At 46.7% G+C, this 125,669-nt stretch overlaps 1 protein-coding gene across 2 annotated transcripts; it reads right to left on the bottom strand.

Annotated features, from left to right (window-relative positions):
• Nucleotides 1–7,914: 7,914 nt before the first annotated feature.
• Nucleotides 7,915–124,251, bottom strand: FGD5 (FYVE, RhoGEF and PH domain containing 5). 2 transcript variants are annotated; one of them, XM_079794674.1, is made up of 21 exons: nt 123,760–124,251; nt 112,907–115,586; nt 76,918–77,050; nt 60,928–60,986; nt 60,786–60,816; nt 42,381–42,541; nt 41,961–42,117; nt 41,264–41,351; nt 39,535–39,585; nt 38,995–39,053; nt 32,603–32,674; nt 31,153–31,221; nt 26,769–26,852; nt 23,859–23,938; nt 21,389–21,488; nt 20,948–21,085; nt 20,367–20,496; nt 19,455–19,585; nt 16,648–16,776; nt 11,211–11,365; nt 7,915–10,554 (listed from the first exon to the last, which is right to left on the bottom strand). In XM_079794674.1, the coding sequence occupies exons 1-21, from the start codon at nt 123,770–123,772 to the stop codon at nt 10,518–10,520; spliced, it is 4,557 nt and encodes a 1,518-aa protein (XP_079650800.1). In that variant the 5' UTR covers nt 123,773–124,251; the 3' UTR covers nt 7,915–10,517. The 2 variants fall into 2 exon arrangements, with proteins under 2 accessions (XP_079650800.1, XP_079650801.1); XM_079794675.1 differs by having other exon boundaries at nt 7,916–10,554; nt 41,264–41,348.
• Between the last annotated feature and the right edge of the window lie 1,418 nt (nt 124,252–125,669).

Below are 125,669 nucleotides of genomic sequence, written 5' to 3'. Positions count from 1 at the left end.
TCTTTCCCTCGCGTTTTGGAACTTGTCAACAGTGTGGTACCGAAGTATATGCAGCCCTGGCCGTGTGTGTGGTTCATTGGTTAGAGCGTCCTCCCAGGCACCTGAAAGGTCGGGGCGCGTGCAGGGGGCAACCAATGGATGTTTCTTTCTCCTTCTCCCTAAAATAAGTAAATAGATAAAATCAATAAACATCTTCTGGTGAGGATTAAGAAAAAAAAGTGTATATAAAGCAACTCTTTGCAAAATAGGTTAGATAGATAAAGGAAGTTGCTTCTCTTGACCCAATGAATCCCTTAAATATTTCTCTTCATTTAAGGCTTAAATATTTCTCTTAATTTTGACTTGCTTTGGAGGGTGCAGACCACTGAAGTGTTTAGGCTGGACTCTCCTCGATCATCATTCTTTGTAGGCCAGTGATCCTCTGCTGATTGATTTATTTTTTTTTCTTGCACTTTTCTATTATGAATGAATACTGTCTCCAAGATGGATAGGTTAATTTTTTAAACAGCCATTTGGGCTTTTATCAGGTTGACCCCAACTTTGAGTATTTTGTCCTTAATCTTATATTTCTATTTGATAGGAAATGCTTTAAACACATCGATTTTCCCTTCTTCCTTCTTGTCACCATGCAAGAAAGTAAGTGGGAAAACAGTTAAATTTTGTAATTTAATGGTAATATATTCCTGAAGCTGGAAGGGGCTTCAAGAGATGATATGGTCAAATTCTCTTGTGGCAGGAAGATTTTACAGGAGAGATGGGTAACAACCAGAAAGTCAAGTGATAGGCCTAAGGTAACAGTATTGTAATGGGCCATTCTTGTAACCACAAACTGCTTTGCAATTTTGTGTTCTTTTTCAAAAATTAAGTTTTTAATATTAAATATTGCTTCTAGATATAGTGTAAAAATTCACCCATTGGTGAATTTGGGGTTTTTATTGCAAACACATTAAAATTGTACTAGATTTTGAAATGAATACTAAACAATAATTAATGTTTATAGGATGGTTTATATTTCCAATGCCCAGATGCTACCAGTGTAGTAAGTGAAGCCAGGACTCTGATCTGGTTTGACATTAAGGCTTATGCTGTAAACTATGCTGCATCAGTGGCCCTGTTTATAATAGTACTCAGTAAGTTCTCAGTTAAAGGTTAGTTGTTTAATATTAATAATCTTGGCCCACTTGAGCGGCTTTTCTTTTCTTGAAAACAGATGCAGATGTAAATACAGATTGTAAATAATACCAGCAGGTAACAAGCCTCTGCAGCTGAGGTTGGCACTGCCATAGTGCCATATTTCGCTCCATTGTGTTTTTGCTAGAAATCTTTTTAATAAGAACTCTTTAAATAAGAACTCTTTGTAACACTTGATGGATTTTAAATCACAAAAATTATTCAAGTTGTATTATACTATATATACATTTTTGTTGTTGTTAACCCTCACTCAAGGGTATTTTTCCCCTCAATTTTTAGCGAGCATGGAAGGGAGGGACAGAGAGTGAGAAACATCAGTGTGAGAGAGACACATCAATTGGTTGTCTCCCAAATGTGTCCCAGTTGGGTGGGGATCAAATCTCAATCCAGGTCCTTGCCCTTGACTGGGATTCAAACCCTCAACCCTTCAGTGGGAGGACCAACGCTTGTCACTGAGCACATTGGCCAGAGTAGTCAAGATCCCTTTATTTTAAAGGTTGAGAAAGCACTGTTGAAACAAATGTGGATATTTCCTAATAATTGACAGTGAGAGAAAGTATAGCTAACCCTGGCCAATGTGCTCAGTGGTTAGAGTACCGGCCTGTACACCAAGGGCACAAACCTGGATTACAGATTCCACCCGACGGGGTCCTGGAGGCAGCCAATCTCGTTCTTCTCTTCCTCCCTCACTCACTTTCTCCCTTCCTCTCTCTCTAAAAATCAATGGAAAAAATATCCTCTGGTGAGGATTAACAAAAAATACATACATACATACATACACACACACACACATACATACATAAATAGTTCTTGACTGGAGAATTGCCAGGCTCCAGTGGTTCTGAAACAGTAAGCTTTGGGTAACAGTATTGGGGGCCTGGCACCAGCATTTCTGCTGAGCCTGAATCACTGATCTAATTTCAAAAACATTAATTGGCTATAAAACAAAAAAACAATAACAAAACTTTCTGTTTCACCTTTTGAAATGCAGGTTAGGATAAGTTTTCTTTTTAACTACTTGACCATGCCGGAAGGTTATTCATTCACAGGGACAGGGGACTCCACGGGAGTGATAACATATCTGCCCTTATGTGGCACCTACCCGGACTATGAGCTCTGTATCAAGATGTGCCTTGTCCTTCTCTATCTCGGCCCTTAACATGGTACCTAGTACAAAGTGATATGAAGTGGACATTATTGAAAGAATGCTTTTCCCAGCAACAGTGTATAGCAGTATTCATATTGTCCCATCTTTTTGGTTTTGTGTTTTGTTTTTACAGATGAAAACAAGTTTTGGAGGCTTCTGGCTCCTTGTACAGTGGTCTGTGGATGAGACCCACGTGTTCCCTCTGTGGTCATCTGGGAAGGTCTTTTTTTTCCCCCTCCCACACACTTAACTAGGCTGTTCTGCAGTCAATCATTAATTGACTTGCCTTTGAACTTTTAGAGGGCAGGAACTACTATATCGTGAAGTTTCATTTTGTACCTAGCACAGAGTAAATAAACATGTTTTGCCATCCAAGGGTATTTTAAATTTGTATTTAAAAGATAAATGTTGAGCTCTAGCAGGTGTTGTTAAGTGGTTAGAGCATCGGCCTGTGGACTGAAGGGTCACGGGTTCGATTCCAGTCAAGGGCATGTACCTTGGTTGCAGGCTAGATCCCTGGCTCCGGGTCAGGGTACATGCAGGAGGCAACTTATCAATGTGTCTCTCTTAACATCGATATTTCTCTGTGTCTCCCCCTCCCTTCCACTCTCTAAAAATCAATGGAAAAAATATTCTCGTGAGGATTAACAAAAAAAATGTTGAATCGATGAAAATCAAGTTTTGATTAAATGATAGTTATAGATGCACTAAGTTATTATCAAGGAGAGATATATTTTACTGGTAAGGGTATTGCTTTTGTGATAGCATTAATAATAGTTTTCCTTTTTATTTTCATAAAGGCTTAATAACTTCATAAATACTTATGTACATCTTTGTATCAATTTTTCTGTAATAGCTTATGCTTTATTGCTATATGTAATATTTTGTGAAACTTCTGTTTATATCATATAATTATGACATGTTTATAAAATAAACTTTTAAACCTCCTATAATTGTTGTTAGCCTTACTTGTTAAGAATGTGGAATGTGAACTGATGTAATTGCAGAATACCAGATTGCATGTTCCTTACACTTACATATTATCATGTTTAATTTTCAAAGTAATTATATTACCTTGCTTTTAGAGCTTAAGAAGCTGAGATCTTAAACAGAGGCAGAGGCCCTAGCTGGTTTGGTTCAGTGGGTAGAACATCGGACCATGGACTAAAGGGTCCCAGGTTTGATTCCGGTCAAGGGCACATACCTCGGTTGCAGGCTCGATCACTGGCCCTAGTGGAGGTGCATGCTGGAGGCAATCAATGTCTCTCTCTCACATTGATGTTTCTCTCTGTCTCTTCTTCTCCCTTGCACCCTCTCTAAAATAAATAAATAAATAAATAAATAAATAAAAATATCCTCTGGTGAGAATTAACAACAACAAATTAAATAGAGGCAGAATGACTTCTAAGTCACATGGCTAGCAAGTGGTGGAACATTTATTAATAGTTATTTCTGCTTATTTCCTCTCTTCTGTACTTGAGAACTTTGAGAGGAAGAAAACTCTTTTCTACCCACTTCCACGATTCAGTTAAAAGTCAGGCTCTTTCACAGTAGAAGGCTACTTAGATCTTAATTTCTATAAAACTGGCCCTTCATTTTCCCAGGAAGAGAAAAGGGAAAGACTGACCCTGCGGTGAACTGGTCCTGGGGGCGGTGGGACACAGGAACACCAAAAGAGTACCAGAGCCTTACCCAGCATGACTTTTACTGAAAGTCATGTCCCTTTAGCTTCTGACCTGGGGGTTTCCTGGGCCTTGAAAAGGTATTCTTTCCAAGTTGTAACTTGGTTCAAATATCTTGAAGCATGATGTAAAATTAAATTCTCAAAATATGCACCTGTCCTCGATCCCCTGGTTTATGATATGGATTGCTCAGAAGGAGGTTCTATCTATATGTCTATTTTTAATCCTCACCCGAGGATATTTTTCCATTGATTTTTAGAGGGAAAGACAGAAATATTGATGTGTGAGAAACACATCGATTGGTTGCCTTCAGGGCCCAGGCTGGGGAGAAGCCTGCAACCAAGGTACGTGCCCTTGACCAGAATTGAACCCAGGACCCTTCAGTCCACAGGGGACACTCTATCCACTAAGCCAAACCAGCTAGGGCTATTTATTATTTTTGTAAAGAGTCACTTCTTTATTTGACATAAAATGAAATTGAGTAACTTGAATTCTTGCTGTATAGGCCAAACCTTTTCATATTTCAAAATACCCACTTGAAACATGCTGCCAATTAAATGAGGATCTACAGATGGCATTACCCTTTTGCTTCATAACAAAAAAGGATCTAAATTTTTATGGAAGATTATGTGATGGTCAAAGGGAACGGTTCCTCTGATGGGCGGATTTTTTTGGTTTATTTTTCAAGTTACAGAAGTACCTTTATTTTTACATTTTGTTTACAAAGGAACAGTATAATAAGGAACAAAGGAAATAAAATGATAGGCATACATATTTACATAGCAAGTACAGGCAAAACTTTCAATACTAGCATTTATCAAATTAGTCTTAAGAATAATCATCACCTTCAGAAAGAATTTTAGGAGGTTCAACCTATATAATTCAAGCTATGACTATCTTAATGAAAAAATTATATCCTTTGAAAATCTCCAAGGTCCTGGATGCCAAGTAAACCAGATCACTACCAATTTTTTAAAAATTTAAAGGCTCTTAGGATATCATAACTGTTTTAAGAAATTGTTTTTGAAAAACTCAAACATACTATCATTTGCTGAGTAGTACAATATATACTTAGCTCACATTAATTTCTTAATTCATTAAAATGTCTTCTAAGATACTACTGTTCTCTAATGAGAAACATTAAGTCATTTACTATTTATCTCTTAGGAAAATCATTCAAAGTGGGTAGTCAGCCTTTAATAACAACATACATTAAAAAATCACTCTACCTAACTATCATCAGTAACCAATTAACTGCTGGATCTTCCAATACCAGAGACACGTATTCTTAAGAGTTAAGACTTCTCAGACCTCTGCATTAATATATCCTGGTGTAGACTTAATGTTTTTTAAAGGCCTTTCACTCACAAAGTCTACAAGTGGCATTCCTTGAGTTTTTTAATGAGATTATTTCAACCTCACCGCCTATTCACTACAGGTCAGGACATGTACCTTGAAGCTAAAGGTTCCTTGGAAAAGCCTTTTCTGCGCCTTGCTTTGGATTCTGTCCTTCACCTTGGGTGGGGAGAGATGGGATGGTACCCTGTGGCTTTTGACCTTCAGGGTGCTCTGGGCACACTGTCAGAACTGAGTGTCTAACACCAAAACCTCTAGGTCAGTGATGGCGAACCTATGACACGCGTGTCAGCACTGACACGCGTAGCCATTTCTGATGACACGCGGCCGCATGCCGAGGAGGAAGCATTTGCTGCTCCTGAGGATGAAACATTTGCGACTAGAGTCTTGGAGTTAGTTTTTTCCTCAAAGTGACACACTACCCGAGTTATGCTCAGTTTTTTGGCGAAGTTTGACACACCAAGCTCAAAAGGTTGCCCATCACTGCTCTAGGTTCTCTGCTCACATCTGGCCCCTCCCCCACTGTTCCTTAGTTTAGGTTTCATCTGTCCCACTGCAATGGTTTCCTAACCAGTCAGAGGTGGACCAGCTGCCTCCACACCGCTTCCTTCTTCCCTTCCTCTGCCCTGCCCCTCTCTCTTCCTTCCTTCTGCTTGAGTATTCTGAAAAAGAGCCATTCCGAACCCCCTTCAATTTTACAGTTCTTTGAAGGTTCTGCATTGCTTAGGGCTGAAATGAAAACTCAGATCCCTAAGGTGAGGACAGTGTGGGAGCGGGGGTCTGGCAGGTCATCTAAAGGACATAAATTTTTATCTGTCATGGAGAGGGAATTTGACAGGCCGGAAACAGGAGCCCATGTCTAAAAGCTGAATCCAGATTGTGTGTGTGTGTTGGGGTGGGGGCCTGTTCCTCTTCTAGTTCTTGTTTTTTCCAGAGAAAAACTTCCTGACTCCTGCCAGGGTAGGAGAAGGGCAGTCACTTGTTTGTATAGGGTGGAATTAGATAGTGACTCTCTCAGGAGAGGGCCGGGCTGGCTTAAGTGTGGTCCTGAGGCAGCTTATAGGGCCTAAGAAAAAGCTAGCTCCAGGGATCTAAGCTCTCCCTCTATGGTGGCTGTGAAAAGACAAGCCTGTAGCCCCAACCATCAGTAGCAGTCACCAGTCAGCCTCTTGAGAACCAGCCCAGGAATCAAGCTGACAATGGGAAGGTCAGAGAAACCCAAAGAGCTTGATTCTTGGGGATACTCTCTAACCCTGAACCTGCCCTGCTTTGGTACCTCCTCTTACTGAGCTAGTTTTGTAATTGTTTAAATTAGCATGAGGTTGGTTTCCTTTTACTTGCTCTTGAAAACAGACAACTGACCATTAATGCAAGGAAGCACAGAAGCTTACCTGATCACAAGCTGCAAATCACAGGCCAAATCAACTCACAGAATCTTCCAGCATGTTGTTACTTTGCCCTGTAGCAGAAAAAAAACTTTGGCTCCAGCCTTGGGCTCCAGCCTGGTCCTACCACTCCTAGCCCAGTTCACCTCAGGCTCCATTTAGGGCTTCAGTGTTCAGCGGTGACATTTACATTGTCAATCAAATGAAAGACTGAAGTAGATGCAGAAAAGACTTTAACCATATTATCCTTCAGTGGCCTTAGCAGAGCTCTCAGGTCCTCCACACTGGCTTGCATGGTGCATGCCCAAAGGTCAACATGAGCATCAGCCCCTCACTCCACACTTGCACACAGGACTAGGCTGCATCCAAGGGAGAATGAGTAGTCAGGCTGTCTGCCAGCCTGGCCAGAACAATTCAGAACGTATTTTTGATATGTAAAAGAAATATTATTAGGACCCAGGAATTCAGAATCCTTGGACACTACTGTGTTTCTTGGGTGTTCTGTATTAGTAATGAACAGAATTCTTCCTACTTACTAATTCAGGCTGGAAAGACACATTCAGTCTGCAGGGAAGGTGGTAAGCCACTATAATGTTAGTGCTGCCAGCTTTCAGTAAAACCTTGAGTTTTATAAAACTTTACTGATTCTGAGAAGCAGACAGAGGCCAACCCTGCAGGGGTCTGTGTTTTCCTGATCCTCATGTGAAGAGCTCAAGGAGAGGTCACTAAAAGCAAAACGGGGAAGAAAAGACCCGATGAAGAAAGGAGTTCATGCTACCCACACCAGGCCTTCTCCAGGCCAGGTTTCTCTTTCTTACCATTTTCTTCTTTTTTAATCCTCACCCACGGATTTGTTCTTACTGATTTTTTGAGAGGAAGGGGGGAAGGGGAGAAATCAACACATTAATGTGAGAGAGAAACATCAATTGGTTGCCTGGCATATGTGCCCCAGGATTGTACCTGACTGCATAGGTATGTGCCCTGACTGGAATCAAACCTGCAACCTTTTAGTGTACAGGATGATGCTCTAACCAACTGAGCCACCCAGCCAGGGCTCTTTCTTGCCGTTTTCATGGATAAGAAGGAGGGTCTTTTTTGCATATTGTCTTCATTTTTTAAAATATATTTTTATTGATTTCAGAGAGGAAGGAAGAGGGAGAGATAGAAACATCCATGATGAGAGAGAATCATTGATTGGCTGCCTCCTGCAAGCCCCCCCACTGGGGATTGAGCCCACAACCTGGGCATGTGCCCTTGACCGGAATCGAACCTGGGACCTTTCAGTTCGCAGGCTGACGCTCTATCCACTGAGCAAACAGGCTAGGGCTGTCTTCATTTTGTATTGTATTGTCACAGAGGAGGTCCCACCACTACATTTTCACTTTGTATAACAATGCCATGCCACAGGCTTATGGTCTTCAGTCCACTTTCACAAACATTCAGTTTACACTTGATCCCCTGAACACTCTGGGAAGCTGGAATGGTCTTCTATGTGACCAATGAAAACACCAAACCGGAGAGCTTCTGTAGTGAGTCACTTGTTCAGGGCCGAGTTCCCATTTCTGAGCCACAGCTTGGCAGAATACTGTGCTTCCTCTCAAGTAACAGCCTTTGCTGGATGTACCCAGTGAAGGGGCTGTTTTGTGCCCAGAAAGCAGGGAGCAAAGCAGATACCGTGGGGGGTCTCAGGCAACATTACTTCCCGTGGTGGTAAAGCTGTCCATTTCTCCAGCCTCCCAGACCCAGTGGGAAGGAGTACCCTCAGGCCACCTGTGCAGCTTCATTTGGGCAGGTCCCAAGGGAAGCCAAGTGACACAGACATGTAAAATGAACTAAAGGAAGAGAAGGTCAGGGAAGGGACAAGCAGTAAAGTTGACTAGGAGAAACTGGCTTAAATGAGTATACAAAGAACCATGGGAAGGACAGGTAAAAACAGGCGTGTCCTTGTCCAATCACACATGAGCTAGGGAGGAGCTGGGTGGCCCCTGCCACTTCCTTCTACAAAACCCACTGAGTGTATTTGATCTATTGCCCCGGTGTTTTTTTTTATTAAGGCAACTATTCAATGAGAAATAAAAGCCCTATTACCTCTGCTTTACAGAGTTATCAGAAATAGGATATTATATGGTTAAAAAAAAATAAAAAGCCTTCAAATGACTTCCAGACACAATTCTACCAGAAGCTGACAGTGGGTGGTGGGACACGCAGGTTGGTGAAACGTCCACTGCCTGGTGCTGAAGTCCTGCTATGTTTTTTTTTTAAAAAACTCAGAGGGTCTAAAAGGCCCATTCAAGTGTCTGAAGATGAAAATGATTGCACTGGAATTAGGCTCTGAAAATTTAATAAAAAGACCTGTCTAATCACTTAGTTACAATCTTTAAATATTTAATGCAAACATTTTTAAAAGAATTGTCAACTAGAAAAAAAAAATTCCCCTGAAAATATTTACTGTTAATAATTCCTTGTGATGGTGCTTTTTACAAAAGGTTTGTCAGCAAATGCCTTTTTTTGGGGGGGGACGGGCAGCAGGAGGATGGGGATAGGACATCAGAAAGTGATATGCGCTTTTTATTTTGATGAGAACAACAAGAAATCCCACCCATTTCCCCACCCCCCAATTTGCTTTATGTAAAAATGCTTCCCGCATAATGAGCAGCAGTCGTCAGTGGGAGGTGACTGAGCCCCAGGCACCTAGAGAATATCTTCAAGCCACTACTTCTGTGCTCCCTCACTGTGTCCAGAGCCATTGGCCAAGACCACGCATTCATCTGCTGCTCATATCTTATTTTCTCTTTTTCTCTCTCTCAAGGTTTCAGTAATACAGAAAGGATTACCGTGTCGAAATAAGAACAGGTTTTCATAAACATAACACTGTCAGCTCGTGTGGGGTAAAATTCAGGAAGGCACACAATAAATTAAAGCAGACCCTGTCTCTTTGGAGGGTTTGCAGTGACCTCCGGGGCAAGGGCCGAATCTGCCAGCAGCTGAGCTTCCAGCACTGGTGCAGTGATGAGGATGCTGTGGGAAGTAGGGAGTCCATCCTTTACTAAGTCATTGTGTCAGTATACAGGTCACAGGATCAAATGGAGGAGGAAATCTTCGCCTTCCTATCCAGTGACATGCACCGTCCGCGGTAAGGAGGACCCTTCCCTCCGAGTGTCGCCACAGCCAGGTTTGCACAAGTCAATTTTCCGTACACCCTTGTTGCGTACTGGTGGCGAATTAGTCCACAGAACTCCATCTGCTATTTACTTAAGTAAATCACTTGGAAACATAAAACTGGAGGTTGTAGCTCAGTAAAATAATAAAGTGCTTTTGATGAGAGTAGTTGTTATTTACTGGTTGTTTCTTGTTTCACCTGAGGCTCCGAAATCAACAATATGAATGGTGACAATGTTTACTAGGAATAAAAATTGAAAAAGCTTGTTTCTAAAAAGCCTGCATTTCTAAAATGTACTTTTCTATGGGTTTCCATGTCTTCAAGTTACTGAATTTTTATACTCACTACTGGGTAAGGAAATAGTCTATGCTGGGGTGGAACAGGGTGGCAAATGGGAAGACAGAAAAGGAACTGTCCATAAATATCCCTTAAGGGCTCCACTTGTGAAGGTGTGCGCGAGGGGGTTTCAGCAGAAAAGGTTAGGCCCCCATGCTGAATCCAATGTGTGTGCAGATGAGCAGCGACACGGATTGGCTTCTGGATGGGTCCACATATCAACCTAAGAGTTTATTCCGAGTCCACATGCTTGGTAACTGCTATAACACACTTGCATCTTCCATGGCCTCGATCCACCTGTAAAACAAAAGAGGAGACACTTGGTGTCGTGACTGTGCCTGTGACTCTAAGTGACTAGACTCTATTAGTATTAGCCTAAGGTTAGGGACCATGTCATATTCATATTTATTTGTTTTCCCAGCATTTAGCAAAAGGCCTGGAACACAGTACAAAGGTTTGCTGAATCAATGCATGCCTGTACGAATAAATCATAATAATCTTTAAAAATCGCACAACTGCCCTGGCCGTTGTTACTCAGTGGTTAGTGTCGGCTTGTGGCCCGAAGGGTTTGATTCCCTGGCCCCACTCCGATTGGACATGTGTGGGAGGCAACCAATCTATGTGTCCCTCTCACATTGATGCTTCTCTCTTTCTCTTTCTCACACTTAGTCCCTCCCTCCCTCCCTCCCTCCCTTCCACTCTCTGAAAATCAATGGAATATTTTTTCCACTCTCTGAAAATCAACGGGAAAAATATCCTCGGTGAGGATTATAAAAAAATAAAATAAAATAAAATCGCACAACTAAGAATAGTCAGTTCCGATGCTCTGCTGTGGCCCAAAGGGACTTGATGGGATAGGACGGCTGGAGGAGAACAGAAACCAAAATCCTAGGTAATAACTTGTTTTCTTCTGAATGAGAGGCAAGGAAACACATGACTAGTTATTTTGGTACCTCTGAGCTGAATTGGTATCCTCTGCTTTGAAGCTATAAAATAAGGTTTTCTTGTGGTAAAGGTGAAAAACAGGTCCTACTTCGCTGCTGCCCTCCTCCTTTTCTGGGGCAATGGTGAACCCTAGCAGGGGCATACTCTCCATGGCCACTGTGTCCTGCAGAGGACAGAAGGAAAAACTGGTATTAAATATGGCACCATACACAGTTAACAGCTTAGCGTTCACTGATACCTCCAATCTGAGGTGCATGATGAGCCTCTCTGTTGGGACATGCCTTGGACACAGGGAAATAACTGCACACATACTTTTCACTCCCACTTCTTGCCAAGATCAGACATAAGGAGGAAAAGAAACATTTTGTGACAGCCTATTAGGACCCAGGCATTTTCACCTTCACATTATCTTGTTTAATCTTTGCAGCAATCATAGAAAATGTCACCTCCATTCTAAGAAGAAACTGAGTCTCAGAGATGGTAAATAACTTCCAAAGGTCACACAGCATGTAAAGGGCAGAGCCAGAATCTGGACTCATGATCACCTTCTAACCCCCTTTCTGCTGATTCAATTAGTGATTCAATTAGTGATTCAATTTTCTCGAGTTACTTCTGATAACATTCTGTACTCATTGCCCCATGCCCTCATTCACAGGGCTTCAGGATGGAGCACCCAGGGCATCTATGCTATAAAGGTGCTAACCATGCAATGAGATGTACCCAGGGAACTTAGATGGACCTTAAAATCATAGTGCTTGGTGGAAAAAGAAAGAGCTTTAATATATATATTTTTATATACACACATTTATGTAAAAATACATGTTCATAATACAATTTTATTAAACCACATATAAATGAGATATAATTAAGCACATTAGAATGGTTGTGGGAGGAGAAGGGAGGGGAGGAGATTTTGTGTGCAAAGGGCAATCAATTTTCAAAGATTGCTAGATCAGAAAACTCATTTGACAAAATTCAACATCCATTCATGATAAAAAAAAAAACAACAACAAAAAAACACAAACACCTCAGCAAAAGCTAGCAGTAGAAGGGAACTTCCTTAATCTGACAAAGTGAACCTATAAAATACCTATAGCTAACATCATATTTAATAGTGACATATGTAGCATGTTTTTCCCCTAAGACTGGGAACAAGGCAAGAGGGCGTTCACTCTTATCATGAAAGTCAACACTGTTGTGTAGGTCCTAGCCATTGTATTAAGGCAGGAAAAAAAACTAAAAGATCAGAAAGGAAGAAGTAAAACTATCTGCACTTACAAAGACACGAATGATTACAAAACAACTATAACTAATAATGAATTTAGTAAGGATAGTCATTAAAAAACTTATTTACAACTAGAAAATAAACTATTCAAAATTGCATCCAAAAAAATAAAATACTTAGGTTATAAAGTTAACAGAAATGTAAGAACACAACTCTAAGTCCTCTATACTAAAAACAAAACATTAAAAGAGAAGTTAAAGAACTAAATAAGAATTAATACCATGTTCATGAGTTATAAGATGCCAATATTGTTAAGATGCCAGTTCTCCACAAATTAATCTATAGACTCAATCTCTCTCATAATCTCAGCGTGCTTTTTAAAATAGAAATTGAAAAGTTTATATGGAACACAAAATACCTAGATACCCAAAACATTCTTTAAAAAGAACAAAGTTGGAAGACTGACACAACCTGACTTCAAGGCTTACTCTAAAGTTATAGTAATTAAGACAGCATGGTATTGGCATAAGGATTGGTAAATATATCTGTGAAACAGAATAGAGAACTCAGAAGTAGACCCACACTTATTCTGTTATTTGATATGTGACAAAGACATCCAAATAATCCAAAAGGGAAAGGAAAATCTTCAACAAATGGTGCTGGAACAACTGAATATCTATATGGGAAAAAATGAACATCACACCATACACAAAAATTAATTTGAAATAGACCTAAATGTAAAAGCTAAAACAGTAATGTTTTCAGAAGAAAATACAGGGGAATAACTGTTACTTTCAATAGACAAAAGTTTCTTAGGACAGAAAGCAATAGCCATAAAGGAAAATATAGATAGATTTTACTGAAGATAGAAACTTCTGTTCACCAAAAGATTCATTCATTCATTCGTTCAGAAAATGAACAGGCAAGCCACAGACAGGATATTCATAAACATTTCTCTGACAAAAGACTGGTATCCAAGATATATTAAGAACTGTAACTCAAGAACAAGAAGACAACCTACTTTAGAAAATAGGCAAGAGATCTAAACAGGCACTTCTCAAAGTGAAATATGCAAGTGGCCAATAAGCACATAAAAAATATCAGTCGTTAGGAGAATATAAATTAAAACCACAGTGAGATATTATACCTTCACCAGAATGGCCAAAGTTAGAAACCGACAATACCAACATGTGGAGCAACCTGAACTCCCATATTTGCATACATTGTTGAGGGGAGTGTAAACTGGTACAGCATTTTGGAGAAGGTCTGGTTGTTTCTTACAAACCACAAACACCTAAGTTTCTATGATCCAAGAATTCCAAGCCCAGGTATTTATCCAAGGTGAAATAAAAACCTATTTTCCACACAAAATCCTGTATGTAAAAGTTTAAAGTGGCTTTACTGATAATTTTCCAAAACTGGAAACAACCTAAATGCCCTTCAACTGGTGAATGGATAAACAAACTGGTATATTCACAAAATGGAAGACTACTTTGACCATAAAAAGGAATGACCACCGAAACCAGTTTGGCTCAGTGGATAGAGCGTCTGCCTGCGGACTGAAAGGTCCCAGGTTCGATTCCGGTCAAGGGCACATCCCCAGTAGGGATTGTGCAGGAGGCAGCTGACTGATGTTTATCATTGATGTTTCTAACTCTCTATCCCTCTCTCTTCCTCTCTGTAAAAAATCAATAAAATATATTTTATAAAAAAAAGAAAAAGGAATGACCTATTGCTATATGTGACATGACTGAATCTCAAAAACGTCAGGCTGAGTGGAAGAAGTCACATGTGATTCCATTTATATGAAGAGCTAAAGGAGGCAAAACAAATCTATGGTGGAAAAAAGTCAGACAGTGTGTTGCCTCTGGGACAGGGATGAGGTGGGGATTTATAGGTGGATGCATGATCAAAACCTATAAAACAGTATCCTATTGTGTACTTCATCATATGTAAATTGTACCTCAAAAGAAAAAAACAAATAGGGGGAAGTACATTTTGAAAAGCATCAAAAAATAAAAAGGAAGAGGGATGAATGAATAAACATACTTGATCAAAGAAGTACAGTAAAATGTTAATTGTATAATCTAGTACATGGATATATGACAGTTCACTGAAAAGTCTTTCACTATTTCTTTATGTTTGAATTTTTTTATGTTCTTTTTTTTCCCATTTTTTTCTTTATGTTTGAATTTTTAAAAAATATATATTTTATTGATTTTTTTACAGAGAGGAAGGGAGAGGGATAGAGAATTACAAACATCAATGAGAGAGAAACATCGATTCAGCTGCCTCCTGCACACTCCCTACTGGGGATGTGCCCGCAACCAAGGTCCATGCCCTTGACCAGAATCGAACCTGGGACCCTTCAGTCTGCAGGCCGACGCTCTATCCATTGAGCCAAACCAGTCAGGGCTGAAATTTTTTATATTGATAAATAATAAATATAATAACTAAATAATAAAATGTTAGAAATAAGAAAAAAGATGCCTTTATATTAATGAAGTCACTTTCTCCCAGGACTATCACTGAATAGCAAGTTTCATTAACTTTGGTCAGTTCAGGGTATATGATGTGTTCACAGTAGTATAGTCAGTGATCCACATTATAAAACCTTTTTTTTTTTTGATGGATTAAAGCTGGTCCTATCACTAGAATATGCTCCTTGAGAAATTATACAAGTTCCTCTCTGGAAGAATCTATATTGGAAGCATATTTAAATTAAATTCATCTTTTAAAGCCAACTTATGCTGTTACTTCCATGACAACTGTTGCTCAGAACCTAAAGACTTTGGGTTTTCCATTTTCAGATAGAACTCACCTTGTCTTTGGTGGTTAATTATCACTAGCCTTTGTTCATCTAAGCCAGCATTTCTTCCCAACATGTGTGCTATGCAACAACACTTCTATGTGATGCTCTATGAGGAATGGCCTATGGTCCGCCCAGCTTGGGAAATCTCCACGTCTTAAGAGACCCATGACATGGCCTCATATATGAGCGATTCTCAGAAGTATGACTGTGAGGAAGTCCCACTCACTGCCTACCCAGGGTTCCCTCGAACCCTGTTTCCAGAGAACCCCTGTGGTGTCCTGTGGAATGCCTGCTCAGGTAGATGCTGCCCTGGGCTGCAGAGGATAGTACATCACATTTGAGTTTGTCCTGGAAAGATCAAAATTCTCCCCAGCATAGAAAGCCGCATCTGTGGACATGCGAGTGAAAGACCCCCTCGAGGAGTGCACAATTCACATAGCACCCAAGTCACTCAGGCCCAGTGAGTCCCCTCTGTATGTCTGTGTCCCTGCTTGCCTCTGGAACACTGGAGGACAGTGTCGACAGCAGCCATCAAGGCCGAGGGTCCTTTGTGAGGGAAGCTTTAGGTCCTGAAGAAGGAAGTTGCTTTTGCTCACTCACCGGCATCTGCATCTGTGGTCAGGGGAAGGGGCCAGCCCTGTGCTCTGTGCACATCCTCATGGGGTGAGACACCCACCCTCTGCAGCTGGGCAGAATGCATTTAAGTCCCATTTTCAAAGCGGATTTATTTAGCCTGTGGAAGCCACCAGATGGTGGGGCCTGGACATGGAAATCTTTCCCGTTATCCTACAGTTCAGCATGGGTCAGGACCAGACAGCCTCCTGCTGCAGAAACACAGCCCGTACCTATCCACTCCGGAAGGAGGCTTGGTTTCCAAGGCCCTCTCTCCTTTATTTTAGAAGATGTAAATGTAAGATGTTCTATAAAAATATAAACAAGTTTTACTTAATAGAAGAGTTACTATGAGGCAGTGCAGTTCCCTGTTAAAAAGAAATGCACAGAGTGTGGTAGTTTCCTTCAACCTGTTGAATTTGGTCCTAAACCAAGTGGAGAGCAGAAAGCCGCTTTCTCTTACAGAGTGCTGGGCTCGTACAGGATGCCGGGCCTGTGACATTCAAATACTTTGGTGCACAGGTCTGCATGCTGTACTGCCTTATCTCCCTCCACACAGAGATGGCAAATTCCTTAGATCTGCGATGGACACGCAGTTGTGTGTCCACAGCAATGCTCAGCACATGGCATTGCTCAGCAAAGACTTGTCTGACATTGGAATCGGGACCAGCATTCAGGCCTCACACTGCCCTGAGGTGACAGGGTGTGGTGCACACCCCACATGGACATTCTCAGGCTTGAGCTTAACCTTCGAGCCTTCACAGGAGGGAGAAGAGGAAGCACGAACCACCACTACCTCACTGGCCATGTAGGTGTAGAGCACTTTGCCTTTGATGACAAACCAGAGCTTCTTCCAGTGCCTCTTGCCTTTCTTGCACCGGCTGAGATAGCCACTGATGGCGGAGCCCGCTCCGGAGGCAGCCACCTGGTGGGAGGGAAGCACAGTGGTCGGCACCAGGTGGTGGTGGGCACCGTTCAGACAGAGCCAAATGACATGCAAAACAGTGAGCACATGGTTTATTCTGCTTTGGAGTCTGAGACATGGATGAGGTCTCAGGATCCATCCAGCACCTCAAAGGCAGCAAACTAGTACCTTGGTTTGAAACACAGGCTTTATACTGAGAAGACCCAAGAATCAAAAACTGCCTTCAGGAGTGCTGCCCTCTAGTGGTGTTTCAGATTCCTGGTCCTTTTCCCCAAGCCCCAAACCCCCACATTACAAAACTGATAGCTAGAGGAAAGGTTTTCTTCCTTCTAAAACTGATTCTTACAGTTTTCAGCTTATTGATTTCTTGTATTTAAGGAGGGATCCTCTTTGTATTGTTTACCTAAAGGTTTTATCATCTCTTGCCTAATGGGATGTGTTAGCTCATCCCGTTCTTATTAGTCGTCTGTCGGGCAGGCTTTATGAGGGGTTAAGAACACAGGCTTTTTTTTAAAAAAAAGAACACAGGCTTAGAGTAATACCAATCTAGGGTTCCAGTTCAGGTGCTTGATGCTGTGCAATTCACTTACTTCCTCTAAGTCTCAGTTTCCTTACTAGTTAAATTGAAATTAAATGACATAAAACAGATGACCTACAGTGTCTGACCCATAGTAACTGCTCCATAAATAGTAATCTTACTATTAGAGCAATGTGGCCAGGTTAAGAAATAATTTCATTTGACTTTCTCATTTTACAGATGGGGAAACTGAGGCTCAGAGGAATGGAGAGGTCCACCAAAAGTCAAATCCCTATTTAGTTGAAGAGAGTAAGAACTTGAATCTCTCGGCAAATACTCCAGAGGTCAACAAACTTCAGTGTAGGGCAGCAGTCGCCAACCTTTTGGACCTCACGGACCGCCAGTGGTCCGCAGACCACTGGTTGGCGACCGCTGGTGTAGGGCATGGAAGCCACAACCAGTTCTGGCTGTTTGGAGAAGCACAGGAAAGAAACCTGCCCACCACAGTCCAGGACTTCTATACCAGATATGGGCTCCCCACCCCCTCCCGTCACCCCCACCCCTAACACACACACTCTCTGAAACATCTCACAGAGAGAAAGGCAGTGTGGACAGAATATGACAGGGGAAACCAATTCTGCAACCTCCCCTTCTGACGGATGCTTGGGAGGCAGCTTTCTGTAGACTTTCTCATGGGGAACAGGTCTTGCCGGTGAGATGGGGGGAGGGGAGAGCACAGCAGGAGACAGGGGCACATTTCTCCTGGGGCTACTGCTGATCCCACTGAGTGCAGGCTTTGCTGGATAATAAAAAGGTTGTCACTTTGGGCGAAAATTAGCAAGGGGCTGGCTAGGTCAGAACCATGTGGCAACAGGATCAGAGCAGCCTGATACTAGAAGGGTAAGAGCATTGGTTCTCAAACTCTGCCCCCATGGAACACTCGGGTTCTATGAGCTTGACTCATGCAGACCACCAGCACAGTGGGAGAAGTAACAGGGTGAACTTTCCTGGTTTTATGGAAAGGGACTAGTTAAATAAGTGATGGGATAACCATACGATGTAAAACGTGCGATTTATATGGCTGAGCAAATGGGAAATAATATCTAAGAGAAATTAAATGAAGATTCAGTATAATATGTTATCCTTTGGGTAAAAAAGAGGATCTCTAATTGTACATATTCGAGAAGCGGGGGGTGGGGGGGAGAACAGAGGGAAGCTCATGCTCACTGGCCTCTCTGTAACAAAGACATATGTAGATGCATTAAAATTTCTGGAAGGATCCATGAGAGATTTGATGGTGGTTACCCCTGGGATGGGTAGGACTGAAGGAGTTCGGAGAGGGAGAGAGACTTACTTTCATCATATATTCTTTCATGCTTTTTTGAAAAAAATTTTTTTTACCATGAATGTGTTAATCCCAAGATTTTTAATATGCAAAAGGAATGAAGTTAATGGATAGAACTGCACCTATTTAAACTTTTCATCCCCTAACCCTTTTAAATCCTTGCCACCTGCTACTTGCTAATGAACATTAATGAAAAAAATTGGAAACAGCTAATCACACTTCTTCCAACAGCTTGTATATTCATGGGCATACATTTGTTTGTGATTGTGATTAGAATTTAGACGTATAAAGTCTAGTCCTATTTGCAGGATGGAATTGAGTTTAGCCAATTCTGAGGTTTCCCACAAAGAGCTGCAGCTTCCAGGGGAACCTGAGCCTGTGTGGGACCCCCAGGGTGAAAGGATGGCACAGCCTGCTTTGGGAGACCTAAGCTAGCGCTGTAGCTGCTTTAGCTGGAAAAGCCCCAGTGGTCTGTGCAGTACTCTTGGACTAGGTCTCGGTATGGGGCAGGAGAGAGAAAAAGGAAAAGAGAGAAAGAGTTGGACAAGAAAGTCAGAGAGAAGGATGTGAAAGATGTCTCCTAACACTGTCTACAACCACTTTAAGTCCTGCCCTCTGCCACCAAGCAGGCATCTTCTCAATCCTGCCCAGGAGACAGGCCCTTCCCTTGTTAGGTGAGTCTGTCCTTGTAAACAGAATGTCTCCCACTAGGGAGCCCAGTCAGGGAGGGGAAAGGGGTCTGACACTGTTCACAGAGGAGGACCATGAACCGTCCAAATCCCAAGATGTCCATGTAGGTAGCCCCTCCTGCCTTACCTCGGTCAGGGCCGAAGGGACTTTCTTCTGCTTCTTGAAGGTCGAGGGGTTGATGCTATGGAAGACGGACGAGAAGGAACTGCTCGAGAAGCGGGGGGAGGACAGAGGGAAGCTCATGCTCACTGGCCTCTCTGTAACGAAGACAAGTTACGGGGGAAGGGAGGTAAGCGTCCACGTGGACAGGCACGCCAATTCCTGTAAATCAGAGCTCCCGGTCCTTCCCATGGTGGGAACCAGCCTTACCGTGGGGTCTAAGTGTGACCATAAAAATGGGCAACTAACTCCCTTCTGCTGACATGAAGGCCCTGGGGGCAGGGAGGGAAGGCTTCTCCAGGTCTCCAGGGGGCAGGGGCTGGGCTGTATTCGGTGCCCTAGAGAACTCTTTGGGTTTAGGCCCAGGCCACACTTGCTCTCCCTCCAGCCCAACCCTGCTTGGGCAAAGCCTGTCCCCTGAGCACAGTCTCTCAAGAGCCAGCTCAGCTTCCGCAGGCACCTTTATCAGCGAGCCCTCAGCCCTTCCCTGACCCTCAATTCTGTTACCCGTCTCACAATCCTTATCCCCAAAGGGGCCCACAGAAAACAGGCCTACAAAACACTCTGGAGAAGAAAAGAGGCTGCCGTGGCAAAGTACGTGTGACCTCTCCGCTTACCATCCCCATCACTGAGGGGCACTGACCCAGTGCTTCCCAAACTTAGCTGCCCACAGAACTCTTCTTCTGGGAGCACCTATCAATTTTTTGTGGACCAGCATTTGGGGAAATGGTGCCCCAGGTGTGAGTTTAAACCCCTAGTTCCTCCTTGAGGGCTGCTTTTGTCTGCGCCTCCCGGGAAAGGGGTTTCGGGCACCAACCACAGGCCAGGGAGAAGCCACATGGGCCACCTGGAAGACAGGTGAGGGTGGTCCCAGGTTACCTCTCATCAGGCCTGGGACATCGCCGCCCCTCTTCTTTAGCTCCCCGTAGCAGCCGTCGCAGACCTTGGCCATCCGGTCCTTGAGGTACTTCAGAGGGTACTTGTTTCTCGAACAGTTCCGGCACACGATCTGCAGGCCCAGTTGGGGATGCATGTCGGAGCGGTTCTCATCATTTCAGCACGCACTTAGGGCCAGCATCCTCACCCCTCTGCCTACAGCCCCACCTCCTTCAGGGACTGTGCCAGGTCGCCCTGCCTTTCCAGTGCAGCTGCATAGAGTTCTGTGCAGCTGCTTATCTCTTTTTCTGATGAGCCCTTAACCACAACAGATACTTTTTTTATGAGGACAACAACCACATATGCTATGATTTTCTTTAGGGAGCATGGTGGTGCTATGGAAGGGGCCTGGGCTTGGGCACCATGGTTTGAGGATACCAGTAAAACGGGCATTAACTACCTCACAGGCTTGGTGTGAACACTCCCCGCTCTGGGCTGGCACGCAGCAGCTGCTGGATGCCCCTGAATCCCCACCCCATGCCACCCCCATGCACACACACCGCCCCCCCAACGTAATTACTCACCTTGCCACAGGCGTGGCAGTGATGACGCCTCAGGGTGAGGGAGAAGTCGCAGCCGCAGTTCATGCACATCATAACATGTGTGACAGGCACCAGAGTGGGGGGCCTCTCCCCCAGGCTGACCCCCAACCTCTCTCGTATCTAGAGCAACAGAATGGGGCCAAGCAGTGTGGTCAGGAGACCAGCTGGATGGGTGTGGTGGACAGGGTGCATTCTAATTCTATAGCCTCCCCCTCCCCATCCCGTATCCTCCAGGAAGCTGATCTTGGGTTAGAAACAGCCAACGGGAGGTGCTGTGCTCCAGGATGGGGTTGCACAGTGACTGCCCTGAGCCGGTGGGAATATGGTAGGAGAGGTGGGAGGAGGAGGAGGAGCCAGTGCCATGATGCAAAGAGCTGCAAGTCTTCCTAGGCATGTGGCTGGTGTCCCAGGGCCTCCACTCACCTCCACGCTGTGGTGGAAGGCAGCCAGAGCCTGGGCCTTATAGTCCTCAGGGAGGGCTCTGCTCAGACAGCCATGCCACTCATCCCGCTCTGCACAGGAGCTGTGGACACAAACCGGAGTTAGCGATTGCACGAGGGAACCAAGTCCAGGGCAGCCCACTGCCCATCCCACATGCCTGAACCTCTTGGCATCTGAAATCCCACCAGCAAGTACGGGCCACCTGTCAGACGGGCCTAGGCTTGGACCTCAGCACCTCCACCTGCTAGCAGGGTGGCAGGGCACGCTGCGGTCCCCCAGGCCCCTTCTTCACTTGCAACATAGGAGTGCCAATCCTCTTCCTCTAACTCCCAAGGCTTTTGTGGGGATGAAATGACATGTGGGATGTAGATGGACTTTGTCAACAGCAAAGCAAGGGGTGTTAGAGAGGGAAGCTCTGAGGGGCCCACACTTTAGGAGGTATGGTCAGGCAGGGGGCAGGGGAGAAGGTAGATAGAAGCTGGAAAAGGCCAAGGTCCCAGTCTCTCCAACTGCCCCCAGTTTCTCACATCACTTCCTAGATACTCATCCAACAAGCTGACCTCCCACATTCCGGCTCTGTGCCTGGAAGGTGGTGACAGCCACACTGGGCTGTGAGCTGCCTAGTTCTTGCAGGGCCCGCTAGGTGTCGCTCCCATCCTACACTAAAGTATGCAGGCTCAGCCGGAGAAGGGACCAGTTTGGCCTGGGAGGGAGGAAGGGTGGCGGCCAGCCAGATGCCATGTCCCTAAAAGGAGATGTATGGTCCACTGTCCCTGGAAGCTTCGGTGTGAAGTGTCTGGGTTAGCAGGAAGGTGACCGGCCTGTCAGTGACAGGGGCTTCTTGAGTCCACTGGCCAAAGGGCAGTGTCCCTGCCTAAGAGAGATGGGCAGCCCCATCTGAAGGGCTGAGCCTGGCCTGCCACCACCCTCACCTGATGGTTGGACAAACAGAACCATAACCTGGGTCTCCCCAGGTCTCTGGTTTTACCTGGAGGTGAGGGGAGAAGAGGCCATGGAACCCCACCCAGGCATCACCTCTTTGAGGAAGCCTCCCCTCTCTCCAACCGATGGGGTCACTCCTTGGAATTTCTAACGCGTTTTTTTTTTTTTTTTTTTACCCCTCAGGCAGTAGGCGGTAGTGGAAAAGCACTCTGGATCACGCAGTCCTGCATTTGAACCCGTTTTGCCTCACGTGGGCTGTGTGACCGTCTCTAGGCCTCAACTCCCCAAGCATGGGAGGAGCTGCAAGGCCCACCTCCAAGGGTGGTGATGAGGGTCAGAGGAGGGGCCTGAGACCCAGCAGGTGCCCAATGCAGGTTCCTCTTGCCATCACCACTATTAATTCTTCCAGCAGTTATGTGCTGTATTGTAACCAGTTCATAACTCCAACTCAGAGTGTGGGCTCCCCCTATCCCGAGCAAATCGAGGCGTAAATCATTTGTGTCCTCAGCACAGAACCTGGCCGTGAGGAGTGGCTCATAAAGGCTTAACGACCAAACACACCTATGAGACAGCGTGCGGGTCAGTGTGTGCACTTCCCATGCCACACAGAACCTCCACCCCACACTGGGCATGGCTGCCAACCCGGGGTCACGCACACCTGAGAGGGAAGACTCCCAAGCCTTGGGAACCTGTCCACCCACCATGCCCAGTGAGGTCCTGGCAGGAGCCACACCTGCCTGGTTTCTGAGCTTGAGCTGGCCTTGCCCGGAAAGCAGGGGTGGGGGAGAGGGGCATGTGGAGGGTGAGGGAGGTGAAACTCTTTCACTGCCTAAAGCCAGCAAGGAAGGACCCCTCGGCATCCTGAGGGTCTGGAGAAAAAAACAGAGGGTTCTGAGAGAAAGGCTGAACCCCAAACCAGGGAAAGCTCACTCATTGTTTTTTTCTCTCCAGACACGAAAGCCTGAAAGTAATGGTAATTTATTAAATAAGGCACACAATGCATTCTTTACTCACCATAACTTTTCGTGCTGCTATAAAGACCAAATAATCTGTGTAGGGTTTTACAACCATGAGGTATTGTTATTGTTATATTTTAAGAAAAAGGGCTCTAGAACCCCCAAAATTCTATGTAAAATTTTATGTACATGCACATTTATTTGGGGGAAGAGAAGCCAGTTTTTATCAGATTCTCAAAGTGGCCTGTGATTCAAAAACGGTTAAGAAACACTGAAAAGAAGTTCTTTGATGCAAAGGATCTATAATAATAAAAGCATAATATGCTAATTAGACCGGACGTCCTTCTGACATCCTTCCAGACGACCTTCCTGATGAAGCCATGGTGGTGGGGGCCAAGCCCCTTGCACAAATTTCGTGCATCGGGCCTCTAGTACCAAAATAAAACCAAAGACACATCCAACATTTGTTATTCCAAACTTTCCCACCGGTAAAACTCTGTTCCTTCCCTCCCCGCACCCATCCCCAGGCCTTCCCTCCTTCCTCCTCCCCATACCTTGCAGACAGAGTTAGGCAGGACTCAGAAGTCTCAATCTTTAGGGCGTAGGGCACTTTCTCCATCACAGGGCGGCTGACCTGGAAACCAACAGAGGCACCCTCAGTGGGGGTGTGGGGGGCAACCACAGACTAGATTTTTCCTCTGGTCCTGCCTCTGTCCCCCTCTGAGCCTGAGTTTCCTCAGATGCTGAGACATGGCAGATGGTGTGTGTGTGTGTGTGGTGGGGGTGGGCTGGCTACCAACTCTGACTCTGATTCTATGGTCCTTGGCCACTGCCCACCCCCAGGAATGCTGTGGAGCTTCCCTCTCAGGGCCCAGACATCCTGCTGTACAAGGACCTGCTCAGTGACCGTCTCTCCCACTCCCTTGTCCAACAGGCTCCTCAGTGGATCCTTTGGTTCAAAAGAGAACAAACCTCCCTGCTGAGAAGGTGCTTTCTGCTTCCCCTTCCTCATGAAAAGAGCTTCCAGGAAGGAGAGGGGCCCCCACAAAGCCTCCAATGCTTCCCCTCCCGTCTGCACCTCCCGCTGCATTCCCCCACCTCCGTGTTCCCCTGTCTGACCCCACCGCCAGAACTAACTTCCTAAAACCTCCTGCCCATTAAGCCCTCAAGCATCTCCATCAGCTCCCAGCCATCCTTGTATGTGGGATGGAGTTACACTGTGTCAGGCCACACATGACGAGGCCCCCTTCCGTCCTGTCTCTCTGTCTTTACCCACGAGACTATCCAGCTAGGCTGGCATCTTCCTTACATTTGTTTAAAAAATATCTGCCTCTTGAACAGATATTTAGCATATAGCAGCATTATTTACCAGAGTCGAAAGGTGGAAGCAACCCAGTGTCCATTCGTGGGTGAAGGGACAAACAAAAGGTGGTGTTCATGTACAATGGAATATTATTCAAACAAAAAGTAAGGGAATTCCAATACATGTTACAACATGGATGAACCTTGAGTACATAATGCTAAGTGAAGTAAGCCACTCACAAAAGACAAATACTGTGTGATCCCACTTCTATGAGCTGCCAAAGAAGGAACCCATGTACTAGTACACTGTTAGTGGGATTATCAATTGGTGCAGCCACTATGGAAAACAGTATGGAGATGCCTCAAAAAATTAAGAGTAGAACTACCATATAATCCAGCTATTCTACTTCATTCCCTTCATCCGAAGAAAATAAAAACACTAATTCAAAAAATATATATGCACTTCTATGTTCACCGCAGCATTACTTACAATAGCCAAGGTATGGGAACAACCTAAGTGCCCATTGATAGGTGAATGAATAAAGAAGATGTGGTTCATTTATGTAATGGAATATTACTCAGCCATAAAAAGAATGAAACCTTGCCATCTATACTAATAAAAGGGTAATATGCTAATTAGACCAGGCGTCTTTCGGATGTCCTTTCTGACAAAGCCGGGCCGGGCCGGGAGAAGCCGCCCGCCCCGCGATGCTGGGCGCCAGTGGCTGTGGCTGCGACCTGGGAGAAGGACAAGCTGCCCGCCTACGGTCACCTGCGGCTGCGGCCAGCCAGAGGGAGGGAAGCCCGGGTCCCGGGTGCCTGTGGCCGGCTGGAGGAGGGAATCCTGGGTCCCAGCTGTGGGGCCAAGGCAGAGGTGGTTAGGGGCAATTAGGCTAGCAGGGGAGCAGTTAGGGGTGATCAGGCAGGCAGAGGAGTTAGGAGCCAGTGGTCCCAGATTACGAGAGGCATGTCTGACTGCCAGTGTAGGCCCGATCAGGGACATCCCCCAAGGGGTCCCGGATTGGAGAGGGTGCAGGCCAGGCTGAAGGACCCCAAACCCTATGCATAAATTTCGTGCACTGGGCCTCTAGTTTGTAATCACATGAATGTATACTGTGAATAAATTAGGAGAAGAAAGACAATGTATGATTTCACTCCATGTGGAATCAAAAGACAAACAAAAATAATAATAAACTCAGATACAGAGGAAAGATTAGCAATTACCAGAGGATAAGGGGACTTGGGGAGGGGGGGAGAACAAAGGGGTCAACTGTGGTGATGGATTGTAACTAGACTCTTGAGGATGATCACTTTTTAGTGTATAAGTTATAACGTTGTAAACCTGAAACTTATATAATAAAAAATTTAATATAGCACTAGCCGGTGTAATCAGTGAATAGAGTGTTGGCCTGTGGACCAAAGGGTCCTGGGTTCGATTCCGCTTAAGGGCACGTACCTTGGTTGCAGGCTCCTCCTCAGCCGGGCCCTGGTCAGGGCTCGTGCAGGAGGCAACCAATTGATGTGTTTCTCTCACATCAATGTTTCTCTCTGTCTTTCCCTCTCTCCTCCACTCTCCCTAAAAACCCCCGGGCGAGGATTAACAACAACAAAATTTAACATATTAAAAAATCATAAAGAGAGAAAAGGGCGTGGGAATGGGGAGTTAGTGCTTGATGGGTACGAAGTTTCAGTTTGGGAAGATGAATGGTGGCAATGGTTACAAAACAATGTGAATGCACTTAATGCCACTGAATTGTATACTTAAAAATGGTTAAAATGGTAATTTTTATGTATATTTTACCACGATTAAAAAAATTCACCAAACACATGCTTGTTTCCTCCTTCCAAGCCTTTGCTTCACATGTCTTTCCTCCTAAAGCACCCTTCCCCATCTGTCCACATACCGTGCTCTCTAAGGGCCTCAGTTCCCCTCCTCCAGGAAGCCCTCCTCACCATTCCTCCCTTCCCCTCGCCGCCCCCCCCCCCCCCGCCCTGGCCCCCGCCTATCTATAGTACAATCCGGCTGTTACCCACACATAGCGCTGTTCCTCAGGACCCCCTCTTCCCAGATGGCCTGTGAGCTCTTAGAAGCAGGGATATTGTCCTCTGCTCACCTGGGGTCTCCCCTGACTACCCCAGGGTGCCTAGCATTAGGCACTTACCTTCATGCCGGCCACTGCCAGCGTGTTCTTCAGCCGGTACTTCCCATCCTTCTGGGGATACGTGTACAGGAGCATGTCGCTCATCTGGGGAGAAGGAAACCTCATCACACAAGTCTTGGTCCCAGAAGGCTGTGCTGGGCTTCTGTCCTGAGGATCACTGAGCACTGGGCGCATAGGCATCCTGCATTCCCCACTGGCCCCCACGAGAGAGCCGAACAACCGTAGGCTAAAACGGAAGCACCTTCCCCACAGTTCCACTCCTAGGTAAACACTCAAGGGGAATACATGCAGTGCCCACAAAACGTCAAGTACAGGGACGTGCATACAGGCATTATTCGCAATAGCCAAATAGCGGAAACAACCCAGCTATCGACAGGTGGATGGATTAGCAAACTGGGGTGCATCTACACTATGGAATACCACACAGCAATCGAAAGGAACAAACGGACGATACACACAATGACATGGATGAAGCCCAAAACATGCTGATTGAAAGAAGCCAGATACAGAGAACACACTGCTTGGTAACATTCACATGAAGCTCCAGAACAGGCAAAACGAATCTGTGACAGAAATCAGGCCCGTGGTCGCCTGGGGCAGGGGTGGGGGAAGTGACTGCTAAGGAGCACAGGGGAACTTTCTGGAGGGCTGGAATGTTCTGTATCTTGACGCAAGTGGCAGTACATGATGATACAGATTTGTCAATATACTTTGGCATCTACACTTAAGATGGACGCCTCTTACTCTGTATAAATCAAACCTCTGTGAAGCATAGTTAAGGAAAGAGGGGAGGGAGGGAGGGAGATCCTTGAGGATAGGGAGCTCCAGTGACATAGTAGGTGCTCATTTAGTATCTGTTGAATGAACAACTAAAGCTCCCCATCCCCATGCAAGGCAGACAGGAAGAAACATAATGAAAGTCACCTCACCTCCTTAGAGGAGAATGTTTGTTTGGCTAAAAGGTTTAGTTTGAAAAAACAACCTCACACTCCGGGTGGCCTGTGGGCTGTCAATCCTGACCCTCCAGGCTCTGTAGCTGCTGTGTGACGATGGACAAGCTGTTTCCCTCTTTGAGCCTCAGCTTCCGCCCCTGGGAAGTCGGGACCACCTCTGCCCCTACCTCATTATGGATGCCGAGAGCGAATGGCCCCCAGTGAGCCCTCTGTGCACGGGAGCCAAGTAAACTAGGCACTGAACAGAACATGGCATCTAAGGTCTGAAACAGGGCGAGAACTCAGGGTTAACACTTCCTTTTCTTGCAGACAGAGTCCGCTGAGGGGACAGAGGAATGAGTTTTCCTGTCACCAGTTCTTCATGGGACCCCGACGTCCCAGGCAGAGCTGTGCGAGAGGCTTGGCCGAGACACTGAGCTGCTGTGTGACCTCAGGCAAACCCTTCCTGTCTCTGGGCCTCACTGTCTCTAACTGGAGCTGGAGAACAAGGCCAGCAAACATTTTCTTAACAGGCAAGATAGTAAATATTTAAGTCTCTATGGGCCATACAGTCTCTATTACAACTATTCCACTTAGCCATTGTAGCTCCAAAGCAGCCACAGACAGGAGAAACTGAGTCACAGATTGGCTAGATAACGTGCCTAAGGGGGCAGAGCTGGGGTGGTAAATAAATAAGTGTGCCTCTAGTGCATTCAGGTGTGGTGTGGTGTGTTGGGGGTGGCCACACAGTGAGTCCTGGCCCCACCTGGGGACAGTGACCAAACCCCATACAGAGCCTCACTCATTAGCCTACTTGGAGGAACCCGCCTGTGTCACTCACCAGAGTAGTCCCAGCCTTTTCTGACTGCCCCTTAAGCACCTGCTGCCATGGCAACTGCCATTAGCACCCTGAGGTTTTACTGACGGGTTCAGGACCAGGCTGCCTCCTAATTGCCCATGGTTCTCCTTTCTTCTTCAAAGCATGTGTTTTACAGCCCCAATTTGGAGGAAGGAAGAGAAATTCTTCATGGAGGAGAAAGGGCGGATTTCTCATAATAAGGAGCCTCCAGTACCACCCATCTCTTGGGGCTGGTTGAGAACCGCTAGCAGGGTCGCCTAAGACCATCGGGAAACACAGATATTTACAATACGATTCATTAACAGTAGCAAAATTACAGTTATGAAGTAGCAACGAAAATAATTTTATGGTTGGGGGACACCACAACATGAGGAACTGTATTAAAGGGTCGCGGCACTAGAAAGGTTGAGAACCACTGCTAAGAGGATGTTACTAACACCTACTTAGTAGAAGGTCCTGTGCTGAGAGAGAGAAGGGGACCTGGGTTCAGGCTGTGGGGCGGGTTGGGGGCTGGGGGTAGGGAGACTAACAATGACAGGGAACCAGAGAGACCCAGGCCAGTCATCATGACTGAGAGAGAGAGAGGCTATGAAGAAGAGTCAACTAGATGCTGGAGGGAGCATGGGAAAGGGAAAGAGAAGTGGGAGGAGGGGAAGGGTGAAAAGTGGGGGAAGGGAAGGAGCGAGGAAGGACACTGTGTCTGAGCTGGCATTCGAAGTCCCTGTGAAAGGGACATAGCCAGAGGAGCTGGCCAGGTGGGAATCAAGATGGAGGAGCTCCCTCCACTCTAGCTTCATGCACTTCCTTCATTTTCAGGAGGGACTATTTCCCTCCTTGTCGAGAGAAGGATACTGAAGCTCAGAGAAGTAACAGGACCTGCCATGGGTTGCACAGCCAGTAAGTCAGAGCTGGCATGAGAATCCAGTCTGTCTGACTCCAAAGCCAGTGCTCCTCATCACCATCCTGGATGTCTCCCTTTTTCATCCTGGAGAAGCAAGGCCTTGGGACCCAGCTGTGAGCTGTGCTGGGGCAGAGGGAGCTGATGACTCTATAGCTCTGGGCAGAGGGAGGGCCTGTGTCCCATGGGATAACTGTCAGAGGGAAGGGTGGAAATTATTATCAAACAAGCTGCTTCTATGGCCTCATTTAATTCCCAAAACTGCCCGGTATTTCCACTTTCCCTGTGGGAAATCGAGGCTCAGACATGTCTGTTATCTGTCTTAAGGCAGTGATGGGCAACCTTTTGAGCTTGGTGTTTCAAACTTCGCCAAAAAACTGAGCATAACTCGGGTAGTGTGTCCCTTTGAGGAAAAAACATTATTTTGCGATATTTATAGTTTAAATAACATAAATGTTTCATCCTCAGCATGTGGCCACCTCAGCGGCCGCGTGTCATCAGAAATGGCACTGATACGCGTGTCAGAGGTTCGCCATCACTGGTCTAAGGGTTACCGAGGGGCTAAGTGTCAGGTCAGTATCTAACCAGCTCATTGCCACACAGATCTCCAAAATTCAAGGGTATGAACTTCTACTCAATAGAAGGAGTTTTCAAATATTTAGACTCTCATATGGAACAAGGGATGACTTTCCTCACTGGACTCCAAGATCCACAACAGGGTAGGGGCCATGTCTATATATTCTCACAGATCTTGGCTCACAGAAGGAGATGGATAAGGAGTTGCAGAATTAATGAATGTCATAATAAGCAGTGAGCTCCCTGTCACCAGAGGTATATGCAGAGTTCAAAAAACTACCTGGAGAAAGGAACTCAAGCATCTGCGGAGACTTGGCAATCCTTTTGAGAACTCAAACTATCCAATGAATTATCCACTCTGAACTATCCACTTTCAAAGATACCTTTCAAAGTTCCTGCTGGGGTTCTAATCTCTTGCCTGTGGCCAAATTTCTCCCTTGCACCACAGCACAAACCAGCCAGAGTGAGGGGTTCTCATGGGGAGCGGGTAAGAGACAGCTGGTAGGAGGGACAAAGAGCTGCTTGTAGCTTAGCAGCCACTGAGATTGATGTTACTACATCATAGGCCTGGACATTCCCTGGTATTCCAGACTGTAGCTATAAATCACCAAAAATGCTACATTATATTCTGTCTTGTGCACAGTGGAGAAAGTGTTGGACTCGGGGTGCAGCCCTGGTTCCCCCGGGGCTCTGTCACCAACTTGCTGAGAGATCTGGCCAAGTCAACTCTCTTTTCTGGATCTGTTTTCTCATGCATTAGATAAAGCAGTTGGACATTTATTCCTGGTTTTAGAATGTTTAAATTTTGGTACCATTCCATCAAAATTGCTGAAATAATAAATGAGGGATGGGGGGGGGGGAATTTACATACATACACATAAATAAATAAATAAATAAATAAATAAATAAATAAATAAATAAATAAGGGATGGGTGGTGGTTTCCAAGGGTTAAACTCTCAAGCTTTCTGAAAAGCTCAGCACACAGAATGATCCTCATCCTACAGATTCCGCTCTGTTCTAGTCCTCTCCCCTGACTTCCAGTCGTCCTTGAATACTGGTCCTAGAAATTCCACAGAACCTGACAGTCCCAGGGCTTGGTTGGGGGGCCAGGTACTTACCAGGAACAGGTGCCGGGGGCGTCTGTTTTTCCCTGTTACTTTCATCAGTGTCCCTTCCTTCAGAAACTCCTGTGGGGAGAGAAGCAGACATCGGTGGTCAGGCTGATGCCCTCGAGAAGGGTGGGAGGCCCTTGAGTGGGAAACTGAAGTTATGATGCTTCCTGGAAGACCATAGAGCAGCTCCTGGGGGGGATTCCCAGCCTAAGAGAGATGCTCTGGGCCCTGGCCAAGTAGCTGAGCTGGTTAGAGCGTCGACCTGATACACCAAGGTTGTGGGTTCGATCCCTGGTCAGGGCACATACAAGAATCAACTAATGAATGCATAAATAAGTGGAACAACAAATCAATGTTTCTCTCTCTCTCTCTAAAATCAATAAAATTAAAAAATTTTTTTTAGAAGAGCGAGATGCTCTGTGTATGCTCTAGCAGCTCTGGAGACAGACCTCTTGGCCTTTCAGGAGCATTCCACCTTGAATTACACCAAGCCCCAGAGTGGTCCATTCAATGACTCTCACCCTGGTTTGCTGCCACAAGTCCATCCAGAACAAAGCCTTGGAAGGTTTGCTAAAACAGCTGCATGAAGAGTTGGTGTACCCCCCTTGAAATTCTGGAGCATACAAATAGATGCTTAGTAAATACTTACTGATGACCCAGGCCAAAATGTTAAGTGTGATTTTAAAGAATTTCATACTAGTGAGAGCCCTGCTAATTTTGGGTAAAATCTGAGCACAATATCTCATTTCTTTGTCTCTTGTCTTTCATCAACTGTAATAGGTAACGAACACATTTTTTTACTATTTTTGAGCTGAGTTTTATGTTTTCTATTGGAAGCTTAAAAGTGGATAAATTGTTCAGCTGGCATGGCTCAGCGGTTGAGCGTAGACATATGAACCAGGAGGTCATGGTTCAATTCTCTGTCAGGGTACGTGCCCGGGTTGCGGACTCGATCCCCAGCAAGGGGTATGTAGCAGGCAGGCAATCAATGATTTTCTCTCATCATTGATGTTTCTACTTCTCTCTCCCTCTCCCTTCCTCTCTGAAATTAATAAAAATAAAAATTTTTAAATAGTGGATAAATTTGTCTCCTGAAAAATGTTTTTTTAAAATGCTGTGTTGGGGCTCTTGAGAATTGGCTTTCCTGATTTCTCAGCAATGCTGGACTAAACTAAAAATACTTGGTGTCGCTTCTTCTTGGAGGTGAAGAGAACCACAGGGAACACTGAACCCAAATGGCACTGTTTCTTTAAAGGCCGTGAGAGTGGAAAACCCCAGGGGAGGCAGTCCATGGGCCCTGTGAGCCCAGCCCTGCCCTCCCTCCTCCTCGGGTAAACAGCACCTGCAGCCAGGCCTGTCTGGGGCCAGCCCAGCTGAACAATGGGGCTTATCAGAGCCTTGCCTGCCTGCTGCCAGTACGCCCTCTGCCCCTGCCCATGGTGGCGGTGGCACTCACCCTTCCTGGCTGGAGGAGATCCCCTTGGCCACGAACGCTGTGCTCAATGTGGACAAGCTTCTGCAGGTTTTCCTGTGGGTGGGACGGGGTGAGGGAGAGATGGTCAGGACCCCTTCAAGGAGTCTTATCGCCTCTGTAAGGGGTGGTATTGCTTCTGCTTCAGAGGAGGAAAATGGAGCCCAGAAGGACCTTGCCCCAAATCTGACCTCCCGTCAGGGTCAGGACTGCGGCCTGAGCCTGGATCTGCAGGATGCTGCGTGTGGACCGCCCATAATCAGGCTAGTCCTTCTGGGCCTGGGGTCTGCACTGCCACCTTTCTGCACACCATGGCGATGGCCTCTTGGCCTTGCTTTGCCATCCGACACGCTGTTTGTCTTTGGGTCACTGCGCCTACTGTAAGCCTGTGTCTCCCGTAAGGCCTGGAGCATCCAGACTTCAGTAACCCAGAGATGACAGATACCCAAGGCCAGTCTGTCTCTCTGGGATTACAGACCAGGGTGTGGCCTCAGAGGGACAGTAACCAAGAAAATTCACCACTTGGGGAGAAAATGGGTCTGAGCTCCTTGAAGAAAGGTAAGTGTGCCTGCCTGAGAACTCCTATCAGTCCCCCACTGGGTCATCCACAATCTATAAAGGGACACACCTTGTCCCCTCTGCACAGCACCCCATAATACTAGAAATAACAAGCAGGTGCCCCTTGAACCTCACACAGGGTCAGGTTCTAAAGTCAACTAATGAGGTAAAAGTTGTGTGCAGAGAAATTGCCCTGAAAAGGCCTTGACACTGTTCATAGTTTTGGGCATAAAATTCTACACATTAGAAATGTTTGATAGTTGTTCCATTTCCACTGATGATGTAGAAGGCTGCAAGAAAACAATGCCCCACCATAACAGTGAGAAAAAAACAAACAAACAGGCAATCTACAAAATCGTAACTCTTCTTAGGCTTCTTGGAGAGCTGAGGTCACAAGGCAACCAAATGAATGAAATTCCAAAGACTGACAAGCCCCTCCACAGAGATACGAACCAGTCATGCCTTTGGCGACACGCAGGAGGGAAGAGGTGGTTGGCACACAATAGAAAGCAGCTGAAATGTTAATGGTTTCTTAAAGGTCAAGTGTGGGCTGGTGGGGCAGTTCAGAATAACACGGAGGCCCAGACATGAGAAACATCTACAAGCTCTTTTCCAGAAGTTTCCACCAAGTGCTCACAGGAAGACTGGGGGAGGGCAGGGGGCCAGGAAGAACAGGCTCCCTGCCTTTGGTGGTAAAACAAATGCTGTCTGTCCCAAGAAGAGGGGGGCATAACTCCTTGGGTCCAGGATGGTACAATAATACAAGGCAGAAACCTCCAAGACCTGCCACAGTACATGGCTGCCATGCAGGGGAGGGGCAGGGTGCTGAGAGCCCGGCCCCCAGGCCCTGCTTCAGACTGAAGCTTGTCCTGAAGAGCCACGGTTTATGAGCCTAGCACTGAGTAACAGGAAACAGTAGTCTACCTCAAGAAGGGGCAAGAACATGGGGAGAGGTCTCTTCTGTGCCACAGGAGCGGCTAAAAGCTGACAAGGCAGCAGGAATATAAGAAAAACTCTGGCACTTCAGGCCCCACAAACAGTACCAGGTAACAACAGTCCCCTTCTAGAGGAGCATGAAATCTGTGGGGTGCTGAAGGTGACAATGGTGACAAAAAACCCAAACCCAATTCATTTATTGGATTGACCCAACTCCTACGGCCCCTGTAACAGTATGACAAAGTAATAATAATAATAATAATAATAATAATAATAATAATAATAGGCACATCCACTTCTGGGGATAGATATTTCCCTAGTCTCTAAGGTTCTTCTACACATAATGTTTGGCATTCAACCAAACACTACAAGAAACACAAAAAAGCCAGAAAGAACCTCAACTAATATTCAAGAGGTAAAGCATTCAATAAAACCATAATGAGAGGTGACATAGATGTTGGAATCATCAGACAGGAACTTCAGAGTAAGTATGATTAATATGTTCAAGGAGCTAGTGGAAAAGAACAGCATGCATGAACAGATGGAGAATTTCAACAGAAATGGAAACTATACAATAGTCAAATGGAAATATTAAAAATGAAAAATATGGCGTCACATATGGAGAATTCCTTTGATGGATTTAGTAACAAACTGTACACATGAGGAAAAGTACACAATGAACTTGGAGTTAGGTAACCAGAGATTAACCAAACTGAAACACAAAGAGAAAAAAAAAGTGTGTGGGGAAATAAAATAAAAGAGCAACCAACAGAAATTTCCAAAAGTAACGAATGACTACCTGAAACATAATATTGTATGTCAACTGTAAGTGAAAGATAAATTAATTTAAAAAAATGGAATTAGTGAATTATAACAAATCACTGATCTAGGAAGCACCATAGCTCCTAAAATCACACAAACTTAGATATCATAGTCAAACTTCTAAAAGTCAAATTTAAAGAGAAGATCTTAAAGGCAGCTAGAATAAAGAAACACATTACATAAGAAAGAGAAATACCAACATTACAGCAGATTTCAAATCAGAAATTATGCAGGCCATAGGACAGTGGAGTGGCATTTTAAAAGTATTGAAAGAAAAAGTGGTCAATTCAGATTTCTATATTCAGGAAAAATATCTTTCAAGAATTGGTAAACCTTCCAATTAAGTAAATGGATGATGAATGATGGGAACTAGGTTTTTCACTTTTGTGTGGAAATTTACAGATAAGCAAGGGAATGATCCACCAATGCAGTAAAGATTAGAATTGCAGACATCAGTAAGAACTTATGTTTAGCTTAATGTAGATGGTTATATGCAATTCTTCCCATTGAACCATGCAGTTCAAATCCATGTTGTTCAAGAGTCAATGTGCAGTTGGGAATCTGTGTATGCAGAAAGCCGATTGTAATTATACTCAGAACTTTAACTGCATGAAAGGTTGGTGCCCTTAGCCCCCATGTTGTTCAAGGGTCAACTGTATATACCAGTGGTCGGCAAACGGCAGCTCGCGAGCCACATGTGGCTCTTTGGCCCTTGAGTGTTCTAATGCCACTTCTTCAAAATAGACTTGCCCAGGCCGAAAACAGACTTCTGCGCATGGGCCACGAAGTTTCAATCGCACTGTACGTGCATGTCCGCACGTGGTATTTTGTGGAAGAGCCACACTCAAGGGGCCAAAGAGCTGCATGTGGCTCGTGAGCTGCGGTTTGCCGACCACTGGTATATACACATATACAGACAGTCCTTGGGTTACGTCGGACTTGATGTACGTCATTTTGTGGTTACATTGCCACCTCCCATTTATTTATATATAAAAAAAAAAGTTCCGTCATTTCGACGTATGTACATATGTGCTTTATGGGTTTTTTTTTTATTTATTTACCACAAGTAAAGGTCAGGAATTGTTATCTTTCTTTTAAATTTTTTTTTTTACTGTTTCACTTCATTACTGCTGTGTACGTGCTCCATGTGGGTGACGTAAGTGCATATATAGGTGGGTGCCAACTTACAGCGAAAATCGCGTTACAGCACGCTGTAGGAACGGATCTCCAACGTAACCCAAGGACCTACTGTATTTCTTTGCTCTGTCAGCTAAGATGACCTAAATGAAATAATATTCCAGTAGCAATGAGCATACCTAGTACCCAGATCTTGATTTCTAATACCATTAAAGAAACCAGGGTGCCTTGGAGAAATGGATGATTCTAAGACTAGGGCAGAAAATATAATAGATGATCCTGGAGTACCTTGTAGTGCCAGAAAGTAAGAAAGTGCTAAAAAAAAAAAGTACTCAAACACATATGCATGGGGGTACGTGAAAGGGGTACAGGAACCAACTGAAAGGGCTCCAAATAGCCAACACTGGAACAATTTGAGAAGTAAAATAAATAAAGCAGTATGGAATTATAACCCAAAATATAAAGCAAATACCCATGAGTCCTAACTGACATAAATTATTTATTTGTTTATAATGAATACATTAACAAATGAGGGAGAGGAGACAACTCTCTCATGCAGAAGAATTCCTAATAATTTAGGTAGATACTCTACTCTGCCCTTAAGGAGAGGGAGCAAAACTCCCTACTTCTTAAATGTGGGCTGTTCATTGTGACTTTCTTCCAAAGAGTATGGACAAGGTAGTGAGTATGTGTGTATCGCTTTACTGTGGAGAAACCTGACAAACACTACCTCAGCCAGGCGATCAATGTCAACATCAAGTCATAAATCATGTTGCTAGCATGTACCCTTCATAGGATTTGATGAAAGTGGTACTTTATTTCCATGTTTTATTCCCCCCAACCCCCCACCAAATCACAAACCCAGTCTAATCATGAGAAAAGTATCAGACAAATTCCAAAAGAGGGACATCCTAGAATATATATGACTAGTATTTCCCAAATTTGTCAAGGTCATCAAAAGTAAGGAAAGTCAGCCCTAGCCAGTTTGCTCAGTGGATAGAGCATTGGCCTTCGGACTGAAGTGTCCCGGGTTTGATTCCGGTCAAGAAAATATGCCCGGGTTGTGGGCTCAATCCCCAGTCGGGGGTGTGCAGGAGGCAGCCAATCAATGATTGTCTTGCATAATTTTTGTTTCTATCTCTCTCTCCCTCTCCTTTCCTCTCTGAAATCAATAAAAATTCATTTAAAAAAAAAGTAAGGGAAGTCAGTGAAACTGTCAAGAGAAGTCTAACGAGACAAGATGACTAAATGAAATATGATAACCTGGATGGGAACCTAGAACAAGACATTAGGCAAAAACTAAGGAAATCTGAATGAACCATGGTCCTTAGTTAATAATATGTTATCAATATTGGTTATTTAATGTAACAAATGTACCATATTAATATATTAATAATAGAGAAACTGTGTGTGGAATACATGGGAACTCTTTTGTACTATCTTCTCAAAATTTCTGGTAAATTTAAATTTTTTATAAAGAATAAAAATACTATTTTATAAAAAATGTAAATTTTTTATAAAAAATAAAAATACTACTATTCAGAAAGTAGAATGGTGTTTTCAGGCACTGCGGGGAGGGGAAATGGGGTGTTAGTGCTTAATATGTACAAAGTTTTAGTTGGAGATGGTGAAAAACATTCTGGAGATGGATGGTGATGATGGTTGCACAAAAATGTGAATGTACTTAATGCCACTGAACTATGTGGTTAAAAATTGTTAGGATAGCAAATTTTTTGTTATGTATACAGGGTGTCCCAAAAAATGTATACACACTTTAACAGCTGATAGCTCAATTTTGAAAGTGAAATGTATTTTAATAAACACTGCCTTTATAATTATTCAAAGTGTGTGTATACATTTTTTTGGAACACCCTATATTTTACCTCAATAAAAGATTTGTAAAAATTAAAGTCTATTAAAAAAATGAAGGTGAGCTCTGGCTGGCATGGCATGGTGGTTAGAGCATCAGCCTGCACATCAAAAAGCCTAAGCAACCATATGACCAGTAGCTATGACATGCACTGACCACCAGGGGGCAGACGCTCAATGCACAGGCATGGAAACATGGAACAGACTGATGAATCTCAGAGGGAAGCAGGGAGGGGAAAGGGCAGGAAGAGATTAACCAAAGATCTTATATGCATACTAGAGGCCCGGTGCATGGATTTGTGCACTGGTGGGGTCCCTTGCCCTGGCCTGTGCCCTCTCCCAATCCAGGACCCCTTAGGGGATGTCGGAGAGCTGGTTTCAGCCCTATCCCTGCAGGCCAGGCCGAGGGACCCCTCTAGTACATAAATATAAACTCAAAATGGATTAAGAGACCTAAATGTAAAATTTTAAACTAGAAAACTTCTAAAATATAAAGACCAGAATAGAAAAACTTTGTAAACTTGAGTGAGGCAAAGATTTCTTAGATATAACATTAAAATCATGATCCATAAAAGAAATTAAAATAATAAAGTGGGCTTTTTTATTACAATTAAGGACTTCTGGTCTTCCAGAGACTCTACTAAGAGCATGAAAAGACATGCCACAGGTTGGGAGCAAATATCTGTACATCACATATCCAATAAAGGCGTGAAAGAGGCAGACAAAAAAGAGTACATGTTGAATAATTCTATCTTATAAAATCCTAGAAAATGAAAACTAATCTATAGTGACAGAGAGCAAACCAGTGGTTGCCTGGGAGTTGGGGATAAGGGATGATATAGGGGTACAAGGAAACTTTTTGGGGCCATGGATATGTTCAGCATTGTAATTATGGAGATGGTTTCACAGGTACACAAACATCAAGTCTTATTTAATTGTACACTTTAAACATATGCTATGTATAGTACATAAGTTGTACTCCAAGGTAGACCTGGGCATGGAGGAGGGAGTCCTGGACCTGTACCCCACAGAAGGAGCCTGGAGGCTGGACTTACCCCTTGCTCCATGCTATCGTTGGCGTGGTCTGTGACTTTGGAGATGAGGCTCAGCGCGCCTGAGGAGGGAAGCAGAGCAGACAGCTGGGCCTTGTGGGGAGGGCCAGTCTAGTTGCCACCATCCTCACCTCTTGTCTGTCTTCTCCCCTCCCCACTCCACCTCCTGAGATCACTGCATTTTTCAGGGCCTTGTAAATGGGTGGCACCAATTTTTCCCATGGCTGGGTCAGGTCACAGGCCCAACCCTAGCTTTGCCACATAACAGTCATTTGACCACTTGACAGGTCATGTTGACAGCCACATAGGATTGGGAGGAAACAGGGGCACGGGTGAGTGTTTTAGATGTGGCACTGCCCCTTCTCCTCCTGACTGGACCAGAGCCCATCCTGGGAGTCCCGTCAGAAGCCCTAGAAGCTTCATGTCACTGCACCCCCAGCTGGTGGGGAGCGGACTATGTCCCGGGCATAGAACTGATGTAGTGTCTAGAGTTGGGGCAAAACAGGACTGTGTCCCCCCTGTCTGGGTTCATGCTGGACTTACCCTGTGTGTTATCATACTCAGCTGAATCCGGGGAAAGGTTATTTAAATAGTCTGCAGGCAGAACAAGAGCCAGGAGTCAGTTTGCCCTGGTGAGGCAGCCCCTCCTGTCCACAGCAGGAGCCCCTCTCTCTCCAGAGGTGGAAGAAAAGTTTCCAAAGAATGGGGTGTCCATCCTGTCACCCCTCTTAGACCCATCACACCCCAATACCACCACAAAACCAGGCCTCCAGGACTGCCACCAGCACCACTGCCACCACGACTAGTCATTCTCTCATGAGCGACTGCTGTGTGCCTGACTTTGTGCGGGGCCTTCAGGGTAGAGAGACACAAACAAGGTGAGAGCCTGCCTCTGAGAAGCACATGTCAGGGGGAGACAGCCGTGACTGTCAACACAGTAGAGTGAGATGTTTTAACACATTCTTATTCACAAAGCTCAACACAGGCTGGCCTCGCTCCAGCTGCCTCTCCATGTCACTCACTCATTCTGGCAGTGCTGGCTTTCTGCTATTTCTTGAACATGCCACGCTTCTTCTTACCCAGGGCCTTTGTACTCAGTATTCCCTCTACCTCGTACTTTCTTCTTCCAGATCTTCATAGGGCTCATGTCCTCACTTTGCTGAGATCTCTGAAATGCTACCTCCTCAGAGTGGTCTTTCCTGAGAGCTGTGTCTAATCAGAGCGCGGTTCACCTGCTTTATCTTTCTTCAGCACTCTTATCACCAACATATAGTATTTTTATTTCCTTATTTGTTTGTTAGAGGATAAGCTCCACAGTGTTATAAAGTTTGGCTGTTTAATTCACTGCGATATCTCTAGCATTTAGCACAGGGCCTGGGACACAGTGGATGCCCAATAAATATTTGCTGAATTAGATGAATGAATTCTGTCTCCTGGCTCTAATGTAGTTTTCTTACAGCCTTGGTCACTACGTGGATGCACATGCATATCGCTAGGTGTGTGTCTATCTCCCCCACTGGAATGTCGGTTCCCCAGGCTAGGGGTCTTTGTCCACTTAAGAGGCAATTGAGTAAATGGGTCTGGAGCTCTGGACAGAGGTGTGTGTGTTTCTGGCAGGTGGAGGAAGGAAAGGGGATGACATTTCCTGGGAAGAATTTGTAGAGAGGGAAAGAAAGAGGACCTAGGACTGACTTCCAAGAGACACAAACGTTTATGGGACAGTGGAGGAAGAAAGGCTGTTATCAGAGATGAGGGAGCAGTCAGAGAGAGGCCGGGGAGAGAGTAAGTCACAGAGGTCCCAGGATGGATGGGCTGGAGAAGCAGGAGGTGGTCAGTGACAAAGCCACAGAGAGGTCCAGAAGGTCCCGGGTGGGAAATGCCCCTGATTCAGCCACAAGGAGGACTTTGCTGATAAGAACCGCTCTAGGGAACCAGCCACCCACTAAGACAGGGAGGAAATGAAGCATGCGGGGAAGTGTGAGTTTGAGTTTAGGATGGGAGAGGTTGGAGGAAGACACAGGAGGTGGCCCCTGAAGTGCGGCTCCCAACGTGGCAGCAGAGGGTCCGAAGCTCAGCTGGAGAGAGGTGGTGGCAGGGTCTGGTCCCTCTGGAGAGGCAGGAGGCAGGAACTGAGAGCAGTCCTCCCCCACCCCTTCCTGCCAGGGTGGGAGGAGAGGTTACCATCACACATCTTGCCATCATCACCCCACCCCTCCTCAGGGGCCTTCCCTCCCCACAGTCTCAGTGCACCTTGACCTCCCATGGGGCCCACCTGTGAGGAGCACTTGGTACTGGAAGAGGCGCTGAACCACCCGCAGCAGCCTGTGTTTCACGTTCTGGCCGCCTCCTTGCTGACTCTGCTGTTCCCAAGAGACGGGGAGGACAAAATTCCATCAGGGACCCCGGCCTTCAGGAACTGGGCTCCAGAATCCCACCTGCACTGTCCTAGCCACACCTCTTCCTGGCCAAACTGAGCTTCCACCATCTCTAATCCAGTTCCCCCTCCTCCAGGAAGCCCTCCCAGATGAGCACCACCCCGCTGTGACAGTTCATTCCTTAGGCTCGCAGTCTGTGCTACACTCAGTCATATGTCTCTCGCAGTCCCAGCTGTGCATCTAGTGTTAGTAATAGCAGAAAGCACTGCATTTTTCTGCTCAATAACTGGATCCCCAGTTGGTGGCCATTTGTTGGTCACTCAAATGGCTGGGGCTCCACCTTACTTTGTGCTTTTCTGCTGGGACCGAAGAAGGGCCACTGAAACCCTCGCTGTGGCTGGGGCTCACTGAGTTGTCATTGATTGTCCAACAGGGGATCTTCTGGGTTCTTCCTCTTGCTGGGTCACCCTCTCCACCCCCCTGTCCCCCAGCTGCAGACTGACCTAGAGGCCCCACTGATTTGCTTTTAGCCATACCCACCCAGCTCCACCCCTGTATCCTTACAGCAGGTTCTCAGAGGACCAAGGGACCCACCTCAAATTCACGGACAGCAGCTGCCAGCCGGGGAGAATGGAGGCAGTTCTCAGCGAGCAGACTTAGATACCTGTCAAACTGCAGGATGTGAGCGGCGTGGTGGTCAAACTCCTGTTCCCGAGCCAGGAAGACATCGGCCACCTTCTGTTGGCCCTCCCTGCAGGCAGGAGGGGGACAGGACAGCGAGAACTCAGCCTTGTGACCAGCACAGTGCTGGACGTGAGAGCTGGAGTCACATCCCTGGCGAGGACCCCAGCTTCACCCTCCCACACTTGTTTTACTTTGGGCAAATGACCACACACCTTTGTGTCTCGACTTCCACATCTGTCAAACGGAGACACCATTTCACGTGGTGGGGTTCTTAATCCCCCAACCCCCTAGAGCAACAGAAGTTGGGGCGGGGGTCCGGGGACTGCTCACCAGTGCAGCAGCCTCTCTCCCAGCTCCTCCAGGATCCCCTGATGAAGGTTGAGGATGGCTGGGAGTTCGCTCAGGCCACGCCTCAGCTCCTCCCTGGCCAATGTGTCCTTGCCCTCTTGGTCCATTTCATCCAAGGCCCTCACAACAGCTCCATGGAAATCCTGAAACCCCAAAGGCCTGTTACCCACGGGTTGACAGGACTGAGCCCGTCCTCCCTGGCAGTTCCCCTGTGGCTTTGGAGCCCTGGCCTACAGACAGACAGCTGGGACCTTACTAGTAAACCAGTGTCTCAGACCCCAGCATCCTCACCTGTAAAACAGGGCTGACAACACATCTGTGACCACAGGTAACTGATGCCTAACGAGCACCCAATGCAACTCACAGCACAGAGTCAGGCTTAAAGCAGGTTCATTCCACCCCCTCCCTTGTGGGAACTTGGGTGCATGCTCTTCTTTTACAAGGTGCGTGAGAAGCTGGGTAATTCCTTCTCTGAGGAAATATAAAGCTTTTCTTAACAATGAGCCATCTTTGAAGAGATTCATGCACTGTGTCATTTCAAAACAAAGTCTTAAGAAGTCATAGGCATCCACTCCATGGCATATCAAGCAGTCACTAAAAATGATGCAGATGGTGACTATGTGATATATTCATGTCTTGGCGCCAAGAAATCAAGAAGAGACACAAAGTTGTCTTCTCACCCGAACATGGTTGTGTAAAAAATGAACAAAGGAAAAAGCTAAAAGGAAATGGAGTGAAATGAAAACAGTGGCTGTTGTCAGAAGTATGGAATTAGGAATAATTTTTTTTTCTTCTTGTGTCTGTTTTCTAAAATTTCTGTATCACAATTAATTACTTTAAATATCAAACTGAATTTAATAAACATTCAAATGATAAAGAATGTAAAACTTTCTCACAACAAAAATACTTTATCTTTAAATACAACTGCTTTTGCGTGAGGCTCAGGTCTGTAGTTTTAAATACATGAGCTATCCTGAAATGAACTTGAATTATGGAGCAATGCATATTGGGAAAATCTCAGTATTAGGGTCATGTGGTCCAGCCTAAATCAGGAAGGTCAAATCTCTTTTACAACATTCAGGTCACTCTGCCTTTTTTGACTGCCTCCCTGACAAGGGAACTCATTACCGAGCAAGACAGTAAACTCCATTGCTAAACAGTCTTTATTGCTAGGAAGGTCTCTGTGTAGAGATCTAAAAGGGGAAAGTCCCCGAGAGGATGGGCAGCCGTTCCTCCAAGAAGCCTTTCTAGTCTTCTCCCACACAGAAGAGGAGTGCAGGAGAGGGGGAGATCTAGTGGTGACAGGAGAAGGCTAGGAAAAAGGGCAGAAGGTGGGGTTGGAGCAGAGAGAGGGAAAGGTGGAACGAGATAAAGAAAAAATGAGAAGAGAGTGAGAGCAGGAGACTGAGGGAGAGAGAGGGAGGGTGGAAGGGAGGGACTGACAGGGAATGAGCCAGGGAACATGAAAGGCAGGAGATCCATGCCCCTCCATTGTCTATAAAGAGGCTGCCTGTGCTGTCGTACAGGATAGCAGATGTGGAGGTTACAAAGGTCTCACTTCCTGAACACCTCATCCTGTCCTGCGCTGACCTCCTGCTGCGGCAACCTGCTCTGCCAGGAATCGAGGGAGGACAAGGGGAGGGCGGCCTACCCTAGCTCGTAGTCCCAAGGAGGGAGGATGAGCTGGTTCCTGCTGAGGCGGGCCCTCACCAGCCCCAGACTGGTAAAACTCGAAGGTCTTGGGAAACCTCTAGCCCATCACTAAGGTCAGAAACTCTTGGGGCTGAGTCTGTAATTAATGGATAGATTCTCTGGGCTGAAGGCATGTGTGTCCTTAAGTGGAAACCACATGCTTGAACTATAATTAGAAATAAATCTCATTGTATCTGAGCAACCATAGCCCTTCCCGAAAGCACGTTTCAGAAGGCAGAGAAAGTGTGAATTACAAGAGGGCAGCTACGTAGGGAGGGCGGTTAGAGTGAGGTGGTATTTAGTTCTTATTTCTGCCCACAGATGGCTCTAGGACACGGGATCATTCTGAATCTGCAGGGGAGGTTTCTCTGTTGACCTGGGAGCAAGAGGACCCTCCCATTCTTTCCTTGTGAGTCTCCATGTTTAGGACCCAGCCTCCAGCCCAGCAGAGTCTTCTCAGCCCTGGCATCCCCGAGAAAGAAAGAAAACATCCTGATGAAGACAATAACCCCTCTTGCTTGGGCAGCTGATGGACAGAGGACTTTCGACATATTCTCTCATTGGCTGGGTTCAAGCCTAACTATAGCACAAGAGTAGTTGAATGACTGTGGGCAAACGGTAACCTATCTGAGCCTCAGTTTCCTCACCTGTAAAATGGGGATAACCGTATAGCGTGAGGCTGCTGGGAGTTCATCCTGATGTTTGAAACTGTAAAGTGCTGTCCTTTAAGGCAGTTAGGATTATATTTTAGAGATGACATTTTCAGAGCAGGACCCTATCTGTTTTGTTTCCTGCTATGTTTCTCAGGTCCGGCCGAGTATGTGTCAGAGAAGGAGTGATTTAATGCTTGCTAATTGATGGACTGCCGGACCCTTATTTAACAGAAAAGGAGAGTGAGTCATGGGGAAGCCAAGACCGGAATCCAATCATCCTGATGCCCAGGCCCTGCGCACCACAGAAAGGGGGTGGGCAGGGAGCGGGCGAGAAGGACAAGCAAAGACAGGACTGACGGCTGCATTTGCATCATACTCCAGGGAGTTTCAATATTAACTGCTCTGCAAGCTGGTTTCTTGTCTGTAATTAATTCTCACTAAATTGACTCAGTCCCAATGGGCAGGATGGCCATCATCAACGTGACTCATTTAAAAAACTGGAGCGTAATCAGAATCGCCACGTACATCCGTTCTTAAAACTCATGCATCAGCTGGAAGCGGTGAGTGCCAGCCACACCATCCATCACTCCCTGAAAAGTTTCTGCTCCCTCAGTAGTTCTGACCCACCATCGCACCTGGGGGTCCTGGCATCCATCTCACAGGCTGGAAGGCGGTAGAAGATATCCGGCCCTCATCCCCTTACTCATTCAACAAATATACTGAATGCCTGCTCTGCATCGAGCCTTGGGAGAGAGTTTCTGCTCCCTCAGAGTTCTGCCCTCAAAGAGTTTGTAATCTGGGGGAAAAGAAATGAGTAAAGAGATCATTTCAACACAGGGGTATAGGCGCTGTGGTGGGGAAAAGCAAGGGGCCACGGCAGTCCATACGCGGCAGACCTGGCTTACTCGTAGCTCTGGGAAGGCTTGCCAGGGAGGGAACACCTACACTGGGACAAGAGGGGGCGTGTTCCAGGTAGAGGGGGCAGCAATGCGCAAAGGCCCTGAAGTAGAGGAGGAACTGAGGAGCAGAGTGCAGTTTGGGTGCAGTGTCGGGGGGGTATGTGCACCCTTGAAAGAAGTGCACGGGACTGGAACATGCTGTTGCTGGAGGGTCAGGCAGGGGGTCCCATCCTACATGGCCCTGAAAACTTTTCAAGTAACTTGCTTTTCATCCGAGGGTGATGGGAAACTACTGAATAAAGCTGAGCAGGGGAGCAATGTGATCGATCAGACGTTTAGAGAGAAACTGGGGGTGGCCAGAATGTGAGGCGGCCATTCTAGGAGAGCAGGAGAGAGTTCAAGACTTGAAACTGGACCAGAGTCTGGCTAAGGGGACAGAGAGAGTGGATGGACTAGAGACAATAAGGAGGAAGAACTGACTGGCCCTAATGCCTGCAGGGTCCAATCCAAACCCCTCCGGAACCCGAGGCCTTCCTGAACCAGTCCCCCCTCTCACCATACTTGCTTCCCCAGTTCTTTGTGGAGTCCCTGTTGCAACCTTATAGGGCTTTAGAAAACATAAACGAATCCTTGTCTACCTAGACCAGTGATGGCGAACCTATGACACGTGTGTCAGCACTGACACGCGTAGCCATTTCTGATGACACGTGGCCACATGCCGAGGATGAAACATTTGCTGCTCCTGAGGATGAAACACTTGTGACTAGAGTCTTGGAGTTAGTTTTTTCCTCAAAGTGACACACTACCCGAGTTATGCTCAGTTTTTTGGCGAAGTTTGACACACCAAGCTCAAAAGGTTGCCCATCACTGACCTAGATAGTTGCCTATGTATGACCCTGGGCAAGTCCCTTCATCTCCATGAACCTTAATTTCCCCCTTTATGAAATGGGAGTACAAATACCTTCTTCACAGGGTTTGTGCAGACTGCCTTCTGTCGTGTTTTAGGAATACTTCCTCCTGTGCCCTCCTTCTCCTTAGACTGGCTATTACTTATCTCTGTATCCCTAGAACCCAGCCCAAGGAAGGTGCTCAACAAATAACAACAGCTGACATTTACTGAGGACACATGCCATGTGAGCCGCTGCATGCTCAACACTGTACATTCATTTTCTCATTTCATCCTCACAAGAAGCCTATCACTTTGGCATTATTATTATTTCCATTTTACCAATAAGGGAATTATGTTCAGAGAAATTAAGTAACTTACCCAATGCCACCAAGATGGCAAGATTGAGCCCAAATCAGCCTGACTCCAAACCCTAGCTCTTCCCATTGCCCCACGCCAATTCTTCCTTCTATTGGTGGCCCAGACAGGGCTCTCAGGAACAATGGGCTTGCTTGCAGTAGAAGAGGGGAACTCACATTCAGGGGCCTTGTCCCCTGAATACTTTCCCCCTCTCCAAACCCACTATTGAGTTTTCTGGGTGACACAGCATCCGTGTTCTCTGGGCTGAACAGTTAGTGGGTAGACACAATGTCCTTGGAAGTGGTTAAACTACTGATGTCACTGCCAAAAGTCAAGTGGATTCACTGGGATCCCATTTGGCCAAACACACACCAACCTCAACCATGACCCCCTATGTCACAAACGCCTTGGCAAGCCATGAGCTGCACAGGGGACACAACTTCACTTGGCCTGGTCAATCACTGAAGGGTACTTTGAAACCCTGAAAATAATTCTCTGTGGGCATGCATAGACTTCTTAAAATGTAAAAGGTGTTGCTCAGTGGTTAGAGCATCAGCCCACACACTGAGGGGTTGCGGGTTCGATTCCCAGTGGGGGGCATGTGCCTGGATTGCAGGTTTGATCCCTGGCCTGGGTCAGTGAGCATGTAGGTGGCTGGTCAATGGGTCTCTTTCACATTGATGCTTCTCTCTCTCTCTCTCTCTCTCTCTCTCTCTCTCTCCCCCCCCCCCCCCGTCTCTTTCTCTCTTTCCCCTCTCTCCCTCTAGTCCTCTCTCCCTTCCTCCCTTCTACTCTCTCTAGAAAGCACTGGACAAAGTATTGACCTAAAAAATGTCTACAAATAGTACTAACTATACAAAAATATATATAATTAGGACTTCATGTTAAAAGATGAATATGGAAAAGGGGAATTTGATTGTTCAATGTACTACTCCTACTCTTGTTACTTTTCTATAAGACGAAAAAAATAAAATGCTTAGGAATAAATTTAACAAAGAAGCATAAAACCTGTATTCTGAAAACAACAAAACACTGTTGAAAGAAATTAAAGACCTAAGTAAATAGAAAGATGCCCCATGTTCACAACTTAATATTGTTCAGTCAACACTCTCCAGCTTGATATACAGACTCGTCTCAACCTCTATCAAAATCCTGAATGCCTTTTTAACAGAAATTGACAAGTTGATCCTAAAATTCATATGGGTGTGCAAGAGACCCAGAAGAGCCAAAACAAGTTTGACAAAGAACAAAGTTGGATTGCTCGCACTTTCTAATTTCAAAGCTTGCTATAAGGCTACAGGAATTTAGACTGTGTGGTCTTGGCATGAGGACAGACATATAGATCAATGGAATAGAATTGAGAATCCAGAAATAAACCTTCACATTATGACCAAGTGATTATCAACAAGGATGCCAAAAAGCATGCAATGGGAAAAAAATCGTCTTTTTAGCAAATGGTGCTGAGCTATTTGGATATTCACATGCAAAACAATCAATTGGACTCCTTCTTATACAAAAAAACAACAACAAACACTCAAAATCAAAGACTTAAATGGAAGAGCTAAAACTCCCTCTCCCAGGGGTAATGGGTGCTTGGTCCTCTTAGAAGAAAATATGTTGGTGATTTGGGGCTAAGCGAAGCTTTCTTAGATATGACAATAAAGCACAAGCAACAAAAGAAAAATAGAGAAATTAGGCTTCGGAGAAATTAGAAATTAAAAACTTTTGTGCTTCAAAAGACACCATCAAGAGAGTGAAAAGACAGCCTACAGAATGGGAGGAAATATTTGCAAATCATATATCTGACAAGTGACTTCTATACAGAATCATAATAAAAAGACAACCCATTAAACATCGGCAAAGGATTTGAAGGGACATTTCTCCAAAGAAAGTATACAAATGACCAAGAAGCACATGAAAAGATGCCCAACATCATTAGTCATTAGGAAAATTTAAAATCAAAACCACATTGAGATACCACTTCACACCCACAAGAATGGCTATAACAAAAAAAGACATACATATAAAAACAAGCACCGAAAGGAAGTGGAGAAATTGGAACCCTCACATTACGATGGTGGGAATGTAAAATGGTGCAGCCACTTGGAAAACAGTCTGGCAGTTCCTCAAAAGGTTAAAAAGTTACCATGTGATCCAGCAATTGCACTCTGAGGTATATACCCAAGGGAATGATAAGCATATATTCATACAAGAATTTGTACATAAGTGTTCATAGCAGCATTCTCATAACAATAAAAAAGTGGAAAGAACCCAAATGTCTATCCAGTGAAGAACAGATAAACAAAATGTGGTCTAGCCACACAATGGAATATTACTTAGCCATGAAAAGGAATGAAGTACTGATATATGCTACATATGACATAGATGAACCTTAAAAACATTATGCTAGGTAAAAGAAGCCAAAGACAAAAGACCACAAATTATATAATTCCCTTTATATGAAACTAGAAGCCCGTTGCACGAAGTTTCGTGCAATAGACTTTTCCTTCACCTGGCTGCCGGCACCAGTTTTCCGCCAGCAGCAGTTTTCCTCTGGCCACCTGCCGATCAGAGCGCCTCCAGCCAGCACGATTGGCCACCCCGAGAGGAACTCCAGGAGGCGCTCCCATCGGCGGGTGGCCACGCAATCGGCCACCCCGAGTTCCGCCACCAGAGTCTTCCACCGGCCCCATGGGTCCTTCCGCAGTGCCGGCCGTTTAGGCCAGCGGAAGGAGCGGGGGGCGGGGACTCATGAGTCCCCGCCCCCCGCTCCTATTGCCAGCCAATCGGCCACCCTGAGTCCCGCCCCCTGCGCCTCCAGCTGGCCCAATCGTGGGCGTAGCGGAGTGATGCAATTTGCATATTACCTTTTTATTATGTAGGATATCCAGAACAGGCCAATCTAATAGAGAGAGAACAAGACTGGTAGATGCACAGGGCTTGGGGTGGGGGGTGATGGAGAGTGTACAGGGATTCTTTTGGGGGTGATGAGAATGATTGTGGTGATAATTGCACAACTCTGAATATACTAAAAACCATTGCATTTTATACTTTAAATGGCTGAATTGGATGGTATGAAGTTTATATCTCAATTAAGCTGTTAAAAAATTGAGTAGGGAAGGCACAGACTGGGAGAATGTTCACAATACACATGTCTGAAAATGAGCTTGTGTCCAGGATATGTAAAGAACTCCTACAAATCAATAAGAAAAAGACAGACAACCCAATTTAAAAAGAAGTAAAAGACACTTTTCAGATAAGGATTTCCAAAAGGCTAATAAACAGAAGGAAAAATATTCAATTTCATTAATCTTCAGGGAAATGACAGTTTAAACTAAAGTGAGAAACCATTTCACAATCACCAGAATGGCCGTGAGTAAAAAGACTGACAATACCAGTAGGCTAATATTCCATTGTGTGGTCTGGCCATGAAAACTGGTAAGCCTGAGGAATAAGTTGTATTCCCACACATCAGGGTGGGAGTATATATTTCTTCAACCTCTTTGTAAACTTACTTGGCAGTTTATAATAAAGCCAAATCTATGGCCTATCAATTCCACTCCAAGGTAAAATACTGAGAAGAAATGAGTGCATATGTTCCTTAAAAGATATGACAGCTTTATACAGGCATACTTGTGCTTCGCTTTAATACACTTTTACAGATGTAGTTTTTTTGTGTGTTTTTTTGGCAAATGGAAGGCAAAACCCTCGACCAGCAAAGATTATGACTCACTTTTACTGCAATAGTAAGGAACTGAACCTGCAATAGCTCTGAGATCTGCCTGTAATAGCCCAGACTAGAAACAACCCAAATAAATAATCATTAACAGGAGGACAGATATACCAACTACAGTATATCCATATAAAAGAATATTGATATATACTAGTATATATATATTAATATATATACATATATGTGTGTGTATATATATATATATATATATATATATATATGAAAACGTGGATGAATCTCGCACATTAAGTTAAGCTAAAGACACCAGACACAAAAGAATACATAATTCATGATTCCATTCATATGAGTTTCAAGAACAGGCTATCCCAATGGAATGTGATGGAAGGCAAAATAGTGGTAACCTCTGGGGAGTGACTGACAGAGGAGGGGCATGAGAGGCATCTTCTGGATGATGGATATGTTCTATCAGGATGGTGGTTACAAATGCACACATATGCACACAGTTATTAAAAATGGGAGCCCTCTCTTTAAGATTTGTTCATTCAACTGTATGTAAAACTTTTTTAAACCACCAGTTCTCTGAGGCCCCTGGGGGAGAGAGAACAAGCACCTCTTTTCCCCACTGCTTTCATGTCTCCTCTAAGACCTTCATTTGTGCCTAGACCTCAGGGCCAAGTGAAAATCCCGGGCCTGGAGTTCATGGTCCTTCAAAAGCTGGTCCAGCCTACCTCTGCAGCTGACTGCTCATTTCTGTATACCAGTGGTTCTCCAAGTTAAGTGCGCCTCACAATCACTTGACGAACTTGTTCAAATTGCAGGGATTGCTCACCTGACCCAGAGTTTCCATTCTGTAGGTCAAGGTGGGACTGGATAATTTTACTATCTCCCCAGTTCCCAGGTGCTGCTCCTGTTGCTGGTCCCAGAACCACACTTTGAGCACTGCTGCTTTCACGAATCCTCTTTTCCAGCCTCTGTCTTTGTTCTTTGCCTTTGGCATCTGATTCATATCTTGCTTATCTTTCAAAGCTGCTTCAAATGCCACCTCCACCATGAGGTCATCTCCTAGGTTACTTCAGCAGTCAGTTTAAGGTCCTCTCATGTGTCCTATAGCCTCCGGAAATGTTGGGTCACAGCCTGAAGGGAGCCACCTTGGTCTCAGAATGTCTCTGAAGTCTCATATTTTAGCTTAAAAGTTAATGCATATTTTACATTATTCTCCAAAATATATCCATGTCCGATTTAATTTATTTAAAATTATGTATCTAGAGCAAAGCAGAAGTGCTTAGAAAATGTGCTCTGTTTATCTTGTGGCCTTGAGTATTCCTGGGCACCTACTGCACACCGTTGGTAGGGTTATAAATATCGCAGCCTGAAAAGCAATGGCTTGGCAAAATTTTGCATTGTCAGGCTGTTTACTTACTCTGAAAATTTCTGTTATTATCCCTCCAACTAAGCAGAGCAGAATGTGTCTCATTCCCTTTGGTTTTACCCTCACATTGACCTGGCTTTGTTTATAACTGTGCTGAATGAATGTTTGCTACTTTTCACTAGGTTCTCAGTTTTAGGTGCAAATTGGAATTATCTGGGGAGCTTTTCAACTCTGGACGACCAGGCAGCACCCTGGACGACCAGGCAGCACCCTGGACCAATTAAATACAAATCTCTGAGGGTGGGATGAGCATCTGTAGTTTTTAACACTCCCAGGTACGCGTGCACTGCCAGGGTTGGGAATCAGTGTCCTAGTGGATGCTGGCTTCTAGGGGGCAGAAAATCACAGAGAGTCCATGCTGAAGGGGCCCTACAGGATCATCTGTCTGTGAGTCTCAAAGTTACTGTCCATCTGTATCTCCTGGGGGGTAGGGGGTGTCATTAATACACAGGGCTGAACCTCACCCCCAGAGTTTCTTATTTAGCAGTTGCGAGGGAGCTCAAGAATATGCATTTCTCACCAGCTCCCAGGTAATGCTGACACTGCTGGTTTGGGGACCCACTTTGAGAACCACTGATTTAGATGAATATTTTTCACACTGTGCTCCATGGAGACCCAGGGTTAAGGGAGCCCAAACCTTGGCCTCCACATGCCTTTGAACCAAAGCACCTCCACTTTCATCTACTCTTCCTAGGTTCTGAGTAAAACTTTATTTGAAGACAAGCGTCTGTGGCTAAAATGTCTGAGTCCCACCAGCTACTGCAAGGTGAGGGAGGAAGGAACAAGGGACTTTGCAGGGTCACACAGCAATTTTTTTTTTCCTGGACTGAATGAAAATACAAGCATTTTGGGGCTTAAACTTTGTCCCCAGTATCACTCCCTCCCACTCAACCTACTAGACCAACCTTCCCTGCTCAAGTCCTCAGGGCTCCCAAATTCCTACGCTTCTCTTTGAAACACCTGGGGACGTGGCATTCAGGTTCGCTCTAAACACAGCTCTCTGGCCACTTCCTGTACACCCCATACTCCACCCCACACTCCCAAGCCGCCCTTCTGTGCACGTATTCCTGTTGCTCCTACCCTCTGGAAGGTCTGTTCCTAATTTCTGTCCATCGATGTCCATTTCAAAACTCGCTCTCCCAAGAAGCCTTCCTTGACTGCATTCCTTGCACTCACACTGGCTTCCTCCCTCACTGGGCTCCTTACCACCTAACCGGACTGTTCCTCATCTATTTGTCTCCTCCCCTTCTCGGTTCTGGAGTCACACAGCCCTGGCCCCCCTTCTCACTGGCTGTGTGAGTTTGGGTAAGTGATCTTCTCTGAGGTTCAGTTTGGGGTCCATCTGGTCATCTGAGAAAATATTTATTGAGCATAAATTATGTTCAATTAAATGAGATAATATATATATATATAAACTGCTAAGCACACCTAAGAGGTCAACACATGCTCACTGCCCCCCACTCCTCTACAGCATCTGAGACACTGGACACTGACCATAATGAGGAGCAAGAGCCGCTGGGCGAGGAAAGAGGGGACTGTGGTGGGGGGCACACTGATGGCACACCAACTGAGGTAGGTAAACGCATAAATTACAACAGGGTCCTGCCAGATCATGCACTGGCCTGTCATGTTGGCACTGAGGCGACAGCCTAATGAAACTCCCGCAGAGTGATGAGGGAGGGCTTCTGAATGAATCTCCTTTTCCTCCGAGCAGTCTGAGAAGTCTGGCTCTGTCCTGGGCTCTCCTGACAGCCTTTCAAGTGGTTACTACCACTGAGGAAAGCAGGGGTGCATGAGTGGGATGCGCACAGATTGGACCCAGAAGCCTCCCATTGCCTTTCTGCGCTGTGTCCTCCCCATACCTCTCCCGGAGTCCCTTTGGCCGGCCCCGTTATGAAAACCTGCCAGACCCTAGGCTCACACCCTCCAGGGCACCACCTCCTTCCTCCTCAGGGTACCTGAGAGCCCTCGCCTGATTGCACACACTCCCTTGGGGAAATCTGGGCCTCTCCAGGAGCTTCAGTTAACATCTCTACATTTGATCACTTCCAGTGCACATCCCATGTCCAGCTGACCACGAGGATAGTCTTCCCTGAGCCTCTCACACTTACCAAGACCCACACTGAACTCATCATCTTTCCCCAAGCCTAACCTGAGCCCCTCCAGCACTTGCCTTCTTAGTCAGTCAGCAAGCCAGAAATCCAGGGTCAGCTTGGACCCCTCCCTTCCTCTAATGCACCCCACAGTCCATCAATCACCAAGCACATAGTCCTGAAAACTGCCTGCAACACTCCAGTCCATTATCACCTCTGCTGCAATCACCCCGCAGCCTCCCCAAGGACCTTCAGGGGATAAAACCCAAACCCCAAACATGCCTCAGGGGGCTCTCCATGTCCGCCCCATACCTTGCTGGCCTCAGTTCTCACGTTCTCTCGCTCACTCACAACATTCCAGACAGGCTGAATTTCTTTCAGTTCCCAAGCACACCCTTCTCTAACTGGCCTCCAGGCCTTCGTACATCCTGATTCCTTTGCCAGATGCAAGCCTTCCTCACTGCTCCTTCACCTGGCTATCTCCTCCCGGCCTTCAAATCTCAACTTAGTCATGTTTCCTCCGGGAATCCTCTTCAGACCCCAGAAGCTTAGGGCAGGTGTTTCCCTTGCACACCCCAGCTTCTGTATGCCCTCACCACCGTATTAATATTGTTTTTTTCCATGCCCATCTCTCTCATAGACCATGTGGTGGGCAGGGACCTCTCCTTGTCATTCCTCCGTAAGTATCCTGTAGCCACACAGGAAGTGCTCAGAAAATATTTTTGATTGAAGAAATGATAAGACTGCTAGAAGGGCTGACCCTACCATCACTCACTCATCAGGTATTTACTGAGTACCATTGGTGTACTGAGCATCACAATCCACTGGGAATGTCAAGCTCTGCCCTCAAGAAGCTCCAAGCTCAGTGAGGGAGCCAGACCATAGACAAGCACCTGAAAACAGCCCCCATAACCATGAAGCAAAGCAGACAAAATTGAAGGGAGCAATGGATAATTCAAAAATCACAGCGGAAGACTTCAATATCCCACTTTCAGTAATGAATGGACAATAAGACAAAATATCGGCAAGGGTGCGAAAGAATCAAACAGCGCTGTCAGTTAACCTGACCTAAGTGACATTTACAGAACAGCCACCCAACTGGAGCAGAAAAGACATTCTTTTTCAAGTACACATGGAACATTCTCCAGGACGTGCCAGGTCATAAACCATTTTCAAATTTCAAAAAATTTTAAAAGGCTGAAACCACACAAAATACATTCTCCAACCACAATAGAATTAGAAATCAGCAGAAGGAAATTTGAAAAAATTCAGATATTTGGAAATTAAACAGCATAATTTTAAATAATCCACGAGTCAAAGAAGAAATCACAAGAGAAATGAGAAAGTATTTGGAACTGAATGAAAATGAAAACACAACATAACAAGTAAACAAATGCATACATTAGATAATCTTAGGTAGTTAAAGAGGCAATGAAGAAGATAAAATGAAGCATGAGAGAGTGTAGAAGAGGCGGTATAGTTGCGGATCTTCACCCTCCCTGCATCCACACTTGCCATAGACTCATTGTGGGAGAGAGCATATCCCTCCCTGTCCCTTGCCTTTGGGCTGGCCATGGCACTTGCTCTGGCCAATGGGATGTGGACAGAGCAAGTTTTGAGCTGGAATCTTAGAAGCCTTCTGGTGTTTCTACTAGCTCTCCTGCCATCACCGTGGAAGAGCCTCCCCAGGGTACCTGCTCCCCCTTCAGCCTGGGCCCCAGAATGAACACACAAGAAGTATAGCCACTGAGCTGAACCCAGCTTTGACAAATTGACTTCCAGTTGACCTGGCTTCCTTTGCAATTAGGAGTGTGCAATGAAATGGAAGTAGAAGTCACTGAGAGAAATTTTCGGGAATTCTTTTTCAAGTGAACTAACTCATAAAGTAGCAAAGCTTTTACTACCACCACAACCACCACCACCACCACCACCCCCGCCCACCACTACCTCCTTCTTCCTGCCTGGGACATGAATGTGATGGCTGGAGCTACAGCAGCCTTCTGTGTTCATGAGGACCCATGGAAAGGATGCAGCAAATAGATGGAACCTTAGTCCCTGAGCCTTTGTGGAGCTTCTAAACTTGACCTGGACCTCCTACTTCTGGACTTATTTTACATGGGAGAATAGTCTCTAAATTATTTAAGCCATCATGATTGGGTTTTTATTACTAGCATTCAAATACAAATTTTTTTGTTAATCCTCGCCTGAGGATATTTTTTCCGTTAATTTTTAGAGAGAGTGGAAAGAAGGGAGGGAGGGGAAGAGAGAGGGGAAGAGACAGAGAGAGAGAGAAAGAAACATTGATGTGAGAGGGACACATTGATAGGCTGCCTCCTGCACATACCCTGACTAGGGCTGGGGATCAAATCTGCAACCCAGGTACCTGCCCTTGACCAGGAATTGAAACCCCTGACCCTTAGGTCCGTAGGCCGACACTCTAACCATCAGCCACACACGCCAGGGCTCAAATACAATTTTTAACTGACACAGAATTATTAGGGGAGACTTCTGTAGTATATTTTCAACAGTAGTCATAGAAATATCTCCTATCTCACATGGTCTTTATGCAATGTGAGCTTGATACTCCTCCTGCTGAGTGATAGAGACTACATTCATTCCCTCCTCTTGAACTTGGGTGGACCTTTGTGACTATCTCAACTAATAAGAGTATGATGGAAGTGGTGTTACATAACTTCCAAGGCTAGGTCATAAAAATGCCACGCACTTCCTCCTGGCTCGCTCTTGGGACACTCACTCTTGGAACCCAGCCACCATGCTGTGAGGAAGCCCAAACTTGCCCATGCAGAGACCACATGGAGAGGTCACAAGTAAGTGGTCTGGCCAACAGCCCCGTTGAGGTCCAAGACAATAGCCAGCACCAACCAGCAGCCATGTGAGTGAAGGCACCTCTGGGTGATTCCAGGCCCTGGCCATCAAGTCACCCCTAGTCTTTGTTTTTAAATTAAAATTTAATTAATTTGTTTTAAAATTTATTTTTCAGTTACAGTTGTCATAAAATATTATATTGGTTTCAGGTGAGTCAGCCCCAGTCTTTAAGTCTTCTCCAGACATCTTGGAGCAGAGACATGCTCCCCCCACCCTGCCCTGTCCAAAGTCCAGAAAACCTATGAGTATAATAAAATGGTTGTTTTATGCCATTAAGTTTTGGGGCACCTCCTCTTCTTTGAGGAGGTGATACTTAAACTGAGACCAGAGTGAGAAGGAGGAACTGGCTATGAGAAGATCACGGGTAGGACATTCCAGTGGAGGGAAAAGCAAGTGGAAAAGCCAGGAGACGTGACTTCATTCGCTCTGTGGCTAGAGACAGTACAGGAGAGGCAGACAAGGACCCGATCACGTAGGGCCCTCTGAGGTATAAAAACTTCTCCTGGGGCGCCAGACGGTGATAACTGCCAGAGTCACCTCTCCTAGTCGGCAGACTGGCTTCTGAACAGGCCTTCAATGCCTTGGCCCAAATAAAGGACCCAGGATAGGAATTTTTAGCTGCTGTTAGGAGAGGGATATATATATATATATTTTAGATAAGAAAACAGAGGATTAAATGCATCCAGGAACCGTATCTGTTCAAAATCTCCAACGACTCACTATACACAAGGGAAAGTAGAGGCCTTTCAGCCTGACATTTTAAGCACTTCTCAATCTGGTCCAAATATTGTTTTTGGACCCATCACCTGACCCCCGTTTCCACCTCCAACCTGCCTTTCCAAACGTATCCATGTTCTAACCATATGTGATGATGCACCATTCTCCAGACATATCATGTACATTCAGGCCAGTGGGCGTTTCCACGCTGACCACCTGCCTTACGTGCCCTCCTCCATTAGAACCTGGCCTTGTGCGCTGATTCAAAGTCCACCCCAGTGTCAATTCTTCTGCCAACCTTCCTGGATAGGCCAAAGGAGAGTAAGTTTCTCCCCCCCGCCTTACGCTCCTGCAGACTTATGTCATTCTCCCCACATTCACCCCACAATAAAAGAAAGACTACTCAAGAGCAGGTTCTGGACCTTTTTCATCTTTGGGGCTCCAAAGCCTATCTCACTACCTATGGTACATCCTGTGTTGTTCCATTCAAAAGGAATAAGTTGGATGGATGGAGAGTTGAATGACTGGATGAATAGAAGGGTGGATGGTTAAATGGATGGGTGGACATATGAGTAGTGGATGAACTGAGGACGGTAAATGGCTGCATAGACGTGTCATTAGATGCATGGCTAGATGAAAGGACAGATGAGTGGGTGAAAGGCTGGCTGGATGAATGGAGGCAGATGGACAGGTGGATGAATGTGTTTTTGACTAGGTTCTTGGAAGGATGGAGTGAGTTTTTAAACCAGAAGTCAGCAAACTTTTCTGTAAATGGTCAGATAAATATTTTAGGCTTTGTGTTTCACAGATGGTTCAGTTATACATTCCTTCTTCTTTACCTTTTCCTCCCACAAACGTTTAAAACATGTAAAACCCATTCTTAATTAATGGGCTCTACAAAACAGGATCTTGACCATTATAATTCAATTTTGGATGACCAGAATTTTTAGTAATCTCTGAGTTAGCTTTATCTACTAGTACTATTTGATAAGCACAGAGTTGAATCCCAAACTCAGAAGACCAGAGGTCACCCTCAACCCCCTCTCAACAACAGCATATGGAGTCAAGGACTTTTCTAGCTGGGGCGGTTTAGAAGGTACGGTTGCCCCTCCTCATCACTGGGCATCCTTGGGATTTCAACAGTGTCACATCTCTAAGGAGAAGCTCTGAAAGAGAACCTACCAACTTAGCAATCGGCAATAGATCCAGGTTGGGGAGTGGTGTGAAACGCCCCAAAGTCTATGAGTCTCCTTCTGACTAGGGTCCCAGACTAGGACTTGGAGTCACGTTGTGGCATTTCTGCCATTTCTATCCCCATAAGCACTGACATCATACATGTAGCTCCAGACCACAATTTCCCGCAACTAGCTTATGAGTTGCGATTTTTATGGGCTTTTTTCCTCCTCAGGTTATTATGAATTACCAGCAGCTTCAGCAGCTTTCCAACTGGCAGGAAGCAGTGCAAACACAGATGGAAGTTTCCCAGTTAAAACTCTCTTAACAAAGTCATAAAACAAAAAAGCCCAGCCCCTCTCTGACATGCTGCCAGCTCAGAAGCAAGTGAGAGAGAAGAAAAAAAACGTAAGAATGATTGTTGCTGCCCTTGCTAAATAGATCTTTTAGATGTAAAGGTGGGAGGAGGGTACTGTTACATGGGGTTGAATAATGCACACAAAGCTCTCTTCCTGAGGGCAAAAATGAGGGGCTGAAATGGCAGACCCGAGCAGTGCTCTGTCTCCCCCTGGGGACCTGGGGGGCCCTGCTCACACAGCAATGCGACACCAGGGTAGTATCACTGACAGGGACCTCAGCTGCATTCGGCAAGAGACTTGGCTTGGTGCTTTGCTTCTTCCAGAGAGGTCCCTACCCAGAGGAAATCCAAAGGCAGTTGGGAATTCAGGATTAACACGGGACGACAGTGTACTGAGAGTCAGGAGAATGACTGGCTCAGTCACTGTGCGACCCTGGCAAGTCACTCCCTCTAAACCTCCATATCAACACCGACAAAATGTTCAGGGTGGACATCCCCAGTTCTGACATTCTTGGAAAGACATGGCAAACAATACCAAGCAGTGCAGAATCAGATGCTAAACTATAAGGAGACTGCAAAGGGCTTAAAAGCCCAGAGTAGTAAGGAGCTGTCACAAGGGCCTGGGGTAGCTGAGCCCAGCACATCCTTTCAATTCCCATATTTTTGCTGTACCCTATTCCCTTTCCTCTAGTATCACCTCCTGAGGGAAGCCTGCCTAGATTTCCCCAGGTTGTCAGTCACTCCCCTTGTGCTCTGAATAATATTGATTCACTAATCTGATTCCTTCACTGGCCAGATTGCTCCTGGGTAAGGGCCCTGTCTGTTCTGTCTTTCCATTTCCCAGCTCTTGTCACCAGCAAGCGTTCAAAAATATCTGTTGAACTGAAGCAGACTGCAGAGGGAAACCTTCCAGGCAATATTGCGGGTTGTGAAGGGTAGAGGTGTCTGATATCTGGGCAGTCCCCAAGTCTGGCCTCCTTTCCTTTGAGAGTCCAGAGGATTCCTTCACCACTAAGTCAGGCATAATTGCCCCAGTGTTGGGATAACTAAGAAAAGCCTCATGATACCCCAACTGCTCTGTCACTAGGCAAACACGTCACCTTCTCTACATGGACCAAAACATATAATGCACACACACACACACACACACACACACACACACACACATATACATGCACACATACACACTTACAGAGACACACACACACAAAGTCACCCACACAGCAATACCTCAAAACTACAGCTGTCCTCCTTCTGCCTTCCTCAACAAGAGGGCTGAGGAAACCACAGCTAACCTTCCAGAAATCTCACCACGTCCCCCAAGCAGCCCCCACCCGGGCAGAAGAGGCATGTCCATAGAAAGCATGGCACCATCCACCATGAATCATGTGAATTAGGAGACAGACTTCCCTGAAAAGCCTCTGAGAACACATGCCTACTGCCAAGCCTCTGTTCATGGAAATCACCTCTGCCTCTTCATTGCTATTCTTAAATCACCGCCTTGTAGAAGGGAAATTAGTTTTGGGCAATTAGAATGATTAACTCACCAGATGTAAGTGCTGGAGCATCTCCACGTATCTGTAGAGGGAAAGGAGGTGGAGTCTGCATTAATTCCCATCCTGTATAAGCCAGGGAGGGTGATGCTCTGTTAACAAGCTCAGGGCCACAGGCAGCTACTTAGGGACTCACGCTTTTTCTGAAGACAGCAGTTCCTGTGCGATGACTTGGGCTCTGGACTGTCCTTCCACCTGTGGGAGGAAACAGAACCGTCAGGAGGGGCAGCACCTATGGGGCAGCCAGAGGGAGACCTCGGATCCACAAGCATCAGGTTCACAGAAGGACCTCCCTGCTGCCCAAGGAACTCATTACCTGTGTGATCTTCAACCTTACTGCAGCTCAGTTTCTTCATCTGTAGATGTGGATATAAATAGCAGCTAACTCAGAAGGTTGTTGAGCTAATGCTCAGCACATATAGTAAGTGCTGTGATCTTGAATAACCTGTAATTCTCTGTGCATAGGGAGAGCTCTCTCTTACCTTTGTTTTTACAGAAGATGCCCCCTCAGTGTCCCTTTCCCCTTCTCTGCCTGGCTAACTCCCAGTTATCCTTTAAGACTTAGCCACAGCATCACCTCCTCCAAAAAGACTTTCCTGATACCCTCCCTGAACGGGTTTGGTTAGCTATCCTTTCTAGGCAGTGCAATACTAAGCAGTGCAGAACCAGATGCTAAACTACAAGGAGACTGCAAATGGACACCAATTATGTCTCCCCGGGAGGGCAGGGACCAGCAATTTCACCTCTGCATGAGTGGTGCCTGGCATACCATAGATTCCTTCTTTTGACTGAAAGAATGAATAAGTGAGAGAATTATCCTCTTTGAAAGCATTAATGCTCCTGGCTGACCTCAGAAGGCAAGTCACATAACCTATCTGAGCCCCAACTTCCGCACCTGTAAGGAAGGATGGGCAGGGGCCGAGGCAGATGCCTGGGCATTCTGCCACAAGCAGGCCCCTCCTCTGTAGCTTCAAACCTGCCACATATCAGACATGGCTGGTGGCTGGGATCCAGAAGAACAAAGACTCTATGGGCAGCCTGACAGAACAGATGGTGGATGCTGGGAATGTGCAGGCATGGCTGGGGCGGGGGTGGGGGGTGGGGGGGACTATGGTGGAGCAGAGGACACTCAGGAGGAATGCCTGGCTTCTGGTTCCAGTTCTACCACCACCTCCCAGTGCAACCCTGCACAATAACTTTCTGAGGTCGGGTCTCAGTTTCCTCATGTGTGAACAAAATGACCTTTAAATTCACTTCCTATGTGTTACCAAACTTGAGGAGTTACTGGTCAAGTGAACAATCTACTCTAGAAACTCACTACCTGCTGAGAGAGCAACTATACAGTGTGGCAGTTATGAGCATGAACTCAGGAACTAGGCAGTTTGGGTTCAAATCCTGCCTCTGCCTTTTTCACAAGTTGAAAAAATCATTTAACCTCTCTATGCCTCAATTTTCCTATCTGTAAAATGGGTGCAATAATAGAATGTTATCTAACACACACGTATATTGTAAGGATTAAATGAGTCTCTCTCTCTCTCTCTCTCTCTCTCTCTCTCTCTCTCTATATATATATATATATATATATATATATATATATATATATATATATATAAAAAGGGTAATATGCTAATTAGACCAGACATCATCCGGACGTCCTTCCTGATGAAGCCGGGGCCAGAGGGAAGCCAGCCTGGGTCCTGGGTGCCTGCCGGTGGCCAGAGGACGGAAGCCCAGGTCCCGGGAAGGAAGCTAGTGCTGGCAGCTGGGGGAAGGAAGGCCTATTCTTGCATGAATTTTCCTGCATCGGGCCTCTAGTATATATATATATTATAAATATATGTATATATATAGAAATCCATCTATAGATCTATAAATCTATCTATACATAAATATCTACCTAAAAATCTATCATCTGACAGTAGCAGCTGAGGCAGTGGAAAGCAAATGGGCTCTGGAATTGAGCACATCCAAGTTCAAATCCTGGCCCAGCATTGTTTAATTGTGTGACCTTTGGCAAACCATTACCCCTGAGCTTTAGAACTTTTCATCTGAAATAAGGTGGAAAATAATCAACCTGACCTCATACTCTGGTCTTTTTGATTATGTGTTCCTGACTCAGGGCCTTTGCATTCACTGTTCTCTATGCTTGTGATGTTCTTCTCCAGATCTTCTCATTCTTACTTTCTGACTTTTTCAGGTTTCTGCTCAAAGGTCACATCCCATCCTTAGTGTGGCCATCTGTGACCACCTGACCTGAAGAACATACAAAGTCATTCTCTAAACCCAGAGTTTCTAAAACCTTGGCTTCACTGGCATTTTGGGCCAGACAACTTTTGTTGCAGGACTATCCTGTGTATTGTAGGACTGTTAACAGCATCCATGGCTTCTACCCGCTCGATGAGAGTAGCAGCCCCCAACCTCATTTGTGACAATCAAAAATGTCTCTAGGCATTGCCAAATGTCCTCTGGGGGCAAAACCTCACCCCCTGTTGAGAATCACTACCCCAACCCTTTATCTTGCTGTATTTTTCTTTCTTTTTAAAATATTTTTAAAATTAATGTTTAGAGAAAGAGGAATGGAGAGGGAGAGAGAGAGAAACAATGATGTGAGAGCAAAACATCAATTGGCTGCCTCCTGCACACCACCTCCCTATCATGGATTGAGCTGGCAACCCGGGCATGTGCCCTGACCTGGAATTAAATCAGCAACCTTTTGGTGCAAGGGACCATGCCCAGCCAACTGATCCACAGCAGCCAAGGCACTGTACTTTTCTTTATAGCAGGCACACTCCTTAATATTATCCTTACACACAAAATTCAATAAATGTTTGAACAAACTGATAAAATTAGATACACTGCCCAACACATAGTAGGTGCTCAGTAAATGAGTTCTCTCCCTAGCTAACCCATCTGTAATAGATTCTTAGTGTTTTCTGGAGACTCAGTCCCTCTGAAGCCACTCTAACAGTGCAGACCCTGGAGCCACGGTTTAGTTAGTCTCCCTCCTGCATCTCATTGCAGTTGTCACGGCATCCACGGAGCAGGAGGGAAACTTGTGAGGCCTGCAGAGGCCTCCAGCCTCACCTGGCCTCCCGCCCTCCCACTGGCGCCGAATTGTGACTCACCGTCTGCCTTCTGCATCTGCAGGGCTAGCACGGGGCTCTGTGGACAAGAGCGGCTCACTCTTCCCAATGTGGGGGCTCCTTCAGAGTCCCACGTGTGAAAAGACTTTGTAAACAAAACCCTCTCAGTGGAAACTGTATTCTGCCAGGACAGGCCTCTACAGCTAAGAAAACCCTGTGGTCAAGCTTCCATAAAGGGAGTTACTCTGCAGAGTAAGGACAAGAGATCCGAAGCTCAGGTTCTTGCCCTATAAAATGAGGACAAGAGTCAAGATGACCTCCAACCTCCAATCTTCCAGGGGCCTGTGACTCAATTCTCATTTGCCATCCAGCATGATGCTGAGAAGGCCTGATTCAAATTCTGGGCTCCACCTCACCTTGTATCTATGCTCTTGGACAAAAGTTATTTCTCTTCTCTGAGTTCCATTTGTAAAACATGGATGATAATAATAATAATAATAATAATAATAATAATAATAATACCTATTTAATAATACAATAGCTAGCATTTATTGAACACTTAGTATGTACTAAGCTAAGTGTGGCTCTAACCTTTTTACACACATCTCCTCTTCTTTCTTATATTTTTACTTTTTTAAGGAAAGGGATGGGGGGCTTTAGTGGGACTCAAGAAATGGTGGTGGCATCACAACCTGAACAGTGTTAGAGATTGGAGAAGGGGGTTCAGGGGCTAGTCCTTGTTGTGGGCCCCGTGCCCAGCATACAGTCGGTGTTTGGTAAATGCCTGTAGATTTAGGTGATGGATGTATTCACGGATGAGAGTGCAGCTGTGTAGCCCTGGGGCGCAGCAGTGTGTAGCTGTGGTCTCCACGTGTGCTGCTGGAAGTGTATGCGCCCAATAGAGATGTGGGATTGTTTGTTCGTGCGTGCGTGCCTTTACACATATTATCTCACTGAATCTTCCTGAAAACCTATGAGGTAGGTACTTAACATCACCATTTTACAGATGAGGAAACTAAGGCACAAGTCATACCCTTTGCCCAAAATCAATGCTAATAAGTGGCAGACCCAAGATTTAAATCCAGAGAGTGTGGCTCCAGCATCCCAGCACTCAACAACTATGCCTGGCACATAGTAAGCACTCAGTAAATGGCATCTCTGCCCATTATAGCTGATGGTGGGTTTTTCCAATTGGGAAGTACCTATCTTTACCTGCACTGAAGAGCCGGCAGCAGGAGACTTACACTCCAGGAGGGGCCTGGGCTAGTCTCTGGGCCTCAGCTCTTCTGATTCTTATCCTCAAGAGGAGTGCCTACTGTGTACATAGGAAAGCACTACACCAAAAATCAGGGCACCCGCGTCAACATCTCGGCCAGGCCACGAGCAGCTATGCGACCAAGGGCAAACCCCTCTCAGATGCCTCAGTTTCTTCTTTGGAAGTTGGGGGGGTCAATAGTCCCTCCCTCCATAAGATGATGGATGGACGTGGTCAACCCCCACCCACGCTTCTGGTGTTGTTGTCATTACCATTGTTATAATCTCAAAGCTGTGGGCTGGACTTCTGGTAGGGTCGGGGCACTGGCCACTCTGCACGTCCCTGCAGCCCTCCCGCCAGACAGGCAGACTCCGGGTGGGACGTACCGGCCGTCCCGCTTTAGTGACTCTGCCAATGATGGATGTGTCTTCGCCAGCCAGACAAGAGGGAGGCCATGCGCCCAAGGCTCTCCTCAGAAGCTGCTTATGGGCGTTGTCCAACCGGGCCATTTAATATAGATGTTTATTTAACCAGGAAATGAACTTTGAGGTTGACGGCAGTGTCCAGGGACAGACTTCTGGGAACAGGGTTCCTCCCAGGAGCACGGGGCCTGGGGCGCCAGGGCTATCGCCTTTCTCAGGCGGACGCTGTGGGTGTTACATCAGGTGGCTGCTGGCCCCTCTGTCGGAGGCTGAAGCAGCTTATCACCTCTGTTCTCCAGGGCTGCCCAGTCCTGCACTTCCTCCTCAGGCCCCATGCAAACCAGCCAGGCCACTGCTGACTATTCTGGGACCAGGTCAGGTTGGGAGGGACAGCCCTCCTTTAGGGATCTTTGAGGTTCAACAGTGGGTCACAGAAACAGTTGGGAGTCCTGGCCTCTGGGCTTCAGTTTGTCCAGCCTTAAAATGGGGGTACTTAGCCTCCTTCTAGAACAGCAGTTTGCCAAGTGTGGTCCCAGAACCTCGGGGGTTCTGCCTCCCGTTTCCAGCTACATATCTGTGTGAGCCTGGATTTTCATGAAGGGTGACCAAAACAAGTTCCAACAGTCTGAATGCAGAAGCAACTAGGAGAATCCATCTGTTTTCTATTTAACCAGATGTTAATATTTGGAAAAAAAAAAAAAAAAGCAAAACTATTGTCATTCTCACTAATTTTTTTAAAAAGTTATTTTTTCATTGAAAATGATATTTGTGTTAACATATAATGGGTAATTATTGTTATTTTAAAATGTATTAAAAGATAGTGTGACTTTCTCATGTGGTAAACATTGATAGATATAACTCATAGGAACAACAACTATTTGAGGTCCTCAATCATTTTTAAGAGTTCTGAGACCAAAAGGTTTTGAGAGCTACTGGTAAAGAGGTTGTAACAAAGATCATGTAGAATCAGGGATGGAAAGGTTGTTCCTTCTCAGTGAAGAGCAATGGAAAAATGAGGCATCGCTGTCACTGTACTATATTAACAATGATTATTGGGAGAAGCAGGCCAAGAACCCCAGGCTTTCCGGCCTGGCCCTCAGGATATCCCCAAGCACACCAGGGGCCACACGATCTTTCTCCGTGATGTCCTATCCTGCAGAAGAGGAGGGACCACCTTCAAAGCTCCTAGTTTGTCACCGCTGTCCCTGTTGGCAGGCTCTTGCGTTTACACCTGCTCTGCGTTTAAACAGCCACCTCTCTTTTCAACCTCGTTTCTGCTTGGTCCTTGACAAGCCCCACATCCTGACATCTTGGTCTTGTTCAGTTTCCCTTCCCAGTTACAGCTGTCCTCTCCACCTAGGGTCACCTGGGAACTCCAATCTCCATGCTGTAACCCTCAGCCTCTTGCCTCCGTGAGACTTCCTTCTCAGACATCTACAGCCACTCAATCCACCCTGGGCTTGTTCCCACTCAGAACCGTCCTGCCACTAAAGGGATGAGCTCCTCGGTCCCCATCTTGGACCTAAGCTGCCTAGCATCCCTACACCCTCTGCTGCACATGTCGCTTAGCTCATCGAGAGCTCCAGGCATCTGCCCCCTCTAATCCATCCTCTGCCATGGTGGTCACCTTCTGCTATCTCCTGCAGCCCCAAGTGGCTCCTGTGGCTCCCCAGCACTAGATGACAGAAAGAACTTGTCATCTAGCATTATGCTGAGAGCCCATGCTCTGGGGCCGGATCTGGTTTCAAATCCTGGGTTCTACCCCTTCCTCTACCCATGCCCTTGGACAAGTTGTTTCTCTTCTCTGACTCCCATCTATAGAACAGGGATAATAATAATAACACCTACTTAATAATATAACAGCTAGCATTTATGGAACACTTAGTATGTGCTAAGTTGGCTCTACATTTTTTGTACGTATTATCTTACTGAATCCTCCCAACACCCTATGAGGCAGGCACTACCATTATTATCTCCTCTTACAGATGAGGACACTGAGGGACAAATAAGTCCTGCCCTTTGCCTATGACTTAACCTGAAGACCCTTTCCAGGCACTTCTCCTGCACCCCGCCATGCCCCAGGGAACCCAATTTTATTCCTAAAATCAGCCTACTTCTTCCTACCTCCGGGCCTTTTTGGCACATGCAAGTTCCTATGCCCAGAATCCCCTCCAGACTCAGTAAGTGTCTCTAGATCACACACTAAGCCACGGTAGGCACCCCATGTTCCCTATCTGTAAGCCTCCACCACTCTATAGTCCATCAAAAAAAAAAAAAAAAAAAAAAAAAGAATCATCTCTAGAGAGGGGGAAGAGGCTGTTTCAGGCCTTGGGGAAATATTCCTAACGAGTCTTCATTGTTTTGAGGATCCCAGTGAAGGGCGCATTGGAGGATTCTGAGGTCACACCTGGAAAAGGAAGAGTGCTAGGAAGCCTGACTCCAGGAGAACACTGTCTCCAATGTGCCTCTGGGCACCACTGTCAGGGTCATGGTCCTTCCCCCTTGGAATTCAGATTATGATTTCCAGCACAGCCTTCAGAGGCTAGAAAATCCAGAGAAAGGAGCTCAGAGAAGGATGGCTCATTCTTTATCCTAGCTGTTACTTGTGCTCCCACAGGGGCAGAGAAGGGATGAGGATGGAGAAGAGGACGCAACGCCTGCTAGACAAAGGGGGAAGAAGTGGGACCAAAGAGAGGCCTATCCCCTGGACCAAGTGGCCAGCTTCTAATTCATGCGGACACCTGCCTTGTTCTGGTTATAGGCTAGTGTGAGTCTGGGTTTGGCCTGGATACTTTAAAAAACGTTTAATTTTGGAAAGAATCTTTGATTCTGTCTGCAGTGTGTAATACATTTGTAGAAGCATCAAGTTGTCTTGGCACGCCCTGAATGAGGCAACAGGAAGCCTGATTTCTACTCCTGACTGCCTCTGACCTGCCAAATAACCCTGAGCAAGTGATGGCCTCTCTATGAGCTTTACTTTTCCTTCCTGTAAGTCAAAGCAATCTCCGGCATAACTGAGACTTTTTACCCATTGACTAGCAACCCCCAATTTCCCTCTCCCCTAGTCCCTGGCAAACACCATTCTGCTCTCTGCTCCTATAAATTTGACTGTTTTAGGTTCTTCATACTGGTGGAATCATGCATTTGTCCTTCTGTGACTGCATTACTTCACTTAGCATAATGTCCTCCAGGTTCATCCATGTGACAAGATTCTCTTCCTTTCTAAAACTCTACTATATGTATACACCACATTTTATTTATCCATTTATCCATCTATGTACATTAAGAAGGTAGCTCTCATGTTAAGTGTTCTTACCACAACAAAAAACAAAACAAAACAAAGTGATCTGCAAATGCCTGTATTAGCTCTCTCACCTTCCAGAATCCCCGAGTGACCGTGATTGTGACTGGCAAGCTCGGACTGTTTGACAACAGGAAAAGGCCAGTGTGGGACTCGCATGGCGAACTTTCAGCAGCAGGATTATATACTAGGTATACACAGTGACTGCCACGAAGTCAGGAAGGAGAAAGCGAGGTTGAGTATGACCTTGGGGCCCAAATCCTAAACAAGTGGGGGGAGGGGCACTGTGGCAGAGAGGAAAATCAGCCACAGAACAAGCTCTCTCAGTGCCCGGACATTCTCACTGAGCCCATATCCAGCCCTTTGGCTCCTGACAGCCCCCAAGCCCTCCAGGACCTGGAACAAGGTGTGTGAGACATGTGGGAACATGGACACCTCCCGAACCTTTGGGGCCCTATTCTTTCCTATCCCTTTGTGCTCTGAGAGTTTGCCTCCCTCATCCTCCTCCACTCATGCTGCCTTGAGGTATCTCTTTGTGTGACTGTACTGAACGCTGCACTCTCTGCATGGTTACTGGGCAGCCGGGGAGAAGCAGGGCTGGAGTGCAGCTTGGCCCCTCGCTGTGCCAAGTAAACAACACGGAACCAAATAAGTGTTTTCATTTCATTAAACTGTCTTGCATTCAAGTTTGTTTTCCTTACTTAAATGCAGGAGCTGAGTCTAATGTATTCATTTCTTTATTAGTTTATTCTAAGCTATTCACTGAATACTACTTTATGTGCCAGGCAGTAAGGACAAAACTGTGAATAGGACAGGCAAGGTCCCTGGCATCCAGGGAGCTATTCTGACAGGGAAAGGTAAGGAATGTACAGAAAAATAAAGAACACAATCAAGGTTTGAGGTAAGTATGAAGAAGGAAATAAACAGAAATTCCATTGCCAAACACAGCAGGTGAGCAGGGTAGGCCCTCTTAAGGAGGTGACATTAACTTAAGACCTATATCCAGCTGTATAGGAAGCAGGAATAGTGTTTCAAGTAGATAAAATTGCAAGCGCAAAGGCCCTGGGGTGAGTTTAAAGAAAAGAAAAGAAAAGAAAAGAAAAGAAAAGAAAAGAAAAGAAAAGAAAGAAAGAAAGAAAGAAAGAACAGATAGAACTCATTTTTATATCCTTCATGATATCTGCAAAAGTCTACACATTAGTTGAATTTCATTTGATCCATGATTAACACAGGGCAACAGAAGATGAAATGGTTGGTGCCAACAACCGTAAGAGGAAACACATAGGAGAAGCAGGTCGGAGGTGGGGTGGGAAGATAACAGGTTCAGCTTGGGATGTGTGGAGTTCGAAGTGTCTGCAGGGCTTCCGAGAAGGGCCTAAAGGGGCAACTGGAAGCTAGAGTGTGGGGCTGCACGGTGGGGTCAGGCCAGAGAGTCAGCTCTGGGAATGCCATCTACGTAGGGCTGGCCACTGCCCTGGAATGGGCTGACTGAGCAATGGACACAAAATGAGAGGCAGGGCCGGAGCTCAGGCCTTGGAAAATAAATGTCTCATGTGGCAGCGTAGGCAGGGTAGGATGTCAAAGAAGTAGGGAGAGAACCAGGAGAGGACGGAGACTGAGAAGCCAAAGGAAGAGGGAAGGCCATTGATCTGAGTAAGACGGGGTCTGAGGTGGACAGTATGGAGAGGGCCTGGTTTGTGGAGGTCAGGGGAGGTCATGCAGAGCAAATGACAACAGTGAGGAAGAAGAAGCATGGGGAAGGTTTGAATATGTTTGTGGGCTGAAGAAAGTCCTACAAAATTTCTTCTAACCACCTCCTTCTTCTTTGCTTCAGCCACACTGACCAAGTCTTCTAGCTCAAGAAGGTCATTCCACCAGCCCACCTTTGCACTGCTGTTCTCTGTCAGGAACACTCTGTTCCTACATCTTCCCATTGCTTTCTCCCTCACACTATTCAGCTCCCTGCTCAAAGGTTTCCTCTTCATTAAGGCAGAATTCCCTTAGAAATTAGAGTCCTCATGCATTGCTGGTGGGAGTGCAGCTGCTGTGGAAATCGGTCTGGTGGCCCCTCAAAAAAATTAAACTTAGAATTACCATATGATCTAGCAATTACATTTCTGGATCTATACCCAAAAGAGCCGAAAGCCGGGTCTCAAAGAGGTATCTGTACACACATGTTCATAGCAGCATTATTCACAATAGCCAAGATGGGGAAGCAATTCAAGTGTCCATCAACCTAATGAATGGATAAGCAAAATGTGGTCTATACATACAGTGGAATATTATTCAGCCTTAAAAAGGAAAAAAATTCTGCCCAGCCGGTGTATCGCAGTGGTTGAGTGTCAACCTATGAACCAGGAGGTCAAAGTTTGATTCCTGGTCCGGGCACATGCCTGGGTTGTGGGCTTGATCCCCAGTGTGGGGAGTCCAGGAGGCAGCCGATCAATGATTCTCTCTCATCATTGATGTTTCTATCTCTCTCCCTCTCTCCCTTCCTCTCTAAAATCAATAAAAATATATTTTAAAAAAATTTTAAAAAAGGAAAAAAATTCTGACATATGCTATACTATAGATGAACCTTGAGGACATTATGGGAAGTGAAATAAGTCAATCACAAGGGACAAATACTGTATTATTCCACTTGAATGAGGTCCCTAGAGCAGTGAGACAGAAAGTAGAATGGCGATTGGCAAGGACTGGGGGGATGGAGGGGAGGAATGAGGAGTTAACGTTTATTGGGCACAGAGTTGCAGTTTGGGAAGATGAAAAAGTTCTGGAGACGGATGGTGCTGACAGTTGCACAAGTGTGAATGTACTTAATCCCGGTGAACTGCACACTTAAAAATGGTTATGATGGTGGATTTTACATTACGTATATTTTAACGTAAGTTTTAAAAATGGGGATAAAGGCCTACTCTAACCTCCCTAACTTTTCCTCAATCCTCACCCCTGGTGCTCTGTCCTCCACCATCACAATGCGTTTTGTTTGTCTGCTGTTTACAGCACTTTCACCACCTGTGCCACCTCAGGAGTTTCTGGCTGACCGTTCCTCTTATTTAAAATGTAAATGCCACCAGGACAGGTAGGTGCCCAGCCTGACTTGTGGCTGCTGTATGTTGAGCCCATAGAAGGGTGCCTGGCACATATTAGGTGCTCAGTGAGTACTTAGTAAATAAATAAATTTCTGTTGAAGAGGAGGAGGGACAGGGAGAAACTGAGTTAGGATACAGAGAGAAGAGCTGCAGACGGGAGGGAATTCATGTTGGAAAGGGGACGAGGTTGTTTTCTGGGAAGGAGAGCTGGCTGCAGCCTGAGGAAGCTGATGCAAGTCTAGAAGGGCCTCCCCGGGACCAGGGGAAGTAGCATTTGCAGGGGGGCAATGTGCAGGACTGCACAGGTGGGTTCCGAGGTCTGTGGCGTGGAGAAAGCACAGGGGGACACTTAACCCAGGCTGGAGACTGGCCCATGGAAGTAACCAGGGCTCACGGGGACCCTTTAACTTAGGCAGACGGTCAGGGTAAGGCCAAAGGTAAAAGGCCTACGGGCGTGAGGTCTGCAAGGAGGTGCAGCCAGGGAGGAGACAACTTGCATAAATGGGGAGCCACGGAGGGCGTGATGGCAGGAGAGTCTGTTCCAGAGGCAGGGCACTAACTTCTGCCCGGGGTCAGGGGTGGACCTGTCAGGGAAACTCCGTGACGATGGGTCTCAGGCTAGGGAGGGGCCCCAACCCCTGGGCTGGTCTCGAGGGAGCTGGTATTTAGCTTGAAAAGTACCCATTAGTCTGAGAACTGGGCTCATTGTCAGGGAGGAGCAACAGGCCAGCCAACCTTTGAATGTCTCCTTTCACAGCTAGATCTATTTTTAAGTCCTTCTCATTTTTCCTTTTTTGCCCCCTCCTTCCTTCAACCCACACCCTTTGTATGTCTAGGAGTGGGAGAGAGAAAGAGGTCCCATGTGGGTGGACTAGTTGAGTTCAGCTTCCTATCCTGCTCCAACAACCTCTCCCCCGTCCTGACTTGGTCACCCCAAAACATCTAGGAAGAGTGGGGCTTACCACCCTTTATGTTTACATAAACCATATCAAACTGTAAGAAGGGTGCGACTCACCCCTCCACTCCCCCAACCTGACTCCTGAGGCAGGGGGAGGGGTGGGGAGCAGTTCTATTGCTCACTCATACCTTCTCTAGGCCTGTTCCTGCAAGGTGGTTGGAGATGGAAATCTGGGTCCCATTTTCCCAATGATGTGATGGAGGCACAGAGAGGAGAGGTCTTTGCCTTCTGGACAAACAGAATTTTCAGACACCATGGAAGACAAAGAATCAGGAATAAATGCTCCTTCTCCCCACCTCCCACCCCACCAAGTGTCTACAGCAAACAGGAGCCAGGAAAGATTGCTCACTCTGGAAATCTCCTTGCACACTTGCCCCGAGGCCTGGCAACTCGGGAACTCTTCCACACTGAGCGCTCTGGAACAGCCTCTTAGGGGTCAGTTTAGCAGCAGGTACAAAGACCGCTCGCCGATCCACTGAGTCCCTTCTGGGATCTGCCCTAGAGGAAATCTTGCACGTGCATCTAAGGAGGTGTATGAGCAGTGCACTGCAATGCTGTTGGTGATGCAAGCACATGAAAAACATGGCAAAGGTCCCTCAGCAGGGGGATGGTGAAATAAGCCACCGCATATCCATAAAATGGAATACTACGCAGCGCTAAAAAATAATTTAGACTTCTATATACCACTATGGGAAAATACTAAGAATTCTGTGTATAAACCCAACCAACCCGAGTTACTCCAGGTTTCTTACAGTATATAATTTATGGAAAAATAACTCCACAAACAATACCACCCATTTTCCACTTATAATAATAAAATATGTGGGTGAATACAGGAGGAAAGTTCTGGAAGGGTTCATGCCAAACTGGGTACTACAGTTACCTCGGTAAGGGCACGGGGATTGGGAAGGAGTATTCCAGGGGTCTTTAACCTTCACCTGTGATGATTTCATATGCCACAGGGAGAATCTAGTAGAGCACATCTCACGTGATGAGAGCGTAAGTTTTAAACGTAATTTCGACTTTGGCACATGATGAAAACCTCACGAAGAAGGAGGAGGGGGTGGTGGGACAGAGAAGCTCAGCCTCGTTGGATAGATCAGAAGGCTGGGCTCCCGAGAGTGAACTGACCTGCCGGCAGGAATCTTAGACCCGCATTTCTCCCTCTGCTCAGAATGACAGGATGCTCCGGTCTCCGACCCGGGCTCCCTATGCAGGCCCCACACCTGGCTGGCCCCCAGCAGGATGTATCAGAGGCCCCTGACTGAGGCAGGAGCTGCCTTCGTTCCATGACTTGGCATTGTTGCCGAGTCCCACTTGACCTGAGGCAGGTTGTTTCCCACCCGAAAGCTCTGACCTTCGTGTGTTCTTTTCCTGTGTGTCAGGCATTGTTCTCAGTTTCCATAGACGTGTTTACTCTCATAACTATTCTGAAGCAGTACTGTGATTGTTTTCCCGATTTTGTAGATGGGAAACTGAGGAACAGAGTGGTTAAGAAGTTGTTCAAATCACTCACCTAGCAAGTGGCAAAGCTGGGTGGGTGTGAAGCTCTTGTTCTCTATGCTACCCTGCCTCTTATAAGCTTCTTATTCCTGGGGGTGTCCAAGGAGCAGCCTGGAGACCAGAAGGCTGGGATGCCGATCACCAATGTCCAGGGCCCTCGTACCTCATGTCTTCACAAGGGATCCTGGGAGGCCAGACCCTCCCTTCTCCCACTTTCCCTTTGACTCTGACTCAGTAGGTCGTTATTATGCCCCTACTATGTGGCCGGCACTTTCCCATCTGTGTTCTTATTCAACCCATAGCCCAGAAGTTACTATTAATGCTCCCATTTTAGAGACGGGAGGCTGAACTGCGTGACAGAAAGCGACTGGTCAGCGGTAACACAGCTGGAGGAGGAGATGAGGATGGTTCCAGAAGAAGGTCTAACAGAGAACTCTGTGACCATGGTAGGAAGCCAACACGAGGTGGGGGACCTGGGAGCCCCAAAGTCACATCTGGGAGGCCCCGCTGCTCCATCAGTTCTTCAACTCTTCCAGGCATGGTCCCCACACCCGATTCAGAGCTCAGATTCAGACCACATTCCCAATAACTACTATAATTTTCCTGCTCCCAGGTTCCATGACCTCAGGGATGCCCAGGAAAGGCAAATCCATCTCTAAACAGGCAAGGCATGCTAACTCAACGTTCCCCTTCCTTCTCCCAAAAAAGTCAATAGTTCCTTTCTGGGAAACAGGGAGGAGTGAAGAGGTAAGAGAAGGTCCCCAGGACTGCAGCAAAAACAAACAAACACTGGGCATGGAGCCAGCCAGACCTGTTTTTGAATCCCCACCCCCTCAATCACCAGCAGTGTGGCCTTGGCAAACCACTTAAACTCTCTGAACCTCTTCCTCAACTGTAAAACAGGGATGATGGTACTGACTTTGAAACAAGGGTTATAGGGAATAAAAGAGATAACAAATGTGCAAGCGTTTGGTGCCAGGAAAGCACTCACTCTATCTAGAGGGGGGGAAGCAGGGACAAGAGTGAAAGGGGGAGGGGACGAGGGGCCCGGTGGGAAAGCCCCCTTCAGGGTTCCCCATGGCACTGGCCAGGTCACTTTATGAAAACACTGTATGGAGAGATAAATGAATTTTTAAAAGAAATCAAGGGTATAAAAACAGAACGAAAGACATCACCATTCATAAAATGCTTGGTAAGGGCCAGGCACTCCTGCTGAGTGCTTCTACATGAACAGTCTTTCATCAGTGACACGCCTACCCTAGGATCGGAAGGAGATGACAAAGTGTGGAAGACAGACACAGGACAAGGTGCCTAAAGGAGGTCTGTCAGATAGGAGGGCAGTGTTCCTCTGCCTTCCCAGCTATCCTCACAGGCAGGCAGGAAAGGGGCCCAGAAGATGGAGTGGAGAGAATTTCAAGCATCTAACCCTTCCTCGCCTGTCCCCTGTGGTCTTAATTCCTGGCTCTCATCACCCTGTGATATTTCCCTGGTAACACTGAAGACCAGCTGAATAGTGACGCTGGGCAAGTTCTTTACCTCTCTGTTTCTTCAAATGTAAAACATGGACAGCAATTCTCGGTTCCCAGAAAGGGAGTGTGGAAGGAATGAGATGATGTCAGTGGATGGAAGTGAAGCAGGGCTCACCATGAGCACCCAATAGCGAGCACATATATTGTGGATTCAAACAACCGAGGATCAAAAATATTCTTTAAAAAAAAAAGAAAAGAAATCACAGAAAGTTCCAAAAAGCAAAACTTGAAGGCACACGAATAAAATGATACATAGGCACACCCTGCTGTAGCCTCTACGCAAAGATAGGTTATAGAAGGGACTTGAGTGGCCGTGGATTTTGGTATCTGTGGGGATTCTGGAACCAATCCCCGAGGACACTGCGGGACAACTGTAATTACCACCATGCACCAGCGCTCCATAGGAAGGTCTGGGTCTCCACTGAGACTTGGATCCAAGTGACTATCTGCCTCCAAACAAAGGGCTAGGCAGCCCTTCTCTCAGCCCCACCTCCTAGTGCACCACTGCAGGGTATGGAGAAACCAACTTTCTTCCCAGACTTCTGGATACAGTTAAGGAAACTCACTCAGATCCTTTAACTCATCTCACCCTCATGTTCCCCGCTTTGCAGACGAGGAAACTGAGGTCCAGGGGCCCATGTCATTAGACTCCAGGTCTGTCTTGATTCATTCAGGAAGCTTTATTCTAGTTCATCCACAAAGGTTCTGGGAAGCCCAAACTTCCTCAGACCCAAGAGGGTATCAGCAGGAGTAGTCGCCCTTGCATCACCAACACAGGACCCCGTGCCTGCCATGTGTCTTAATGCTGCAGCCCCGGCTGCTCTGTGATTCAGCCTCTGTATCCAGCGCGGGCCTGGCTGTTTGCCAACAGCTCCCTCCACATCAAAAGGGGATGGAGTGGGTCCTTCGCCATCCTCTCTCCACCTTCACATCTCTGATCCCCCACATCCCATTGGCCCCTTACCCTGGGTGAGGCACCCTACCTTGTTGGTGAGGCTGGGGTCTCTTGGAGCACTGTCCTCCTCCTCGGAGCTTCCCTGCTCTTCATCCGATGTGAGGTCCTCCTTGGGGGCTGCGGCTGAGATGGGACAGACCTTGTAGGGTTCTGTGTAGGCACTGGGGTCAGAGCAGAGGAGAGAGAAGGTTAGAGCTCTGTGTCCAGCAAAGGCAAAGTGAATAGGCCAGGGGACCAATTAATGCTATAAGCCAATAACAAGTGCAATGTGTGCAGAGAGCTCTGTGCCCTCCATGGAGACCCAGAAGTGAGTAAGACACAGACACAAACCTTCCTACCTGTCCCCATTCTAGTTATGCTGGCCTCCTTTTAGTTCCTCGAACATGCCAAACTCTGCCTCAGTGCTTTACACATGCTGTCTCAGACAGACCCTTCTCCTGTTAGATACAAGGCAGGCTGTGATGCCAAAGGAAGGTAGAAATAATTACTATGAGGACAAGAGATATTCAATATGATTGATCTGGTGGTCTAGACTGGCTGATCAGACAACAGGGTCAGTCCACAGGTGGCCATGTTCTCTGAGCCTAAGAAGAAATGCAAGGATGTAGTAGACAAAGTGTGGGATACACATGCCGGCCCCTAATCCCAGCTTTGCCATCAGCTAGGTCATGGACAAGACATATCTCAGGATATTAGTTTCTATCTAGTCTTCTTGGGGATAATCCCCATCTCAAGTTCTTGGCAGATGCTATGAGGATCAATGCTTAGAAAGCATATACAGTTGACCCTTGAATAACACTGGGGTCTGGGGTACCAATCACCTATGCAGTCAAAAACCCAAGTATAACTTAAGTTGGCCCTCTGTACACACGGGTTTCCAACTGGATAGAAAGTACAGTTGACCCTTGAACAAATGTGTTTAAGTGTAGTACAAACCCGCGTTGTTCAAGGGTCAACTCTACAGGTATGATAACAATCTCATATCTATACTGCTATGGCTACTATGTAGGCATGCCATTAATTAATTCATATATGCGTACAATAAATATTTATTGATTGCCTGCTTTATGTCAAGCACAGAGCTAGACAACCAGTAAAACACAAGTGACTAAAGCAGATATGGTCGCTGTTCTCAAAAAGGGACAACTAATGTATGATCACAAATTGTGATAAGTAAAGGATGGGAAGGAGGTGCTTTCATAGAGAATAACAAAGTGGAACTAGATAGTTTAGATAGTTCAGGGAGGGCCTCTCTGAGTGTGAGACCAGGAGGAGAAGGAGCCAGCTTGGTGACAGCACGAGGACGTGTTCCAGGCGGGGAGAGCAGCTATGGAAAGGCACGGAGGCAGCAAAGCGCTTGGCATGTGACACAGACCGACCTGGAGAAGAATTCTCCCTTCTGGAATTCCAAGCCATCCCCACAGAGGCGGCTCTGGCCCCATAATATCCCCCTTGCCCTGATCCCTGTTCCTGGCCTCCCTCTCCACACAGCAGAGTAATTGTTCTACAGTAGAGATCGGGCCATACTCCTCTCCTGCTCAAAAATCTTCAATGGCTCCCTCCTGCCTTTGGCAATGTGGTCCCAGACTTCTCACAAAACTCCTCTTCATACGCAAAATCCAGGCATCTAGTCTTACTAACTTTTTATCACACACTTATTCCTGCCCTCTGGAATGATGGAGAGATGGATGGGTGGGTGGGTGGGTGGGTGGATGGATGGATGGATGGATGGATGAATGGGAGGAGAGAAGGGAGCATCCACTTGCTGGATTGGATAGGCCTGACTCTAGCCCAGGAGCACTGCATCCACCTCAGGTCCTGGTTCAGGCAGGGGAGGCATGGCTAGGGCAGGGGACATCAGAAGAGGAGAAACTGAGCCTCAGGCGACATCTGAACTAGGGGCCCATCCTGGGGCTCCTTCTCAATTATTGTAGGAGACAGGATGCCTATCTCCACAGCAATTTGAAGCCCAAGGAACAAGAGCAGGATAAGCATCCCCTAGTCCACATGGGGGCCATGAGGCCAGAGAGATCAAGGATAAGGTGGCCTGTGATGGTGGGGCCTGTTCCTGCCTAGGCGTCTGCTGACATAATGTATGTATGGAGGGCACTTGTAACTGTGCCCTTGTGTGCAGAGGCCAAAACTGAGTCCTGACCCCGGCTGAGCCTTGACCCTGAACCCTAGGCTGAGCCAAGATCTACTTTACTATCCGACTGGCTACTCCACTGGTTAGACCTTTTTTTCTTTCTTTTCAAAAAATACTTTGTTTGCCTTTTTCTTTCAAACTGTGAGAGCAAACAACATATTTTTGCAACAAGCTATATATCACCAAGGTGTATAAAGGCATAAGAGAGTCCTCCAAGGACCTCCCTAACCTCCTTCACCATCAGGGACCACCGGTTCCCTCCACTGAGGAGCTGTCCCTAGCCTAAAGGTCAGGCACACTGTACTTGCTCAGCAAGCTCAGAACCACATTCAGGAAAGTGACTGCATGGCTCACTGAGCCCTGGCTCTCCTCCCTCGAGAGCCACCTGCATCAATTTGCAACCATAGGTCCAGCAGACATGGAGTGGACCCTGCTCTCCCCTTAAGAGGAATGGCTCCATTAGGCTCCATGACTTCCTGTGGAGGATTACCAGTCATGGTAAGAGATGAAGCAGTTACCTGTGTCCCTGAACCATTCCTCTTCATCATGAGAAGAAGGTACATGCCAGGCCTTTCCTAGAATGTGTTGTAAAGGAGGAAAGGACTCCCAGTCAAGCTTCCCACAGGGTGCTGGTGTCACCATCCTCCCAAGCAGCAAGCCAGAAATCTGAGCATCTCCTTGCACAGCCAGCCCCTACTTAAGCATTAAAACCCCTTCCGGTTTTACTGTTAAATGTCTCTCACCTCTGCTTGCATCTCTGTCCTAGCCTCTGTGGTCCAAGCCATCTGTTGCCTGGACAGACATCTGTAACAGCTGCCTTCCTGTTCTTTCCCGTCCCACCCTGGCTGCCCTCCAATCTGTTCTCCACCCAGTGGCCAGAGGGACCTTGTCAAACCCCATCTGATTGTGTCACCCTCTTGCTTAAGTTGTTCAGGGATATTCCAGTGCTGTTAGAATTCAAATCCAACAGCTCAGCCTGTCAGGCAAGGCTCTGCTCAACTTGGGACACGGGAAGGTAGGTGTCCTTGGGCCCTGATGCTTGCTGTGAAGTCTGCCCAACATCGGATGCTGCTGGGCATCATAGAACTTGGGGGCTCTGTCTCAAACCAAGCACAGGGTTGATTCCATGGAGCCCAGCTGAGCCCTGGGTGACACTGGGGAGAGAGCTCATGAAAGCCCCCCGCCCCCGCCCCGGGTAGGGGGAGGCGCTGGATCAAGGTCACATGGCAAGTCCAGGCCAACACATGTTACCTCTGAAGAGGCCTCTCCCAATGCTCAATCCCATTTTATAGGCATGAAAACAGAGGCCCACTTGGGTTCCCTCAGAGTGCTGAGGAGTGTGGATGTCAGGTTGCAAGGGCAAAGCAGGTTTTGTTTTTTGTTATTTGTGCTGCTTTTTATTTTATTTCAAGAGGCAGTGGATTGCAGAGATGAGAGCTCACACTCCCATGTCAGACTGCGTTCAAATTCTGGCATGCCACTTATTGGCCATGTTTAACCTTTCCAAGCCTCAGCGGTGCCTAATTAATTGAACTGTTGGGGGGTTAATGAGTTAAATCATGTAAAACAGCTCTCTTCATTACCAGCTCAGCCTTGGCTATTTTATTATTTTCCTACTGTTGTCTTAAAGTCAACTAATTTTTAACATGTGCTATTACTCTGGTTCCATCCTAAGTGATAAACCATGAAGTCACACTGTGTGTTCTTCTAACACTTTAAAATAAAACATATAGCCCTAGCCGGTTTGGCTCAGTGGATAGAGCATCGGCCCACAGACTGAAGGTTTCTGAGTCTGAATCCGGTCAAGGGCACATACCTCAGTGGCAGGTTCCCCTGCCATGGTTGGGGTGTGTGCAGGAGGCAACCAATCAATGTGTCTCTCTCACATAGATGTTTCTCTCTGTCTCTCCCTCTCCTTCCCACTCTCTCTAAAAATCAATGGAAAAATATCCTCAGATGAGGATTAACAATAAAATAAAATAAATAAAATAAAATAAAGTAAAATAAATAAAATAAAATAAAAATAAAATAAAATCTCTCTATATAAAACCCTAAGCGACTGGTCAACCGTTCGACCAGTCCACCATTTGACTGGTCGCTATGATGTGCACTGACCACCAGGGGGCAGACACTCAATGCAGGAGATGCCCCCTGGTGGTCAGTGAGCTCTCACAGCGGGAGCGCCGCTCAGCTGACCCGACAGGCACCAGACGTTGGGCTCATGGCTGGCGAGCGCAGCTGCAGCAGTGCGAGCCTCTTCCACCTCCTTGGCGGCGTTACGGAGTGGCGGCAGGTGCAGCGGACAGGGATGAGTGGGCGCTGGGGGCTCCCGCAAGGCTCGGGCTCCTCCCTGGCAGCCTGCCATTTCGCATACTACTACATCCCCCAAGGGGTCCCGGATTGCGAGTGGGTGCAGGCCAGGCTGAGGAACCGCACTGGTGTGTGAATCCATGCACCAGGCCTCTAGTAAACCATATAATTATTAATCTATAACATTTGACTCAAATGATCTTGCTCAGCATTGGAAATTCCCAGAAATAAACCCGGTGACCTCTGACCCACCAACCATCTGTCCTCAATCCAACCTCAGCTTTGGCTAGAAATGTGGCCCATGCTCTTTTAATTCTACTTCTTCTTGTAACTTCTGTTTTCTCAAAAGATCCCTAAAACGTAAGTCAGGAGGCAAAGGTTCAGGTGCTCTGATGATATTTCTGACTTTTTTTTATTTCACTGTGAACACAACAAATGAGGATAAATTGCCATTAAAAATGTGCTTTCACAACAGAAAAGAGCAAGTATCACCCAATGTCTTTGAAGACCCAATGAAAGTTATAGCGACAGACCTTATCTTGGGGAGAAATCAGTTAAATAAGCAAACCAAAACATTCTGATTCTAAGACCCCAAGTGTCTACAGATCTGCTCCTTCAGACCCTTGATAGTTGCTACCAGGCTGAGCTTCGAACCCAGGGAAAGAAAACAGCTCTGAGAAATATTTCCTTGACACCTTCTGTCCAAAGGCTCTGGCAGGCAGGCCCTGGCAGAACTTGTGTCTTGGGTGAGTAACCACTTCTCCCCGTGAGGAAACCCTTACACACCACATCCATCTCCCCAGTCTGTCAACATACAACTCTGAGATGGATCCTTTGCACAGTATGGTCTAAGGAAGACTGCAAAACTTTATATTTTTGGCTACCTGGTGCCTGTCTGTTTGGTTTTTCAATCATTCAAAAAAAAAACACCTATTAAGAGCCCTCCATGTTCCAGGCTCTGTCTTATAGGTACTGATGGAAAACAAATAGACAATGTTCTTGTTCTACAACCTCTCTAATTAAAATACCTATTATAATCATAACTAAGTGAGGTATTGTTCCTAGACAGCTTCTGTGCATCCACCAATACATTACACATAAGAAAGCCCTCTAACTCAACCACTGACCCATCTATATCCTCTTCCATCCACTCATCCACCCATCTGTCCATCCATCCAACTACCCATCCACTTAGCTATCTATCCAGCCATCCTTCCATCTATCCCCTTAGCTATCCAGCCATCCAATCATCCACCCTTCTACCCACCCATTCCTTCACTCACATATTCAACAAATATAGATTAGCACCTACTTCAAGGAGCTAACACATGGAGGAATCAAAGGTGACTGAAGTACTCTCTCTGGCCTCAAAGAAAGTATAGGGCAAAGTATTGGTTAAGAGGGTGGACTCAGAAGTCAGACTGCTTGGTTTGAATTCCAGCTCTACTTTAAGCAAGTTACTTAACCTTCCTATGCCTCAGTTTTCATTTTTTAATCTTTTAAAATCTCTACGTCAGGAGTCATGAAAGATGCCAGGGAAACAGGCAAAAAAAAAAAAAAAGCCACATGGTCAGGGTTGTAAGTGTAGAGACCAAGGGGCCTAAACTTTGGCATCAGAGAGAAGAGAGTCACTGTGTAACCTTAGGCGAGTCACCCAACCTCTCAGTTTCTTATCTGTAAAGTGGGGATGATTACGTAGGTTCGTTGTGGGATTAAAGGAGAACATGATAGAGACACTTCCTGGCATGTAGTAAGTCCTTACTGGCCAACCCAGAAGAGCCTGCGCAAGGCCCAAGTTCTAAACCCCCAGACTGATCTCCAGGGAGCTGTGTCCTCCCTCTGGGTCAACTTGTGCTTTAAAGGGAACATAAATTAAAGCTGCACAGAGCTCATTACCTTAAATGACCCTTCAAATGAGCACAGTCCTTTCCAGCAGGCTAGAGTCATAAAAGGACATGTGCATCCATGTGGGGAGACCAGCACTTTGTAACCCGGCCCAGGGCTATCCAACTGCCCATTAAATCCTCTCCTATGATACTTGCTGGGAGTCATAACCCCCAGCACAGCCAAAAGGGCCTAATAACTCATAAAAAAAGGAACACTTCCCCCACTAGGGATCTCTCAGCAGGCGCTTTGGCCCCAAAGTCTGTCCTTGCTGGTGCTATAACATGTGTGGAGGAGGCCAGATTGCAGATGCAACATCCTTTGGCTCCTCCAAGATAGACTAGGACCTTTCTAAAGCTTGCCAGCTCGGTGGGGAGGGGCAGGAGCTTCAGGGATGGGAGCTGGAAAGTTTGAGATGGAGACGACAGGATGACGGATTTGGCGAACATGACTACCCTAATTAGCAGAGCGGCTGGAAGAGTTTGGAAGTGGATGGAGGGGAGGGCGAGGTGCACAATCAGGGATTTCCACATCTTCAGACATTCAGTCCCGTCTCTTGCCTACTTCCCATATCACTTTCAGAGTTCACTCAAATGATCCCTCTAGGCCTTCCCCAGCTGGCACCTTCTGCTCTGATACTTCCTTGTCACTCAAAACTGACCCCTCCCATGCTTCTCTTTCTCAAAGGGACATTGGGATTTTCACAGCTAGAGCTATCTGCATTGTAACTGGGAACCGTCAATCTGATACAGTGGAAAGAGCTGAAGAGGAGAGGGGTCCAAGACTGGGAGTCCTGGATTCATCTCTAACCTACTGCGTGATCTGGGCTATAGGACCATCCTGTTGGGTCTCAGTTTGCACATCTGTGAAATAGAGGTAGAGAAACAAAACGCCTCAGTTTTCATTTTTTATTTTTTTTAAATCTGTAAATCAGGAGTCATGAAAGATGTCAGGGAAATAGGCAAAAGAGCCATGTGGTCAGCGCTGTAAGTTTAGAGACCAAAGGGCCTAAACCTACACATGTGAAACTGTGTGCTGAGGCCAGGCTGCATGCGTCCCACAGCATGGAGGCCAGGCTCTGAGAGCAGCTGCCTGTCTGGAGCCTCTCACGTCCAGAGTGAGGCTCTGCTCCATTCCCTGTTAGAGGGAATGCAATCTGCACCCAGGGTCAGCCAAGGGATAGTGCTTGTAATGGTTCCCAGAAACAGGACTGAAGGAGAGGCTTTTTAAAAAATTTAGTTTCCATTTTTCACTAAGTAAAAACAGAAGTATATCCTTGCTCTCTGACCTGTGACATCTCCACCCTTCCTCTTAAAACACAGTGTCAATGGTTTTATAGGGATTTGTTTTCTGTTATAACATTTTCATTGAGTTATAACTCACATATTATAAAATTTACCCTGCTAAAATGTACAATTCCGTGCTTTTCAGTATATTCACAGAGTTGTGCAACCATCCTCAATCACCATCTAATTCTAGAACATTTTCATCAACCTAGAAAGAAACCCCATACCCTTTAGCAGTCAATCATACTCTTCCCTCCCCCAATACCTGGCAACCACTAATCTACTTTCTGTCTCTATGGATTTGCCTATTCTGCACATTTCATATCAATGAAATCAGACAACATATGACATTTTGTATCTAGCTTTTTTCACTTAGCATAATTATTTCAAGACTCACCCATGTCCTACGACTTCATTCCTTTTTATGGCTGAATAATATTCCACTGCGACCATAGAAAAGACTAAGGATAAAGGGCACAAGTGTTGGAATTCCATCTTCTGAGGTCAGGACCCGGGTCTGCCACTTGTCAGCCCAATGACCCTAGGTCACTTGCTTAATCTCCCTGCCTCATTTTCTTCATCTGTAAATGGAGCTGGTAACAGTAATTACCTTTTCAGGGTTTATGAGATGATGTGCATGAACGAGGTAGCTGGTCTGCTCAGCACAGTGCCTAGCAGTTCTATTTGCTACATTCAGTTTGAGCTAATGGCAAGGGCTGAATTAATCAGGCATAGCTCCTCAAGGTCTTACAGACTGTTCTAGGCCCACCTCTGATACCAACTTGCTGTGTGACACTGGGTGGACCCCGTCCTCTCTCTGGGCCTCAGTTTCCTCGTCTGCAAGATGGGCTCCATGGTTGTTGATCCTGAGCACCCAGCCCAAAACACGAGGAAACTGGAACACATCTTCCTCCTGTTGTCTCTGCTCTGGGATTCAGGCCACAGGGGAGGCGGGAGGGGCCGGGAGCCACTGCTGCCACCTGGAGCAGCCGGAGAGGATGCAATGGCTGAAGATTCATGAAGGGCACTATAATTCCATAAGCACACACCACATCTGAAGCTGCCAGGAACTACGAGAGGGGTAGTTTGTGGTTTCTGTGTGTGGTATCTGAAAAACAGTCACCCTGTCCCACCTCTCCCTTCCACATGGACACATCCAGCCAATAATAACAGCAATAGCAGCAGCAGCAGCAGCAAGAATAGAAGCAGAAGCCAGAGATTTTAGGGGGTTTACTATGTGCCAGATGCCTTATGAATTCTCTCCAATCCACTGTATTCTGTAGGTAGCAACATGCCCATTTTATAGATGGAGAAACAGGTGCCAGCAGGTACGTGTAGAGCCGGGGTCTGAACACTGGGAATCTGGTTTCAGAGCCTACTGAACCTACAGAACCTACTCTATGCTACTCTATCCTGCAGAACCTACTCTATACTGCTTCTAGCAGCAACAGCAGCTAATCTTTATCGAACACTGAGTTGAATGCATCTTATGGATTATCCCATTTGATCTTCTCCACCACGTAATAAGGCAAGCACCATTATCATCCCCATTTTTCATCTAGGTAAACTGAGGTTCTGTGGAGTTAAACAGCATGCCCAAGGTCCACTCTGCTATTCCCCTTCCATCAGCTTCTCCCAGACAGAACCATAAGCAGATGACTTATAGCTGGACCTACTCCTTAGACACATTCATGCCCCTGGTTCACTGCTGTCTTCCCTGTGCTGGGAGACAGACATGCACATGTGCCAAAGGTGCCAGGACACAGAAGTGTCCACAGTGCAACTGGCACAGGAGGGCAGGAGGGTGGAGGCCTTTCTCACATGCATGACCACATGAGTCACATGTGGCCAGAGTGGAATGCTTAGATCAGAACATAGGAAATCAATCACTCAGAGCCAGACAGAGACAAACACACTAGGGCTCAGATCCAGAAGGAAAGGTGATGAAGCAAGGACAACACACTTTAACCCAGACACACAATAACACACATGCACTCTGGTCATATGGTTGATCTTATGGTCTTGTTGAACTTCATCCACTTCCTCTGCCTCAAATGGGAAACCAGCATTTTCAGAAAATGCTTCCCTTTGGCAAAGGCCTTTAAGAGTCTATAAATCCACCTTGCTTTTCCAGGGCAGGGGCTGCAGCCGAGAACAGATGCCTGGGACGTCTGCTGACCTGACACCCTCACACCAGCCAGGGCCCCAATGCCCTTGCTGATGGATTCTCCTCTCCGGATCCAGTGCCAACCTCACCTCCTACTCCAGGAAGCCTTCTCTGACTACTAAGGCAGGTCTACCAGGAAGATAGTAAGGTGTAAGCTTCATACCTGCATGGGTCTCTTTTAAGGCTCCACAAATTATTTTATATTCTTAATTGCATAATCTTTTTCTTAAAGAGACCCCACCCCCACCCCAAGTTGGGTAAACTTCAGAATCTGCCCCTGCCCAGCCACACCTACTTGCACAGGCACCGTACATGTCCCAGTACTCACAAACACCCCTCATCTTAGCTTTTGACAAGATTTGTCTTCCTCACCAAACTTGAGCTCCTTCCTGCCAGTCCACCATGTTAAACTCTGCACTTAGCAGGTGCTCACTTAATACCTCCTGGTTTTAACTGACTCATGGGGAAGCACCTCTAGCCAGGTCCCTGTGTACATCCGTGAACAGACACAGATTGCGATGTACCAAAATCAGCTCTGCCCTACGTGGTGCTGGGGGGACAGGGGTGAAGGAGATACCCCTTATCTGCCCCTAGGGCACGCATGGCCTAGTGGGGATGCACACAGGCAGACAGACAGGAGATGAGTGCTTTGAGAAAAGGGATCCTCAGTCTGTGTGTTGCAGGGGAGGGAACACAGGAGGGTTCTAGCCCAGGGTGAGATCTAAGCTGAGTCTGAAGGTTGAGTGGGAGACAAAGAAAAGAGTGGCAGGGGAGAACATTCCAGGGAAGTTTACACACAGGCACAGAGAGGAGAAATGCCAGGGCGGGGGTATGGGGAGCCACAGTCATCCACTATGAGGTAAGGAGGTTTGGGAGAAGAGGCTGATGAGGCAGTCGGGGCCTCCAATGCAGGGCCAAGGCACCTGGACTGTGTATCCCAGGAGTACTGGGGAGCATCGAAGGGTTCTAGCCAGGAGAAGGGCCTGACCAGTTGTGCTCCCTGGAGAATTCATCCTGGCCACCTGTGAACAGCCAAGGGAGGGAGACACCCTGGAGGCTGGAGATCACAGGAGGCTGGCTACAGTCTGGGGAGCCGGTGGCAAGCCTGTGGGATGAAGATGAAGGTGCAGGACATAACAAACTAGTATCTTCATTTCACACCTGAGAACACTGAGGCTCTGAGAAGCTCAGGGATTTGCTCGGGGTGACCCAGCTAGCAAGTGGCAGTCCTAAGACTTAAATTCAGGTCCTCTGTCCCCAAATATAACCCTTGCTTCTTCAAGGGTGATTTCGAGCATGTAAAAGCAATGACGACAATGCCTGACACCTGGCGTGGACTCAATGAAGTTAGTTTCCTTTCCAGTTTTTATTTAGGCTTAAAAAAACCACCAAAAACAAAAATATAAAACCCTTACTTCCAGTATAATCAACATAGGACCCATTTTTCCCCAAAAAAATTTCAATTTACACACTCTTCTTAAGGGACATTTCTGTGAGGCCAACCTGTACTGCCGGGTTACGGGGCTGAATGGGACTGGCCTGTTCCTTTCCCATCTTGTCCTCACCGCTGGGCTGTGGGCTCCACAAGGGCAGTGAGCTTTGCTGTGCGTTCATTAGGGCTGGGACAAGTCACCCATTTAACAGGTTGGGAAACTGAGGTCCAGAGCCAGAAGGAATAGAAGTAGCTCTATCTATCACTCAGCTCAACACTCTTTCCATTGCTCCCAGGAGCCTCCCATGGGAGGAGGGGGTTTTAGAGGCCTATAGGACTAGGCAGTCTAGGGGGAGGTCGGGAGGGGAGGGATTGGGGTGCCTGGGAAGTGAGACCTTTCCCTTCAACAACAACAAAAAGCCTCATTCTTGAGGTGAGAAGAGGGGCACCTGCCCTCAGCCCCACCAATGCCCAGACACATCTTCAGGGCTCCTGGAGGCAGGCTGCCCCTCCTCCGCCCACCTCCTAGGCCTTGTCTTGCATTTCCTGTAAACATGGACACTTCCTCCATGGGGAGAGCCTGGCAGTGCTGGGGCCACACCCAGCCGCCCTGTGAGTCTAACACACAATGGCTGGCTGGGGCTCCAGCTGGCCACTCCACACCCCAGACATTCCCTGGGACACAGAGACATGCCACCCTTGCTAGAGCTGGACAGTTTAATGCTCCCATGACAAAAGTAGGCAAAGTAAGGCTGGGGGTTGCGGGCGATGGAGGAAAGAGATTTGCCCCAGGCTACATGGCAAGTCTGCAGCAAAATGTGGGGTCATGTCCCCTCACCTCTGTACCCCAGCACCTTCTACGTGAACTGCCACAGTCCTTGAGTGAGAATGCTGATTAGGAGCACGGAATCTGGAGCCTGCCCACCTGTTTCCAAACCTGGTTCTCTGCCACTTCCCAGCTAGTCAACCTGGGGTGAGTTTTCTCTGCCTCAGTTTGCTCATCTGTGAGGTGAGGAGAATAATAGTACCTATTCTCATCGTTGTTGTTGTTTTTGTGAGGATTTAGTGAGTTGACATATAAAAAGCATCTAGAACAGTGACTCTAACATAGTAGCTATGTTGTTGCTGTTTTAAATGTTTACTGAAAGCTCCATCCAGGGCAGGCCCAGGTCTCCAGACTACAGCCCACTAAGGATACATTTTGGGGTTGGATTTTCAACCTCAAAATAGTTGAGAGTTAGAAGGGCTGTTCTGGGAATCAGGAAATTCCTGTTCTTCTAATCACCCTGTGGCCTTGGGCAAAACCATTCCTTCCATGTCTCAGTTTCCTGATCTATAAAATGGCGATGAAAATCCCTGCTCTGCCTACCCACCTCACAGGTTGTTGGGAGGTCGAGGGGGACAGTGGGCAGGAAAGCAAACTGACACATTAGATCAATGGTCAGCAAACTCATTAGTTAACAGAGCAAATATCAACAGTACAACGATTGAAATTTCTTTTGAGAGCCAAATTTTTTAAACTTAAACTTCTTCTAACGCCACTTCTTCAAAATAGACTCGCCCAGGCCATGGTATTTTGTGGAAGAGCCACACTCAAGGGGCCAAAGAGCCGCATGTGGCTCGCGAGCCGCAGTTTGCCGACCACGGTGTTAGATGTTTAAAATAGAGGACAGCATTCCCAAACAAATCATCACAAAAATCTCATTCTTAAAATCTTTCATGGCATAGTGTTAAGATTATGGCTACCCCAAGGGCGTCCTGTGTACCAAGCCCTGGCCAAGACCCTACCTGCACGGTCTCATTTACTCCTCACACAGGACAAATGGGGTATTATCAGCCCATGTCCCAGATGACAGAACTGAGGCTTGTGAAGTGGTGGAGTCAGGACCAGAACTGATCTCTGACTCCAAAGAAATTACATATGCTGCCTCTAGGGGAGTGATTCCCTAAATTTAGTCTCCTTTGATTTTTCCCAAAACCTTCGGCTCTAAGAACTGCACAGCACTTGACAGTCTACAAACACTTCCACATATTTCATCTCAGTTGATTCTCCCTACAAACCTGTAAGGTAGGCATCGTTACTTCCAACTAAGAGGAGAAACTGAGGCCCAGAGAGGCTGAGCGACCTGACCCTGAATGGTGGTTCCCGACTCCCCAGACCCAGTGCAAGGGGCATGTCAGGTGACTCCCCGCCATGGGCCTGGGTGCCGTGTGAGTAGTTTTTGGGGCCTGTGGCCCAGTATCTGGAAGTGTTTATGAGCTAAGCAACTAAGCCTGCCTTTTTTTTTTTTTTTTTTTTGTAATTGCTTTGAAATATGGGTTCTGAGAGTTTGGCTGCAACACCATCTGGCACAGCCTGCTCCCCACACACCCAGGACAGAGACTACAACAATGGAAGGCTGGGAAAACCACCCATCGCATAGGCCATCCTGGCTTGGGACGAAAGAAAAGTGCTGGAAATGAGGCAATGAGCTGGAAAACAGAACCGAGAGGTCGGCACGGCACCCTCTTCCCTCAGCCCCATCCTCATGAATCCCATCTTTCAGCTCCCCTGTGGAGGACCCCTTGAGCCCCCAAACTCGCTGAAACATTTTCTTCTACATGAAGATCAGATTATGTACCCAGATTCAATGAAAACAGGGTCTGGGGTGTGGCCTCAGAATCTGCATTTATAACAAAACCCCAAGTTAGTGATTCCAGGAGAAAAGTCTTATGTGAAGCAAGTTGGAAGTCTCATCTAGGGAAGAGTTTTCATAGGAGCAAGTTGCCTTTACCTAAATAAACAGGGTTTGGTGGGCATGGGTTCTCACCTCTGCATCTACACCCAGCTCCAAATCCAGCCTGCAAGCAGCCGGACTCCTCATCTCTTCGCCCTTCCTCTCTACCTATGGGGCCCCTGGCCCCCAACTTTAGTCTTAGCCCTTCCAGATTTTGGGATCATTTTCTCACTAGTCAGGGAGGAACTGAGGACCTTCATGGAATGCCGCAGGATCCTATGATAAAGTGTATTAAGGTGGTGTACAAATGGGAAAGCCTGTAAAACAGCATACTGGGGTGATCTCCACTCCAGAGCTCACCTCAACTATGCTGCTTCCGATATAAAGCCCACTTAGTAACCCTGCTCGAGCGTCTGGGTCCCTGTCTGGATAAAGTCTCTCACATCCCAGCCTCAGCAAGTGGAGTCCTGCTGTCTTCATCCTGCCTGCACCACCGCTCCCAGACTCCCTTATCTGAGAAACTTTTGAAAGAGGAAGAGGAACTAATAGATACAACTGCAAGGATGCCACAGCCTTGCATGAGGAGCTGAGAACTCCGTCCCCGAAGTCACTCAAGCACTGGCTTGGTGAGAACTGAAGCATTCTGTGAGAGATGGGATACCCCCTTCTCAAAAGTCTCTTCCAATCCCGAAGTGACTAACAGTATAGTTTTCATTCAAACTTCCCAGAGTAGAATAAATTATGGGTGGATGAGGCCAGCATGTTGAGGATGACTTCAGAATGCAACTGGATGAAGCCTTTCTTGCAGGTGAATCCCCATCTGCCTTCAGAACCCTTACTTGGGGTCGGGGCATCAGGAATATTTTGTTGACATGTACTAGTGACAGAAAAGGAAAAATAAAATAAAACAAATGAAAACCTAGAAGCTCTCTATATATTTTCTGAGTGAGCTAAGGCAGATTTTCTGTTAACTCTTAAACACCTGTTCTTCCCAGCTACTCTAAAACCCAGGGGTGGGGACCTCTTTGCACACCTTAGAGGATAACCGGACACCCATCATGGACTTTTACAACTGACCAGACTGACAGTATTGGGTTACTAGGGGAGATGAGGGAAAGATTTACAGCAAGGAAAAACAGCACAAACAATGGCATGGTGAGACAACAGGGTTTTATGCATTCTATTTTGGAGAAAGTGGGGTTTCCTTTTTATTCAAGCACAACACTAATTTAGTTTTCCCCAACAAGGGATTATTAGCTCCATTTCACAGATTTAAAAACTGAGGCACAGAGACATAAAACGACTAGACCCAAATCACAGAGCTGTTAAACTATGTTGCCAGGGTTTTAAACCAAGTCTGACTGAAAAGCAAGCTGCTCAGGCACTGCCAACTACACTTACCTGTGCAGGCTGGCTGTCTTTGAAGAAACCCTTTCTCCTATCCCTTACTTTACATAAATACAGAAATGTCAGCCAGGTCCCAAAGCTGCCTTCCCTCTGGAATGGACCTGAGGGAGAGGTGACTTCTCCACAAAGCTGGTTAAGGAGAAGCCACATGGTTAGGGGAGTGTTTCTCGAAGGGTGAATTGGGGTTATCTGGAGGATTTGTTACAAATTCAGATTCCTAGGCCACACCCCCAGACCTTGTGGATCAGAAACTCTGGGTGCAAAACTTAGAAATCTGCATTTTAATAGGTGTTGGGGTTTTTTTTTTTTTGTTGTTGTTTTGTTTTTAGGCTTATTAAGATGTAAGAAATGCTGTACCTGAAAGGATCAGGAGAATCAGGTTCAAATCCAAGCTCCCCTAGTGTGCAATACTAGGTAAGCCACTTCTCTTTTCTGAGCCTCAGTTCCTCTACCTGTCAGGTGGGAATCCCAAAGAGTTGCTGTGAGGATCAAAAGAAGTTGGAAAAGCTCTCTAGATACCAAGACTCCTACATTCTCTCCAGCCTAGTTCTTTGTCCATGAAAAATGCTCCCTGATGGGGAGGGGCTGGCCGGGACCTTCTCAATAGCAGAGGTGGGGGAGAAGAGCAGGGTGAACCTGGCATATTCCCCCCTCAGGACTGGTGAGTCTCCTGGCATCCAGATGGTGCTCTGCATGCAACGCCTGCTGTGGAACCCTGGGGCGGAGGGCTGCCTGCAGTCGGGTCTGACGCAGTGTTGGTCCCCAAGAGAGCATCTCGGGAGGGAAGGGGGAGCCCAGGCCAAGATTTCGAGGCTAAAAGGAAAAGACCACAGCAGAGGACATCTGGCACAGCACATCAGCCTCCTTCTCCTCTCAAGCTCAAATCTCACTTTTAACACATGTGCAGGACACTCTCCAAGCTGCCCAGACCCCCAGGGCACCTAGGCTGTTAAGCACACTGTGATGCTGTTCAGTATTTACAGAGACCCTGCTGTGTGCCAGGTATTGTGCTAAGTTCAGGATGGGGACCCTTCCTTTCATGGAGAGCCAGAAACTAAAAAGGAAAAAAATAAATCAAGTGAAATGTCAAACATGAGAAAAAGGCAACTCGATTTAGATTCCCTTTTCCTTGAAGGAATATCAAGTATTCAACTCCCAGGATTTTAAAATTAAGAACAAGAAACGTAAGACTTCGTTTGATAAATATAACAACTCTTAAAAATATAGTGATTGTTTTCTATTTTAATAGTGGGGCGGAAGCACGGCACAGAGGTCTCCCGGGGCCAGTCCGTCTTGGACGAGATAATACCGTGGACAACGGACCAGTGTTTGACACCCACCCTCCTGTCCAACTATCTACCCGTCTCTCTGTCCACTCTCCACTTACCCATCGTCATATCCAAACACAAAACTGAACACGCAAAACTCCTGCCAGACACCGGAGAGGCAGGAGTTTGGGGTCTACAGGGAGCTAACTCAGCAACAGGCACATAGCCACAAAACGGAAAGGCAATAGAAAGGCCCCGGAGTCACAAGAGAAGAGAAAACTGTTGGGAAAATTCAGATGACACTGGAGGTGCCACTAATTTCAGAAGCTACAACAAAGGCTTCATGGAGAAGGTGGTACGTAAAACAGACCAAACTGCACCCTGGGGAAGAATGTGAAGCTGCAGAAGGCGTGACAGAGCAGCTGGGCACAAAGCAGAGTTTGGGCAAAGGCTCAGGAGGGGTAAGAGGACAAGATGGAATTCTGACTGAGGGATGGAGAGGGGAGCACAGAGATTTTGGGAGAAATGGGTGTCAACAAGCATGCAAGGCCTTGAGGTTAGGCTCTGGGCCCTGCTGGGAAGAGTGGAGCTGAGGAGAGGGAGCGGGCCTCACAAACTTCACAGCCAGATGGGGCCTGTGTGACCTGCTATATGCGGCTCTGGTGACGGGGAGAGGGCCGCTCTTAGAAGTGCCTGGTCCCCCGGGAAAGCTGTTCCCAGCCCCCAGGTGGCGCGGCTGGTCTCACAGTGCAGCAGGAAGGCTGTCTGAAATCTCAGGGTCAGGTCGCTGGAGAAGCCCCCCACCCCTGCATTCTTTGTGGGGAAAAGGTGGAGGGACCTGATTTGAGGACAACTTGGCGTTTCTTCAGGGGAATGTGCAGTTATATTTTTCCTGGGTTCCAGAAAACTGCAGTGACCCAAGATGTAATGCCTTTTCAAGAACAAAAACAACACTGACTTAACTGTCAGGCCAAGGGCTGCACTAAGCAGAGATGAAGCCAAACACCCTGATTTTAGCAACTGCCTGAGTCTTCTTTGGGGAAAAAGGACGGCAGGAAGCCAGGGTCTGAGACCCTGGACACTGTAGGAAGCAGGTGGGAGAGGGCTGGTCCCCTCAAGCATACCGGTAAGGTCAGCCCTGCCTGGTGCCTGGTGATGGCACTGATCAATGGGAGACTGATCACTCCCTGCTTGTGTCCTTTCTAGATAAGCGAGAAAGGACAATTGTCAGTTATACCCATGCCCTTTGGTGTCAGACTTTTCCTATATCTTTCCTGAAATCTTATCCTACAAAATCTGTCTTCTCCTTAACTAAGCCTATTCATCTTCTTCCTCCCTCCACTAATCCTTTTTGTGTCTCAGAATCTTGAATTATTCACACGGACCCATATCTGCTCGTCAGCCCTCCATAATTTGATACCGACCAGTTGCAGAGCCGCATTTAACCCAGCGGGCTCTGGCAGCAGCATTCTGCAAATGCATGCACACCAGCCTCGCCCCCACGTGGAGGCAACCATTCATCCTGCACTTTACCATTATAACCCCCACTGCCTCCACTTTTATGAGCAGTCTTCACAATCATTCCTCACTGCCCCTTGATGGTGCCACCGTTCCCGTCTTAGATGGGACTAACCGAGCAGGCCCAGGGGGTTAGTGCAGAGCACTTGGCAGCAGGGAACCCCCATTCCCCTTGAAATCTCTTCTACAGAAACACACCCAAACACGGGAAAAGCTTTAATTATAAGTATGTTCACCTAAGCGTTTTTTACAATGTAGCAGGATATTACAGACACTGAATTTACAGTGAAAGGGAATGAGTACATTCATTTGGGGCACAACCTCTCCAATGGAGTATGTGTGTAGTCATTTGGTACTGTCTCACAGTCATTTTTATTAATTTAGTATGTTATTTAATAATATTGTATAGGCAACTATAATATGCAATTAAATAAAATAAGCAAGATAGAAGGTCTTATGCGTAACATGTCTACATCCACATTAAACAGACCCTAGATACATTCACACCAGACAAGAACAAAACACACCCCAATTCTAATAGTGATTATGTTAGCAAGGTAGGACTGTCTTTTTAAAAAACCTTCAGATATATTCTGAAATGTGTTCAAATATGTGTATATAATTACCAATGGTGACATTTTTCGGAGAAACATAAGACTGGAAACAACCTAGATATCTATCAATAGGTGACTAGGTATTGGAATTCGTTGCAGTCATTAAAAAGAATGGAGGCAGATCTATACACTGTGATAGGGAACAATGTCTGAAATGACAAAAGCAAGGTCTGGGAAAATGCATTTAATAGATTTCTACCGATGTTCAGAAAAAGTAAAGAGCCAGGGAGAGCTATGTATACGTAAGTATCTGTGCATATTTGCACGCACATAAAATATCTGGGAGGGAGCTGGAGGACAGGAACTCAGTGGTGCAGGATTTGATTTTCCCCTGCAGATCTGAATTTTTGGAGTGCATGTTGCCTTTTATGAAAACGTTTTAAAAAGAGTTTCTGAACCAAAATGGACTGGCCATATTTCTCTCCCACTGGACTATCTCAACAGCATGACTCTCTCTTCTGTGGCCAGAATTCTGTGCTAATGCCACACAAGACAGGACCCTGCACCCCTTGTCAGATTAGCTTGGGGGTGGCGGTCATTCCAAAGAAGGAAGAGGAGATGCCATGACAGCCAAGCTTCCTAGGACCCTCCACGCCCACCCTGGGGTGGACACAGCAGGGCTCAGACCACAAGCAGCTACCATTGGCAACCAGTTCCGAGTCTACAGAGTACTTTCACATACTATTCCCACTGGATCTTCCCAACAAGTCTATGACGTATACAGTAACAGCCCCATTTTACAGCACGGGAGACTAAGGCTCAATGGGGTGAAATGACTTCCCCTAATTACACACAGCTGGAAAGTGGCAAATCTAATGTGAAAATCTGTGCATTTCCCACTTCCTGGTGTTGAGGAAAGGGCAGGGTAGGTGCCGAAGCACATGCTTTTCCTTTCCTGGAGCTAGCAAATCCATTTCATATCCAATTCGCTCTTAAATCCCACCTAAATCCTCTTTGCTACATTTCAAATGCATTCCCTACTGCTTCTAATCAACTGACACAAGGACGTGCAAACGTATGCTAGAGACAAGATAGCCACTGTATGCAGAAGTGAGGAGGGAGCTGAGGAGCTAATTCTATGTATTTCCCCCCATAGTTTTGGGAGAGGGGTGTGAGGACCTATGAAATGTCATCTGACTCTGTTTTCCATTTCTCCCTGTTAGAACTGGAATGTCTATAACTGGTCCCATCTTGTATTTTGGGAACAGGTAACTTACTTCTTTGGTTCCCCAGGTTCACAGATGAAGAGGAATTATGCCCAGGATGGATGATACCCAGAGCCTTACCCACATCCTACACTATTAGACAATTTAGATGAAGAGATATTATGGGACTTCTGAGCTAATGACAGTCAGATGAGATTTGCTGAGTTGATGCCTTCATGGGATAAGATCTTTGGGGACCTTGGGATGAATTGAATTTTGCGTTTGGGATGGACGTGAATCTTTGAGGGTCAGAGGGCAGACTGTCATAGGCAGAATCAAGGACCTCAAAATGTCCACATCCTAATCCTGGGACCTATGGCTATTTTGTATTACATGGCTACGAACTTTATAATAGGGAGATTATCCTGGATTATCTGTCTGGGCCAATCTAGTCACACAGGTCCTTGAAACAAAACTGTCTCTGACTGGAGTCAGAGATTCAAACTGTGAGAAAGACTCAACCACTGTTGCAGAAGAAGGCCACATGGACAGGACGAGAAAGAATGCAGGCGGCCTCTAGGAGCAAAACCCAGTCCCTGTCCAAAAGCCAGCAAAAAAACAGGGACCTAATTCCTATATGGAACTGAAGTCGGCCAACAACCAGAATGCACTTGGAAGTGGACTCTCCCCAGCGGCCTTCAGATAAAAGCCCAGGCCAGCTGACACCTTCATTTTGGCCTTGTGAGACCCACACGAAGCCAATAAATGTGTGGTCAAGTGCTATGGCACAACAGAAAACGAATATGTCATATTGAAAAGTATGTCAGCCCATACAAATTACTTCCCTGAACCCTTTGTTTTGCAAATGGGAAAAAATGAGGCCCAGAAAGCAGAACACGGCAAAAAGGTTTATGGCAAGAGGCAGAGCGACAAAGAGCCCAGATATTCTGGACCAGTTCTTGCTCTCAGAGGGAGAATAAGCCAGTCCAAAACCGAACTGTGGGACACCATGAACACCTTTATGAATGATAATAATCACTTTAAATATGGTGAGTCACATAGTGCCCAGTCTGTGGAAGGAGGAGAGTCCATGCAGGGCTGGACATCATTTATACAAAACACGAAACCTAGCTGCTTTTCAGACCAGGGAGACAGGGGTGGAACAGGGCAGATGCCAACTCAGGACTCTGAAAAGCCACAATCTAGAGAAGGCCCTTGGACCAAAGCCACCTACGCACATTTCCCCCAGTTATTAGCTCTAATTGGCCTATTCAAAGGAAACTAATTTATGCCTGTCACCAAGGCATCCTTGATTAGCAGCAACTTGAGAATGAAGCCCTGTGAGTTGAGTAGTCACCGCCCCAGGGATAATTGGGAGGTAGACCGGACTCCAGCCTCAAAAGACATTGTTACATTCTCACCTTCCCCTTCTCCAACTGTGGGGGAGGGGAGTCTTGCACAATCCCAGATCATTTCAGTGGAGGCTGAAAAGGGCAGGGGACTGTCTTTTGAAGGCTACAAGGGCAGGGAACCGCCCCCCCCAACCTCCCCACTAGGAATCTCAGGGCCCCTCTGCTGTCCGGCACTCTCAGCCTCTGAGTCTACCCTCTGCACGTTAGAACCTGAAGCCAGTGGCTTTAAACTCTCACCTTTGGTCACTCCCTACCACATGCAAGTCTGGCCACTGTGCACTTGTCCTCAGTCTTTGTAAACTCAGGACTTTTCTGACTGTGTGTCTTTGCACATGCTGTTCCTTCCTTTTGCAATGCCCTCCCCACACTTCTTCACCATGCAAACTCTTACTTGTCCTTCGAGTCCAGTTCAAATGTCCAATTTGAACCTTGTAAACTCTTCAGGAAAGCCTTTTCTTCACTGCACTTGGCTGCTGCTTCTGTGCTGCCAGAATGCTGTTCATTATCCTATCAGACTTTTAACAGCATTCAGTCAGCTGTTTATGGATCTGCCTCCCCCACAAACCTTAAGTCTGAGCCTCATCTGTGAGCCCCAGCTCCCAATCCTGCAGGGGCTGGCACATAGTAGATGTCCAGTGAAATTCTCTAAAGTGGTTTGAGTATTTCTTTCTAGGCTTGAGGCTCACAGAAGTTTTCCAAGGTCAGAGGTATATGTGGTAAAAATCCCAGACCGTCAGGAGCTTGAGAAAGCCTGTTGCATGATCCCCCATAGTACGGCTGAGGAAAAAGAGTCACACAGGTAGGTGAGACTAAGATAAATGAAATGCACAGCAAATGAGAAAAGGAAGGATTTGGGTGTGGATGAGCCCTGGGTGTGGAGAGGGAGTAGAGCTGTGGGTGTGTGGAGTCTACCTTTCCAGTGGGAAGGGAGGGCTTTGGCCCGACACACTATGTCACATAGGCTAGCTCGGGCTTACCGCCTGTCCAGGGCATAGCCGGCAGAAGAAAGTGCCTGGATTCTGGAGTCAGATAGATCTGCATGTAAACCATAGCATCTTCTCATGTTACCTATGTGACCTTAGGTTAAGTCATGTCTCTGCTCTGAGCCTCAGTTTCCTCATGGGAACAATAACTACCTTTCTCACAGGATCTTTGTGCACACTTTGTTCCTTGAACCTGGAATGTTCTTCCTGAACCTCCCCCTCTATCGAGTTAATTCCTGATCTTATTTCAGGCCCAAGTCTCATTTTCTCAGAGGTCTTCTCCAGCCACAAATAGGTCAAGGCACCTATCAGAAACTCTTAGAACAGCCTGCACTTCTTTGGAGCACTCTGCACAGTTGAATTTAAATAATTAATTGTGCAATCAGGCATTTTGTGTCCGTCTCCCCAGGCCGACTGTCAACCTGCCTTGTTTCTCTTGTCCCAATACCCAGGGTAACACTAGAGTTTGGGAAGAATCTGTGGAAAATCCTAGCCTGGTGGGATGTGCCCCTCTGAGATAACACAGTTACCCCCAGAATACATCCATTTACTTAACTAACTTTTATTGAGCACCATCTGGGTACCAAGCTGTATGCCAAGTGCTGGGAACACAGAGATCAGCTGTAGGTGGTGATGCCCTGGATGGGCACACAGTGCAGTAAGGGAGAGAGAATATTACATAAACAACACAGCAGACAGATTCTACACAGAAGTGCAAAGGAGAAAGTGATCCATCCGAGGTAGGGGAGGTCAGCAAGCATGGCATCATCTGCTGGGGATTGAGGAACACAAAGAGAGCTTTCTGTTCCAAAATACTTTCCTAAGCATTTCATACAGTGTCTGAAATTCCCCCATCGGAATGCCATGTCCTTCCTTTGTCCTCACTGTCCTCTCCAGCATTACCTCATGCATTTAAGAGGGAGGCAGCTTATCTAGTAGAAGGAGGAATTGAGGAACTAAAGCCCCTCTCTGTGCCTCAGTTTTCTCTTCTGTAAAATGAACGAGTTCAGATAGGTTCAGTGGTATCTTGAACCACCCTCCCCGACCCTGGGGTATAAGAGAGGGTCAAAGAAAGACCAAAGTTGGAGCAAAAGTCTCTTCACTACAAGTGTTGCTGGCCAGCCTTGGATGGAAACCTGGGGGCCTGAGCAGCCTCCTAAACTCTAATCCCCACTAGGCCACTGACTCACCCTGCAGCTCTGAACCCAGCCTTGACCTCTGGCCTCACACCAGCAAGGAAACTTGGGTTTGGACCAGGGACCTCCCTAGAAACCAGATGTAGCATCTACAAGGAGCTTCCCAAGAGGGAAGCATGAGCCCAGAACAATCCCTAGCTGCATGACATCACCCTCCTTTCTTCTGTTATCACCCAGAGCAGCTCCAGGTGTGGCCCAGGACCTGCCACACCCTGTCCTGGGTCAGTCCCAGGGACCCATTTTTGTTCACCTCAATTCCCCTGGAACATGTGGCATGGGAGCTTCACAGCAGACACTTCTGCGTTTTAAGTCCGGCGCTGCCACTTGCCGGCTATGTGATCTTGGACAATACTCTTTGAGCCTCCAGCTCCTTTTCTGCTCTTCATTACTCCTATCCTGGTGTTACCCAAACCCTCAGGCTTCTGAGGGACCTTCTCTGCCTACATTGCCTCGGATCCTTTCCTCACAGTAGGTATAATCATTATAGTAATCATAATTACATTCACTGAGAACCTACTACATGCCAGGCCCTGCACCAAGCACTTGGCATGGGTTACTCTTAACCATTAGATACCTGCCATATTGATGTCCCCACTTAACAGTCAAGGAGTCTGGGAAACCTTTCAGGAAAAATGGTTTACCCAAGGCCCCACCCCAAAAATACCTCTGCCTGGCTACCACCAATACCCCCTTAGGTCTTCGGTTAAATTGTGCTTTTAATCCATATCTTATAGTGACTGCTGGAGATAACAGGCACGGAAAGCTTTATAAAGTGTAAAGTACAGTGCACACGTACGTAGCTGCCACATGAAGGTTTCTCTGGGTTCTCTAGCCCAGCTTTCTGGCCCACAAAAGGAATCTCCAGGACAGCCTCCGGCAGAGGTTCACCCAGCTCCTTTGCACATATCCACCGTGAGGGTAACTCACTGCCTCCTAAGGTGGGGGCAACTCTTGCCAGGAGCATGCACTGCTCAGTGAGGTAGGGACCTGCTTTCTTGTGCCCATTCTGGGTCCCACTTGCCTTCTCTGCTACATGATGTCCTAGAGCCTCAGTTTTCTTACCTGTAAATGGGGCTGATTCTCAAAGAGATAAACACATAAAAGCAGTGGCGGGTACACATGTATATAAAATATTGGCAGATAGTGGAACCTGCTGAGTGTTGCTTCCTTTCCCCATTCAACAGCACAAAAGGCTTGTTTCTGAAAGATGGGTAGGAACTACCATTTCTCCACCTCCCCTATTGTGTCTGGCACACGGTGATATAAACCACTGATTACATTATTGGTGAAAAAGACTTATACATATGTATATTCAACATATAGCACTTATTAAAAGAAACATGCCCAGATTACCTGAGGTGAGGTGCGGTTCTCAAACTGCATTCCTCAGAAACTCTGGGCTCCTGTGGGTGAGGACTCACAAATGTCTTCTTGGGATTTCATGGATACAGACACTGCTACAGTGTTAACAAGAACAGTTAGAGGACACTGGGCATTTACAATGCATCTCTGTCTATATATCCTTTGCAACTGCTAACTCATTCAAACCTCACAACCACCTCTTGAGGTAGGTAGTGCCACCTTCCTTGTTTTTACACCTGAGGCAGCTAAAGCACAGAGTTGTTAAGTAATTTGCCCAAGGACAAACAGCTAATAACTGGCAGAGCTGGGATTTGAACCCAGCCTTCAGCTCTAGAAAACATGCTCTCAACCCCCATAATATACCACTTGGCACAATCATCTCCCCTCATTAGGCTAGAAGAGCAGCACTACAATCCATAACTGCCAATTTCCAAGAATTCTATGTATCATGGCACTCTCATGAGTTGACTTCCATTGAAGTATTAAAAATCTGAATTTATGAACGAGAACTATAATAACTTGCCTTCTATGTTGGGATTCCTAGTAAGATTTCATTTGAAAAAGGATCCTGCTACAACAGTAAGTATGAAAAGCACAGAGACTCTACGTGAGGGAGCTCCCAGGGAGCCCCAAATAACCCACCTTCCCATCAATTCTATGTGGCTTGACTCCGGAAGGAGGACTCTGCCCTCTCCTGAGGCAGGCCAGAGCCCAGAGCTATCTCCCCACCCCCCCCCCCCAAGTGCTGCCTTTTCAGCAGGTGAGCCTTTTGGCACTGCGGAGGATTCGGCTACGAGTGGGTACTAGGCATGAAAAACATCTTCCCTGTACAGGAGGCACCTTCTGGAACTGGTCTAAGAGCTGATGTTGAGTCTTCTTATAGTCTTCTGGGGTCTCTCCAGCCATGAGGCCCAGATACATTTCAGGGGCTGCTCTAGATGTTCAGCCAAAAGGACCCCAAGAGCTCAGATTTCCTGGCCTGGGCAAGTCACAGCGACCTCATGATAGATCCCAGTACCTTTCCCACTCACCGGGTGGACAGCTCAATTTCTGTTCTTAACTACTGACCGTGATGGAGAGCTCACTACCTCACAGGACATCACTTGGTATAAGAAAGTCTCATCATAACAGAATATAGCAGTACTTAAGGTCTCTGAGAAGATTCTGTAAGGCAGGATTGTTTTTGTTTTTTTCCCCCTGTGTCTTGTTTTCTTAATTATAATCATGCAAGCAAGTCTACAGTTTCAAGTTCTTGGGTCATGCCTTGACCTGGACAAATTTCCCTTGGGCCCTATCCAGGACTCCAAACCAACCCCATGCATGTAGAGAAGGGGTCTGTTTACATAGAGACCAGTCACATCATCCTGAAAAACAATCTCAACCCTGAGACATTCGTCTTGCAGGAAAATAGCCAAGACACATGTGTCTCCAAGACGGAACCACCGCAATTCTCAGCTGCAAGCTCAGAATTCCCTGACACATGGCTCAGCGGCTGCTTTCATCTCTTGGAGGCTGAACAGTCTTGGGGCATTCTCAAAGAGTCAGATGAAACACATTAAATCATCACTCAGAAATTATTATGAGCTTTTTGTCCTGTTGACCTAGAGTATCGTAAGCACAGATGATAAATTCCCCAAGGTCCCTTCCTGAGCCCAGCCAGGCGATCTAAGGAGGCCTTAACCTTCTGTATAATATCAAACCATTGATTGCTGCTGCAATTATGTGCGCTGTTCTCTCTATATATAGTTTTTACATCATCCCCTGGCCATGCAGACCTATGCAAGTGGCAGTCATAAGCTGTTCATTCTGATTGCCTGTCATAAGGCAATTTCAGTGCTGAAGATTCATACCCCATTGTGTGTCCTCACCTTTGACATCTGAGGGTCAATTCCAAGTGGGAAGCTCTCAAAAAGGGTAAACCAGAATGAGGGAAGAATCCATTCCTAGAAATACTTCCCTTCTGGTCCTAGCTCCCTCACTTACTGACTTACAAGTCATGTCACCTCTCTGAACCTCAGTTTCCTTTTCTATCAAAATAGTAAGACTGAATAGCTACTTCCAAAGGGAAATTCAGCAAATTAAATGAAGTTATGCACATAAAGCGAGGACAGCAGAGCTGAGAGCACAGGTGCTGAAAGCTGCCTGGGTTAAAATTCTGGATCTGCTGACCAGTTGTGTAACCTTGGGCCCTTTACTTAACTTCTTTGTACCTTAGTTTCCTCATCTGCCAAGTGTAGATTTTTTAAAAAGTATCTATGTTGTAGGGTTGTTTTTCAGATTAACTGAATAAATATACAGGGGTATATACAGGGTCTAAGACAGTGCCTGGCATATAGTGAACACTCAAGAAAGCCTCATGTGCTGTGATGCACAGCAGCATGTGTTCTCCCAGCAGCAAGGATCAAGACTGATGATATGCCTGGCCACCACGGTTGAGCATCGACCATGGTTCGATTCCTGGTCAGGACGTATGCCTGGGTTGTGGGCTTGATCCCCAGTGTGGGGCATGCAGAGGCAGCTGATCAATGATTCTCTCTCACCATTAATGTTTCTATCTCTCTTTCCCACTTACTTCCTCTCTGAAATCAATAAAAAAATATTTTTAAAAAAGACTGATGGTATTTAATACCTAACAAGGCCCTTGTTCATGCACTATCTCTGATTCCTCATGATAGCTCAGTGATAAACAGACCACCGTACCAGTTGAACAGGTGAGGAAACTGAAGTTCAGATCAGATGATAAGGTAAGGGCAGAGCTGGACTCAAGTTCATCGTCTCTTCCTGCTGTGCCATGCTGACTCTCTGTCCTGTCACCTGTACTGCCTAAATGCCATCAGCCACCCTGAGAACTCTACACTGGGGAGTTCCACACTAGCCAGGCATTGTGCAGTAGCCGTGCTGGGAGGCATCACACTACAGAGGCTGAAGAAACTAGATCCTGTTACCACGCATCCATCCATTAATGTTTAGACACCTTACCGTGGCAGCTTCTTTTCCTCCATTCCACCCTACGCAGCTGACAATAACTGTGCTAGAGAACTAGCTGACTATGTCACTCCCTTGCTCAAAAACCTTCAAAAGCTCCCTATGGCTCACAGACCAAATTAGTTCCCATGGGCAGTACAAGTCCAAATGCAGCACACTCCTTTTCAAGAAACTCCCAACCTTATCACCTCCCATCCTTTCTCTGGCGTGGCTGGGCTAGTCTCCTCCTAGTTTCCTGGAACACCACCATCTTCTGTAGACAGCAGTCAGATGGGGAACTCAGAACCACTAATTCCAAGACATTTCAGAGCAGTCACAGGTGGAAGAGAGACCTGAGACCCAAAACTCACATAGCCAAGGGGCAGGGCAGGGACCTCTTTACACTCCAAGAACCATTTTGAGTGGTAAATACTCTTTGCTACGTTTTCAAATTATTTGCTGATCTGGCCCTAAATGTACAAGTTCTGTGAAATGGTCTGAAGGGTTCAGATAATTCTAACATTTTTGGATCCTAACACTTCCCTCCAATGGCATCTCATGAAAGTAAAATCCAAATCTTTTCCATAGGCCCTTGCCTACCCCATCCCCCATCACTCTCCCATTGTGTTCTGTACTCATTCATACTGGCCTCCTGGCCTCTTCACAAACCCTATAAGGGCCTTCAGTCTCAGGGCCTTTGTCCCTGCTGTTGCCACTGCCTGGAATGCCCTCCCTCCTGATGATGTGTGATCATCACCCAGGTTTTACTCAAATGTCATCTCCTCAGATAAGCCTTCCCTGATCACCCCCATCTAAAGTGTCCCTTCTACCAGTCACTTTCTACCACATTGCTTTTTTCCTTTTTTCATAAAAGAATCATCTCATCTCTAAAGAATGATCTCGTTATTTATAATTATCTCATTTACTTATTAAATTTGTGTACTGTCTGACTCTTTCCAGAATATCAGCTGGGCCAGAGCAGGGATTTTGTCAGCTTGCTACAAAGCTCACGGAGCAGTGCCTAGCACCTAGTAGGCACTTGACATAGATTTACTGAAGGAATGCAGGAAATACAGACATAACTTCTCTCTTTGGCTGCACCCTGCGCATGATTTTGCTCGTCCCCAATCAATAGGCAGGGAATAGGGAGGCCCAACTACATCCAGCACCATCCAAACTGGGCTGGAACAAAGACCTCACTCCTCCTCTGGGGCTCAGCTGGTCCAGGAGACCTGCTGCTGACATTTCACCAAAGAACTCATGCAACGAGACTGTCTTCTATTAGTGAGAATTATTTCCACACCTCCCACAGGGGGAAACCATGATTTTATGAAGGTAAAACCACATTGTGATTAACACTTAATCAGGATTCCGTCTATATTATAGCTCTGCAAGGAAAAAAATAGTTGGGGGCCTTAATATCACTCTAGTAAATGTTACAGCAAGTGTGTTCCTGACACGATTTTCTTATTAGGGTCCTTCCCTGTAAGTTTTATTGCATTTAATTAAAAATTATTGCTAAAAGAAACAGCTGCAGATGGTCTTATTTTAAGTCAGAAAATTAAAAACTGAATATTCTCATCAGTCAATTTCAACAAGAAGCCCAGCCGCATGCATTAGGAATGTGACGGTTTTGAGATTATAATAATTTTTATGGCATTTCCAGGTCCTTTCAATGAAGCTTAATGAAAGCTCTGCATGAGTTCATTTGTCAAAAACATAGTAATCATAGGGAGGCTCCCATTTCGCAGGCAGATACAAAGATACCAATGAAAACTATGGTTGGGGATTTGCCGAAAATCTAGCCACGCAGCTCTCGCGCCGATGGTCAGCAGGAGGCTTAGATGCAACTCTGCCATATCTCCCCGACCCGCCCAAAGAATTTCGTGCGGAGGCTGTAAATCACCTTTGTTTTACAATGATATGAACATTTGTTGCTGCAGTACAAAATAATTTTATTTTGTAAAAAAATGAAAGTCAGGTTTCACTCTCTCAAGGAATCTCTTCCGCAAAATATTTATTGTATTCTGAAGATTCTGAGGGCTAGGGAGGAGGGAAGAAAGCACCCTTTGCTAGATTTTGTGACGGATTTCAGAATTTTAATGGCGGTCACCATCCTTGATCTGGTTTGCCCAACTTTATGTCTTGGCTTGTATCCTTTAACTTCTTTTTGTAAGGGCTGGATTATTATTTAATTTTTTCACGATGCAACAAAACTTTTATTGACATTTTGAACAGATTCAGTTATTACTGAACTGGTCATTTCTAAACTTAAATTGGGGCAAATGTCTAGAATGCAGAGTAGTGCCATCACTGGGCACTATGAATGCAAAACTGAAGAATTAACAGCCACCCCTCAGACGGAGGACCAGGTGCAGGGTGGACTCTTTCTGGATGTCGTAGTCAGAAAGAGTGTGGCCATCTTCCAGCTGCTTGCCTGCAAAGATGAGCCTCTGCTGGTCGGGAGGGATGCCTTCCTTATCTTGGATCTTGGCCTTCACATTCTCAATGGTATCACTGGGCTCAGCCTCCAGAGTGATGGTCTTGCCGGTCAGGGTCTTCACGAAGATTTGCATTTTGACCTGTTAGCGATTGCGAAAATACTGCAAGTCCAATCCCGTCGAGTTTCCTCAACAACAACACAGCCCCTACAATGCCTGGCGCTTCTCAGGACTGGATTCTTATTATTTCCTGCTTTGTCTCTTATTGAAAACCAACTCAAATCTTTTATTTATTTGGGACCAGACAGACTATAACAGGTAAATAAAAGAATGAGAAGAGAAAAGCAAAGGCAGACATAAGCTAGCCCTGGAGTAGACACTGGAGAACTGGGTTGCTGTGGGCATTCTGGAGACGGAACTCCACTCCTCCCCTTCCCACTGCTGCAGCCCTGCTTGGTCTTCATATTCTCTGGAGGGGATCACTGCAGCAGCCCCTTGATTAACCTACCTGCTTCTCATCTCTCCATCCCCTCTACTCTCCACCTTGTCAACCAAGTGTCCGTGACAATGCACCATCCCCATTGCAGCAGCCCCTGCTGAAAACCCGCTTGGATTCCCCACTGCCCAGGGGTATGTACTAAGTCTCCAAGCCAATATATGAGGCCCTTCTCGGCTGGGTCCCAACCTGCCTTCCCAACTTCATCTCACAGATGTTCACACTGATCTCCATCTGCACACTTCGCGGTTCTTATCTCCAAACTCATGCACAGGCTTGTGCTCTTCCTGGACTGTTTGTCTCCATCACGAACTCTTGTTTCTCTGGCAATACCCACCTCAAGTGTCTCTCAGATAGACTCCTCCAGGACTGTTTGGAGGGACCTCTAACAAAGCCTTTATCACACCAGGTTCTACCAGTAATGACCTCTATCAGTCTCTCTCCCCAGCCAGACTGAAAGGCCTTGAGGGCAGGGACCTTCATCCCTCTAGTACCTGGAACAGTAGCTGACAATTAGTAGATGCTGAACAAATGTTAGAGGAGGGAGTGAGTGAATTAGCTGATGCAAGATTCGGTGGTAAGAACTGGAAATTAGAAAAAGATGGTATCTGAGTTTAGTCCTTAAGTCTTTCAACCCAATCTCCTTCATATATTCTCCATGTCTTCAGATGTTCTGAACCGTTTTTCAGACTAAAGATATCAAGGTACCTTCTGAAGCAAGATAAAATAATTTTCATTACAGCTTTACCTGCTAAAAACTACAGCCCGAAGTTTCTCTGTATATTCTCACACCTTTCTCCTCTCCTATTCCAGATGTCAAAATCCTACTTTTCCTTTAGTGTCTATTCAAATTCCACCCTGTCCTTGAAGCCATCCCACCTTCCTCTGGACTCCTAGTCTTTTGGCCCTAAGCATTTTCTACTCACATTTCAGGGACTCTCTTTCCCCTACCCAGTGATGGTATGACCATCTCCTCCCATACTTCACTCGGCACAGTATGGCAATATTGTCAATGGTACATCCCAGGGGTTGAGCATACAAGCATTCACTGTAAAAACAACTTTCCTATAAGTCTGAATGTTTTCATTATGAAATGTTAGAGAAAAGTGACATCAGAGATCTGTGCTGATACATAGTGCTGTGATTAACATCATGAAAAAAATACCCCCCCCCCCAAAAAAAAAAGCAACAAAAAAATCCACAAACACAGTTTTGAGGCATTAAATGAGATACTTAGAACAAATCAGTTTTTGTTGTGTTTTGCAGCAATGGCTGTTTTAAGTATATACAAAGCACCTAGCACTGTGTTGCCAAAGATAGGTACGTAATAAATTATATTTCTTTCCAGAACCCTTGTGAAGCTCAAAATCACTTACTCCCATCTACACTAATAAAAGAGAAATATGCAAATTGACCGTCACTTTGCAATGCCCACCAGCCAATCAGGAGTGAGTATGCAAGTTAACCCAAAAAAAAGATGGCAGTGGCCCTGCCCCCCAGCCACTCCGGGCCTCTGGGCAGCATGCATGCAGGCACAGAGCGGCTGGGCGGGGAGCGTTGCCTGCTATGAGGGGGAGGGCAGAGGGTGGTGAGCTACAGAAGTGGTGCTCCAGCTGGAGTGAAGACTGAAGGCGGCAGCCAAAGCAAGGGCCTGGGTCCTGGGTGCTAGAGGAAAACTGGTGCCAGCAGCCAGGGGAAGGAAGGCCTATTTCATGAATCTTCGTGCAACAGGCCTCTAGTAGAATCATAAACCCCTGGCCATCAACATACATTTATTAAGCTCCTAGAGCATAACCAAAATACTGAGGTGCCATGGATATTCGGAAGTCAAACCTAGGTTCTCCCAACCAAGACTACTGACTGAAGACATAAAACAACCTATTTGAAAAGTAGGAATATTAGACTGTATCTCTAGTCCTTTTTTTCCCCCAAAAGGGTCAATTCAGGGAAAAAGAATACAATTTAAAGGATGACAAAACTTTGCAATGTGTGTATATACAATTTTGTTTTATAAGATAGAAAATTGTTAATAAGAATATTATTATAGCTCCTAAAATATTATTATCTGTGTATACAAGTCTCAGAGGAAGTAACTGCACAGGAAGAAACTTTATCACCATCCATTAACACTCTGATGAGCTGCTGCTCTGATGTAGGGGTCCCTAAGGACTCTCTGAATTCTATTATATACTCTACCCTTTCTTGAAGAAAAGTACTTTTAGTGGAAAAAGAACTTGGATTTAAATAATATTGAATCACTCCAGTTTTCAGTCCTTATGAATCCTTTGGATTATGCCAAGGAGAAAGTCTCTGTGTGGTGCCAGGATGTCTTTAACACCTCCCCCTGTTTAACAAAGGGACCAAGCCTCCAGCTCACAGCCTTGGCAAGTAATAACCTCAAGTGAGATTTTACCTGTTATTTTCTTTTCCTTTGTATCTTATTTGTACAACTGCCCTCTATTTATGGCAACTGATACTGTTGTTCCACATCCTAACAGGACATACAATTCCCTTTCTAAACATTTTTTGCAAAATAAAAAAGATGGACTGCTTGAAAGACAAAAAAGTAAGCGAGAATATAGGCAGTATGACAGAAATATAAAGGTGGTACAGGAAAGGTGAATGGTTGAGAAATACAAGTCTACTCCAATCTTACCATTTCCCAGATGAGCAAAATGTGGCCTAGCCCTTTGCAAGATCCCACAGGAAGTCAGTGACTGACTGGGCTTTGAACTCATGTCTCCTGGTGCGCTGTCCTATGCTCTTTCAGGACGTTAACGTTTATTTGGCTTCTATCTCTGATCCTCACACTCAAGCAAGGTATGGGGCAGGACAAGCAGGAGGAGGAAGGAACTGCCTCTCGCCCCTGTTCCAACCTGAAGCACCCCTGTCTGAGATCAGCAGCCCCCCCTTCCACTCAATTCTCAAAGCTCTCATTCAGGCAAAGCAGCGGTGGGGCCCCCACCCCCTCGGCAGTCCCTTGTGCCTCTCAACTTGATGTGTCTGAAACCTCCCTTGCCCAGACCTGTTCCAGCCCAAAGCAGGGATTTTTCTCCCCCTCTGCTCCCATCTGTTTCATGCAGGAAAACGGAAGAAAGCTTTGCTCACTGATTGATGTCCGAGAAGATGTGGTTCCTGCATGGGAGATTTATCCCAGCCAGGCTGGCCTTTGGTGAAATAGTATCAGAGTGGGGGACAGTGCTTTGGAAATTCAGAGTCTGACAGTTAGGATACTCAACCAAAGCCCCCGGCTGTAGCATCAAATGTGAGACATGCAGGGAAAGCACCTAGCACAGTGCCTATCACACAGTAAACAATCAAGATAAGGTAACATTAACATTTTCTTGGGTATTTTATTCCCTTCTTGTCATGTTAGTTTGGGTGATGAAATCTTTTTGCTTGTTTGTTTAGACAAATTACAGATCAAGACATCAGGGCCTTTGCATATGGCCAATGCCTGTGCAGCGCACAACCCCAGAGGGCACCACCTTATACCGACTAAAAGGTGAATGTGACCCAGGGTTGCACAGTGGGCTGCATACACAGCCAGACGTGGCATCCCGCAGCGTAATTCACTGCAAATTCCTGAAGGAGTCCAGAAATCTGAGTCCTAGCACTGATTTCTCCACTGAATGGCTGAGAGACCCTTGGCAAGTCCCTTTCCTTCTCTGTGCCTCTGTTTTCACCTCCGTAACAGGACCAAATGTTGCCTGAAGGTCCCCTACAGCCACAAAATTCTGTGATTCTACAGCAGATTTCAATTTCTGAAGAGCTGTCACACAAAAGAGGACACGGGCTCACCCACCTGGCTCGGAAGGGAAGAGCCAGCATGAGTGAGGTAGGGATATTAGAGGGAGATAGTTTTTGCCTCAGTCAGAAAGAAAAACGTAATCAGAGTACCTAGCAACAGAAAAGGCAGCTCTGGAAGGTAGTGAGCTCCCTGTTGCTTGTGGAATTTAAGTAGAGACTGGGTTAAGAGACAAACCTGTTAGAAGTGGGAGGCTTGACCATATACCCTTCGAGATGCTTCCCAGAAATGGAGATTTTAGGATTTCAAAGCTTGGTTCTATTTCCATTGATGCTAAGAGGCACTCAGCGAGGGTTGGGTGTCATCAAACCCTGCTGATAACCATTAATGAAATGATCTTGGCGGCTCAGTGCCTCTTGCCCTCTAAGAGTTCCCATACACCCACATCTCCAAACTGAATTTGGTCCCTCCAGCAGTGTTGGCATTTACCTCTGTCCCAGCAAACAAACCTTTTCATCCTAGAAAGAACTAATTAATAATAGTCTTGCCCAGGCCTGGGGTAGGGAGAAGACAGAGCCAGCGTGGGGAACCATGTAAAAAAACTCAAGAGAATAAACCATAGAAACACTTCTAGCATCTATACTCCAGCGACAGCGAATGCTAATTGCAAATCACTCTTATCTATTCATTATTGCACGTCCCCTAGGAAGTCCTAGTAGCAACAGCTGTGTGGGACTGGGCTAAGTTAGTGAACACACGAGGAAAGAATCAGGATTTCTTTAAAATCACAACGATTTTGGCTTTTCATTAATTCAGATCAGGTAGCCCCAAAAGAATGTAACTGGTTGAGAGTGAATTGCATCGCCGTTACGTTGTATCCATAATGTACAAGGAACAGCAAGATTTGGTAATTATTTGCTTGGGATGGTCAAGAAGGGCATTCAGTCAGTCTTGGGAAGGTGGGGTCAGAAAAACCCCCATTTCAGTGTTTCACTCTCACTTCCAAGGTGAACAAGTCCAAAATAAAATAAAAAAATCCGCTTGGATGTACCTCTTAAAGACTTCTATTCAGAAATTTAGCTCAGGGCACCCTTGGCTTTTTAAACAATTTAAATAATCTTTTCTAGTTCCCTTCAATAGAGTGTATATTTACACAATAAAAAGGCATCAATCTCAATTTAGGGTATTTTCCTGATGGTGAAAGATATTTAGTTTGGCAAGATTCCAGAACCTTCTCTTTGTTGACTTTCCCAGAGAGGAGTAGCAAAGCTATCTACCTAGATCAGAAATCTCCCACAAATATTGCAAATACACATGCTCACATTTGTACTGAACTTAGCATTTTAGTTCACACTTTCACATAGATTACCTATTCTGATCTTCTCAAACACTCTGCGACGAGGTAGCATGAATCCCATTTCACAGATGACGTAACTGAGGCTCAGAGAGGCAAAACCACTCCTCCCGAGTCACTCGGACAGTTCCACCTGCTAAACAACACAGAAAACGAATTCACGGTACCTTTCTGCTTCCTGGTCTGCACTCTGCTGCTTGCTCTCAAAGGTGTTGAAGCTGCTCATGTCCACGTAGCCATCATTTTCGTTGGCTGTAGACAGGGCTCTGCTCTGATCTTCAAACAGCTTTGTAAACGTCCCAGCCCTTGCAGGCCTCCGGGGTGGAATCTGTATATTCTCATAGTCCGAGTTCATAGCTGGAATGTTCTCATAGTCCGAAGTGTCGGCATTGGGAAACGAGATCGACCGGGGCTTGGTCAGGGGCAAGGGCAGAAAGGGGGGCCGGGAGCGGTCTTCGAAGGACTCCACTCGGGATACCGTCCTGCTGAAGGGAATGCCTTTCCTCTTGCCGTCCCTGTAGAAGATGAGGGAGGAGGGTGATTCGGAAGCCCTGAGCTTGCCAGTCCGGGTCTTAAGCTGAGGGGAGTTACTGAGGCTCCTGCGGTCCATTTCCAGGAGCCGGGAAGGCCCGTGGTAGCTGGATTCCGAAGACGACCTGGAAGAAGACACATTGACCTCCACGTGTACTTTGTTCTCCGTCTTCTTCTTAAACGTCAGCGCCAGAAACCGCTTAAAGGATGACTTCTTCTTCTTGCTGTGCTTGTCTGGGGGCTCGCTCTCAATCAGGAGTGAGGGAGAGCTCTTTGTGATAGGCTTCTTGGTGATGCAGGCCAGGTCAAAAGGGGGTGGGATATCGACCATGGAAGATGGGGTTGAAGTGCCACTGGACGGAAGGTGGTTCCTCTGGGAGAAACTCCCAGAGGAGCCAATCACACAGGGCAGAGAGAGGTTGTCGTCTTTCCTCTTGATTCGATGGTCGTCTAAGCCAGATGCCTCTGGCTCCCGGTACACGGAGACCGGGATCTCTCGGCCTTCCACGGAGAATGAACGGGGGTACAGAGTGAAGGCTCTGGGCTTCGCTGGTAAGGCCCTGATGGCTTCCAGTGGCTTCCCCTCCAATGACAGACCCATCTTTCTTGCCTCCTCGGTGGCACCTCCAATGCCAATGGCTGACGAGGCGACAGCTTCTGGTCCAGCTTCCTCTGGGACAGTTTCTGGGACATAGCCAGGCACTTTCCCAGAGTGGGGCCTGGCCCTTGAGATGATGTTCTTTCTGTCAATGGGGCTCAGGCCGCCCTCAGCATCAGAGTTCTCTTCTTCTTTTGAGCCGTAACCACCTAGGTCCTCGGATGCAGCCTGTGTCTCGGGTTTTTCTCCCTCTCCAGGGTCGGTTCCGCACACCAAGTCGACTCCCAGCTCATAGGGGTTGGTGAGCCCATCATCTGTGGCATCCTCATCCACTGGCAAGACCAGTACGTTAGGGACAGAGAGGCCCTCCCCAGTGCCATCTTGCAGGGAGCCACGCTGGCCACACAAAGTTCCAGCCACGGTGTCCTGGTCTGCGCATTCCCCTGACTTTGATTCCTGCTTTGACTCTAAGCCTTTCGCTGACTCAGAAAAAGAAGAGTAGCTTTCGCTACAGAAAGAGGTGCTCTCTGTAGGGAAGAACTCATAGGGACTTCCTGAGAGTGAAGTCACAAAGTCGTCCATACAGTCGTTCTCGAAAGGAATGATCTGGCAGCTCTCCTCAGCAGGTTCATCCTGCATGGAGTCCTCACTTTCTGGAATGTCTTCTCTCGCCTCTTGGGTGACTGCTGCCATTTCTTCTTGGTCAGTTTTCTCATCTTGGTCAGGTGGTTCATCCTGGTCATCCCGGTTGCCCCCACTTGTGGCATCCTCACACTCCTCCTCGGAGATGTCAGGGTTGTCTGTGACTATCTCTGCCTCCTGGATGCCCGTGGCCAATCCCTCCTTCTCCAGGGGTTCCTCACTGGTATCTTCAGCACCCTCCTCAGTGGGCCTTTCAGATTCCCCATACTCATCTGGCACCCCTGGCTCTGTCTTGGCACAGCCTTCCTCACCATCCTCCTCTGCCTCCCTGGGTGTCCCCAGAGGCCCAGGCTCCTTGCCAGGTGATTCTGGATCCTCTAAATCAACTTGAGTTAGAATGATATCGCTCGAGAAGACTGCCTCTCCATCCCAAGGGCCCCTATCCTCCAGGTTGTACATGTTGTGTTCCTCCACCAGCTTCTCTTCCTCCTCACTTGTGAGCTTCTGCTCCTCCTCCCCTGGGTCTTGGGCACAGTCATCAGCCCCCACCTTCTCGGGAATGGGGGCTACTCCTTCATCAGCCTCTCCACTCAGTGCCACTTCGGCTGGGGCTGCCACTTCTTCAGCAGCTCCTGTCCCCTCCTCCTCACCTTCCTCCTGGGGTTCCTCTTCCCCAGTGGCATCCGGAGGCACCATGACTGCACTCTCCCCAGAGTCCCCATCCCTGGGCTCATCCTCTCTGGGTGGAGGCCTGGGGACCACGATGTAATCTTCATCGGCCGCAGCCTCAGAGCACTCCAGGTTGGACTGCTGCTCTTCATAAAGGCCCCTATCTACGCAGAGCAGCTTCCCATTGCTGCATTTGTTCAAGCTGTTGATCATGTACACACTGGCCCTCCACTCATTGGGGGTATCCAGCCTTGGTTTAGGGGCGATGGGGGGTTTTGGCCCCCTCGACATGGAGTTGGGACTGTGAAGACTGTCAGGCCTGGGTGACGAAGGGAATTTGGGTGCAGTCACTGGTGTGAGGGGACTGGCATTCTTTGGCTTGGGAGCAACTGGTGGTTTTGGTGAATCTAAAGGATGAAAATAGAGAAAAGAAGGAGACAAAAAGTACAGTTAACCTTTATTTCTACTCCCACTTATTATTTTTGAGAGAACACTGAAGATGGTTTCCCAACAGCCCATGTGAACCCAATCTACTATGTTTTGACTTAGGTTTATTTCTCTATATTATCTTTAAAATCCCTTGACCTTCCACTAAAAATTCATTCTGAAAACAAGGTGACTAGACCTTTCTTCTATATACAGTCCAGCTAACAAAACCCAACCGAATGGCATCTTGTACTCCTCAAATAAAGGTGTGCAGATCACTGAGTTCATTCATTCAACAACTATTTATTAAACACTTTTTTGGGTGCCAGGTACCCAGGAGACAATATTGAACTTGACAGTCACCATCCCTGCTGCCCTGATAGAGCTTACATTCATTCTACAATTAATTCATTGGATACCTGTATCTATTCCCATAGCACTATAGATAGTAGCGTCTTCTAGGGTCAAGAAGAGAAGGACACTGCCCAGCCGGCATGGCTCAGTGGTTGAGCATCGACCTATGAACCAGGAGGTCACAGTTCGATTCCCGGTCAGGGCACATGTCCGGGTTGTGGGCTCAATCCCCAGTGGAGGGCGTGCAGGAGGCAGCCGATCAATGATTCTATCTCCTCATTGATGTTTCTAGCTATCTCTCCCTCTCCCTTCCTCTCTGAAATCAATAAAAAAATATTTTTTAAAAAAGAAGAGAAGGACATCTCTGTTGACTCCTCAGAATTGAGTCAGGGAGAGAAGACTAATAGAACAATTGGAGGACAGAGTTGAACACTCTTGGAATATTATAACTGAATAGCCATTATCTCATTCCCTCAAGAATGACACACCGAAGGCTTGTGACAGTGATATATGATTCCCTTGAGGGTCACCTCTGAATTCTACATGGTGTAGACTGGTGTCCAGCTAGGTGGCCTGCATCCAGATTTTACAGCATCGAAATTTCATGGGAGAAATGATACGGCATTTGACAACATGGATGTTTGCAAAAGGCCTCTTCCCTTGTGCATGGTGAGGATCTATTAACCACGGCAGAATAAAAGATGTGGTACAAACTGTACACACAGCAGGAGTTTGAGAAGCAAGAGTTACTATGGTTAGGGAAGGCCTCTTGGAGAAGGAGAAATTTCAGCTAAATTTTGTAGGCTGGAAGGGACCTGGACAAGTATAGCGTCAAGGGAGTAGTCACCCACTTCCAAGTTCAGCACCTCCATGCCTCTTGCTGAACCTCTGAGCCCCTGGGCACACTTCAGTCAAAGTGAGGAAGGCAGATTTCCAGGAATACAAGTCCATCAAAATCCATCAAGTCAAAAGCACTGCCTAGCTCCCCACTACCCATGGATTAGGATGTGTAAGTCTCGCTTCAGCCCAGTCTCACCTCCCAGTTCCATCCCCACTAAGGCGTGGGTTTGACACAGAGCAGCTTCAGAATGCCAGCCTAGCTTGTGACAGAAAGAAGGTGGAGCAGAGAGCCTGGAGGTCTATACCCATTCTGCAGATGAGGGGATTCTCTTCTCCGCCCCAACATGAGACTCCCAGGTAATCCTTGAAGCATCTAACCCCAATCGAATCTAATCCAGGGCTGTCTGACAGAAATGTAATGTAAGCCACATTTATATTCACATATATAATTTTTCATTCTTTTATAGCCACATTAAAAAGTAAAAAGGAAACAGGTGAAATTAATTTTTGCAATACAGTTTTTTTAACTCAATATATCAAAAATATTATTTTGATTACCATCATGTATTCAGTGAATCATGTTTGGATCAACATGTAATCAATATACAAAATTTATTAATGAGATAGCTGACATTCTTTCTTGAACTAAGTGTATTTTACACATACATCATGTCACAACTCAGACTAGCCACAATTCAAGTGATCAGTAGCCACATGGGGCCAGTGGCTATGGTCTTGGTCAGCACAGCTCTGACTTGAGACATCTCCATGGGACTGTCCTATTGTCACCTCAATTTCAAGGTATCAGACTGGCAGGACTATGTTAAATTCAGCTGAGGCCCCAAAGGAAAGAAAAAAGGCCTGGAGTCATAACAATACAGGGTTACAAAGCCCATGCATTCTGTTCCTAAAAGGGTTTCATTTCAGAGCCTCTTTACTTGTACTTGCACATACATCTAATGAACTTGGTTGTCTGGCTTCCCAATGCACAGATATTTAGAAGGGGTATGGGAGAAAGTTAGAGCAGGAACACTGCAGACTATAAGATGTAGTAGCTGAAAGCAGAAAAGAGAGAAAAGAGGCACAGCTGTCAAAGTACCCAGTGCTAACGTACCCATAACATCAACCTCTTAACCCATATCTACATTCGTTTGCATCAATGCCCAGGCTTTCCACTGTCATCCAGATAATAACCCAGAGTCTTCAAGATGTAATATGTGACTTCCCAACTCCTTGTTTACATAAGCAATCAAGTATACCCTTATTTAGAAAAATATATGTCCACATTAGGAAAACAGTAACAACCACCCAAATTTGGAGCTTAAACAGCTAAGCTCAATGTAGAGTTACAGAGTAAACCTTTGGAGCCTGGCTGATCTCGTTTCAAAATTTGGCTTTGCCACTTATAAGCTGTGAAGCTGAGCCTCAATTCCCTCATCTGCAGAATGGGTACAACAGTAGCACCTACACTCAAAGGGTTGTTGTGAAGATTAAAAGATACATATTAAAAGTGCTTAGTAGCAGGCATTCACATAGGGGTACTCAATAAACAGTAGCTACTATTGTTCTAATGAAGTCAGTCTTTGCCTACCCCATAACTTCCCCTGGTATAAGTCTTGCTCTATACTGCTGTAGAGTGTTATGTAGTATTAGCTCCACACTCTCAACATCAAGTGTTAGGCATTGGCATGAAATTATTCTTTGGGGGCAGGGACTCTCATTTCTCATCCTTAACAGGTGGTATTTCACATGAGCGCCATGAGACCTGACAGAGGGACAGAAAGGCCTTGAAAAATGACCAAAACCTTGGCTGCAAAACCCCCACCCCCACCCCATCCTTCATCCAATCAAGCTATTGATCTGTGGGTGCCGTCTCCTCAGGAAAGGTTACAATGGGCGTCTGAGGCGTGATCCTGCAAGAAAATGCCTTCCCCATCTAGCCCCTAGGAATGACAAGAATGTAGTGTCCATGCCCTGCTTCCAGCTCTGAGATCAAAGAATGCCAGAACCAGAAAGGCCTTGTCTGATCCCTCACTGAAAGATGAGGAAACTGAGGCACAGAGAGGGCAGGTGACTGGCATGGAGCTACTCAGCTAATCTGGAGCAGGGCTCAGATAGAATGTGGGTTTCCTGCTGCGGTCACTTGAACTTCTGCCTTGACCCTTTTGCCACAGAGCATTTCTTCTACAGGCCTCCCAGCTTCTAGTGAGGTAGAGAAAAGAAAAAAAGCAGGGAAATTGAGGCTAAAGAGACCAGGAACAACTAGCCAGGTAAGAAATTTACATAAGCCTGAGTCCAGAGCTCAGAAATACTAACTGGCTACAGGGTAAATGACTTTCAGTTGCTCCCATCCAATTTCCTTGAATCCAATTCCATTAAATACTTATTGAGCACCTACTATGTGCTGGGCACCCATCTAGAATCTTTGAACCCATCAATAAACAAAACAAAAACCCTGTCTTTCATGGACCTGATCTTCTAATGGTGGGATATAAGCAAATAAAATGAGTATCTTACATATTTTATGTTAGATGATCATCAAGTCTGTGGGAAAAGATTAGGAGTTGAGGGTTTTTGCAATTTTAAATAGAGTGACCAGGATAGATCTCACTGAGAAGACATTACAGAAAAGACTTGAGAGAGGTAAGGGAAGCCAGGACTCACCGGACATGTTCCAAGAGGCCAGAGTCGCTGGAGGGGAGTGAGCAAGAGAAAAAGAGAAGCAGGAGATGAGGTCAGAGGGGCCCGGGGAGGAGGGTGTAGATTATGCAGGGCCTTGAGAGGAAGGACACGCTCACTCTTGCTAATATACTGAACTAAACAGAAGTGGTGAGGATGGACGCAGGGAGACCCATGAAGAGGCTCTTGCAATAATCCAGGCAAGAGATGACGGAGCAGGTTAGTAGCAGTGAAAGTGGTCAAAAAGAGTCAGATTCCAAATAAGAACGTATCGCTGGCAGGATATGCTGACAAAATCTGGATATTGTGTGTAAGAGAAACAGAGAAGTCAAGGACAACACCAAGGTTTTGAGTCAGAGCAACTGGGAAAATGAAATTGCTTCCAACTGAGCTGGATAAGCCTGCGTGTGCTAGGGAGGGAAAGCAGAATTTTAGTTTGCACATGTTAGATCCGAGTTACCTTTCACACACCATAGTGGGGTCATCAAGTGGGGCCTTGGGTATTCCAGTGTGGGTTCTGGGACAAGCCTGGCTGGAGGATTCCATCAGAGATGGAAGTCAAGGCATGAACCCAGTGAGATCACCAAGTGAAGGAGTATGGACTGAGAAAAGAGCGAGACCAAGGAGGGAGAGAGAAGGAGTCAGCAAAGGAGACAGAGGAGGGAGCAAAGAAAATGAAGGGGGTGTGAGGGCTTCCAGCTTTGCTCCCTCTCTGCCTCCCTCACAAAAGGGAACCAGAGTCCCTGCCCTCGGTACCAAGTTATCTGGGTCTCAGATCCCCTCTGCCTGGGGAAGGCTCAGGGAAGAGGTCGCACCAGCCCGCTGAAGAACAGGGAGGATTTCACAACTGAAAAGGAGATGAAGTATCCCAGGTGTGGGGAACAGAGTGTGAAGAGGCCCAGAGGCAGGAAGATGCAAAGACCTTTGGGAGTACGGTAAAAAGTCCAGTTTGGCTGAGCTTGGACATGGTGGGGGTAGGAGAATTACAGGATAAACCAGAGCTGGGGGTCCCTCCTCTGGTTACATCTCACTTTCTGACTGCCCAGAACACAGCTGGTCCTCTGCTGTCTCCTGAATCCTTCTGGCTGCTGTCTGAATCCTCTCTTCTTGTATCACAGAGTCTGGGAGTTACGACCTCCCCAGCCTGAGTTAATGCCCAAGACCTCCTGGCAATTTGCTAGGCCTGAGGATGACGCGAATACCCTTCAAGCCGAGATGCCAAGAGTTAACTGGGAGTAGGAGAACCTCAGTGACAGGAGGAAGAGATTTTTAACAGCTTCTGGTGATAGAAATCATCCCCAGCCAGCTCTCGGTACCAGTTTATGTTTTCTTTCTTTATTTTAATTAAATATCTGTCACTCACACATTCATGCTTACTGCTCCCTTGTCAGCGACATAGAGGTTCAATTAGAAGGTGTATTGGAAGGAGCGTTGGACTGGGAGTCGAGAGCTCTGCTCTCCACTCCTGGCTCTGCCCTTAATTGGAGGTGCGACCTTGGGCAAGTCCTTCTCCTCCCCGAGCCTCAGTTTCCCCAGCTGTAAAGTGAGGGGGGCTGCACCAGTCAGTAAGTGCCTTCTGCGCTGGCTGACTACAGACTATTAAACTCATGGCTCTTCTTATGATGACATCCATGTCTTTAGTCCCTGAGCCTGTGTCAACTGCATTTCACTATACTCCCCCTGGAACTCTCATAACCATATGTTCCAAGAGTAATTATCTTCCAATTTCACCTTCCAATTGCATCTTAATTTAACTTTCATTCCTGGGCGCCTGCCGGAATGTCCACGCCAAGCCTGATGATTTCTAATTAAGCTGCTATTACGCTAGTCCAGTGATCCACAACAGGGCTTATATGGGGAAACAGCATGGGACGGAGGTGGATGAGCATGGACCCCAGGCTCAGATAGACCTGGACTTCAGTCCCAGCTCTGCCACGTATCAGCTGTGTGATCGTGGGCACATCACTTTGCTTCTCTGAGCCTCAGTTTCTTTCTTGGTAACATGGAAGAAATACTCCCTTTTTCTTAAGGCTTTTGAGAAGTTCAAGGGAAATAACAGACATAAGATGACTAATAAAGTCAACTGGCAAACATTTCCTGTGTACCTACTATGTTAGGCACTAGATAAAAAAAAAAAAGCAGACTCTCAAGCTGGACAGTCTGTGTTTCAGTCCTATCTTGGTCTCCCATGAAGTCAGTCACCATTTAATCCCTGCAGCTCAGTTTTCCCATCTATAAAATGAAGATAGCGATAGTACTCAGCTCATCAGGTCAATATGGAAACCACCTTGATACAAGTAAAACACTTAAAGCAGTACCTGATTCATATTAAGTACCCAATAAGTATCAGGTAGTGTTTATTAGTCACTTATAATGCGACGGATACCACAGGCACCTTATAGGCTTTACTTTTTTGAAACATGAGGACTCAATGACAAAGACCTTTTTATCCCAATTTTTCAGAGGAAGAAACTGAGGCACAGAGAGATTAAGTAACCTGCTCAGGGTCACATAACTAAGTATATGATGGTCCTGAGATTCAGTCCCATGGAGTCTGTGAACCACTCTGGTGCATGGCACACAGAAATCATTACGTGAGGTTTCTATTGTTGCCGTCACACAGTGGCAACTGCGAAGAATTACTGGGACTCAAGAGGCCTCTCGGTTTATTTGGGCTCACTCCATCCCCCAGATTCTCAGAGAAGGGAGAGCTCGTCCAAGCCTCGTGCAGGGAAACGTGGGAAAACTGGAACCGCTCTCACCATTGTTTTAAAGCAAGTTTTATTAGGCGTGTAGGGAAAAGCTAGCCTGGCTCTGTCCAGGCTGTGCCAGAACAGGCAGGAGGAGACCTTCTTCCTCCAAGGAGTGGCTGGCTGGGCACGGGGACCCTTCTCCAACCTTTTCCAGTTCCGCAAAGTAGTACACCTGCTCCCACCTCCCCCCACCATCCTGCGACCCACACTCTGTCCAGGTGTTCATATGCTCAGCAACAACAGGACGAGGACACCCGGAGGCGGCTGCCACCCTCCCAAGTCCACAACTGGCTCCTTTTTTCAGGTCGGTCCAGCCAATGTCTCCTGTCTGCATCTCACTGCTAAGACAATGACTTTTTTCATTTTAAAGATTTTAGAAAGAAAACACACACACACACACACACACACACACACACACACACACACCAGCAGCAGCAGGATATATGGTTCTAAGACAGCCAAAATGGTGGCTTCCTGTTTCTTTAGGGATGTCTGTTTTGGAGTATGGCTTCAGACACGGATGTTGGCTGGGGAGAGGGCTGCCTTTTGCTTAATTCTGAGCAAGAAAGAGTGACAATCGCTCCTTGGCAGGAGGATGAAGCAAGTTAGCTGGGACTGTTCCCTCGCAAACTCTCCTCTTTGGGGGAACTTTCTGCCTTCCGTGTGGACGGAGTCAAGAATCCCGGGAACTAGATTCCAGGCACCGCCCATCTCTGAGTCTCAGTCGCTAAATCTGTTAAATGGCATTCCTCTGGCGAGATCACTAATATTCACTGTCAAATGCATTCTGGATTGCACGGGTTCCCCGAACTGGAGAGTCAGATGCACAGGGCAGAGGCTCGGGGGAAGGGAGGGAACGCACGGAGTGCGGCTCAGCCCCGACCAGGAGGGTTCCCTCGGCGTTCGGTCCCCCGGGGGAGGCACAAAGGCCAGCCCGGGCGCTGCCCAGGAGGGGGTGCTATGGGGGAAAGGGGGGATGATTTAGGGCTTTTTAGTCCTATCCCGAGAGTAAGCTCCAAGTCTGGGTCTGGAGAGAGGAGAGAAGGGAGCAGGAATTCTCTTAAGGGTGAGCCGCCAAGTGATGCAGGACCCGGTGTCGGGGAGAGCGTGGACGGATCCCCTGTGCCAGGAGGAGCCCCTGAGGAGCCCGCAAGGGTCTGGCGGGGACCCCGAGGATCGGGATAAAGGTGTAGGGGTGCGACCAAGTTGCGTCTGCGAAGGGGGCGTCTTTCTCCATTGCCAAGGGTACCCTCATTCGGGGGGCGCCGAGGGAGTGGGATGAGGGCGTACGCGGCCAGAGTGAGGCCTCGCCAAGACTGGGGGGGGGGCGTCCCTGAGGCAGGGTGACTCGGACAGGGGCCCCCGATGATTCTCAGCCTCCTGGGTGAGGGGACACCGGACCCGCCCATATCTCGACCGAAGCCCAGCAGAGTAGGACGGTCGGGGGATTCTCGGCCGTCGCTCCGGGCGCCCCACGGGCTTCAACTTGGGACGCCTGGCCCGGGCCCCCTCGCGCGAAGCCTCCTACCTGCTCTGTTCATCTTCCAGCGCGAGGAGCGCGGGGCCGCCCGTCCGTCCGTCCGTCAGTCGAGCGCGAGTCCGCGCGCCGCTTCCTTCACTCCATGGCCGCACGGCGGGTCCCGCACCCCGTGGCGCCCGCCCCGCCCCCCGGCGCACGCCGAACTCCCTGAGGGGCGCAGGGCCAGTGGGGGCCAGGGCGCGAGCCTCCGGGGCTGGGCGGGGCCGGGGAGGGGGCGCGAGAGCGGGGCGCGCGAGGCGGCAGCCCGGACAGCACGGGCGTCGCGCTAAATCGCACTCAGCCGGGCGCGGGGCTAGTGGGGGCGCGGGGCTGGAGCCGCAGGGGCTGGAGCCGCAGGGGCTGGGCGGGGCCGCGCGGGCTGGGCGGGGAGGGGGCGCTAGCGCGCCGCGTGGGGGGCGGTGGCCGGAGCAGCGCGCGGCGTGGCGTCCGCTCCGGACTCCCCGCTCCGCGCCGAGCGCGCTGCGCTCTGGCCCCCGCGCCGCCGCCGCCGCCGCCGCCGCCGCCGCCCTCTCCTAGACGTTTCCTCCCGCTCCAAAGAGGAAGACTTTTTTTTCCCCTTTCTGCTCAGTCAGGGATCGAGAGAGTCGAGGGCGAGGCGGCCCCGTGCACATTTAAAGGGACCGTGGCCAGGGGAGCCGCGCGAGGCTCAAGGGATTAGCATCGGGGTGGGGGGAAGCCAGCGAGTTGCTCTTCCGAGGACTTCCTCGTCCTTTTGCCAGGCGGACTGTCCATCTTTATTTTTATTTATTTTTATGGCTATTGATTCAGTCCTGCGCCAGACGCTGTGCTGAGTGCCCAACAAGACAACCCCCAATTTTTTTTTTTTATCTCATGGAGCTTAGATGGGAGACAAGAAAATAAGAATGAATATCATTTCAGAGCGTGATAAGTGCCTTGAGGGAAATAAAACCGGGGTGATGGGGCAGACCAATGGCTCTCAAAAGTGTGCTGCGACCCAGCACAGGAATTGTGGGGTTGTTTTGTTTTTTTCATTTTTTTAATTGGTTAAGGTATTACATGTGTCCATATCTCCCCATTGCCCCCCCCCATCCCTTACATGCCCTCACCGCCCCCCCCCCGTGTCTTGTGTCCATTGGTTATGCTTATATAAATGCAAATTCCCGGCACCCACCCCAGACTCACTGAATCAGAAATCCCGTATTTAACTAACCCGTAAGGTTTTTCTGATACAAGCTGAAATTTGAGAACCACTGGAGAACAGAATGGGTAATCAAGGAAGGCCTCCCTGAGGAGGTGATGTTTGAAAGGGAGACCTGGTTGATGAGGATCCTGTTTGTGTTCACTCACGGCACTGTGTGACCAGCATCTCCCAGGGACAATACGGATACCCCCACCAAGCCTTCACCGCGAGTTAGGGTCTGATTGTCCATGCAAACATAGGCAGATAGTTCTGCTTCCTCCAACAAGTGCTGGGATGGGGAGAGGGATGCACAGGAGCTTGTGAGAGCTCTGCAATGGCTCCGAAGTAGAGGGGCTTCAGCAAAGGAAAGGCCTTTTGGATAGAGGGAATCCTTTGGGCAAAGATTTAGAGGTGTGAAAAGGCATGGCCTGTTCCAGGAGCCAGAGGTGGTTGACATGGGGAATAGAGGGTGGTAGTGTCCCGATATGAGGTCCAGAAGGGCCAGGGTGCGAGGTGCTCTGACGACCATTGTTTCTGTCCGGTGGTCCCAGATAACCAGAGGTTTTCATTGCATACGAAACACCTCTTGGCACTAAACCTTGGTGTCACTCAGGAGCTTGTTAGAAATACAGAATCTCAGGCCCCACCCCAGACCGACTGAACCAGAATCTGCATTTTAACTAGATCTTCAGATGATCTGTATACACATCAGAATTGGAGACACACTGCTCTAGATAACCCACCCCATTTCTTTTTG

The sequence above is a fragment of the Cnephaeus nilssonii genome, assembly GCF_951640355.1.
Source record: "Cnephaeus nilssonii genome assembly, chromosome: 17".
NCBI lineage: Eukaryota > Metazoa > Chordata > Mammalia > Chiroptera > Vespertilionidae > Cnephaeus > Cnephaeus nilssonii.
This window is presented reverse-complemented; position numbering and strand designations above follow the sequence as displayed.

Coding starts and splice junctions, on each gene's coding strand:
- FGD5 (XM_079794674.1), bottom strand. Junction 77,051..112,906: donor GCAGACCAGGAAGCAGAAAG/GTACCGTGAATT, acceptor CTCTGACCCCAG/TGCCTACACAGAACCCTACA. Junction 16,777..19,454: donor TCCCTTCGGCCCTGACCGAG/GTAAGGCAGGAG, acceptor CCCTCCCACCAG/GTGGCTGCCTCCGGAGCGGG.